At 42.4% G+C, this 115895-nt stretch overlaps 4 protein-coding genes across 21 annotated transcripts in view; 2 read left to right on the top strand and 2 right to left on the bottom strand.

Annotated features, from left to right (window-relative positions):
- The first annotated feature begins 10738 nt into the window (after positions 1-10738).
- On the top strand, positions 10739-42874 carry B3galnt2 (beta-1,3-N-acetylgalactosaminyltransferase 2). Of its 4 annotated transcripts, none has more exons than XR_007591769.1 (12): positions 10739-11070; positions 19690-19837; positions 25497-25597; positions 29062-29258; positions 33745-33840; positions 35226-35336; positions 38077-38155; positions 38670-38853; positions 39688-39813; positions 40688-40847; positions 41216-41275; positions 42714-42874. XR_007591769.1 is itself a non-coding variant. In XM_050142458.1 (12 exons), exons 1-12 carry the CDS (start codon positions 10956-10958, stop codon positions 42852-42854), a joined length of 1512 nt encoding a protein of 503 aa, XP_049998415.1. In that variant the 5' UTR covers positions 10739-10955; the 3' UTR covers positions 42855-42874. The 4 variants fall into 4 exon arrangements, 3 of the variants coding, with proteins under 3 accessions (XP_049998415.1, XP_049998414.1, XP_049998416.1); XM_050142458.1 differs by having other exon boundaries at positions 38673-38853; positions 41219-41275; XM_050142457.1 differs by having other exon boundaries at positions 41219-41275.
- An 879-nt stretch (positions 42875-43753) lies between these two features.
- Positions 43754-83257, bottom strand: Tbce (tubulin folding cofactor E). 7 transcript variants are annotated; one of them, XM_050142452.1, is made up of 18 exons: positions 83157-83211; positions 81157-81292; positions 77664-77794; positions 68905-68989; positions 63447-63632; positions 59470-59558; positions 55925-56024; positions 54999-55101; positions 53990-54066; positions 52402-52497; positions 51348-51412; positions 51202-51266; positions 50528-50668; positions 49072-49225; positions 46948-47016; positions 45621-45680; positions 44126-44217; positions 43754-43983 (listed from the first exon to the last, which is right to left on the bottom strand). In XM_050142452.1, the coding sequence occupies exons 3-18, from the start codon at positions 77761-77763 to the stop codon at positions 43891-43893; spliced, it is 1575 nt and encodes a 524-aa protein (XP_049998409.1). In that variant the 5' UTR covers positions 77764-77794; positions 81157-81292; positions 83157-83211; the 3' UTR covers positions 43754-43890. The 7 variants fall into 7 exon arrangements, 5 of the variants coding, with proteins under 5 accessions (XP_049998409.1, XP_049998408.1, XP_049998410.1 ...); XM_050142451.1 differs by lacking the exon at positions 81157-81292 and having other exon boundaries at positions 83157-83257; XM_050142453.1 differs by lacking the exons at positions 81157-81292; positions 83157-83211 and adding an exon at positions 79295-79318.
- Positions 83258-98288: 15031 nt separating this feature from the next.
- Positions 98289-110806, bottom strand: Ggps1 (geranylgeranyl diphosphate synthase 1). 5 transcript variants are annotated; one of them, XM_050142424.1, is made up of 5 exons: positions 110602-110806; positions 105549-105794; positions 103776-103868; positions 101276-101346; positions 98290-100549 (listed from the first exon to the last, which is right to left on the bottom strand). In XM_050142424.1, exons 3-5 carry the CDS (start codon positions 103843-103845, stop codon positions 99788-99790), a joined length of 903 nt encoding a protein of 300 aa, XP_049998381.1. In that variant the 5' UTR covers positions 103846-103868; positions 105549-105794; positions 110602-110806; the 3' UTR covers positions 98290-99787. The 5 variants fall into 5 exon arrangements, with proteins under 5 accessions (XP_049998384.1, XP_049998381.1, XP_049998382.1 ...); XM_050142425.1 differs by having other exon boundaries at positions 105603-105794; XM_050142423.1 differs by lacking the exon at positions 105549-105794 and having other exon boundaries at positions 98291-100549.
- Positions 110807-111178: 372 nt separating this feature from the next.
- Positions 111179-115895, top strand: part of Arid4b (AT-rich interaction domain 4B) — a 119575-nt gene continuing 114858 nt past the window's right edge. For 4 of the 5 annotated variants that reach the window (XR_007591707.1, XM_050142235.1, XM_050142234.1 and 1 more), the window contains exons 1-2: positions 111179-111425; positions 112193-112247. Coding sequence is in view for 4 of the 5 variants with exons in the window: in XM_050142235.1 (XP_049998192.1) it covers positions 112242-112247 (6 nt within the window). In the remaining variant the exon portion in view is untranslated. The other variant, XM_050142233.1, reaches the window with a different exon arrangement.

The raw sequence follows: 115895 nt of genomic DNA, 5'->3' as shown, positions 1-115895 counted from the left end.
TACTTTGTAACTGTAATTTTGCTACTGTTATGACTTATCATGTAAACATCTGTCTTTTCCAACCATCTTAGTGACCCTATGACAAGGTCATTTGACCCTCTCCAAAGGGGTCATGACCCACAGGTTGAGAACCCCTCCTCTAGATTCTTGCTTAGAAAAGGGATTTAATTTGTGTTCAGAATTGGACAGTGATATTTGAAGCCAATTAGATTTGGTTTTGGTTTTCATTTTTGTTGGTGTTGTTTTGTAGCCAAGGGTGACCTTGAACTTCTGCTCTTCCAACCTTACAAGCACTTAATGTTTTTAAAACTTGCTCGTTAAGATAATCTATTGCATTTTAAATTTAAAGTTATTATTAACTGTGTGATCCTACCGTCCGTTGCTGTTTCATATTTGGAGCGCTTGGCTTTCCCCCTTCCAGACTGCCATGTGCCTGGTTTCTGCTCCTTCACTCCACCTCTGCTTCCAGCATGCTTGGCCTTAATTCATTTCATACCTAGCCACTGAGCGTCCTCATTATTGTCCCCTGCGTCCACCCTAAGGTGAGCTGGGGTCCATGTGGTTTCTTCACTGAAATGAGACCCTCTGGGAAGTAGGTATTCATGGCACCACCACCCCACCCTCTGCACCACCACCCCTCCCCCCTCACATACACAGTTGAACGGTTGTAGAGGGCTGTACAGATGCTGAGCAGGTATGGGAAGACTCATGGGCAGGAATCCGAAGGATTAAGTCCAAGTCTTTCAAACTTGCCAGTTATATATTTTAGTGGAAAACCTGCTTGTGCTGACCTGGGTACCAGGAAGCTATAAGCTCATGAAGGTATGGCTGTTCATACAGCGGCCACAGTGTGTTCAAATATTCAGTCTGTTCTGAAGAAAACTGATGGCATTTCCCCTTTGTTTACCTTGTTCCCCCTTGTTCACGGAAGACAAGAACCAGCTTTATTCTGTTCTCATCTGGTGCTGATGACAGACATACAGAGACATCTGATAAGTATTTGTTGAAAGAATAAAGGAGGTGAGGATGGTGGCACACACCTGTAATCTCATCATTCCGGTGTCTGAGACAGGATTGGGAGGCCAGCCTGGACTACAAGGGGAGTTCCAGGCTAGCCCATATACAGAGTGAGACTCTTTCTATAAACAGTGTTGGCATACAGAGACGTCTAATAAATATTTGCTAGACGGATATTTGGGATGCAATCAACACCTCGTATTCTTTACTTTCAACAGCCTTAATGTTCGCCCCCCACCCCCCGCTTAAGCCTTTCTTCCTATTTATCTCTGTTATATTTCTGAAATTCACTGCAAACTCTAGTCAGTAAAATGTGTAAGGTCTGAAGAACCAATTGGCTGATGAACAAGCAGAGCTATGCTGTTGACAGAGAGCCAGGAGCGTGTCAGTGTGATGAGGACATCGGAGGGCACATTGCGGAGTGGGGTGGGCCCTCCTCATTTGTTGTCAGATCCATTAGGGACTCTGCCTTTGCCAGTTCTAGCTTGGCAACGGGGTTACCTTGACCCCATAATACAGCTGCTATGACCCTGTCATAATGCAGCAGGACTCTGTTGGGGAGAATCTGAGATGGAGCCCACTGTCGTGGTCATTTTCCGTAGCAGAATACTGTTAGTGTTTCCATTGTGCTGGCAGAGAAAGGAAGAAGAGATGGAGGAAGCTCCAGGGTCAGAGGAAAAAGGCAGAGGACTCAAAGCAGGCATCTGAATTCTCAAAGTAATCACATATTGCAAAGAATGTCCTTTGTCCCCAGAAACACCCCCCCACCCCCAAGTCACAGACGTGACAATTGGGACCTGACATGCATGCCAGACATGTCCAAGATGTTTTTAGTTTTGTTACTTTAAGGGAATTGATTTAAAAAATAAGCTTTCCTTGATTTTTTTTTCATACATCACTCTGAAGCTCAGCCTGGCCTTAAACTCACAGCAATTCCCCTGTCTCAGCCTCCCATATGTTGGGATTATAGGCACGAGCCACCGTGCCTAGCCAGAATCAATTTCTTCAGGGGCACAAACAAAAGCATCTCTTTTTCTTCATCTCTGTAACTCCAAAGGCTAAGGTGGCGCACACCTAGCTCTTGTCTGAAAGTTCACAGGTAGAGGTAGGATCCTTTGCTGTATGTTTCCTTCTTTACTATTCAGGACAGGTCTGAGGTGTTTCAGAATCTCACTGCCCAGCTCTCCTGAGGCCACACACTTTTCTTGCTCGAGGGAACATATGCAGATCTGGACCTTGAACCCCAAGGGGCTCATGGGGCTACAGAGAGTTCTGTTCCTTTCTTTACAGAGATTTCTGAATCTTAAATTTTATGTCACTTGATTCTTTCCAAGACTGCATGAATAATGTGCGCGCTTTTTATTTCCCTCCCCCACTTTTTACAAAGGGTCTTACTGTGTAGCCCAAGATGACCTTGGACTTCCTTCTGGTTCCCCTGTTCTAGACTCTCAAGTGGCTGGCATTACATAAGCATGCCGTCGTACTAGACTTCACTTCATGGCTTTTAATTTGTAGAAATTTGAATCTCTGGATGTCACTTATCCTTTGTTTTTGTTATCTTTGGAGGTTTGATTTCTGAGACAGGATCTCACTATGTAGCCCATGCTTGACTCCAGGAAGTTTCTCCTGCCCTACCCTCCCAAGTGCTAGGCTTATAGGCATGAACCACCATACCTAGCTCTGTGTTTAGTGTGTGTGTTTGTGTGTGAGGCGGGATGCACGCTTGTGTGAAAGCCAAGGGTCAGCACTTCCCCGGTTAATGTCTCATTGAAGCTGGATCTCATGGCATGGATTCAGTTAGGCTGCAGCTACCAAGCTCTAAGGATCGATCCATCCCTGGAATTACAGATGCTTACCTTTGTACCCAACTTTTACATGGGAAACTGGGGTCTTCATGCTTAAGCAGCAAGCGCTTTCCTGCCTGAACTCTGTTTTTGATAGCAAGACATTTCTTGTCATGTTCAAACATTTAACAATATTCATAATCATCAGTAGCAAAGTTCTCTATAGTTTCTTTTTAAGTTGAATTTAACATGCCAGCACTTGGGAGGCAGGGGCAGAGGCAGGCAGATCTCTGTGAGTTTGAGGCCAGCCTAATCTAAAAAAAGAAAAAAAAAACTGGACTTACCAGAAAAAAAAAATGTGTATGTGCATATGTGTAAGGAATGTTTCCTACTGAAATTGGAGGGAAAACAATTAATAGAAGTTATTTTGTATATTTCAATAATATAAAGTATTAAAATAGTGCTGGAGAGGTGACTCAGCAGTTAAGAGCTCTGTTGTTCTCACAGAGGACCCACAAAGTCGGCTCACTACCATCTGTAACTCCAGTTCCAAGGGATTCAACACCCTCTTCTGAAAAAAGTCTAAAATACATTTATCATCAACATGGTCATCGTCATCATTGTTGTTGTTTTGTTGTAGTAGTGAGTGTTACAGCTCTGAGGAAGATGTTTCTCCAATGCAAGTGTTACAGCCCTGAGGAAAATGTTTCTCTAATGTTAAGTGTTACAGCTCAGAAAGGAAAGGTATCCTGGCAGTCAGGAGCCAAGTCACACAGCACAACAAACCTCACACAAAGATTTATTGGAAGGGAAACAAGAGAGTGGCTGCCTCTGGGAGAAGCCAGGAAGAACTGAGCAGGGGGTGGGCATTATATAGGAATTCTAGTAGAGGGGGTGGGGTACTTTCTAGGGTTGCCTGGGGTGGTAGGATTCTGTGGCCTGATCTTGGTCTTTCCACCACCACCAGGGTGGAGTTTGGCTACTTGTTTCTGGTAGGGCGGGGTGGGGCAGGGTGGGGGGGCAGGAAATAGCTGTTAGAGTAGTCTAGCGGATGTGACCTGGCCACTTTCTCTTCAAGGGCCTTATGGTAATTTTGGTTTCACCTTGAGGCAGGGTTTCTCTGTGTAACTCTGGCTGTTCTGGAACTTGCTTTGTAGACCAGGCTGGCCTGGAACTCAGAGATCCACTGCCTCTGTGCTTGATTAAAGGCATGTTTGCTATTATTAGTTTTATTTTTTGAGAGAGGGCCTTATCAGGTAGCCTTGGTTGGCCTGGAACTCATAGAGATCCTCCTGCCTCTGCTTCCTAAGTGCTAGGATTAAAGACATACATCACCATGCCCATCTAAAAATAAAGATTATAAATTATTAGGATAAAATCAGGGTCTATGGATATAGCTAAGTGATATTTTACAATATATATATAATATATTATTATTGAATTGGAAAGTCAAAGAAAGGTGAAGACAGAATTGTATTTTTAGAGATGCATTTATAGGCAGTACCCATGAAGGCCAGAACTGGGTGTCAGAAATAATGGAACTGGAATTACAGAGGGCTGTGAGCTGTCATGTGGGTACCAGGAACAGACCTGGGTCTGCTGGAGGAGCAGTCAGAACTTGTAACTGCTGAGCCATCTCTCTAGTCCCAGAATTGTATCTTTTTAAAGGCAACATTATTGTGTAAAAGTACAATGTGCAGCCAACCTATTTTATATTGTGAAAATTATTTTCTCTTTGAGAATCAGTAGACGTGTTACTCTACATAAAAACCATACACTTTTAGTTTTCCCAAATAAATTCTAACTTGAGATCTCCTATTTTAGACTTAGGCCTGTAGTTAACTGGCTTCTATCAACTTTGGTTGCCTTCCAATTTCTCCACACAGAAAAACAAGAGGAAGACAAGAGAAGGAAGCTTCTTACTGCCACCTAATGTTGGGGGAAAAGATAGCCACTAAGTGCAGAGTGGAAAAATTTGCATAAAATACTTAAGGTGTGATAAGAACAAGATGGCCATGTGTCCTGGGTTACAGAATATCCCTGTTACCTTGGCATCTGTCTTGTTTAACATTTGTCCAGCTTCCTTTTTCCTCACAACACTGATTTGTATAAATTAAATGGTCGCTATTGGCTCCTTCCATACATAGCACTGTATGTGATATATATGTATGTACATGTGTGTGTGCAGATGAGAGTGCACGTGTGTGTGCATGTATGTGTGCAGAAGAGAGTGCACATATATGTGCATGTTGGAGAAAGAACTTGACTTCAAGTGTCTTCTTCTATCATCCTCAACCTCGGTTTTGTTTGTTTGTTTGTTTGTTTGTTTGGTTGGTTGGTGGGTTTTTCTGGTTGTTGTTCTGTTTTGTTTTGTTTTGAGACAGGGTTTCTCTATATAACAGCCCTGGCTATCCTGGAACTCCATTTGTATACCGGGAAGGTGTCAAACTCACAGAGATCCACCTGCCTTTGCCTCCTAAATGCTGGGATTAAAGGCATGGGCCATATCGCCTGGCTCCACCTTGTTTTTTGGGTAGAGTCTCTCACTGAACCTAGAGTTTGCTGTTTCAGGTAGACCAGCAGGTAGATCCTAGGAACAATTTTGTCTTGTTAACTAGTTTAGATTTTCCTTTCTGTACCTTATTAGGGTAACTTCTACATAGTCTGCTAAACTCAGAAGTCATGTCTTAGCTGCAGCTGGGAGGACAAGAGGGAGGGACAGAATCCCCTGGTGGAGTCAAAGCAGAAGGCCATGGCCTAGAAATAGTAAGGGTGGAGACACTGGATGGGAAGGGAGGGCAGCATCCTGGGTAAGTGGCCGGTATCTGACATGGAGCTGTGCATTCGTAATCCTCAAACACATAGCAACAGGAATTTCTTTTCCTGCTTCCAGCTAAATGCTGGGATTATAGATTTGTACCATTGTGCAAAACATGAGAAGGACAATATTCTATCACAGACTTTAAGGTAGAATGTAGACTCCTGGGCCTGGCGAGATGTCTTGTCTTCCTGTTCTAGCAAATGACGTGAGTTCAGTTCCCGCACCCACTTCAGATGGCTCACAACTACCACAACTACCTGTAGATGCAGCTCCAGGAGAGCCAGCATCCTCCTCTGGCCTGCACAGACTTCCTCCAACAAAAGCCACACCTACTCCAGCAAGGCCACGCCTTCTAATAGTGCCGCTCTTTATGGACCTATGGGGGCCATTTTTATTCAAACCACAACACATATAAAAACATAAACATGCCTGTTTAAAAAGTGTAGAATCCTTAGCATAGTATGTGACTGGACATCTGCCTATTCTGTTTGCATTAAAGTTGTACTAAGCTGTTTAAATCTCCCTAGCAGACATCTTGGGATTTTGTTGCTTTATTTTTTTACTTAAGAGTGTCCTTGAACCTTACTTCCTGTCCTTGTTAAGTTAATTACACTTTTTGACTTCCAGCTCTACTGTCTTCTCCCCAGGGGGTAGCCTTCTTTCCTGAGTCTAGGGCTAAATTAAGTATCTGTTGCTTTGTGCTGCCGCAGCACCCTGGGCAGACATTTCCTAGATACTCGTCAATGGCAGTCAGACAACCAAGCGTCCTGGCTTACGTCTGCATAAATCTAATCCCCCTTTAACTTGTTCATGTCATGAAACTGCGAACACCTTGACAGTTCAGATTGATTATATGCTCGTTAGGTTTTTAAGACTATTTCTTCAACTACATTAGGATGACTTCGGTGCCTAGCTACAGTGTTCATTGTAACCAAGTTGTTTAAATATTATTNCATGTTTATGTTTTTATATGTGTTGTGGTTTGAATAAAAATGGCCCCCATAGGTCCATAAAGAGCGGCACTATTAGAAGGCGTGGCCTTGCTGGAGTAGGTGTGGCTTTTATATGAAGAAGTCTGTGCAGGCCAGAGGAGGATGCTGGCTCTCCTGGAGCTGCATCTACAGTTGTGGTAGTTGTGAGCCATCTGAAGTGGGTGCGGGAACTGAACTCACGTCGTTTGCAAGAACAGGAAGACAAGACATCTCGCCAGGCTCAAGAGTCTACATTTTACCTTAAAGTATGTATGTATGTATGTATATGTGTGTGTGTGTGTGTGTGTGTGTGTGTGTGTGTGTAATGTGCATTCTGCCCTATTTCAGTTGCACACGATTTCCTTACTTGGCTTTATCTTTTATACACACACACACACATACACACCACTGAAGGTCTTCTAATATGCTGGCCAAGTTTGTTGATTATGTTTATAGTCTGCCCTTCACCCATATCATCTGACAAGGCTCTGTTTCATTCATTTGTGTATAGAAAATACCTTTTGAAGTACCTGGCACACAATAGGTGCTCAGTAAATATATATATATATATGGGAAGGTAGGGCAGCATACTATAATATGTATATTAGATTTGCCAAAATAAGAATTCCTCTTTGGGAGCTCTTTTTCTTATTTTTTTTGAGACTGAGTACGAATTCATGACTCTTCCTGCCTCATCCTCCTCAATGCTATTACAGACGTTTGTCTAGACCTAATTCTTTATTCACAAAACGAAAACTTATGGATATCAAAAGGCCATTGCTACTTTTCTTAAGGACACACATATACATAAACCCTTACTGACAACCAACTATTGCTCACATGACAACTTCTCTAACAGAAATATAGAAGGTAAGTTATCGTAGTTTTTAAAAATGTATTTTATGGGCACGAATGTTTTGCCTGCATGTATGAGTGTCTGCCACATGCCCGCCTGGTGCCATCACAGGTCAGAAGAGGGCATCAGATCCCCTGGAACTACTGTTAAGCTGGCTATGAGCTGCCACGTAGTGCAGGAAATCAAACCCTGCAAGAAAAAAAAAAGTGCTTTTAACCACTGAGTCATCTCTCTTGCTCCCACTGTAGTTTCTTTTTGTTTTTGTTGTTGTTGTTGTTTTTTGAGACAGGGTTTCTCTGTGGCTTTGGAGCCTGTCCTGGAACTAGCTCTTGTAGACCAGGCTGCTCTCGAACTCACAGAGATCCGCCTGCCTCTGCCTCCTGAGTGCTGGGATTAAAGGCGTGCGCCACCATCGCCCGGCTCCCACTGTAGTTTCTAAACAGAGAAATTTCTACCAAGTAATTTTTAGAGGGTCTGGAGAAATGGCTCAGTGGTTAGGAGTCTGTCCTGCTTTTGCAGAGGACCTGAGTTCAGGTCCCAGCACTCACACGGCGGCTTACCACCACCTATAGTCCACCCAAGGGAATCAGATGCCCTCTTCTAGCCTCCAAAGGCACGCCCTCACACACAGACACACAGACACATAATTAAAAAATGAATCTCAAAAGAAGTTTGTAGAAATTATTCTTCCTTATTGCATTGTGTACACATATCTGTGAAAGGAGGGTACAGAAGTTAGTGACATCTGCCAAACAGCCATATGCTTCATCTTTTGTTTCCTTTAAAAAGGAAAAACATGTACTTTTCTCTCTTCAAAGTTCATGTATGTAGGGGTCTTAAAGTTACCCCAGAGTGTTGAGACAGTATTGTTCACTCACGTTTTCAGGACATGCTCTTTGTCAGTGTCTAAGACGGTTAGCAATGGTCTTTGCCTCCTGATAGTGTAGGAGCCAGCCATGATAAGCTAAATATGAACAGATCACCCAAAGGAAGTCTTTTACTTCCAACCATTATCACCTGCCAGAGTAGGACTCAGCTATCAGTTAAGTTTAATGGAGGCCTGGATCTCAGTAGCTTACCCTGAAGCAATACCTGGTTGCAGGAAAGACCATAAACTAAGATTACCTAAGCAGCACCTGAGAACAGACCATCCAAAGGAAATGCCTAACATTCCAACTACTGTAGATAGGATCACCTGCCAGCACACACTCACCATGACACCCCTAGACAAATGTCAGCCAATCAGGGGTCTTGAACCTCAGAAACCCCTCACCCCCACCTTTACTACTATAAAAACCCAACCCTAACTTAGCTTGGGGCTCTCCATTTTATTCCAATACGTTGGACATGCAGAGAGACTGAGTTTGCAAACTTGCATAAAATAATTTGCTTTTACATACAGGACTAGGTCTTCTTGTTGGCTTTTGGCGGGGAGTTCATGGATTTGGGCATAGCAATAGTGACTCTACAGTGAATATCTGAATATTCTGCTTGCTGGGATTCATCACTGTACAGAGTCTAACCCAGAAGTGACAAATATGCCTTCCTGAAAGTGTAAGCAATGTAGAATGCTCTCTTCAGCCACCATCAAGCTTTCAGATGACTGCAGCCCCAGTTGACAATCTGCTGCAACTTTGAGAATGTGAACCAGAACTTCACGCCCATATTCCTGACCTGTAGTAAAGTTGCCATAGTAAATGATTACTATTGTTTTAACTATTCCTGATTTGTAATGGAAACAAATACATAAGTCCACTTCCCTTCCTGTTCAGTGTTGGGCATCAACCCCCGAAGACTGCCTGAGTTTCATTCCCAGCCAAAACAGATTTCTTTTAGCAGAAACAAAATTGGACTGTGTAAGTTAAGTTTATTTTATTAAGTTCATACAACAGTAGAGCACAGCTTTTATATAACTAAACCAAATAAAAATTTTCAAGTTAAAAAGTCAAAAACATTGCAAAAATACCCAAAGAAAAAGCAATCTAAGGGGTTGAAGAGATGGCTCAGTGGTTAAGCGCTCTTGCTGCTCTTCCAGAGGACACGACTTCAGATTCCAGCATCCAAATCACGCGGCTCACAACCACCTGAAACTCTAGCTCCAGGAGACAGGTTAGGCCTCCCTGGCCCGGTAAACTCACATAAATGAAAATCAAACAAAAAATCAACAAAACAAAAGTCAATCTTAACATAGTGAGGGACTGAGGGTGTAGCTCTTTGGTAGAGTGCTTGCCTAAAATGGATTAATAAACCCTGGGTTCCATCCCAAAGCATTGCATAAAAACCACAGGTGTTGGCACAGGCTTGTAATCTGTGCACTTTCGAGGTGGAGACTGAAGGATCGACAGTTCAAGGTCATCCTTGGCTGCTAACTCTCAATCAACTAAGGGGGCGGAAGGCGACCGCGGCGCAGTTGCCTGAGACGAAATCGGAAATCGCCGCTCAGTGGCACTATGGGGCTGAGCCAGAAGTGGTTCCAAGGAAGTACGCCCTTTTCCTAACGCCGGCTGGAGGTGGATCTTCTGGAAGCCCTCTGGAAACTCTCACATATTTGGTCTTTGGTCATCTTAAGCTTCCTCAACTTGCGGGAACTTTTCAAAGTCATCGGTAGCCGCAGCTCTTATTCCCCGTCCTTCCGACAGTGATCCTCGTGAGGAGAGTGCGGACGCCAAAGGCCAGGGGCGGCAGCAGCCTCCAGGTCCGGGGTTCTCCTCCGCTCTTGCTGTCCATGGCGAGGCCTGGGGCTTCCTCACCCAGCGTCGCTAACTGGAGGGCAGCCGGGAAGTCCCCGCCGTCCTCTTAAGGAGGTATGTCGCGGGAGCGCGCCCCTATCTCGATCAGCGCTCAGGCGCCATGCAAACCTGCCCTGGCTGGGCAGCTGCTCCTCGAGGCCACGCGCCTGCAGCGCTGCCCACAGCTGAGCCGGTCGGACAACTCCCGCAGAGACGTGCGGGTTCCGTACGCGCAGTGCCCGCCTCCACCACTGGGGGGCACTAGCACGAAGACGGCCGCGCACGTTCCGTGTGCCTCCAAGGGGCAGCGGCCCGGGGAGAGACGCGCGTGCTCTCTGCGCGCTCCGCCTCCGCCAGCGCCCTGCAACTGAGCGCGCGTAGCACCACGGGAAATGTAGTTTCTAGGGCCTGGAATGTCAGACACGCCTCCCGCCTGGGTTCAGCGCGGGACTACAGCTCCCAGCCATTCGGTTGACGGGCGGTGCGGGGACGCGGACTAGAGGGCGGGGCGAGAGCGAGGAGGGCGGAACGGGTGGGAAGGCCGCGCGCGCGGGGGCGGGGCTCCGGCCTCGGAGCCGCTGCCGTTTGCGGTCCGGACCAGAGGCGGGAGCCGAGGACACAGCGCCGAGTGCGGCCTCGGTTGCGGGCGCGGGCTGGAGCGCGGGCGCGAGCCCTGCCGGTGGCGCTCGGTGCTCTTAGGTCCCCTCGCTCTCGGCCGGGACGCGGGAGAGAGCGGCGCGCGGCGGGGGCGCGAGGTGGTGCGGGCGGGGGCGGCCAATGCGAAACTGGCTGGTGCTGCTGTGCCCGTGCGTGCTCGGGGCCGCGCTGCACCTCTGGCACCTCTGGCTGCGCTCCCCGCCGCCCCCCCGCGCCTCCGGGCCCGGTGCGGCAGGTGAGGTGCCGGGACTCGGCGGTCGCGCGCGTGGGAGGCCGGGGGCGGGGGGCAACCGGGCGGGTGCGGACGTCCCGGGACAGGCTGAACAAACGGGTCTTTTCATCCGCGTCGGGCGAACTCGACTGTGCGGTCCTTCTCAGCGTGTGCTTAGGGGCCCACGCCGTGCCCGAGGGGCCTTGGGGGGGGGGGGGGCTTCTCTCCGAGGGGGTCCGCGAGCGCACCGGTGCAGGCTTTGCGCATCAGGACTCACTTTGCAGTGAGGAGGGGACTGGCTTGCACTTTGCGGTCTCTGATCGTGAGGTGAGCCGGTGAAACACATCTAGACGTGAAATAGGGCGCAGCTGTGAGTGGAGTCGTCCCTGCGGTTCTGCTCGGGTAGCTTCCTAGTAAAGGAGCCTGGGAGTACCGGATTCTTTAACTCTCGAGTCCATTTGTTCCCAAACTTCTTCCCTCGTGGGAATGAAAGCTTTGTTCTCATTCGCTCAGCGTTGTCCCATCACCCTGAACACTACCTTAGGGTCTCTTGTGTGTCTTACTCAGGTTTTTCCCAGAGAGCCTGTAGAAGGAGACTTAGATGGCTATTTTAAAGATGGGGCAATGCTTGTTTTAGTTTTTTTTTTTTTTTAACTACGTTAGGATTTATCTTTCCATTTCATATCCAAACAGCTGTTTTCTTTTCAGAAAGTTTAAAAACAGGCCTTCCCAATCAGCGCAGGGCTGATTCTAATAACGCATTTAGCAGTCCTCAAGACTCCTCCAGCTGTTACCAGATTACACTGGAGTTATTTTAGTAATGATCGCTTTTCCTGTTAGATGAACCCCCAGCTTTTGGAAAGGTCATTTGTGTGACTGAAAAGAATTAACCACGTAAGTGGTATAGTGAAAAACACACCATTATGTGTGTGTTTAGCTTGCTAAACAGGTGGGGTTTTTACAAGTTAGATGAGAAAAGTCTCGTGCGTACAAAATACTTTGCAACCTAAACATCTGTTGGGGTTGTGTTTTATGGGTTTCTTTCTCTTTTTCTTTTAAATAAACGAGTGAGTTGCTGGAATCTGCTTGGAGAGCCAGTGTAGAATATATGTGACCCTAACATTAACAGTCTTTGGGGTTCACATAATAAACCTTGCCTTTGAGCTTATATTTTAGTAAGCCTGCAAGCAATTTTTGTGTTTGAAAAAGATTTTTCCTGTCCGTTTAATGTTTGATGTTTAATGCTTTAGAGCTTATCCGTTTAGATTAAACTAGATTAAGGAAGCAAGCTGTAGGAACCCTCAGGGTCATATAGGGTCATTCTAGTTGTAAAAATTAATTTTGTGTTGCTACTGGAGCTTTGTCAGATAACGTTTGACTATAAAGACAGATTCCTTTCCCACTCTCCTCCCTGGCACTTCAAAAACAAACGCAGAAGTATTTTGGTTGCAAAAAATTACCACAGGGTTTTTTTTTTTTCCTATTTTGCTGTTGAAATATTTAAAACATTTGGGCATGTTTATGTTTTGATCCCGTACATTAAGCCTAAAACCTGAGATTTTACTAAGTATCTTCCTCTTGAATTAGCATTTTAGAACTTACTTGTTCTCTTTTCTGCTCCTCTGTAGTTCCATTAAGCCACACTAGTAATTTCTAAAATTTATTTGTGTATGTGTGCACATTGATATGCCACAGAGCTCTCGTAGAAGTCCAAGGATAATTTAAGATCAGTTCTCTTCTTCCACCATGTGGGTTCTGGGAATCAAACTCGGAACATCAGACTTGGGGCAAGTCCTTTGACCTGATAAACTATTTGAAAGCCCAATCATTTTTTTGAAAGGGAAATTTACTTTTTCTGAATATTAGAAAAACCCTTTTGGCTGACAGTTCTTTCAGCAAACAGATAGCTACTGGGCCATCTTTTCTTGTAGGCTGGAATTAGCAAATAATCAAAATAAAGAGCCTGCTCTCCAGATGTTAACCATTTGAAAGGGGAGACAGTAAGACTGTGAGTGTAAATGTCACGGGATGGTGAGGATGCTGAAGGAAAAATGAAGTTTTCTCCAAGAGGGTAAACAGATAGATCAAGGAAGACCACTGTGAAGAGGTGGCAGCTGAGCAAGGACCTGAGGGAAGCGAATGAGTCATCTTAGTACTAAGATTAGCAACTTTTCTATGTAGGGGCTTTAAACAACACTGGTGAGGAGGCCTCTTATGCAATATAGCACACCAGAGGCACAAAGTGCAAAGGAAATATAGGCTTTGGACCAGGGGATATAAACTGACTTGATCTCTGTGTACTGTTGGACATTGCCTTATAGGAATTATGTAGTGGTGAATGTAGAAAGATGTGACCGAGAAAAGGCTTGTCTTTGTAAGATATCTGGAAAGAAGGAAGCCAGACTTGGAAAGAAGAGGCGCTTATGTATGATAAGTACATACTTGGAGAGCTAGGTGTAGGGCTGGATACCTCGTTCCAGCATGTTTGGAGACAGACAGGGCAAGCAGTTCAAAGACAAATTGAGCTTGATGCCCTACTTTTTGCCTAGGGCTGGTTCTTCCAAAATTACCCCTCTATGCTGGATCTCAGGGTTTCAGTTTCCATGTCTATAAACTGGTGATCTATAAAGATTTGTTCAGCAAAACACTCAGAACAGTGCCCAGTCACTGTAAACACTCCAGGAATTCTGGAGAGTATTGGTATTAGGGAGGTGGCTACAGCCTATGCCAGTATGCTTCGTTGACGCTGGCAAGAGCACACTAGTTTTGCAGTGACTATTTCATCAACAGATCTGTGATGGGCTCTTATGTTTTCCTTATTTTCAAGACTTCTGCCTGATTGTGATGGATGGTGTCTAAGAGCATACTCATGAGGGTTTTCTTTGTTTGTTTTAGGACTTTTTAGGCTTATTTATCAGTTTTGAGGTCAATGTCCCTTAAGACTTTAATGTCCACGGTCATTGCAGAGTTTAGCAGGTTGCCAGACTCTCGGGATAGATTACGTATTAATATAAATAGTCATTGCTCTTGGGGCACTTGCTTGGGGTTGTGAGCTATTCCTGTCATTGTGGAGATCTTGTTCCCTGTGGGCCTGTGCCAATTAGCACAGCAGACATAAGAAGTGTTCAGTTCGAATGAGCAAATCAAGAGAATGAAACGGAGAAGATACTAATTTTCTACCTGTATCATCTGTTTACATGCCACGAGCACCTTATAATTTAAATATATTTCCTTCATAAAGGGAAGCAAGTTCTGTGGAGGAAAAGTTGAAATTATTTTTAAATGAAAGGAAAGAAACATGATCTGTATTTCTAGATTATTTTCAATATAATATCTATTTTGAAAACTATTTTAAAAATGTTTTTGATGTTTTGTACACATTCCTTTCAAGCATGTGACCGTGCAGGCTGATATATTTTTACAAGCTGAGCACTCTTCAATCCTGTTAATTTAAAAAAGGAAAACTATGGGGTTGGAAATCTAGTTCAGTTGGTAAAATAAATGCTTTCCTTTTTTATTGTTTTTATTGAGCTATGTTTTTCTCCACTCCCCTTCTTTCCTTCCTCACCCCTCCCCTTCTACCCTCTCCTGTGACCCCCACACTTCCAATTCATTCAGGAGAACTTGTCTTTTTTCTCCTTCCTACGTAGATCTGTTTATGTCTCTCTTAGGGGCCTCTTTGTTGTCTAGGTTCTCTGGGGTTGTGGCCTGTAGGCTGGTTTTTCTTTGTTCTATGTCTAAAAGCCACTTATGAGTGAATACATACCATATTTATCTTTTTGGGTCTGGGTTACCTCACTCGGTATGTTTTTTTTATAGATCCATCCATTTGCCTGCAAATTTCAAGATGTCATTATTTTTTCCCACTGTGTAGTACTCCATTGTATAAATGTACCACATTTTCTTTATCCATTCTTCAGTTGAGGGGCATCCAGGTTGTTTCCAGGTTCTGGCTATTACAAATAATGCTGCTATGAACATAGTTGAGCATATGTCCTTGTGATATGATTGAGTGTCTTTTGGGTATATAGCCAACAGCAATTTTGCTGGGTTTTGAGGTAGATTGTTTCCTAATTTTCTGAGAAATTGCCATGCCGATTTCCAAAGCGGCTGTACAAGTTTTCACTACCACCAGCAATGGAGGAGTGTTCCCCTGACCCCACATCCTTTCCAACATAGGCTGTTATCAGTGTTTTTGATCTTGGTCATTCTTACAGGTGTAAGATGGAATCTCAGAGTTGTTTTGATTTGCATTTCTCTGATGGCTAAAGATAATGAGCATTTTCTTAAGTATCTTTCAGCCATTTTAGATTCCTCTGTTGAGAGTTCTCTGTTTAGGTCTGTACTCCATTTTTTTTTTTAAAAATTGGATTATTTGTTCTTTTGATGTCAGATTTCTTGAGTTCTTTGTATATTTTGGACATCAGTCCTCTGTCCAGTGTGGGGTTAGTGAAGATCTTTTCCCAGTCTGTAGGCTGTTGTTTTGTCTTGTTGACCATGTCCTTTGTTTACAGAAGCTTTTCATTTCCAGGAGGTCCCATTTATTAATTGTTGCTCTCAGTGTCTGTGCTACTGGGGTTATATTTAGGAAGTGGTCTCTGTGCCAATGTGTTCAAATGTACTTCCCAGGTTCACTGTTGTTAGTTTTTATGTGCACCGCCACCACCTGGCTTGTACTTGAGTTTTGTGCATGGCGATAGATGTGGGTCTGTTTTCATTCTTCTACACGTTGATATTCAGTTATGTCAGCATCATTTGTTGAATATGCTTTTTTTTCATTTTATATTTTTAGCTTCTTTGTCTAAAATCAGGTGTTCTTAGGTGTGTGGATTGATATCTGGGTCTTCAGTTCAATTCCATTGGTCCTCCTGTATGGTTTTATGCCAATACCAGGCTATTTTCAGTACTGTAGCTCTGTAGCAGAGTTTGAAGTCTGGGATTGTGATGCCTCCAGAAGTTCTTTTGTTGTACAGGATTGTTTTGACTATCCTGGAGTTTCTGGTTTTCCATATGAAGTTGAGTATTGTTCTTTCGAGGTCTGTGAAAAATTTTGCTGGGATTTTGATGGGCGTTGCTTTGAATCTGTAGATTGGCTTTGGTAAAATTACCATAAAATGCTTGTCTTACAACAAGCATGAGGATCTGAATTAGATCTCAGCCAGGCACAGTGGTGCAGAGTTGTAACCCCAGTACTGAGAAAGGAGAGAGAAGAGGATCCTGGAGCTTACAGGCCACTCAGTCTGGATGGATCAGTGCATAACTATTAGAAGTGAGAGAGCTTGCCTGAGAAAACAAGGTGCACAGACAGCTTCTGAAGAATGAAATGTCAACGAAAGTTCTGTTTTCCTAAAGTGCTGAATATATATTCCAAGTGTGTCCTGTTTTTGTTTTGCTTTGCTGTTGTTGTTTTGAGACAGGTTCTCTTTCTGGACTGTTCAGTAACTCACTATGTAGACCAGGGTGGCCTCAAACTCATAGAGATCCACCTGCCTCTGCCTCCGAGTGCTGAGATTAAAGTCGTGTGCCACCACGTCTGACTGCAGTATACCCTGTAAAAGACTTCCAGGTTGCAGTCCTAGCAGCAGTGAGGCAGACTTGTCTTGAGATCACTGTCAGCATTCTCTTGAAGTACCTATCACTTGGTTTTTACTGTCAGAAGACATTTGTCACTTCAAATGTAAAAAAAAAAATCTAGTGTATAATTATGGAATTCAAGCTTGAGTTCTAGTGAAGTTGGACTTCTTCCCCCGCCCTCCCCTTCCCGGGGTGCCTTCTTCCATGACTTGTCTTTATGTCTTAGCCGCCCGCCCCTTCATGTTTCTGGATACTGGAATCCAAGCTGTTTCCATGCTTGTTCCCTGTAACTGATGAGGACATAAGCTGAAGCTAAGAGGGGAGCTGCGAGCTTGCGTGGCCGGCCACCTGACCTAGGTGCTTAAAGCATCCACCTGAGAAGTTTAGCCTTTCCTATGAGGAGTCTGTTGGGTGGGTTTACGTTGGCAGGTGTAGTGAAAGAACTTGGTTTTCTTTTTCTTAATCTGATTTATCTGGTAGTAGACCTTCTCTAGAAGGCCGAGAAACACTCTTGAGTCTTTGCAAGAAAAAGAGATGCCTTCAGAGTAGAGCAGTTGAAGCAGAAGTGGCTTAGATGGGGATTGGGAGCAGACGTAGAGCTAAGATCAATACTAGTTTACAGCTGACCTGCAGGACTGCCACATGCTAATGGTTGTCTTTGTATGCATTTAGTTTTTTAAAAACATAACCAGAAACCTTTTGTGGTCATCTAGGTGATCACAGAGGACCTAATCTCGGTAAAGACTTACAGTCTAAGCGGAAGCTAGATTGAGTGCCCATAAAGGGATAGGTTTGAGAAAAGTTCATGAAAAGTTTGAGGCCGAGGTTAAATTATGTGCTATGTACTTTATTTCTAAATGATCTCCTTTGACTAGACACCAGAAATAAGGTACTATTTGACACTCAGGGATATTTGAATTATTCTGAAATTTTGTTTTTGTGTAGAAATCTTATTTTTCTGATGTCAGATTAATGAAACACAGGTTAAATATGACTTTTGCCCTTTTTCAGATTTTTAATCTTTTAGAAAGACATTTTAAAAACAGAGGCAGCCGGGTGGTGGTGGCGCACGCCTTTAATCCCAGCACTCGGGAGGCAGAGGCAGGCAGATCTCTGTGAGTTCGAGACCAGCCTGGTCTACAAGAGCTAGTTCCAAAAAAAACACAGAGAAACCCTGTCTCGAAAAAACCAAAATAAATAAATAAATAAATAAATAAATAAATAAATAAATAAATAAATAAATAAAATAAAAACAGAGGCAGTAAAGCTTTTAAAAATTCTGGGATCAAAGGTGTACACTACTACCACCTGGCCAAATATCTCTGTAGAATTGAAAAATGCCTTTTTACAAATATATGTTCTATAATCTATTTTGTAGAAAATAGGGTTAGCTGTATGAAAAATTCTTAACAGTATTAAAATTGTTATAGTGTAATATCTTTCAAATTATTGTCATAAAAGAATCTGCCCCCTAATTATTTTAATTAGTCTTTTTGAAAAAAGGCATCAACATGTTTCTGTTGCAGTTTAGACTGACTACCTAGCACCTACAGCATATAAAAACATTACAATTAGTATAGTGAAGATCCCTGACCCTCAGTAATTTATTCCTAAAAACATTTGAACCAGTTCCCATCACTGGAGACAGGTGAAATGAAATTCTTTTTAGAGCTTTATATAAGCTTGTAGCTCTTAAGCTTAAAAACTAGCAATAAAAAGAAAGACATAGCCTCTCTTCTGTTGTATTTCTAAGGATGAATTTTTCAATTAAAATAGAATCTTACCCGTTAGATCTTACAGCAGTAAAAAGGAGCTGTGTACATAATTTGTTAAAGGACTTTTTTTTTTTTTTACTAAAAATGTTGCTTTTTCTGCTTCAATCTTTAGAACATTTGGTTTGTGCTAAAAGTTTTAGCTGACAGAGAGAGAGAGAGAGAGAGAGAGAGAGAGAGAGAGAGAGAGAGAGAGAGTGTGTGTGTGTGTGTGTGTAGGTGTAGTGATAATGTCTAACATGGAGGTCCTTGACTTAATCTCCAAACTTAATAACTATTACTTAAATATTACTGGCCCTAAACTAGGACCTTTACATACATTGTCTCACTTAATTTTTATATATTTTTTGAGAAACACTGTAGTCATTTTATGTTTAAGAAAAACCAACACTCAAGAAGTTATATAACTTACACTCAGCCAGGTATGGTGTTTATGCCTGTTATACCCGTACCAGGGCAACAAAAGTAATGGAATTGGGCATTTAGAGCCAGTTTTCACCTATGGAGGAGTTGATGCCAGTCTGGATTACATGTTAGAACCCTGTCTCAAAACACAACAACAATGTCTTAGGGTTTTTATTGCTATGAAGAGACACCATGACTAGGGTAACTCTTATGAAGGAAAACATTTAATTGGGGTGGCTTACAGTTCAAAGGTTCAGTCCATTATCATCATGAGGGGACATGGTGATGGAGAAGTAGCTGAGAGTCCTACATCTTGCAGGCGACAGGAAGTGGTCTGAGAATTTGGCAGTGTCTTGAGCATAAATGAGACCTCAGTGCCCACCTCCACAGTAACATACTTCCTCCAAGAAGGCCATACCTACTCCAGCCAAGGCACATGTAATTGTACCAGTCCTTTTGGTTGCCATTCTCATTCAAACCACCACAAGCAACAACAAAAGTTCCCATAGTAAATACGTGAAGGACCCAGGATTCTAACTGACCTAATTGACTTTCTTACTGCCTGCTATATGTTGCTTATGCCATATTGCTTTTCACAGCTGATTCTTATAACAAACTTTTTTTTTTGACAATCTTTCTTATGCTAGCATAGATGTATAGATACATACATATGAGATACCAAAGCCTATATGCCAGTATGTTGTACATATTTCTGGATGCTGAGTTTTGGGTTTTTTAAATTTAAAATGAAATTTTAAATTTTATTTCTATTTATCTGTATGTTTTATAAGCAAAAGCATGTTTTATGTGTAATAAACTTTTTATGATATATGCTAGTTTACTGTAGTTGCGATGTTGTGACTGACTTGCAATATGTATTGCTTATTTATAGGTCAATCAGCCTTATTTCCTCAGTGGAAATTTAGTCATTATGATGTGGTAGTTGGTGTGTTATCAGCTCGAAATAACCATGAACTTCGAAATGTGATAAGAAACACCTGGCTGAAGCATTTGCTGCAGCATCCTACTTTAAGTCAACGGTAGGTTTTCTGAATTACTCTTTGTCTGTGTCAAGAACTGAAAACAAACAAAAAACCCTTAGTTTTAAAAGTCAAATATTGGGACTGGAGAGATGACTTGGTGGTTAAGAGCATTGGCTGTCTTCCTGAGAAGCTAGGTTCAATTCCCAGCAGCTACATGGTGACTCACACCTATCTATAACTCTAGTTCCAGAGGATCTGATTTCCTTTCTGGTCTGTGTGGGCTCTGCACACATGTGGTTCTCAGACAAACATGTAGAGAAAACACTCATACATGTTGAGTGTTGTTTTACTCTTTTGGCTTTTGGGGGGGCCCAACCACCCAGTTCCCAAATAAATCACACAAGGAGGCTTATTTTTAGTTAGGAATGCCCAGCCTTAGCTTGGCTTGTTTCTTGCCAGCTTTTCTTAAATTATTCCCACTACCTTTTGCATCTGGGCTGTTTCCTTTCTTACTTCTGTATTATCTTACTTACACTCTTACCCTGTGACTGGCTGGGTGGCCGGCCGGCCTCTATCATCCTTGTTCTCTTGCTAATGCTGCTCCTTGTCCTCATTTCTCCTGTTTACTCTCTGCCCCTGCCTCGCTATTGGCATTCAGCTCTTTATTAGACCATCAGGTGTTTCAGTGAGGCAAAGAATCACAGCTTCACAGAGTTAAACAAATACAACGTAAATAAAAGTAACACATCTTTGCATCATTAAACAAATGTACCACAGCATACACAAAAGTAACACACCTTAAAATAATATTCCCTAACTCATACATGTAAAATAAATCTTTTTTTTAAAAGGAGACACTGATTTAGAAACATGGCCCTTTTGGGAGAAATGGCTATTTCCTTCTGAATCTTAGAAGTAAGTTTTATCAAGATGTTAAGCCAGAAGGCAATGTTTTCTGGTTGGCATCCTAGATTATTTCAATAACCTCACATTTTCAGTGGTGTAGTATTTTAATGGCATAATGTATGGTGTGCATGGCATGCCATCAGTCTCTCCCACCCACCCTCCTAGAACTGGGCTGTGCACTGCCTCCCCTGCTCATAGGAGTTGGCCCAGCTGGTGTTCAGGAATGGTTATCGTGGAAAGTGAAAGCAAGAAAAACAACATAAACTATGATTTTGCTCTGAGCAGTTGATGGCGAGTTCTCGTTGGGCGTGACAGAAAAGACTACTGGAACTTGAGTTCTGGAAATGGTTCTGCGGCCTTTCCCTGGCTATACAGTCATGTACTAAGTGTGAACATCTCTTAAGACTGTGGTGAAAAACTGAGGGGAGAGGCGTAGGGCTGAGCTACCTAGGATGGGAAGACATGGAGGCTGTAGCAGAAAAAGTTCTCTTGGGGTTGTAGTAAACAGTCATTTGCTTGGTTGAGGTAAATTGCAGTTGGTAATTTTCTTGTCACTGACAGTGAACATGTATAGATTTCCTATCTTCCTCATGGCAGCTTCCATTCCTCTTCCTGGTAGGTTTCCTTAGTACATGACCGCAATAATAAATCCTGCACCTAGCAAGGAAAGGCCTCAGATCCACCTTGAGAGCTTGACCTCCAGTAGTCTTTGCTGTTGTGCCCAGTAAGAACGTGCCACCAACTGCTCAGACCAAAATCATGGTGTTATGTTGTTTCCCTTGCCTTCACTTCCCATGCCAACCAAGCTCATATGTCAGACTTCTCACACCCTTTACCCCTGCCTTCCTTATCTGAATTCTACCTTTTCCTGTCACTTGGATTGTTGCAGAAGTCCCCTGTAGGGATTGCTTGCTTTGTCTTGGTCCTATTCCACATTATATTTTCCATATAGCTACCAGACCAGAATGATCCTCTTAAGATTAGTCCAATTTGTTAATTCTCTATTCATAACCTCCACTGATACTTGTGTGTGTGTGTGTGTGCGTGCTCCTGCCTGTTTCTGTTGTCTTTTCTTTCTCAGAATAAAATCCTATCAGGCATAGATAGGAGGTTAAGGTCATCCTCAGCTGTATACTGAGTTTGATGCTAGTCTTGGCTAATGGCACTTGTCTCTAAATAAATAAATATAGTAAAATAAAAATCCCAAATTATGGTAGTCATTGACCTTGTCTACATCACCTTCTCCTATGTAAGTCAATTTACTGTGTTTTCCTCATGCCCCAGGATTTTTTTTTAATGCATACAAAATAATGTTGATTTGTATTATTATAACATTTTCATAAGTTTGTCATTGTACTTTGCTCATACTTACCCTCATCCTCTCATCCTTCCTGTGATTCCATCCTTTTGCTTTCATGTCACACACACACACACACACACACACCTAGATTCTGCATGTGAGAAAAACGTATGGTGTCGTCTTTCCCATTCCCCATACCCCTCCTCCCCATGTTGACTATTGAGGCTTCCTCTTCAGAGGCCTTGCCCTCGCTTAGACCACCTTTTCATTGAATGTCTTCATGGTAGCCTTCCTTCAGGGCTCCTCTGGTAGATGTTACTTTAGCACACAGTCTCATATTAAATAGCACTCTGCTTCTTTTCTCCCATCTTCCCTTACTCGACTTTATTATTACACACATTACCAACTAACGTGTGTAATACATTTATAAGTTATTCATCATTCCCCACTAGGAAGTAGGCTGTTTGTTTTTTGTTTTCTGTACTGATAGAATTCCAGTATCTACAACCTGTCCTCTCCATGAGTGAGGTACTCAACAATGAAGAGCTCAGAACTAAAAATAATCAGTATAATTTATAGCAGTAATTCATTTGCCTTTGTAGCAGTTATTTAAATGTAGTAAGCTTGTGTTTGTTTTTCTGAAGATAATGGATTGTCTACATAAGAACAGATTGAAGCCCAAAAATAACTTTCTAGGGCGTAATAGTTATATGGATTTAGTAAGGTTATTTAAGATAGCTAAAAAAAAAAAAAGTGGTGAGTGTATGTAATTTAATTACCATATTCACTCATGTCTGTATGTTGTACCTTTATTACAAATGCTAATTATCTACCTAGGTGTTCGGCCCAGCTGCCCAGTAGAAAGAGATGGTGCATTCTGTGGTTATGGCATTCTTTGATAGCTGTGTTTCACCAAAGGAGTCACACTCAGCTTTATTTATGAGGACTGTGTTTGGTTCTAAGCCTCTGTGATAGGCTGTAATTTGTCACTTTAATGCATTTATTGTTCTAAGCAGGTCATGCACAATGTGTGTTAAAACAGAAAGGTGCAGAAGAGCTGGAGTCTAGGGGTCTTGGATATAGAACTAGGTGTAGTTGTGCAGTGTACGATACAGTGGGGATACCTGTAAATTAGCCTGGGATGGGACTAGAGAGCTGGCTCAGCAGTTAGGAATGCTGCTCTTCCAGAGGAACCTGAGTTCTGATCTTTGCACCTTTATCAGGTGCCTTGCAACTACCTGGAATTCCAGCTCCAGGAAATCAACTCCTTCTTCTGGCTGCTGCAGGCACATATAGGTGCCAAGCGCGTGCACACACACAGACAGACAGACAGACAGAATGTGATAAAATTCAGGCCTTTTTTTGAGACAGAGTTTCTCTGCGTAACAGTCCTAGCTGTCCTGGAACTAAGTCTTGTAGACCAGGTTGGCCTCAGACTCACGAACTCACAGAGATCCGCTTGCCTCTGCCTCCCGAGTGCTGGGATTAAAGATGTGCACTGCCACTACCTGGCCAAAAAAAAAAAAATCTTTTTAAAATAGCCTGGGGTGCTTGAGAAACATCAGTCATATGTAACCTGGGGGCTGTTGAAAGTGTTAGAGCAGGGGACACCTAGGAAAGGAGAGAGGGAGAAGACTGTAAGGGAGGGGGAAGGAGGAAAGGCCTGTGGCTGTAAGAGGTCAGCAGGACCTGTTCAGACCAGGACTGCTGAGGAGTGTGACTCCTGAGCAGTGATGTCATCAGAGGATGTGGGAGGCCGACCTGGAGAGCTGTGAAGTCCCCAGTCAAGGTGCTGAGTACTGGACAGGAAGCTCAGCAGAGCATGTGTTTGAGCTCAGGTGCCCACAGGCTCGAGTGTCCTCTGGAAATGGTTATTGAATGGCTCCTAAAAGAGGCTGCTCATATGTATATTTCATAATTTTATTGATAGAATGATGTAGCACATAGTTGATAGGTAATAACATTCATGCAGTACTCTATAAAGTTAGTCAATTCTATTTGGCCAACTAATTCTCATAGAATGCTTCTGTTTTGCCAGGATGTTAGATTCATAACAAACTTATTCTGGAATTAGCAAAGGCATATCGCTCTTAGGTAAATATTTCACGTTAAAGAATAAGACTTAAGGCTGGAGATATGGCTCGTCAAGTACCTACCTTATACTCTTCCAGAGAACCTAGGCTGAGTTCCCAGCACCAGCATGGCAGCTCACAACTGTCTGTGACTCCAGTCCCAAGGGGCCCACTACCCTCTTCCATGTGGCCCATGAGTGGACATACAGGCAAAACACCCCTACACATAAGAAGTAAAATGATCAAAAAAAAAGTTTGAAAGTAAGACTAAAGTGTTTACTAAGATATCTCAGATCTCAGTACTTTATTCTCAATCAATGAAGTCAGTGACTTTGAATCAGGTAATAGTTTTTGGACATTCAAAAAGTACTATTCACACAGTAGCGACTGAACATCTATTATACTTAGTTTTAATTTGCGTTACTAACATGAGGTGGGAGAGTCATCTGTCTATGTGTTAATTTTATTGGTTAATAAAGAAACTGCCTTGGCCCTTTAATAGGACAGAAAATTAGGTAGGCGGAGTAGACAGACAGAATGCTGGGAGAAAGAAGCCGAGTCAGTTAGTCGCCATGATTCTCCCACCCGACACAGACGCAGGTTAAGATCTTTCCTGGTAAGCCACACCTCGTGGGGCTACACAGATTATAATTATTTCGGGTAAAGCTAGCCGTGCAGAGCTTGGCTGGAACGCAGCTCCCTACAACACTAACATTTTCTTATACTTTCAGGATAGACAAACAGTGATACAAAAAGTCTAGTCCTTACTTATATTATTATTTGTTTCTGTGGTTTAAATACTTTCTCCAAGAATAATTTCAAACAGCTACTGTGACATAGCTGGATGTAGAACTATGAAAAGATATATACTGTGTACCATAAATATTCTATCAAACAGATAAAAGGATGGGGAGCTTGAGTATTCCCTTGTTTTAAATATGTTTCTGTAGTTTAATAAAGACTCTACTTAACCATTTACAAAATTCCTGAAAATTTGACAACTAGCTCTCATAAGCCAGCACTTCAGAACTCTGCTACCTGTGGGTATTCTAGATGCCAAAGAACTTGAGGATTGATTACTCCAAGGATGAGTCTACACTAGATATGCTAGCTCAAGAATCATTCTTGTGCCAGTTACAGCCTTAGGAATAAACTAGTGTTTTCAGAGGACAGGGAGTAAGAAGAATGAGCAGACCAAGAAGAGATGAAGGGCAAAATCTTGGGTAACAAGTCACAGGTTACCAGTGACACAAGGTGGGAGCAGCAGGGACCTCCTCTTAGAAATACTAGTCCAGCAAGAGAAAAGGAAACTTCCAAATGCAGTTTCCGAGAAGCTGATAGTAAAGTTAGAGAATAGTCTCAAAGGTCTGAAATGAGCACGAGGAAATGGCTCTATGTGAAATGAATCTATAACTGACGTTAATTCCCCATCTCTCAGTGTGCTTGTGAAGTTCATAATAGGTGCTCGTGGCTGTGAAGTGCCTGTGGAAGACAGGGAGGATCCTTACTCCTGCCGGCTGCTCAACATCACCAACCCAGGTGCGTTGTCCTTCAGGCTGCCATCTATGTTTGCTGTCAAGTAAAAGGTGCTAAAGTTTATGGAAGAGAGTCTATTTTTAACCGACTAAATATTTGTCATCAAAATTTGTATTCCAGCCTTTTTGACAGATGGACTAGTCACTCAGGGAGTCTCTGGGATTTCTTTACTGACAAAGAATTTCATGACTGACCAGTATATTCTTCAGTATGACTTAGTGCATCTAGAGAATTAGATTACTCATAGATGACTGAATTTTGAACTTTTGGAAAATGTTGACTTTACCAATTAATTGATAATAACTATGATATAAATATTGTGAGTTGACTTTGATTTTGAATTACTGCTAAAATCAAGTGTAACTAGATGTTTCTCTCCCACCCACCAGTTTCTGAATAACCACTCAGAAGCTTAATATTAATTATAAATGTTTGGCCAATAACTCAGGCTTATTACTAGCTAGCTCTAACATTTAAATTAACCATTTCTATTAACGTGTTGTCATGTGACCCGTGGCTCACCGGTGCTGTGGCATGTTGTTTCTTGGGTAGATGCTGGTGTCTCCCAGACTCTGCCCTTTTTCACCTGTATCTCTGCTTGGATTTCTCGCCTGTCTCTGTCTTGCCTTGCCATAGGCCAATGCACCTTTATGAACAACACATGTTCATAGTGTGTAAAAGATACTCCACAGCAACCAGGTGATGTGGCACATGCCTGGAATTCCACAATTGGGGAACCAGAAGTGGGAAGATCACTTCTGCTAGGAATCAGCCTGGGTGATATATCAAGAACACGCAAAAAAATAAATAAATAAATAAATAAATAAATAAATAAATAAATAAATATTAAGAGGTTAAAAGTCACAGGCTATTGACTAAGCTTCTGCAAAAGAAACAAGAAAATGTTTGAATTTCTAAAAGTTATTTTATATTCCTTAGAATTAAGTTTGTGATAATCTGGATAAGGATGCAGAAAGCTGATGCTAATGGGCGGGGTTCCATGTTGTCAGGGAGGCTGTTAGTACATTATTAGCATTCCCATGGTGTTCGGCTGCAGTTCTAAAGGAGGCTTTCAAATCTGTCGGGTGTGCTGGTCTGTTTTAAAGTTTATCAGTCTTCACAGTTACATGTATCTCACTTTTTGAGGTGTGATCATATGCAGGGCTGAAAATCTGTGGCTCTAAAGCCAGCTCTGCCATGCTAGCTCTGTGGCCTCCTGAGTCTGCATTTCATCTCTGTAAGCAAGTAATAAAGTGTGTAATTACGCATGCCTTTAATTGCAGCCTTTGGGAGGCAGGAATATTGCCATAAGTTTGAGATCAACGTACCTACAAAATGAGCTCCAGGTCATCCTGATCTTCAGAGTGCTATTTTAAAGAAAGGAAGGAAGGAAGAAAAGAAAGAAAAGTAGTCTCGTGGAGACTAGTATGGGGTGAAGTAAATGATAGAACATTTAGTGTAGGTTCTGGAACTCCATAGATAATTTTATACTAAAGAGCCTGCCTTTTTCATAGATTGGATTTCAGCCCACTTTTTCAATAAATTGAGCATATATTCTAGTCTTTATCATGAAGTTTGTAGAGAAAATTGTACATATATTTGTGTTCTTCTGAGGAGAGGTTCCATTAGCTTTTAGTAGAGAGCATAGGATCATAACCTCACCAGATGTGTTGTTACTAATGTAGCAGCTTACAGAAATCAAAACAGGACAGCCACACACAGAAACGTTACACAGGGCGTGTCTGCCTAGCAGTATGCAGCCATGCAGCCGTGCTCCCGTCCCCAGCACTTGGTACCTGAACTTACCATCTTAATTGCTTATTGATAGTGGAGGGGTAAATGCTCCATTAATAGGACACGTTCATCATTTAATACATAGTTTTTAAAACTGCACTGTTTAATGTAGGCATATCTTATTACCCCCTGAGCATTTGGGTTATTTCAGTATCTAAAGGTCATGAACATTAATCCTGCTGCAGTATGTCTAGAAGGTTTGATTACTGGCTGCTGTCAAAGCAACAAGATTTCCTACTCCAGGTAGCTTGAACTTAAGGTACATTTGTTTAAGGTAAAGAAAGTCTAAGAATGACTTGACCTCCTGTTTTTAATAGACATGCTTCTTTCTGCCTTTTGTCTCCTGAATATACTAAAGAGAAAAACTTGCTGTCATCCAGTCTGGATGCTGACAGTGCTCTCTAGCTCCTGGCAAAAAAATCTGTCCCTTTTTGCCCTCTCCATCTCATGTGTATTAACAAGAAGGAGGCAGCATTTCCTGTTAATCTCCATTTTATTGAAGATCTTTTTACGATACCTTCTAGGGACTAAAGTGAGGGACCTAAATATGTACAAGATAGGGCTATATTCTAGTCTCTGTAAATCAGGGCTGTCTTTCTAAGAATATCAGTGAACTTCGTAAATTCTGTCAAAGCAAAATTTCGTGTTAATTGTGTTATTTTGAGGAGTGGGATCCAGTGGTTTTCAGTGAGCTCTGCAGTGTCAAGAATCAACCCCAGGGCCTTGTGTGTACTGGGCAGGTCAGCTTCACCACTGAATTGGACTCACAGCCCTGATACCAATGTAGAGACTGGCTACAGTCTGTACATGTGCTATATAAGTACATGTGTGTACACACATCGATTTTACCTGGTTGGGTCATCAGCAGGGTTTAAAAACTACAGAGAACTTTGTCTTTAAAGTAGGTTTTGTATTTCTCAAACAATTTTTGACAAATAAGCCATATTATCTAATCTATCCTGATTCTTTTATTGTAATTAGAAAAGTTACTTGAAAAAGGATTATTGGCTGGAGATATTGGCTCTCTGGTATAGTACTTGCTTAACATGAGTGAAGCCCAGGTTCAGTTTCCAGCTCTGGAGAAAAAAAAAAAAAAAGGCAGTTCAGGGAACTGATATAAAAAGAGCTCTTGACTTGTGAGTCATGAAACATGGGTCTGATTCCCGATTGCATCACTTTTTGTGATTTGGGGACGCTTACTCAGTGTCCCTTATGGCTATAGAGTCTTACCTGGTAAGTGACATAACACTCTTCCCAGAAGGGAAGTGGCGTGTGTAGATGTGATGGGCAGTGTAGAGTAGGTGCTCAGAGTCCGCTTGATTTACTTATCTGCCATAAATATTTTATAGAAGTTTCTCAGTGTTGTTCAAAGGGATTTCATTTACTCCTATACCGCAGTGGTTTCCATACATACCATAAACTTTCAAATTGCTTAATAGGAAGTAGCATTTTTAAAACTTGCAGGGAAAGATCAAATTTTCTAATCATTTTTACTATACTAAGTACTTTAATAATGTTTAATAGTGTTTATCCAGGCCTTCCGTATAGATACCTTGCAGTTGACTTACATTAAGTATATGCCTATGGGATGCTGTATGTGTTTGTACATGTGTGTGTGCAGAAGTCTGGATTTTATCTGATGATGTAATACCCTATTCTTGTTGCTTATTTAGTTTTGAATCAAGAAATCGAGGCCTTCAACTTCCCTGAAGATACTTCCTCATCCAGACTCTCTGAAGACCAAGTTGTCAGCGTGAGCTTCCGAGTTCTCTACCCAATCGTGATTACCAGTCTTGGAGTGTTCTATGATGCCAATGATGTTGGTTTTCAGAGGAACATCACAGTCAAGTTGTATCAGGCAGAGCAGGAGGTGTGTATTGGCATGTACAGGATTTTTCCAATTTTTCTTCTTTAGAAACTTTTTCTTGTTGTCCTAAGTAGATTTAAAGACTGAACCTTCTCCATGGTTGGGTGACTTCCATCTTTCTTCCTGTATTGGTTGAAGTTAAATAAGTTGCATTGTAATGCTGGCTTGGGGAGAGATTACCATAGATAGATGAATTATATGTGCAAAAGGAAAAGTTGGACTAGATTAGGAATGCCAAACCAAAATTCCCCATAGCTTCATTAACAAAGGTGTCAGAAACATGAGCTGAAGAGAAGACAGTCTTTTCAAAAATGATGCTGATTGTATGGCCACCTGCAAAAGAATAAAATTAGATCCATATCTTTTACCTTGCACAAAAAGTCAGTTCAAACTGGATCAGAAACCTTAACCACATGGAATCTGATTATATATGAAAGCTTGGCCGATAGCGTAGGCTTGTTTCTAACTAGCTCTTATAACTTAAAGTAACCCATGTCTTTTGATCTGCATCCTTTTATGTGACTTGGTTTCCTTTGCTTTGTAATGCTCATGTTGCTTGCTCTACATCCCTGGTGTCTCCTCCCTTTTGCCCAGCGTTCTCTCTGCCCCCAAAATCCTGCCTGCCTATTGGCTTTTTAGCTTTTTATTAAACCAGTCACAGTGACTCATCTTCACACAGTGTAAAGGAATATTTCATTTATTCAGTGGGAGAGCTAAATGCTACTGTAGGACTAGGGAGATAAGAGGGTAGATAATAAGCCAAAATGAAATATGCATGAAAACACCATATGGAAACCTATTACTTTGTTAACTGATAGTTTTCCTTTCCTTTCTTTTTTTTGATGTCTGTCTGCTTACTCTAAGCCTTGTGGGTTTCTGCCTTGGTAGTATTGTCTTTTCTGTTGACATAGGTTTTTCTTTTATGCCTAGCAACTAGTAACTTCAGATATTCTGAATGATCTATTGTGAGACCTCTCAATACATCGTTCAATGAGAATCCATTTCTCTCTTCATGTTTTGCAGTAGCAAGCAGTTAAGTTGGCTGGAGGATTCTAAACTGTTCTTGCAGTGGACAACAGTTCAAATCCTGCTTGGCTCTTTTTGCTCTTACTTGGGCTGCCTGGGTTCTGCTTCCAATGTGTGTTTCATGGATCAGTCTCAGATTGGGCAGGATTTATGGGAAGAAATTAAAGCTCACCCTTCTTCCCCTCTCCTTCTCCCTTTCCTTTCCTTCCCCCACCTCTGTATGTATGAGTGAGAACTTTCCTTGCTTGTGAGTTTTTGTTGTAACTGTTTTTATCCTGTGTCCTCTGATTTTTTTTAAGTTGGTATAGAATGGTATCTTTAATGAAGAACACTAAGGGAAGATAGAATAGACCCAGTTTCCCTTTTTTCCATGGTTTGATTCTCTTCCACGTTTTACATGTTTGAATTCCAGTTTCATTCACGTCTTTGTTGTTGTTGCTCACTGGTCTGTTTTTGTTTTTGAGGTGGGACAGCCCAGGTTGCCCTTAAACTTGAAATCCTCTTGTCTTAGCCTCCTAAGTGTTGGATTGCAGGTGGGTATCATCGTATCTGGCTTAGATGTTTTTATGTTTTTCCAGGGTTCATCATTGTTATCTATAGATAATAATTGGGCTGCTATTACTAGAAGCTCCTTTTCAATTTTTGTTGACTGGTTGGTTGAAGTTTTGTTGAAGTCAAACAAGGTCAAGCACAGAACTGTAGTGCCAGTGTTCAGGAGTCAGAGGTATAAGGATTTCCACAAGTTCAAGGCCCATCTAGTCAATAAAGCTATTTCCAGGCCAGCCAGGGCGATATAGCTAGATCCTCTTTCCTCTCTCTCTTCCTTCCTATGCCCACTGAGTCCAGTTAGTGCTGATTATGTGAACATGGGCTTGGGGCCATCCGCTGGGGGACCATGGTGGACCGTGGAGAACCTACCAGTGGTCATTCTTCAAAAGAAAAGTGAGTCTCCCTCACAACTATCAACTTCCAGTAGTTCCACAGTTAAAGGTGGAACCTCAGAACCTCCTCCCTGTCCTGTGATAGAATCTTTTTATTATTATTATTTATATTTTATGTGTGAGTACTCTGTATATATACCTGCATGCCAGAAGAGGACATCAGATCCTTTTATAGATGGTTGTGAGCCACCACATGGTTGCTGGGAACTGAACCCAGGTCTTCTGGAAGAGCAATCAGTGCTTTTATCTGCTGAGCCATCTCTTCAGTTCTAGCCCCACCCCCACTCTTGTGATAGACTCTTTAACTGACTTGATCTTGTGCAGGTCTTGTGTCAGTAACCACTGTTGTGAGTTTTGTGTGCAACAGTCATGTCATGTCCGGAGGACAGCGTTTCACAGCATTCTTCCACATGCTCTGGCTCTTCTGCAGTGTTCCTGAGTTGTCTTTCTTTCTGTCCAGGAATGCTGGCATCATCCTCAAACTCCAGCACTAGGGAAGCTGAGCTTGAAGATCATAAGTATAAGGGCAACCATAATCAAATAATTGTCTTAAAAAATAATAAAATGGGGCTGGAGAGATGGCTCATTGGTTAAGAGCACTGAGTGCTCTTCCAGAGTACCTGGGTTCAATTTCCAGTACCCACATGGCAGCTCACAACTGCCTGTAATTCCAGTTCCAGGGAACCCGACATCCATGGCAAAACACCAGTGCACATAGATGGATGGATAGACAGACAGACAGATAGATAAATAGAATTGCTAGCAATGTTAATAAAAGATTAAATGTCTGTTTTGCAATTTGCCCTATTTTTACTCCACCTAAAGAATTTCTGGTTTGTGGACTGGAGAGATGGCTAAATGGTTAAGAGCACTAGCTGCTCTTACCAGAAATCCTGAGTTCAATTTCTAGCACCCACATGGTGGCTCACAACCATCTATAACTGTAGCCCTATCTGATGCCTGTTGCACTCCTCTGGTGTACAAATGTACATGTAGACAAGACATCCATATACATAAATAAATCTTCTTTTAAAAAAAGAATATCTGGTTTGTTAATATGTTGATAGACATAAATTTAAGAGAAAGAAGACACTATAGTCATGATTTCAGTGGGAATTGCTTTATCCAGTTACTGGATTGTAGCAGTCTTATTACTGTGGTAAAAGTTAAAAAAAAAAAAAGATTTTATGGAAGGGCTGCAGTGTAGCTCACTGATAGAGCACTTACCTAGCATTTGCCTGAAAGACATGGGAAAGCACAAAGAAAAACAGTACACGTCCTAAGAGCCGTCCTCTTCTCCTCCCTGTTGTGGTTTGTGTGTTCTCTTCTGAAAGTCCTTTTGAAGGATTCCCATGTATATTGGTTTTCCATAGAGATCTGTGAACTTTCATTTTTTTTCTTGGGTATATATGGGGGGATATTAAATATATAAATATTATTAAATATATATTATATATTAAAATATGTTGGTTCAATTTAGTGAAAACACTCATTTTCTTTAATACATTTCATGCCAAGGTAGGTTTTTAAAGACTGTATAAATATATAATCTTTAAATCATAGTTTATCTTAATAATTTCATTCAGGCCTGGTGGCAGCCTAATCCCAGCTGCTTGGGAAGCTGAGGCAGGAGGATCAAAAGTATCTTAGCAACTTAGCAAGCAAGACACTGTCTTAAAAGAGGGCTATGCCCGCTGCAGGTAGCGCAGTGCTTACCTAGATTGCGAAGGGCTGTCAGCTGGATCCCTAGAGCAGTAAAACAGGTAATCTAGTAATCTAGTGACCATGGCAACAGCACTAGAAAATCTCGATGGGGCAGTAGAGTGGTTACAAGTGCTTGTTATTCTTGCAGAGGATCTGAATTCAGTTTCCAACACCCACATGATGGCTCACAACTGTCTATCTATAAATTCAGTTTTAGGGAATCTGATGCCCTCTCCTGCATTCTGTGTGTACAAGGCATATATGTGGTACATAAACATACATGCAGGTAAAACACCCATGGTGGCCAGGAGGCAGAGGCAGGCGGATCCCCAAGTTCAAGGCCAGCCTGGTCTGTAAGAGCTAGTTCCAGGACAGGCTCCAAAGCTACAGAGGAAAAACCCAACCTCAAAAAACTAAAACAAAAAAAAATAAATAAAAATAAAAACCATAAAATAAGTACATTTAAAAACAAAAAGTAGGGCTGGAGAGATGGCTCAAGTGGTTAAGAGCACTGGCTTCTCTTTCAGAGGACCCAGGTTCAATTCACAGCACCCACATGGCAGCTCACAACTGTCTGTAACTCCAGTTCCAGAGGGTCTGATAGCCTCATACAGACACACATGTCAAAACACCAATGTACATAAAATAAAAATAAATCATAAAAAGTAGATACCTGAAAGTTGTTGAAACCACAGTGAGTGTGATTGGTGGCTGTGTGAATTTACTGACAAAGCTACACAGTGTCTGAAGATCTGTTGCATTTCCATATACAACAGGAAAATTGTCTGTTTCTCCGTCCTTCCCTATCCATCTTGCAGGAGGCCCTTTTCGTCGCTCGATTTAGTCCTCCAAGCTGTGGCATACAGGTGAACAAGCTATGGTACAAGCCTGTGGAGCAGTTCATCTTACCAGAGGTATGACTGGTGTGTGCTTTGTTGTACCACGTCAGCTCTACAGTGTGGAAGCAGCAGCGCCAACAAAGCTTGCACTAAATTTTGCAGTTACACCAAGAGAACTTCTTAGCCATGGTTTTAAAAGTGCCTGTTGCCATGGTTAACTTAAAGTTGAGAACTGTGTGACTGTCTCAGTGACAAAGGGTAGTATTAAGTCTTAGAAACAGTAGGTATTTTGAAAGTTAAATGTTTTACTTATCTAAGGAATCGTAAAAAAAAAAAAGTCTGTCGTGGGATATTTTGATCATACTCTGACACTCCCGAGACTGCCAATAAAGATCACTACTTAAACCTCACTCTTAAGCTTTTCTCAGTGAGGAGCATAATTTCCTCTTCTGTAAGAGAGGAATTATATCAACCTACAGGCAGTTTCTTGGGAATCTTCCCCACTTCCAGGCAGAGGACAGGGTTGTCACCATGGTGGGCAGAGAAGTATCTGCTCTAGCTTAGATCCCTCCTCTCCTCAGCCTGGTGCTACAGCCTGTGAAATGCTTGTGATTCTGAAGGTGTTGTATTGTTGCTGTCCACTTTTCTACTTCAAGACTTCTCTGCTTTTGTGATAATTTGAAGTTCTTTCTGCACCCTAATTTTTGCCAAGTGTTGCTTTTCATTTGTGAGCCTGTGGTGACATGTTGATAGTATTTAAAGATAAAAGCTATTCTGTTTTTATTTCTGATGTTCAATGTATAGCCATGGCTTGGTAAATATTAAATAGTCACGTGTTAGAAACCTACCAGATAAACTTGAGCTTTTTACTTTTTTTCTAAATTTTATAGTAGAAAGAGTTCAATGCAGTTGGCATTCTCAGACTTTGCTAATGACCTTATAAATTAATAAAAAATGGTATTCAAAAGCAATGTGACAGTTTGTACCAAAATAAATGCATAAACACACTTTACATTTTTCAGTAATTTCACCTCTGGGAATTTATTTTACGTGTAGTGGGAAAGAGACATTTATACCAAAACATTCTTATGTTATAGTAGCCATTTGGTCAGCAAACACCTGTAAGTCAAGTGTTAGCCAGCTGGCATGTTACACCACATTAGAAAGAACAGCTCTAAAAGGTGTAGCAACATTAGGAAATTGAGACAGCAGGAACAGCCAGACAGCATCTGCCAACACCATGAACTGTTTTCTATATGTGTCCAGAAGAAATAGCCGAGGATATACATTATCATACTAACAATGAAATATTTAAGTTGTGGCTTAAAAATTAAACTGATGTGTTTCAGGGGGGCGGGGGATGACATTCTTTCTAAAGTTTTACATAAATATTTCCTTAGAACCCAAGTGGCAAGAATAAACAAATTGCTCTATTATTCCGCCCCCCCCACCCCCCAAAGAGCTTTGAAGGTACAATCGTGTGGGAAAGCCAAGATCTCCATGGCCTCTTGTCCCGAAACCTACACAGAGTGACAGTGAATGACGGAGGGGGTGTTCTCAGAGTCATTACAGTAAGCTCTTTTTCATTTCTTTGGGTTGGTTAGAAATATTAACTGTCTTACATGCATTACAAAGTTTGGAATTTACTTTTATCCTAGGCGGTGTCGTACGGGGGTTTTGAATATATACACAGTAGAAAGTGTTGCTGAGCCACTTCACCATAGTGACGCTGAACAGCTGGAGTTGCATGTTCCTGTAACTCCAATATTAATGAATAATGTAGTTTTGCCTTAAGATTGGTATGTTTTAAAGATTGGTTTTTTTGTTTTGTTTTGTTTTGGTTTTGGTTTTTCGAGACAGGGTTTCTCTGTGGCTTTGGAGCCTGTCCTGGAACTAGCTCTGTAGACCAGGCTGGTCTCGAACTCACAGAGATCCGCCTGCCTCTGCCTCCCAAGTGCTGGGATTAAAGGCGTGCGCCACCACCGCCCGGCCAGGTATTTTATTTCTTGATAGATTTTTAGTGAGCATTTTTAGAAACATTTGCTCATAGCTAAGTATAGTAGTTAATACCTGTGTTCTCAGCACTCAGGAGGCTGAAGCAGCAGGATTGCCCTGAACTTGAGACCAGCTGGCTACAGACTAAGAAAGGAAGAAAAAAACCACATCTTCCATAGTTGGCCATCTTACCTTGATAGCAAAATGTTAGTTAAAATACTATCTACCAAAATATTGAGCTGAGCACAGTGTCCTGTACCTGGGGTCCCAACTCCTTTTCAAGCTGAAGCTTTAGCCCAGAGATTGGGGCCAGCCTGGGCATCTTTAAAGTGAGGGAGGGAGAGAGTATTTGCATTTGTTTTATTTTGAAGCAACTCTGGGTGGGGTTTCTGAATCACATTTCTCCTTTAGTCAGATTTTCCTCAGATTTAAAGCAAATCCAAGTTAGGTAAATTTCTCAGACTTGGCGTAGTAAAGGTATAGACAGACTTAGTGAGCAAGAGGCCTGCTGTGGTGGTGGTGCAGACAGCTGCACAGCCCCTGTTGGTACATGTCTGATGACCAGGTAGACACTTGGCATTTCAATATTCAGTAATCTCTTGAATAGTAGCCCTGCTCACATGAAGTAATTTCTGGATTTGAAATGAGTGTTGTGTGATTTATTACTTATTCAGAAAGTATTATTTGCACACCCACTGAAAAGAAGAGACAGTTGTTCCATCACATCCATAGTCAGGGAGAAAATAAGGACTGGCAGGTCCCTCAGAAGGTAAAGGCATGGGATGCCGAGCCTGCTGTCCTCAAATTGTACATACACACCCACAAGTAAATAAGTAAATGTAATTTTAAAATGTTTAAAAGAAAATATATTAAATAAATGGACCCACAAAGTTACATGTTACACACCCTCATCCTTGTTGGCCATGTACAATATTTTATCCATTATTTAGGATAGAGAATTTTATGGAAGGAATCATAACTTTTATTATTTTCAGGACAAATGGCCTTAAATATCATGCCACCTTCCATTTGTGAAACCTAAAAATCCCTAGGCTATATCAAAATTCCATAGACTTTGATTTGTTATGCTAAGAAAATAAGTTTCCTTCTTATTTTAAGTTGAAGATTGCGTTTAAATATAAAGACAAATGATCCACTTGGCCTTGCCCAGCTGGGAACAGATGGTGGTTTAAAGCTTTTCTCTACATGGTCCCTGAATTCTCAAATGCACTAAGATCTTAGCAGATTCACGAGAATTTTTGTAAAAAAGTAATAATTCTTTCATGTTTTTAAAGTGATAAAGTTAGATGTAAACTAAGATGAGTTTTGTGCTGTTGTGGTTGTGTGTATAAGAACATTTATCTTTAAGTTGGAATTTTGAGCACTGGGCCAGAGTCATCTTAATGCTTTAAATCCATGGCATAAGGGGCTGGGGAGGTTTAGTGGTTAAGAGTGCTGGCTGCTTATCTTCATTATTTTGTTGTTGCTGTGATAAGGCAAGACCAAGGCGTCTTATAAAAGGAAGTGTTTAATTTGGGGTTCATAATTCCAAGTGGTCAGAGTCCATGACCACCATGGTGTGGAGCCTGGCAACAGGGCTGGCTTGGTGCTGAAACAGTAGTTGAGAGCTTGCATTTTGATCCATAAGCTCAAGGCAGAGAGCTAACTGGGAACGACTTTGAAATCTCAAAGCCCACCCTAGTAACACACCTCCTACCTAACCCTTTCCAAACAGTCCTACCAATTGAGCGCCAAATATTCAAATATATGAGCCTATGGGTGGGGATGCATTCTTATTCAGTCCACCACACTACTTTCAGAAAACCTATGCTGGGTTCCAGTGCCCTCATAGTGCCTCTAGCCTCATGGTGTGACACTCTCCTCTGACATCCTAAGGCACTCACTTCATGCAGGTTCAGGTGTTGAATATACATACAAAGTATCTATGCACATAAAGTAAGAATAGGGAAATAAAGTAGGCCAGGTGATGGTGGTGCACACCTTTGATCTCAGCACTCAGGAGGCAGAGTCAGGCAGATCTCTATGAGTTTGAGGACAGCCATAATTACACAAAGAAATTCTGTCTTGAAAAAACAGGGAGGGAGGGAGGGAGGGAGGGAGGGAGGGAGGGAGGGAGGGAGAGAGAGAGAGAGAGAGAGAGAGAGAGAGAGAGAGAGAGGAATAAGTAAAATAAATAAAAATCCATGGCATCAGTATCTGCTGTAGGTCAGGCATCCTGGCCATTCAGCTCTGTGTTGTAATACATTAATAGTTAGTCATGAAATACCGGAGCACTTCTGTTCTCATTCCTTTTAGGCTGGGGAAGGGACACTGCCTCATGAATTCATGGAAGGTGTGGAGGGAGTTGCAGGTGGCTTTATCTACACTATTCAGGGTAAGTTGGCTAGTGCAAAAGCAAACTCAATGTAGCTAACTTTGTTTTATAATACATGTTGAAAGGTCATCTTTTCAAGTTAAAAGTTCCTTATCAAGCTGGGTACAAAGTTTTATGCCTGAAATGCTGATGCTTAAGAGACTGCAGAAAAATTATGACTTCAAAAGCCATCCTGGGCTATGTAGCAACCAACACCCCGTCTCCAAAGCAAAGCCCGGAAGCTTACTTTTTAAGGTATTGTATTCTGTTATGCAAGTAAAGCATAGTTGGACTCTTGTTGGTTCTACTTGTTTCCCGGCATAGCAAACTGCTGCAGAGAACATTGTGGTGCCCATGTAGGATGTAGTATCTCTGATGTCCTATCACAAGTGAGCTATAACTCTGCCCCACCTGGAGAGCCAAATGAGCATGTGTTCCACTGCATCCTTGGGGAAGGAATCTGGTAACGTTTTCAAGTTCTAGGTCCTGAGCATGCAGTAGTGTCTTCCTTCAGCAGTCGGCCTTTCCTTTTCAGAAGGAGATGCACTGTTACGAAGCCTTCACTCACGGCCCCAGAGACTCTCAAACCACATACAGGATCTACGAGTGGAAGATGCCTTACTGCAGGAGGAGAGCAGCATCTATGACGACATTGTCTTCGTGGATGTTGTGGATACTTACCGGAATGTTCCTGCAAAATTACTGAACTTCTACAGGTGGTAGGTTGTGTGGATGTTGGGTAGCTAAAATTTGCTTTGTTGTTATTTTGGGTTTTTTTTGGTTTTTTTCTTTTTTTAATTTTTTTTATGATTTATCTTATGTGCATGGTGTGAAGGTGTCAGATCCCCTGGAACTGGAGTTTCAGACAGTTGTGAACTGCCATGTGGGTGCTGGGAATTGAACCCGGGTCCTCTGGAAGAACAGTCAGTGCTCTTAACCGCTGAGCCATCTCTCCAGCCCCCTTTGTTGTTATTTTGATACAGAAACATCAAACCACCGAGATTTTAAAATCATCTGGGGTGTGATCTGTTATATCACAATCCTTTAAAATCAGTTTCTTTTTAATCTTAAGTTTTTTTTTAAAAAAATTACTCATGTGTATGTCTCTGTGTCTGCCTTGTGTGTGTAGGTGCCTTTGCAGGCCAGAAGAAAGCATCAGATCTCTGGGACTGGGGCTACAAGCTGTTCTGAGCTGCCCTACATGGGTACCAGGAACCAAATGTGTGGGACATCTGGAGGAGCAGTACTTAGTCCTGACTGCTAAGCCAACTCTTCAGTACATCTTGGCTCCTTTTTAAGACATCTTCTAATGTGCTATTGCTTTCTTATTTGGATGAACAGACCCACAGTGTGAATGGCATTAAGTGTTCAAAACCAACAAAACAAAAATTAATTCCCTTGGAGTCATTCCTACACACTTTGGATGTCTCAAAGTCGCACTGGATTGTGGTTCTGTGTGCAGGATAAGACACTGAAGGTGCACAGCTGCACAGGCATAGTATATGTCCTTCCGGGGTGGTGCTTACTTGCATATTCCTTTTTTTTGACAACAGGACTGTGGAAACCACTAGCTTCGGTTTGCTGCTGAAGACGGATGATGACTGTTACATAGACTTAGAAGCTGTGTTTAATAGAATTGCTCAGAAGAATCTAAATGGACCTAATTTTTGGTGGGGAAAGTAAGTGAAACATGGACATTGACTTTTGGTATACCTAAGTGTAATTAATTTAGGATGAAATATGCAAGTTATTTTTCCACAAGAAAAATGTTATGAAATTTCTTATTAGTTAAACTATTTTGGATTAGTTTGCTGTCACAATAACCAGAGGTAATTTTTTTTTTCTATTGAAAAATCTCAGCCAGGTAGTAGTGGCGCACGCCTTTAATCCCAGCACTCAGGAGGCAGAGGCAGGTGGGTCTCTGTGAGTTTGAGGCCAGCCTGGGCTACAAGAGCTAGTTCCAGACAGGGCTGTTACACAGAGAAAAAAAAAATCTTAGGCTTATTAGCCAAGAGTCAAAGATGTGCTTTTAGAAGGGCATGGTACCCTGAAGCTGTTGTATGTGTGTGTGTGTGTGTGTTTTTTTTTTTTTTCTTCAAGACAGGGTTTCTCTGTGGCTTTGGAGCCTGTCCTGGAACTCGCTCTGTAGACCAGGCTGGTCTCGAACTCACAGAGATCCGCCTGTCTCTGCCTCCCAAGTGCTGGGATTAAAGGCATGCACCACCATCGCCCGGCTGTTGTATGTTTTTTGTTAGACCATGTATGACACATCTCCATAGCCATTATTTTTGCTACTTTAGGAACACTGCAGGATTAGTAAATTGGTAGGTTTGGTTTCATTTGAATATGTACTGAAACACAGGGTGGGCTTCTCTTAGCTTTCATTAAGAAACTGAGAGCTTACCTAACTAATCTATATAAAGTACCATTGGGTAAATAGCTCCTTTCCTTAGATGCAAGAATTCTCCCCTGCTCTATAAGCTTGTGCCTTTGTAGTGGTCAAAGGAATCTAGTAGAAGGATGTGGCCAGCCATCATCTTTGTAACATCTCAGTTTCAGGTTGAATTGGGCAGTGGACAGAACTGGGAAGTGGCAGGAGCTAGAATACCCCAGCCCAGCCTACCCTGCCTTTGCATGTGGGTCAGGGTACGTGATCTCCAAGGATATCGTTGACTGGCTGGCAGGCAACTCTGGAAGGTTAAAGACCTATCAGGTAATAAGCTCACTCATCCAGTCCAATGTCCTGAGATGTCCTTGTAGAGCCAGCTTACTATGGTTGTCCTTTCTCTGCAGGAACCACTCCTTAAAGGATGTATTCCTGCCATCTATCAGACTCTAGTCATGATGTCTCTATCTTCTTTGAGCCTGTTTTCACAGCTTTTAGTCTTCATTTGCAAAGTGGAAAAATGTAAATACTTCTGACTTGGTTACAGTGTAAGGGACCAAGTGTCCCCTCCTATGAGATCCACGTTACACTTTAGGCTTATTAGTTCACTGTGTGTCCTGTATCCCATCCCTAGTTTGCTCTTGTACATATGGCTTTGTCTTTAAGACATTAAGAAGTTTCCATTTGACCATGAGTAGGGTGAAGATGTCAGCATGGGCATTTGGATGGCAGCCATAGGACCTAAAAGACACCAGGTAAGCAGGTATGAGGGTGCTGGCTTCACTTCTGAGCTTTTGGAGGTGTTCAAGTGAACTTACATACTGTTCATCAACCGTAGGCATAAGAATCAGTGCCTTCTGGCATGCCAGCTATGCTCTTAAGTTACAACACTCTACCTCAAATAATTGTCTAAGCTTAAACCAAAAGGAAATACTGTGAACAGAAATTCCTTATCCACAAAAAAGATTTGATCAGAAATTCCTTAATAGTTTTACAGTTTAGAATCTGTTGACTTAAGTCTGGCCCATGACAGTGAGACCTCTCAACTCCTGACAACAGACTTTAATAGTATTTTATATGTAAGGGAGGGTGGAGTGAGGTGGTGATGATGATGCAGAGATCAAAATTGAAGGTAGGAAACTTGGGGGTGGGAAGGACAGGCTTTTGCCTTATTTGTTGTATTGACTTGTGGACTCTGGCTGTAAAAGGTACAGTGAACAGGACACGCAGTGCCTGCCATTCAATCCTAACACTTCTCACTCACAAAGGAGTACATACCCATTCAGCTCAGCCTGGGTCCTGCTGCTGCATCAGACTCAGCACATCAGAGGCTGCTTGTGGAGCTTGTTGATGTGCTGATCCTTTTTTGTGACCCTGGCCTGTAAGAGCCATACAGAGGATATTCACTTTGCCATGCTCAATGGGGCACTATTATTTTTAAACATTGCACTGCATTGGGCCTTCTGGAACTGAAGAGCTTCTTGGACAGAAAGCTTTGTTCTCTTCCATGTACCCAAGGCACGAGGCCCACTCTGCTGCCACTGGTGAACCCCTCATTCTAGGTGTTTTTAAGAGATAGGGATTACCAGATTCCCTCCAGACACATGCTAGTTCCAGCAGCCTCTACGCCCATTAGAATATCATGGTTTAAAAAGAGTTTCAGGGTTTGTGTTGTCAGATTCCACAGTTCTTCATACGTGTTGTTGCTTGCTGAGCAGTGTGGTACTTGGGACTCAAGTTAGGAGTCTTGGACGGCCTGTTCTTACACAAAGTGGCAGGAAGAATAATTTTGCTCTCATAGCATTTGATACTGAAATGAGGTGATTTACAAAGAGTTGCAAGCATCCTATCAGAATGGCTGCCACTGCTTTATGACCTCTCTAAAAGGGAATATGAAAGTGTTCATCTGTACTCTCTGTACGTTTTACAGAATTTCATGTACTGACTCTTCTGAGAATCTTCATGTAGTGATTTTATTTGACAGTATAATGACTGTGCATATTTATGGGTTAGTTGGCATTAAGTGACTCAATCTTCACACTGTAGTTTCTGGGTTCACAGCCCCAGGACTATAAGGCTGCGGTACTTTCCCCAAATCAGGATCCATCCCACTCACAAATCTCTGGTAGAGTACACTGAAGTGTCACACACCTATCGTTTCTTGATTCTGTCTTGTATTTTGTTTCTCAACAGGACAGCCTGTGGCTGTGTGAGAAAACCTGTGAGACAGGAATGCTGTCTTCTCCTCAGTATTCACCACAAGAGCTGAGCAGACTGTGGGAACTGAAGGAGCTGTGTGGGGATCCTTGTCAGTGTGAAGCAAAAGTACAGTGATCCACAAAGACCAGGGGACTGTAAGTCTGAGGAGACCCTGTGGCTGATATTGAGCTATAAGTAGTATATGATATTACCAGTGTTTGCACAGATCTTAATGAATCATCTGATATTGTAGCATAAGTTTTTATTTATAAATTGGAAGATTATTTAATACCAAATTATTTTATAAAAAAATATTTGTAACTCCTAATCACTGTTACTAATCAGTAATTATTTCATCATTACCACTTTTGGTTAAACCTGGCCAAATTCAGAAAGTTGTAATAATGCCATTTGAATATCAATCATGATTATAAAATAGCTCTGCATAGTTCAATTAGGACAGTAAGAACGTAGAACGTACAAAGATGCTGTGTGGTGCTGGGGCCACATATACCAAAGTCTGGGTTGCTGGAAATACCAGTTTGTGGCTCTCTGACGTGGGCAAACTGGCCTTGAAAAGGAAATACTGTAATCTGAAGTTTGGGGTCTTGCTTTTAAAAATGTTCATTTACATATGTATCATCCTTTCTCTTACCATTCAATGTATATCCTGAATGTCTCACCTTAGCACTCACTAAACACCTCAGGGTTCAGTGTCACAGGGAAGTAGGGAAGGTACTCTGCCTTGCCTCATGTTTACCTAAGCTTGAGGAGGTAGTAATCTGTGGAAGTATAGGTTCAGTGTAGATAAAATGTGGAGAAAAGTACGTCGTACAGAGTAGGAGATACGTTTCCTCAGTTTAAGGGACATTTTTCGAGCGACCAACCAAATCACTGTAGTAAACTTTTTCAAATAGTTAAGTAGCCCACAGCAAATGTTAACGCTATTCAGATTTAGACTACTGTTTCTATTTATATTTACATCTCCACATAATGGAATACAGTAAGCTGTGGAAACAGACGGAGTAGAAAAATCACTAGTAATCAAAACCTTTATTCTATATACAACCAAATGGTCCTTTCCCAACAAAACATTCATCCTTTATGAGGGTGAAGTTTTTGTTTCTGGTATATACAACATTGCAGCCGCTGAACTCTTACGGTTGGATTGTTACCATCGCACTAGTAGACAGTCTCCATTCTCCACAGAATAAAACTGTAATGACTGTAGGTCATCTCCTAGTTCAATTTCTCTGCCGGGCATCTAAAATGAGAACAAAGTGGGGAAGAGTGAGTAGACAGATCTGATGATGCATGTTATACATGCCGCCTCCATTTAAAATCTGTTATGTATGGCTCATGGTACTGTGGAGAAAAAGTACTTAAAAGTTGCTTTAGCAACTTACCTTGGGACTTTCATAGGACAGCAGAATTTCTGAAACAGGAACTTTGAGAAGACGTGACAGCAGTCCCTTTACCTTTTGAATTGTCATGGAATCTATCAAAGAAAAGGAAAATCCATTTCTCTCAAATGAGTGTGTACAACCAGCTCAGCCATGATCTGTCCTTGAGTCACCCAGCCAGTTGATTCTTTGGCAAACTGGGAAATGGAGCCAATGTTTGACCCAAGTAGCCTTGACAACGAAATGTCAAGCATTTACCATTTCTTCCTCATTCTGAGCAACCAGAAATAATCACCCCACCGAGGAGGAAAAATATAGGCCTTGGTGATAACTTCCTAATGGGTTGCTGAAGATCCCATGAGTGGGGCCTTGAGGACACCTCTCAGCCTTATTTTCCCTCTAGGAGAGAGCGTAGACTTCAGTGGTTGATGAGGTCCCTCCCAGCATGAGCATCTGGTCACCGTCAGGATGTGTACAATGACTACCAGGTGTGGGAAGGTAACTTAGCAAAACAAATGCTATGTCTGTTCAGAACACACTAGGAACTTCTTTCCAAAGACAGTGATGAAGAAAATTAGTTTCTCTGAAGCTTTAGCTGAAAGTACAGCAATAGTGTGGTGTCCTACAAATATCACAATGTAGTCAATTATTTTTCTATAAAAATCATTTTTTATAAAAGCTGTGTTTTTATGCAACTTGTGATAATAAATCTTCTCTATTTTAGAATAAAACGAGTCTTTTCCTGTTTGTGACCCTCTTCAACACTCCTACTACCCTGAATGTGCCTGATTAAAACTGCTGTGTCTAGAGGAGTTTACTGCACTGGTAGGCAAATAGGGAAATATATTTACTGGAGTCAGACAGACTCATGTTTCCATTTCTTCAATTGCTCCTGGCTTTAAATCTAACCCGCCAGCACTTAGCTGTGACTCAAGTTTATCTTGAGAATTTATAGAATTGTGTCATGCTAAAAAATTGATTCTTCTAAGTGCAAGTCTAAGGTCAATTATATTATCCAAAAGAATTTATGATTCTAATATTAAGTCAGTTCCAGTAGTACAAATGTTTTTTAAAGGATTTTGAAAAATTTTCTCCCCAAGTTGTTTAAAAACACTAACTTCTCTCCTGATCAGGAAGTCATCTCTAGACAAGCAAAGTGGAAAGAATCAATCTGGGAACTTAAATACATGGGCATGGGAAGTATTCCTTTGAGGGGCTAAGCATTCAAGTCCTCACACCTGTGGCTGGACACTATCGTGGTGACAAATGCCTTTTACTTGGGAGGCAGGTATCTGAGTTCAAGGCCAATAACACAGTAAGACCATGTCTCAAAACAAAAATCCCACATATTTTAATAAAACTGTTTCCAGATAAGCTGAAAGTTTTAGATTAAGCACTAATGAAGGTCTACATAAACTAAAAGTTAACATTCCACCTAGCTTCACCTTAAGCCAGTGCTTCATGGGTACTTGGATAGCAGAGAAGGGCATGCTCTTACCTGGCAACTGCTTTTCTAATACTTTCTGTTCAGGTTTGCTTGAGCACTTTATCTTCAATGCTTTAAGGAAAAAGGTAAAAAGTTAATAACCACCATAGCAGGGATTTACAGTATGCATGTAGAACTGTGATGCAAAATTAATAAAAACTCAGAGAGAAACTGGGGTTCAACCTGAAGATCACAAAAGCAAAACAGCCAGCCACTGGATCTTAGCTCTAACTCAGTTCAAAATGGCGATCCTGCCTCCAGGAATCTCAGAATGAGACTGAGAGCTGTTTCCTCCCATTTTATAATCCTTTCTAAGGCTGGGATTAAAGGCATTCACTGCCTGGTTTGTGTGGCAACTGGGATTAAAGGTGTGTTACCACTGCCTCGTCTGTAAGGCTGACCAGTGGGGCTGTTTTACAGGCAAGCTTTATTTATTAAAATACAAATGAAATGTCACTACAGAACTGGACTGTGCCTCTGAGGTAGAGCGCATACTTTGTATACACAAGACCTCAGTTTCATTACTAGCACCAATAAGTAAAAACGTGCAGCCCAAGAGATTGCCAGATAATGCATCAGTTTGGCACAATAACTTGGCTCAGTCCTTATAAATTAATATTCCCATGAAGCTAGCGTGTGGTGGTACATACCTGTAGTTCCAGGCTATAATCCCACCTTGAAAGGCTTTTGGTAGGATTGTCACAAATTCAAGTCCAGTCTATACAACACATGCCAGCTATGAGACTTTGTCTCAAAACAAAAAATCAAAAAGATATCATGGTCCCAGAACGGGGGAGCTATAGAGGATATTGAGTACAAGGCAGCCTGGGTTTATATGCCAGGATCATGTCTCAAACAGCGGAACCAGCATTCTATCGCCTTTTCTTTCCCTCCACACTACCTCCTGACAGTTCACCGAGGGTTCTGCATGTGGGACACAGCGCAGGATTCGACATTACAGTGTGGTTTACTACTCTGCTCTTACACCTAGAAGGAAGGCTATTTCATAGTCTGAAGCAGGGGACATCAGAATGCCCAACACAAACTGGGTGAGTTGTCTTGAACCCTTTCACTAGGGTTGCCTAAAACCATTAGAAAACAGGTGTTAACATTATAATTCATAACAGTAGCAAAATGACAATTATGAATTAGCAGTAAAAATAATTTTATGGTTGGGGGATCACCACAATATGAATAACTGTATTAAAGGGTTGCAGCATTAGGAAAGTTGAAAGCCACTGACCTAAGAGAAACACACTTCATCCCTATCAAGCAAGCCATCACCATTTGCTGACACCCAAGACCCCAGAACAAAGCAGGTAAGTGAAAGGATTCTTACTTAGCAACTGATTTTTGAGCATGAATGGCTGCTGTGTTTTGAGTTCCTCATCTTCAGGTGCACCATATTCTGTTTAAGAAGAAATAGAAAGGGATGAACAATTAGCTAAAGGCCACAGTAAGGAAACTATGTTAGTGTGAAGAGCCTCTCCCAGGATCTACCCAGCATCACTGATCAATTAGTTTGGGATTAGCCTCCTCCTGCAGAGCTGCTTGTTGGGTGGTTAGGAGAGCTAAACAAGAGCCATTCCTGCCTGGCGCTGGTGGTGCACACCTTTAATCCCAGCACCGGGGAGGCAGAGGCAGGCGGATCTCTGCAAGTTTGAGGCCAGCCTGGTCTACAAGAGATACTTCCAGGACAGGCTCCAAACCTACAGAGAAACACACGCACACACAGACACACACCACAATAGCCATTCCCAAAGATCACCTCTATGGTTGTATGTTCCATGCTTGTTCTAATAATAGTCTGACTAAGCTTCCCATGCTTTCAAAACCTCTGAACTTTTAACTTGGTTTCAGTTTTGAAAACACCCTTTCATTCAGGGTCCTGAGAAAAACAAGGTATGATCTGGAAAGAAGTCATAGAACCCCATCAGGTTTTAGCCAGTCAACAGTTTAGTGTCCTGCTGCAGACCAATTCCTGCACCTGCAACATAGGCAGTGGCTTCCCTTATCTGTGGGGACACATCCTAGGACCTCAGTGGATACCTGAACCTGAGTAGCCTTAGATAGATCTTATTTCAATGTCTTTAAGTAACATGTACCTATGATCATAAATTAGACACTGTAGGATGCTAAGAACCACACCAGTAAGCTGTGACGGAAGTTATATGAACCTGCGCTTTCAGGACCTCTTTCTGTACTTTCAAGCTTCAGTAAGTCCATTTCTCAGCTTCTCTTTGTATTTGTATTTTAAGGATCATGTCATGGAATTCATCTGTGTTGGGGGTATTTTCAAGTCAGAACACTTGTCACAAGCACTGACACCTTGGTGGTCTATATGCTGAGCCACTGAATGACTCAGGGCAGGCAACACATAAGGCATGGAATGCTAGGCAGAGGCAGCCATGTACACCACACCGCTTAGAATGGTATGCGGTTAAAACAATCAATTTTTGGTTTCTGGAATTCTTTGTTTTGTTTGGGCTGAGGGTGGACTAAAAGTGGAACTGCAGAAAGGCTGAACTCCTATCCTGCTGCCCTTGGTCAAGTGGTTTGGGTTTCTCTGCATACACTAGGCAGTAAGAATCTGAACTGTATGTACCTGCAGGCTGCTTAGAACCTTCCCTTCCCTACCCTCAAGTGACTCAGAATTTACCTAGATCAGCCAGGAAATTGGGCCAGCTAATGGAGTAATTTGAAAGCAATTCCCACAGGCAGCTTGTCTTCCTGAGATAATGTTCCAGCTGAAGCATTTATGCAGTGAGCTGCTTGCATTGGAAATATATGAAAAGAAAAATGGCCTAAAACTGAACCATGGAATGGTGAAATGATGAGATTAAAACAAAGTGAAAAGTACATTGGGACGTAAGGCCCAATCCTTTGCTTCAAAGCCTGAGGTCCAGCTAGCGTGCTAAAGAACACTAAGTGCCAAACAACATAGGACAAGACCTAAGGGTGGGATATGGGAAAAACAAAAGTTTATGTGTGAACTTGCCGTGCTGGGAGCATTAAAAACACCAGCACTTGAGATGACGTGGAGTACTGCCAACCTTTCCAAAACTGCAGGAACCCATGTTGACACTAGCAATGTACTACTGTCTGTTTTCAACTCGCCGACATGGTGCCAGGAAAGTGCCCACAGTTCCTTCAAAAGGAAACAGATTGGTCTGGAGAGATGGCTCAGCAGTTAAGAGCATTGCCTGCTCTTCCAAAGGTCCTGAGTTCAATTCCCAGCAACCACATGGTGGCTCACAACCATCTGTAATGGGGTCTGGTGCCCTCTTCTGGCCTGCAGGCGTACACACTGACAGAATATTGTATAAATATTTAAAAAACTAAAAAAAAAAAAGGAAACAGCCCCCCAAAGCAGAAAAGAGAAAAGACAAAACACTGAGCCTTCCTGAACTACCATATCAGGGCCCTGTTCCAGCTGGAGTCCCCACGGGCTACCTGGACGTACTGCTGCAGAGAAGCTGGTATCTAGGGTGGGCCAAAAGAAACTCTGCATTTGGCCTGTTTTTGTCTGGATCCGTATGTCCGCCAGCCCTTTTCCATTCATTTCCAAAGGCTTTTTGGTAGTCAAGCTCAGCTCCACGCCTTTCGTCTGGAAGAATCTGTGTTGACGAGAAATAGAAATGTGTCATCTTCCAGTGAGCTGCTCATGTTTTTACCCAGTCTTCCCTCTGGTGCTCATGCACACACAATAAAACTGTTGCCATCTACACTGAAGTAAGTCCCCATACATCCCTGCACTTTTCTTTTCTAACACAACTCACAATTTCCAAACTGGGGATGGTGGTACCTGTCACTTAAAGAGAGCTAATGCAGAACTGCATGGAGTTCAAAGCCAGTGCGGGCCAGAGACTCTTGTCTCAAAACTAAAATTCAAAGTAAATTTTTATTTAAGAAAGACTAGTTATTTATAACCCTGAAAATTTATTTACATCCTTATAACCCTGAAAACTTATTTACATCCCCAAGAACTTGCACATTCTTCACAGAACAGCAAGATGCCTTAATAGTTGATACACTTGCCTTAAAGCCTAATGACCCCTGTTCAGTCCCTGAGATACATATGGTGGAAGGTGAAAACAAACTTCTGATCTTCATATGTGCACTAGTATGCATGACCCTTTTCCTCCAAACAAGTAAATGTAATTTGATTCTTTAAATTCTACCTTTTAAATTTTTTTTTAAAAGATTAACTTTGGATTTTTGTTGCACTTATGTATTGCACCAACATGCTATAGTGTCTGAGGAGGCTAGAAGAGAGCACCCCATCCCTGGGAACTAGAGTTACAGATGCTGTGGATCACTGTGTGGGTCTTCTGCAAGAGCAACAAATGCTCCTAACCACTGAGCCATCTCTCTGGTATTCCACCCTGATAATATTTGCAGGTGCCTGGGTTCATCTCTTGTGTGTGCTATAACAGCTGAAATTTCAGTGTGCCCTAAGCCTCAAAGCCTCACTGTTGGGAGCAACAAGGAGAGAAGAGACGTGCTCTGAGCCTGTGTTCTTTCTGTTTCTTTCCAAGGATACGGGATAAAGTGGCTAACACTACCCCACCTTATCTTAAATGACCACTGTTGTTCAGGCAGCAAAGTAACAATGATTTGGCACTGACCTAAATATAACCTTTTTCCCTCCAAGGACTTGGCAGAGAATCCCAATAAACAAAACGCATCTGGTCATCACTTTGTAATATCCAAATGTAATTTACTGTTAGTTTTTATTACTTATTTTCTAGTCTTAAAAAAAATTAAAACCTAGTGCCATGGCACACCTGTAGTCCTAGCTACTCTAATGGCCGAAGCAGAAAGGATGCTGAGTCCACAAGTTGAGGCCAGTAGAAGCAACAATGACACCTCCTCTCCAGAAAAAAACTAAAGGGTGTAGTTAGGGTCCAAGTACTTACCTCACTTCTGTTTAGGGTCTTCAGCTGACCAATCTTGGCAATGATGATTTCCTTTGCTTTGTTTCCTTCAGTCAAGGGGTTTCTAGTACAGGACAAAGCCTGGAGGCTCTGTAATTTATCTAGCTCATTGATAAATGACCACTGAAGCAACAAAAGGAAAAAGGAAAAGCAACATGTGTCAAGAACACATCTCAGATTACTTGGCCTAGCATATAAAGGTAAAATTGCCTTCCATCTGAGGCACCAGGTGCATTGGACACCAATACCACCCATGTGAACTTAGTGCTGGTCTACATCTATGTAAATAAAAGAACTCTAACCCTGAAAAGTTTCGCTTTGATGAAGCATTATGCTTTTGTTTTAATGTTTTTTAAGGCTTATTTTATGTGTATGGATGTTCTGTCTGCATGCCTGTCTGTACACATGTGTGCAGTGAGCAAGGAGACCAGAGGAGGGCATTGGATCTCCTGGAACTGGAGTTAAACAGTTGTGAGTAGCCATCTGTCTTTTGGGAATTGAACCTGAGTCTGCTGCAAGGGCAGCCAGTGCCCTTAACTACTGAAAGCCATCTCTCCAAACCCTTAGTTTAACTTTTTTGACAGAAGAAACCTTCAAACTTCGTGTGCAAGCGAAGACAAGCAGTATTGTGCCCTGCACACTGAGGCAGTTCTTACGTCTGATATTTTGTTGTCATTGACTACGAGGTACTGCAAAGACGGGAACATGGATGTTTTGCACCCTAGAACAATAAAAATAAAACTGCACAGTAGGAATGAAAGAAATAGCTAACATAGGAAGGAGGGACATTAATATTATTTACCAATTCCAGCATCCGGAAAATGTATAGAAGAAAGCCCAGTGTCAGAAATGAGTAGGTGTTCTAATCTGAAATTAAAATGTTACATTTGATTACACTTTTCCTCCATCTTAGATTTCCATCCTATTATGAAACACAAGGTCCAGAAGGAAGGCTGACACTATGATTTGTTCTTCCACATGCATGCCCCTCTAAGATTATGCATGCCCCTCTAAGATTATGGAGTGCGTCCTGTTCTGTCAGGGGCTAAGTGGGTCTCAAAAGAGGTAGATGGGGGTCTCACTTCCCCAAGATTAACAAATGGAGATGTAGGTGTCACCACCAGGACCAAGTCTGCAGCTACAAATGATCTAGTACCTAGGTCCACATAGTATGTGAGGGACAAATACATTCTCCAGATGAGTTCAAGTTGAAATTTTCCAAGGGACTTGCCCAGTTTAGAAACTATAATTTCTATCTATTCAAAAGGTGCATTTAACATATGACAGTTCATTCACTAAAATGATATGGATTGACTGGTGGTGCGGCACACTCCTTTAATTCCAGCACTCAGGAGGCAGAGACAGGTGGACCTCTGTGAGTTCAAGGCCAGCTTGGGCTACAAAGTGAATTTCAGGACAACCAGAGCTGTTACACAGAGAAGCCCTTGAAAAACTAAACAACAAAAAAGAAAATGATATGAACTTTAACAGGCAAATGTAGGTGGAGGCTGCTCATTCATTCCCAGATGCCCAGACCAGAAATAATCACACAGAAACTATATTATTTGCAATACTATTTGGCCAATAACTTAAACATATTGCTGGCTAGCTCTTATATCTTAAATTAACCCATTTCTATTAGTCTGTGTATCACCATGTGGTTGTAGCCTACCAGTAAGGTTCTATCTGGCGTCCGTCTCCTGCGGTGGCTACATGGCTTCTCCCTGACTCCTCCTACCTCTCCTCCTCTGTCTGCTTGGAATTCCTGCCTTGCCCTATTGTGCTTAGCCACTGGCCAAAACAGCTTTATTCATTAACCAATAAAAGCAACACATAGACAGATTTTAAGGGATTACCTGGGAAGATATGCTATGAGGCACAGCTGACTTTCATCAATGGCTGGGTTAGAGGAAAGGTCTAGTAACCTCATCTTCTGCAGGATGTTCACTGGCCTGTATGGAAAGTACAATTTTCTCAATATGGACTAATCTCTTTTGTTTTCAAAGTTAGAGGCTTAAAATAAATGTACCAAGAGTTAGGGAGGAAGGCAGATGGATTTGCCCCTCCCCCCAAAAAAAACAGGATGCTGTGTTGAAATGTTGGCAAAATCTGGGTCCTTATCCTGCCTTTGATAAAGAAAGATGCATCCACTTGCCTCCATAAATGAAACCATTCTATACAACAGTCTTTACAGTCTGAACCAACTCAAAAATTTCCATCCTTAACTTTCTTTCCCATAGGTATTTAATGATTATCTAAAAAGGGAGATGATAGGCCAGACAGATGGCTCAGTTGGTAAAGGCATTGCCACACTCTAGTACAATAGCAGATATTATCAATTAAAGATCCTTCATTTGCTAGACACAGCTGTCCACACCTGATTTCCCATCACTCAGGTGGTGAAGGCAAGGCTGAAGGTCATACTTGGCACATAACTAGTTTGAGGCCAACTTGGGCTATATGAGACCTTGCCTCAAAACAAACAGGACTAACAAGATGGCTCAGGGAATAACAGTGCTTGCTTCACAAGTCTGGCAACTTGAATTCAATCCTTTGAGCCCACAGTGGAAAGACAGAACCCCAAAGGTTGTCCTTCACCCACATACCCTTGAATTCACACATAAAACATCACATACATATACATGTATACACACACAATTATAAATTAAGAAAAAAATTATCATTTACTTTAAAATTCTTGCAATACTAAAAAATGAACTCAGCAGCTAAAGGGATGGTTCAGTGGTTCAAAGCATTGGCTGCTCTTCCAGAAAATTGAGATTTAATCCCCAGCACCCACATGGCAACTTACACCCTTTTACTTCAGAGTCCTAGAGGACCAGCTATCCTCTTCTGGCCTCCTTGTGCACTGTGTATATGTAGTACATAGATATACATTCAGGCAAACACTCATACAACACATAAACAGTGTGTATCTTAAATTTTTAAATAAAAATTAACCTAAGGCTTTGCACATAGTAGGCGAATGCTCTACCATTAAGCTAAGCTACATCCCTCAGCCCTTGGTTTTTATGAGATAGGGTCCTGCTAAGTTGTATAGGATGGCCCTGTCCCCACCCCCACCCCCCCAAAAAAGGAAAAAAAAAGCACCAGTACTCCAACGAGAATCAGAGAATCCAATACATGTAAGGAAAACTAGGAAATTCTAATACTTAAGTTTGATTGTCTATGAGAATCCAAACTATTTATACAAAGCTAATAAAAATCAAATATTTAATCAAATATTAAATTCAGATGTCTTTGAGTTTCCTTTGGTTTGAGTAACATTTCAGTTGACAATCTAATCTGTAATACAATAAATGAGTAAGGAGTAAGTACTACTATAATTCATGCTTGCAAACCTTCATAAAAGTTAATTCTCAATCTGAGACTTTATTCAGAATAACCGAATAGCAATAGAATCACTGAAGCAAAGCCCATTACCTTTCTGAAATAGAAATACTGTTAGACTTGAGGTAGAGTTCCTCGAGAACTGGCCATGAAGGGGCACAGCGTAGCACCTAGAAAGGAAACTGAACTCAGTGTCTGGCAGCCTCTTCTGGCCATGCTCAGTCACATCACCACGGGAACTCCTGCCTTATGGACAGGTCATGCAAGCTGTACTCAGGCACCAAGTAGTGGTGCGGGAGGATGAAGGGCCATGTTGAAAGACTACTGGTAGACACTTCTGCTACTATTAACCTGGCAGCTGAGTCAGCACCCAGCTCAGGAAGTGTTCAAAGGAGCTGGGAATGCTGATGGACACCCACCCGTCTAGTGGCCTAAGCATAGGACAGGATGTGGTACTCACCTTCTTGGTTCTGATACCACTTGGGCATGTGAAGGCTATGCTGAGCACATAAAACTCTCCCTATCAGTTCTTAGGTCTTTCCCAGTAAGCCTCACTGCCACCCCCATACAACTGCTAAGTGTTTTTCTGCCCCAGGCTTGGTATGCAACAGAAAAGGTAGATTGTCCAAAATCTGAGGCCGAGAAAAAGACAGAAACAGACATACCAAATGCAATATGCCAAGGACACCTGTGGCTACTCCTGAACCAACCATACTAGAACAGTGGGTGACAAGCCTGCATACAGGGAGGTGAGACTCCACTTCATGATCTGTCCTAAGAATATCTGTAGGGAACCTAGGGGAGCCAGCATTATAGCTTTTAAAACTCCACATATTTGGTGCATGCCACTGTGAGCATCCATGTTCAAGACTCCAGAGCAAACAAATGAGCTAAGAGCCAGGGACAGGCTGAGAAAGAAACATAGATTACCAGATCAAAAATCCTATTTCACCAAAGGATTACTTTTCTCTGTGATGAAGTGTAGAACATTCTACTGTTTGGGTAATAGGGTAACTTAAATGAAACCAGTTAGTCTTCAATTCCCTTTTAAAGCAAAACATTATATTCACTTATTAATGTGTAATAAAGCAAATATGATTACCTCAGCCCACGTTACTCCCATTTTATTTAGGACTAAAATCTTCAGATTAGAAAACGCTCCAGCTGAAGTTGGTGAGTCAGAGGGAAACTGTAGTTTATTTTCACTGAGAAGAAAAAAGAAGACATGAAGTACTTATTCCTACACGGCAGACCCAATACTCTGATATCAACAGTCTGGGGTTTAACTTGAAGATTTGAAAGGAGCTCTCTTCAAGGTAGGCAAAGAAGCTTCAGGTTTCCCCCATACATTTGAGGTTGGCTTGGGCTCCCATGCTTCAGAAGAGGAGACATAAGTGTTAAACCCATTTGCTCTATTTGAGGTGCCTTCAAGCTTGACTATCTGTTCCATTTGCACCTGCTTTAGCCTAGTAAAGCTTAACCTGCATATAAAAAGCACTTAGGAATGCAAGAGAAGAAGGGTTGGGGGTGTGTTCAGTGGTAGAGGGCTTGAGAAACACAAAAACCTAGGCTTGGTTCCCAGCACCATCAGAAGGAAGGGAAGGAAGGAGGAATGGACCAGCCTAGTTGAGCCCTTGGAAAGTGAGATTAAACTAATCAACTATTTGGGAAGATATCAGAAATGTAACATTAGTAAACAAAAAAAACTTTATTAAAACTATATTAAACAATGTTTCATTAAACACTGATTCTAAATTTAAAAAAAAAAACCGTGTTGAGCACTAACCCCTCTCCTCCTCTGCTGGGATCACATATACCATAGTCCCTCTTTCACAGTCAGACTTTTAAGTTATGAAGATCTACTCCCTCCCACCTGATAAGGACACAGATATACTCCTTATTCATGCACCTCAAGGGACCATCTGAAGACTGTGCCCTGAAGTGAACCTTTAGCAAAGTCCATAATTTAGGCAAAGCTTCCCGTAAAGTATCTGCCAGCTGTCAGAGAAGGCAGTGTAGAGTCCATACCTGAGATCGAGATCCTCCAGGTTGGTGAGCTGCTCTGCAATAAGAACCACTTCATCCCAAGATGACAACAGGTTTTTGGACAAATTAACAACTCGAATATCTAAGACACATTTTAAGAAAAAGTAATTTCAAAAGACTCCTCAAAGACATAGAATTAGTAGCATTCTAATTCTGAAATGTGGATTTTGTTTTGTTTTTGAGACACAGTTTCTCTGTGCAGCCTTGGCAGTCCTGGAACTCACTCTGTAGAACAGGCTGGCCTAGAACTCAGAGACCCCTGCCTCTCTTGCCACCACTGCCTGCCTGAAGTGGGGATTTTAAACTTCTCACTGTCTAGTCGGAAACTTTTTTCATGAATGCAAATGTTTTTATGTTTTAAATTATGTTAGCCTGGATATAGCTCAGTGGTAGAGTGCTTCTCTATATGCCAAAAGCCCTAAGTACCATTCCTAGCACTGCAAACTAAAACAAAGAAATATTATTACCCTGGTTTATCCAAAACCTAAAATAACTCATTTTCATGTGTCAAAACGTGAGACAAGCAACTATAACCAAAGCAGAACCAAGTGTCATAATCAAACTTCTGCAGGACCAAAAAACAAACAAAAAACCTAGTAACAGATAACAACTGAAATACTGAGCACCACCATCAGGCCCTGCCTTCAGCGCTGCCTTAAAGCCACAAGCATGTATGCCTGTGCACACACCCACCCTTCTCTCCAGAGCACCATCCTAGCGGAGAATACAAGGGTAGCAGCAACACAAGCAAGAAAGAGGCTGAGAACTCAGTCGGCAATGTGGCTTCTTACCTGTGATTCATGACCACAAACTTAGAACAAGGTTCTGGGACCATCACATGCATGATGGCTTAAGGATCAACAGCCATGCTCTCAAGTGTAACATAGTCACAGACCAGCTAATAGAAGATATGTCTATGTGTTGCTATGGTTACCCTACAAACAGTTATCAAGGGCCAAGAAGACAAGTTTAGCAGGGAGACAGTCCTTAAGCTAACACCTCCTGCAAGTCTGAGACTGCTCGTGTCAGAGTGGCAGGTGGGACAGGTAGGAAGGTGCATGGCCATCCAGACAGAACTGAAAACAAAGTCAATGAGCACACTGAGCAGAAAACTGAGGGAATCCGGGAAATAGAACCTGGAAGAATCCTGTGGCATCCTGGACACAGCTGTGATTACAGCGAGGTGCTGAGGTCAGAGTGGAATCAGCCTCCTCCAGCCACCTGGAAAGATGGACAGGTATTCTCAAAATGAGGCATCTAGGTCAGTGGTTCTCAACTATCCTAACACTGTGACTTCAACACAGTTCCTCATGTTGTAGTGACCCCCAACCATAAAATTATTTTCGTTGCTACTTCATAACTATAATTTTTGCTACTGTTATAAATCATAATGTAAATATTTTTGAAGACAGGTTTGCCACAACCCCTAAGTTGAGAACCACTAGGCCTTAGAGACCCAGGCCACATCATAAAGCACCTCCAGGGTTGCTTCAAAGCCTGCTAGTCTGCCAGAAATGGGCACTCCTGGAGAGGCTGGAGCAGAGTACCAGGGTCTGACCTAGGCCCCTGGAAAGTCGCTCTGCTGTAAGGTTGAGCCGAGGACTGTAGGGAGACAAAAGAGACAAGCAGTCCTTAGTCAGGGTCACTACTGCTGCGATAAAAAGCCATGACCAAAAGCAACTTGGGGAGGAAAGGGTTTATGTTTTACATATCCTGAACCACAGACTACTGAGGGATGTCAAAGCAGGAGCTGATGCAGAGGCCATGGAGGGATGCTGCTTACTGGCTTGCTCATGACTTGCTTAGCCTGCTTTCTTACAGAACCCAGGACTACCAGCCCAGGGGTGGACACCACCCACAACGGGCTGGGTCCTTGGCCATCAATCACTAAGAAAATACCCTATAGGCCTTCCTACAGATCAATCTTATGGAGGCATTTTCCCAGCTGAGGCTCCATCCTCTCAGATTACTCTAGCTTGCATCAAGTTGACATAAAATTGGTCAGCACAGCCCCACAGCAGGCTTGGATCCCATCTCAGCATGAGAGCAGGAGGAAATATCAGGCTGAGTACCCCAAGCTGAAAGGAGAGCCAGACAGAAGGAAGTGAGGAAAACAGAGGCAGAGCTGTCCGGGCACATGGGACTGCTGTTTATTGGGTGCAGAAATTATGGTACAAGTAGGCTGGAGAGGTCTCGCTGTGGGACATACTGTTAGAGACAGAAATTAGACAGGAGCAGTGCTAAATGAGCCACTGGGAGAGCCGCAGGGAGAGACAAGAGTAGTGCGGGAAGGAAGAATGTTAAGTTCTAACTATGCCCCAATACAGTCTCCGAGAAGACACACTCTTTGCCGAAAGAAGGAACCTTCCATAAGACACAGAAAGCATTCACCCAGGGAAGAAGAAACCCATTAAGAATAACAGCTGCAGCTGATTTTTTTTTTTTTTTTGAGACAGGCTCTCATGTAGCTCAGGTTGGCCATAACTCACTATGAAGCAGAGAATTACCTTAAATTCAAGATCTCCTGCCTGTGTTTAGTACTAGGATAACAGGCATGCACTGCCACACCCAGCTGCGGAATCACCTTTTCCACAGAAGAAAATCCAAGGCAACTGTCACCTGTACAAAGCAGCACGAGACAATCAACCTGTCAGCCTCCACCCAAAGTCCCATTTGATATATCCCACAATACAAGCAGGAACATTAAACATAAGCCAAGCATAGAGACAAGACAGGTGAGTAATCTCAGTACTAGGAAGGAAGGCTGAGGCAGAGGGGCTGAAGCAATTTCAAGGCCCGCCTGAGCTACACTATACGACACTGTCTAAAAAACACCAAAAAACCCCACAGACATGGAGAGCCTGTTTTATCACTCCAGGGCTCTGGCTGAAAATAAATCAATCTTAGGAGGAAGCAGGTGAGGGACTCCACAGGAGCACAGGGTAGGGAAGAAAGGCAGGAGGAGGCAGTAAACCCAAACCTGCCAACTTGCCACCTGTGCCCAGATGTGTCAGCTCTCTCAGCCTTACTGGACGGCTTTCTTCACAACTGAAAGACAACTGATGAGACCCTGGGCATCCCACATACACAGAGAAATGACCAGAGACCAACACAGCAGAGGAAATGCTAACCAAGTCTGTCCCCGTGCTAGGGGCCACCTATGAATTTCAACTCTCAGAGCTAAGCATGGTAACTCATACTGTAATACCAGCACTTGGGGGAAGCTGAGGTAGGAGAACTTTTGAGTTCAAAGCTACTCTCAGATACATGGTGAGTTCAAGGCCAGCATGAACTACAGATACAGAGTTAGACCCTATCTCAAAAAAAAAAAATTCTCCTCCCCAGCACCAGAAAACTATATTAAAGTATAATAAAAATTTTCACATTCATTGGCTGTACTTGCAGGCAAAACGGTCTGGGAAATGTCCTTAACTGATGTGCATGTCCCAACAAGGGCATGCAACCAATGGTGTCGGGCACAGGCACCAACCAGATCCAAAATCAGGTTTCAGGAATGAAAAGGATACTGGGACAGGCTTCAGCAATTCTTCCTTGTTCACCAGCACAACTCACAGCACACTTCCACAGGGAAATGTCTTTCAGTGCTCTCAGCTGACTGCAGGAAAAACAGTTCATATGTATATGTAAGTCATATACTATCATGTCCACTGGCCCTTTAGAATCTTACACAAGTGCTAGTACCCATCACATAAATTAAGAAGCAGAGTGTTACAAAAAAGGAGAATGAAATGAAGCATCATAGCCATCAGAGGCAGCTGTAGTCATTGCTCCTCTCCAAAACATCCTGCTCTCCCCGATTCCTCAGCAACCTCTCCAGCCACAGTTGCTATGGACTTACTCTTGACTGTAAAACTCCGTGTCTCCAATTACTGTTTTATTGTATACAGATTCTCCTGTGACTTCTTCCCTCTGAAGGAAACTGTGAAGCAGTGGGATTCAGCTCCACTGGTCTGGAACACTTGTTAGTGTTTTACTAGACCCAAATGAAGTTACTAATTCTGCTGACAGTTGGCAGTTCCCCAAAATGCTGAAGTGACACTACTGAGAGCCTCCTGCCCAGTGAGACAGAGCCTCTCCAGGAACGTGTCTGAGGCATTGTGCCTGAGAGCTCTCACTGTGATTCTACATATGCAGGACTTGTGTCTATCAGAAAAGCCAACGTCCTGGAACTCAGAATCCAGAACTGGACTACCAAGCTTCAAGGCCCAGCCCCACCACCTTCCTTGGCACTAGGCAGGTGCCTCAGACGTCACACTGGTAAAATGCTGTTGCGTGTACTTTAATTGTAGCAGCTTTATTCACACATTACCCAAAAGGCAGAAACAGCCCACGTGTCCAGAACAGAAGAACCAAATGTGACGTCACATTTGAGAAGCAGTGTTTGGCCTTAAGAGGGAAGAAATTATGACATCCATAAATGGAGAGACCTTGAAAAGATTACTCTAATCAAAAAGATCAGACAGTTGGACAAATACTGCACAAGGATCCCACCTGGTGATCCCTGAACAGACAAAGCGACAGGTAGAAAGAACAATGGCTGGGAGGAGGAGGAGATAGGGAATTAGTGTTTATAGGGGATGGATTTTAGTTTGGAATGATGGGAATGCTCTAGGGACTGGTTTACATGATGTTTAGAGTTCACACGGCTAAGCCAGTTTACTAGAATTTTTAAAACATAACAAATGACTTAGTGAGTTAGTATTTCTGAAGATCTCAAAATACTTCTTAGCACCAAATGGTTCATTTTCATTAATGTTTGTAAAAATTAACCAAAAACTGACAATGTTGAGGGGTAAACACAAGAGCTAAATGCATGGCAAAGGTGATTATAATCATCAGAAATAGGTTCTAGGGCAGAAGGCTCTCCCATTTGTTCAGCAGGCCCTGAGAGTTTCAGTAATGTTTCATGGTGCCTACATCAAAACAAGTATTTCCCAGTTCCAATTTTGTGTGTGGTTAGGACCAAACAACTTCATGATGACTTAGGTGCTACCAATCTAGAACCCCTGAGTGCATGACTTCCCAGACTCTGAAATCACTCCTTCTGAACACCATTATGCCCATATTCTGCTCGCCATAATCTTCAGGAAGTACTTGCTTTGTATTTATTCTAGATAGGGTTTCGTGTGGCCTAAATTGGCCTTGAATGCCTGATCCTCTGTCTCTACCTTCCAAGTGCTGGGATTATAAACATGTGCCACCATGCCTAGAAATTCCTTGGTCTTTTAACACAGCAACTGTTCATTTCAGTTTCTCAGAAACATGAACTCACTGAAAGGAACTGTTAATGTTATTCACACAGCTGTCAATAACTGCAGACCAGTAGTTTGTACACTGAAAGAAGTCGCTGTCTCTGGGCCAGTGTGTGGTGGTACTTTAATCCCAGTACTTGGTACAAGGAGGCAGGAAGGTCAAGAGCTCAAAGTCAGACCATCTAGATAAGATGACTCAGTGGATAAAAGTACTTGGACCTGAATTCAATCCCTGATACCAATGCCTACAAAAAGCAATAGGTGATGGCTCACATCTGTAACCCTAGCCTTCCTACAATGAGTTAGAAAAAGAGAATCACCAATCTTCAAAAAGTTGTCCTGGCCATACTCTCATACTGTGACAAGTGCATGCCTACTCTCATACATATATCATACACACATACAGATAAAAACTTGAAATTTAAAAAAGCTGGGAGGTGGTGACTCACAACTTTAATCCCAGCACTTTGAAGGCTGAGCAGGTGGATCTCTAAGTTCAAGGTCAGCCTGGTCTCAGAGTGGGTTCCAGGACAGTAAATGCTATACAGAGAAACCCTGTTTCAAAAAAACCAAATCAAACCAACCACAACAAAAAAAGATTTCAAGGCTAGCCATGAGGTCCTTTTCTCAATAATAAAAATAATTAAAAAATTAATCAAGATGCTATTTCCCTCTACAGTTCAAAGTGTGCCATGCTGGGATATTGAGGAACAAGGTCTCTATAGCAGCATCAACCTAAAGCCATCTCCAGAAGAGCCAGGATACATGGGCTCATAATTGTTTGTCATTTTTATTGTTCCTGTCTCTCCACCCACCCCCAGAGCCCTATTTTTAAAACATTTCTCTTATTGATTCCTTGGAAATTTCACATCATGCATTCCAGTCCCACTCATTTCCCAGTCCCCCAGTCCCTCCGTATCTACCCCTCACCCCTGGACATCCCTCCCAGGAGCACACACCCCCACCAGATTCATTTTAAAAAACCACCTCACTCCCCTGTCTTTCCAAAACTTCTTCATTCATCCTAGTGGCATGGGGAGCTGTAATGTGTCATACATACAGTATCCCCTTTTGTCCAATCAGCCTCACCTGAAAAGCGTTCATTGCAACGAGTCATTGGTCTGGTTCAAGGCCCACGGTACAACATCATGTACCCTCACCACCACACCACCCTCACTGACCCTCCTCAGATATCCTGCTGCTGCCCTGAGTCATGGAGAGCCTGTGGTTATTGCTCCAGAGCACCAGTCCTTTGTGCACTCCAGCAGGCCACAGATGGGGGAGAAATTACGGTGGGGCAACCCAGGGCACAGAATGTGGGTCTGAGAGGTAGCTGAGCTGGTCATCTGGGTCACTGGGACTGCCCCCCTCAGGCGAGGGGCAGAGCCAGCTTTCCCACACCTAAAATAAACCACTCAGGATCAGACTCCCGAAGTTTGGACCAACACAGGCTACTTAGTGGTGCTGAACCAAACTGCCTCCTGAAGACCATCATCACTCTGCTGGCCGTGGAGGTCACAGAGACGACCCACCACCCCCAAACAGAGGTCAGAACAACTTTGTAAAGTCAGTTCTCTACTTCCACCCTTCTGTGGGTTCTGGAGCTCAAACTCAGGTCCCTCTAGGCTTACTTGGCATACACCTTTATCCACTGAGTCATCTTGACAGCTCCTCTATTTTTTTTTAAAGATTTTGTCTATGAATGTTTTATCTGCATGTATGTATATGTACCACCTGCATGCCTGGTACCTGTGGAGGGTCAGAAGAGGGCATCAAATCCCCTGGAACTGGAACTATATAGATAGTTGTGAGTTGCTTTGCTATGTGAGTGCTGGCAACTGAACCTGGGTCCTCTGCAAAGGCAGCAGGTGTTCGTAACCACTGAGTCCTCACTTCAGGGCACACTGCACACCTCCCCTTGTAATGTAACAGGATTTCATGTAGCCCAGGCTGGCTTTAAACTGACTGTCTACCCAAGGATGATCACTGAACTTTTCATCCTCCCACCTCCACTTTCCAAATGCTATGGTTACCAGTAAGAATGAACCACCACACTCCGCTAAACTGAGGGTTTTAATTTCCCTGAATAATCAGTGCTTGTGTTCTCCACATCTCAAGACACTGTGAAAAGATGAACCAATGTGGAAGCAAAGTTCCAAGCATCACCACACAATCAAGAACTTTAATCCCAATCTGTTGACTGAAAGTCAGGCTGCCACGTCAGCTCTTACCTCTGCTTCTTTGTGATACTGTCAAAACCAACAGTTTGCACTTGTTTACTTCCAAGTTTTAAGGAACTTGATTTTCCGTCATCATCAGATCCATCTTCTAACACATAACGCTTCTTAAGAGCAGTAAGAAAGTCTACTCCAAAATTAACTTTGTTTGGACGAACAAAGGAGCCTCCTGTTGGGTGCCTGAGAAGGGAAAGAAATTACTATACAAATACCATGAAATACCATGAGCATAGTGACATAAGCTTGTCAATCCCAGATATTTGGGAGGCTGAGGCAGATTCCAGACCAGACAAGAATACATAGTGAGACCCTGTCTTTTTTTTTTTTTTTAAAAAGGAAATACTAGGCCAGCCTGGTCTACAAGAGCTAGTTCCAGGAAAGGCTCCAAAAAGCTTCAGAGAAACCCTGTCTCGAAAAACCAAAAAAAAAAAAAAAAAAGGAAATACTTTACATTGTTGGATATCACTTTGCTATTTAATCAAGAAATATTAATACGGCCAGGCAGTGATGGACATGCCTTTAATTCTAGCACTTGAGAGGCAGAGCACATTGAGCTCAAGGTCAATGTTGTCTACAGAGTAAGATCCAGGACAGCCAAGACTACACAGAGAAGCCCTGTCTTAAGGGGAAAAAAAAAAGAGAGAGAGAGTGGACTGGAGAGATGGCTCAGAGCACTGGAAGCTCTTCCAGAGGTCCTGAGTTCAATTCCCAGGAACTACATGGTGGCTCACAACATCTATAATGAGATCTATGCCCTCTTCTGGCATGCAGGAATACATGTGGGCAGAACACTACATATACAATAAATAAATAAAACTTAAAAAAAGAAACCAAAAAGTAATGTGTATTTTAAAACTATTTTTATTAGATGTATGTTACTGGGGATTGAACTCAAGATCCTACACATAACATTCTACCTATGACATACATCTACAGGGTCTCAGTAAAACACTTACTCATCTGCATGTCTATGTGAGCACATGAGTGCGAGCACGAGTGCCATGGCACATATATGAAGGTCAGAAGATAGTTATCTCCTATATGTGTGTCCTAAGGGATCTAATTCAGGTCATCTGGCTTAGCAGCAAGTGCCTTTACCAGCTGAGTTATTTCACGGGCCCAGACTCGGAATTTTCTATACTCCTGCTTTAGCCTCCAGAACAGATTAAGATAATGTCGTGGCATTATGCCCAGCAGTTACTGTATTTAATTCGCATATTTGCTCTGTTAATACAATACATTTTGTTTTCTATGTTCTTGAGACAGTGTCCCTCTGTAACTCAGGCTGGCCTGAAATTCACTATGTATCTCACGCTAACACTAAACTTGGCCTCTCAAGTGCTGGGATTACAGAAGTGAGCCACTAGACTTAGCTATTTACTACTTTTAACTAATATTTTTATTTTTTTATGTATATGAGCATTTTGCTACCTGCAAGTATGTATGTGCACCACATGTGTGCAGTCACTGCAGAAGAGCCAGAGTCCCCAGAACTGGAGTTACAGGTGGTTGTGAGCCACCATTTGGGTGCTGGGAACTGAACCCTAGAGTCTTCTCCCTCCAGCCCCCCCCCCCGTTTACTACTTTTTAAAGTATATTTTGTGTGTCCCAAAAAGATCCAGAATAGAGAAGATGGGAATTAAAAACCTGACCTAGCATACACTGCAAAAAACTGTAAAATCTAAGGTGGACCTTCAAGGACAAATAAAATTTGGTTTAAAAAAAGCTAAAAAAAAATTAGTTTTTCATAAATAAATGTTGAAAATATTTTTTTTAATGCTGGAGGTAGAAGGAGAGGAAGAAAGAGAGGTAACTCGAATGCTAATTGATTTTAATAATGAAAACTCAAGAGTCAGCTGTCGGGGGTGAAAGTGGAAGGATCAGATAAGGAGAACAGCCAGTCACTAGAATTCTTACCTCTACCAATGCTCAGACCAAAAGGGCAATCCTGTTCTCAGACTGACTGCAACTCTCCTACTTTATATTCCTCTCTTTGCCCAGCCACATCACTTCCCATCTTCACCTCCCTGATGTGGGAGTGTCTTTATCTATCTGTTGCTTTCATTGGTTAATTAATAAAGAAAACTACTTGGCCTGATAGGGCAGAATTTAGATAGGCGGAATAGACTGAACAGAATGCTGGGAGAAAGAAGCCAAGTTAGGTAGACGCCATGTCTCTCCTCTCCAAGCAGTCACCATAACTTTCCTCTCCAAGATGGATGCAGGTTAAGATCCTTTCTGGTAAGCCACCACCTCGTGGTGCTACACAGATTAGTAGAAATGGGCTAATCAAGATGTGAGAATTAGCCAGTATGAGGCTAGAGCTGATGGGCCAAGCAGTGTTTAAAAGAATACAGTTTCCATGTAATTATTTCAGGTAAAGCTAGCTGGGAGCCGAGCTGCCGGAAGCAGCCCACCACTCCTATTACACCTCCCTGGTGCTGGGATTAAAGGTGTGAACCATCATCATCGCCTAGTTCTGTTTCTCTTTTAGACTGGATCAATCTCAAGTAGGGCAGGGTGGCCTTGAGCTCACAGAGATCTGTTTGCCTCTTTCTCAGGAGTTCTGGGATTAAAGGTATGTGAAACCACTGCCTGGCTTCTAGTGACTTACCTCTGCACTCTGATCTTCAGCCAAGCTTTATTTGTTAAAACACAAACAAAATATTACCACAGGAAGAGAGAGAAGAAAAGACAGATTTTGCTGGGCTGGCCAAATGGCTCAGTGTACAGTAAAGAGTTTCTTGTGCCAGCCTAGTAACCTCAGTTCAAATCCCAGGTCCCATGTAAAGCTGGAAAAAGACTGACTCCTTAAAGCCGTCCTCCAACTTCAACACATGCACAGAGGCACAGAAGTCACACACATACAACATATGTACACATAATTTTTAAAATTAAAAAAATCTTAAAATGCTAATGTTTACATGTAAAGTATTAGAATTAGAAATAGGAAATTTCATTTTTCAAACACATCAACCTATATTAAAAAAAAAACTGCAGGCTAGAGAGAAGTCTCAGCAATTAAGAGCATTGGCTGTTCTTCAAGAGGACCAGGGTTCAGTTCCCAGCAATCACCAAGCATGTGATGCTCACAACTGTCTATAATTCCACTTCCAGGGGATTCAACACCTTCATGCAGATACACATGCAGGCAAAACACCAAGGCACATAAAATATAACCAAATAATTGGCAGGCAGTGGTAGTACATGCCTTTAATCCTAGCACTAAGGAAGCAGAGGCAGGTGGATCTCTGTGAGTTCAAGGCCAGCCTGGTCTAGAGTGAGTTCTAAGACAATCAAAGCTACACAGAGAAACCCCGGTCTCGAAAAACCAAAAAATGAATGAATGAATGAATGAATGAATAGTAATAATAATAAATAAAATAAATAATTTTAAAAATAAAAGTTTAAAACTAAGCTAGAATTTTAAGCAACAGTACATTTTGCCAGGTGTGGTGGCACATGTATTCTATTTGAGCATTCAGGAAGCAGAGACAGGTATGTCTCTTTGAGTTCAAGTTAAAGGCTATCCTAATCTACATAGCAAGTTCCCGGTTAACAAAGGCTATATAGAGAGACCTTGTCTGAAAAAAAAAAAAAAGAGAGAGAGAGAAGAGAAGAAAAAAAACGAAAAGAAAATGCATTTAAGATAATGATAGAGAAGAAAAAACTGAAAATCACAAATAGGGTACTGGGAAGACACTCAGTGGATGTGCTTGCTGGGTAACATGAGGTCATGAGTTCAGGCCCCCAGAATGCACATAAAGACTGGTCACTGTTGGGCTGGAGAGATGGCTCAGAGGTTAAGAGCACTGACTGTTCTTCCAGACGTTCTGAGTTCAATTCCCAGCAACCACATGGTGGCTCACAACCATCTGTAATGAGATCTGGTGCCCTCTTCTGGCCTGCAGGGATATGTGCAGGAAGAACCCTGTATACCTACTTAATAAATAAATCTTTAAAAAAAAAAAAAAAGACTGGTCACTGTTGACACATACCTGTAATCCCAGTACAGAAACATGAAGATCCATGGGGCTTACAAGCCTGCTAGTCCAGCCAGTTAGTGAACTCTAACTTTAGCGACTCTGCCTCAAAATACAAGGTGGAAAGCAATAGAGGGAGATACCAGATGCTGACCTCTAGTCTCTGTGTGTATGCACACGCATGAACATTTAGGATAAAAATATATTTGTCATTGTTTTTTCTGAGACTGTTCTACTCCTTAGCCCCGACTGCCTTGAACTCATGATCATCTTGCCTCTGCCTCTGTAGTTTTGAGATTACATGCACTTAGCCTAAATTCACACTTCTTACAGCAATGATAATGAGCTAGTGAAAAGGAGATGTTTATTACTTTTGGTTGCAGGCAGATGAGTAGTGTGGAATTGTGTCAGGAAGCTTCGAAGTGGAGCCTATACCTGTTACAGATCAAAGATCTCAATCTTTGGTGAAACATTCCCAGCAGTTTTATCAAGAAACCAAACATCCCAGTGATAAGGAATACTAGCCAAATGAATGTCCATCAATAATAAATCTCCAGAAGATACACTGATTTTAACAGTGATTTAGACAGAAACCATTGTAATATTGTAAATTTGTCAAGATGGTTCGTGAAACACAAATTCTGAACCAATGAGAAAAATGGAGCAGGATTAAGTACTCTCATCCCATTGGCCCCCAGTGCTCAGAACCTCAGAAAAACCTCACAACTTGGGACATCTAAAAAAAAAAAAAAAAAAAAAAAAAAAAAACTAAAGAAAGGTATAGTGGTCTTTACTCTGAGCACTCAGGAGGCAGAGGCAGATAGATATATCTCTGTGAGTTCATGGCCCACCTGCTCTATAAAGTGTGTTCCAGTCCAAAAAAGAAACCAAGAGCTAGCCAAGGCATGATGATGTACACCTATCATCCCAGAACTTGAGGGGTAGAGGCAGGAGGATCTCAAGTTTAGAAGCAGCCTTAGCTATGCAGCAGGTTAGAAGCCAGCCTATACAACACGACAAAAACAAAAATGGGGGCTGGGGTACAAGGTGGCTCAGTGGGAAGAGTACTGCTGTGCAAACATTAGCATGAGTATCACACCACATAAACCTATAATCCCAATGCTATAACAGGGGTGTGTGGCAGAACGTAGAGGTTCATTTGTTTGTCTGCCAGCCAATCTAGCCAGAATGGTGAGCTCTAGGTTCAATGAGGCAACTGTCTCAAGAAAATCTGGCAGGAAGCAAGACAACACTCCACCTCCTCTGGACTATAGGCAGGGACATGTACCTGTACACACATGATTGTATCCACCTACCTCTGCCTCCTAAGTGCTGGGATTAAAAACATGTACCACCATGCCAGGCTGAAATACCTTTTAAAACTATTTATATCCAACAATGCTTCTTCCTTTCCTTCCCTAATATTCAATGATTAACTATGACCTTGACAATTCATAAAAAATATTTACCTGCATTTAAAATACATAGTGCCTTCATGGCTCCCATCATGCTTTCCTCTCTCGGGATTGTCCCATTCAACTCCTAACCAGAGTCCTAGAGAAACAAAATGAAAAAAAACATGACTGCAAAACATGACAAATGGATACTCTATTCTCCTATAAGCAAACAAAATTAGTAACAGAAGCTACTTCACAAACAAGTAGAATAGGGAATGTCTCAAGAATTTCCTGGAAACTTCACTCAAAGAATGCAACAATAGCATGTATGAACCAAAAAGCCAACAAAAACCCCAACACAGAAAACAAGAACGGCTAAACTATACTGGGTATACTAAGCATAAATGGATCTTTTTTGTTTTGTTTTTTTTGAGACAGGGTTTCTCTGTTTAAACTGTTCTGGCTGTCCTGGAATTCACTCTGTAGACCAGTTTGGCCTCAAACTCACTGAGATGCACCTCCGTTTGCCTCCCAAATGCTGGGATTGAAGGCATGTGCCACCACTGCCTGGTTGCATGGATGAATCCTGAACGCATGATACCACGTGAAGAAAACACCACAGAGGACTAGATATGGCCTACCCTACATAGAGGGTAAAGGGATCTCTCTCTTTAGTATGTTCTCTGGTAATCTCTGAGGATTCTATAAACCTGTAACAGAATGTTAGTAAGAAAATCCTCAAAAGGCTAGGTGTGGTGGTGCAAGCCTGTAATCTAGCACAGGAAGAGGAACTATAAGTTCAAGGCCAGTCTGAACTACACAGTAAATACTGTTTCAAAGAAAAAGATAATAAATCAGGCCAGAGAAATGGCTCAGTGGTTAAAACTACATACAAGTGGCTCTTGCATAAGACCCAGATTCAGTTCTCAGAACCCACATGCAGCTCACAACTGTCTGGAACCCCAGTTCCAGGGGATCTGGCACCCTTTCTGGCTTCTGCAGGCACTGTGTATGTCCGATACACATGCATATAATGTAGGCAACACATACACAATAAAAATCTTTTTAAAAAATTCTCCTATATTTAGAAGTTAAGCAGTGTTATTTTAAATTACTTTTAGTCAAAAAAAGAAATGATAAGGGGCTGGAGAGAGAGATGGCTCAGAGGTTAAGAGCACTGGCTGCATTTCTAAAGGCTCTGAGTTCAATTCCCAGCAACCACATGGTGGCTCACAACCATCCATAATGAGATCCGGTGCCTGCTTCTGGCATGTATGACTGACTATACATGCAGCCAGAATACTGTACACATAATAAATAAACAAATAAATTAATGAGTGAATGAATGAATGATTAAACTTTAAAAGAATCACAAAACAAATTAGAGAAATATTTTGAAAAGGATGGACAGAAGTAACTCAGTAGTTAAAGCAGTCGAGTGGGCATGGATTGATAACTATAAGTCTAGCCTTGAAGGTGAAAAGAAAGCAACTGGCTAGTAGGACTGGTCATACTGGAGCCCTGTGAATGACAGACTCTGCCTTGATGAGTCCCTACACCAACCCTGGGCCTTCACATGCCTGAGGCTAATTTCAAAAGTAACAGACTGATTTCTTTGATGGAGGACAATGCACAGGTACAAGGGCTGTGGCCTCTTCCTCTACAGTTAAGAGAAGCTGCTAAAGTCAGGCACGTGGCAGGTCTTCCAGAGAGGCCCTAAGCAGCGACCATGCACTTTCACCACTGTGAAAGAAAAGCCTGGATTTGTGGTGGAGACCCCAAGATATTGAAGATGCCAGACCCATAGGAGATAACAGCCCGGGAGAGCTGCAGATAGGGACTAGAGCCAGCAAAAGAGAAAGAAGTACATTACAGGTAGCAAAGCCTGAAGGGCAGAGCCATTAAGTCTTTTGACCAAAGACTTGGAGGCACAGTGTTTACAGTATTCCCTAATTATGTATGACTCCATTCCTCCGTTTTGGAATGGGAGTCATATCCTGGTAATATACATTCTGTGCCACTGTATGTTAGAAGTATGTTATCTGCTTTTGGATTTACAGTAGGTTATGATGAAGAGAGTCTCAGAATGACATTTTAGACTTTTAAACAATATTGAGACATAAAGAACAAAGGTAACTTTTGAAGCAGAACTAAATGCATTTTGCATTATTTTATTGCCACTACCCTATGGGGGCTAAGAGGTGAAATGTGGGTGTGAATGAGAATGGTGAATACATACTTGGTCTCTATTGGTGAAAGTGTTTGAGGATTAGGAGGTGTATCACTGGGAGTGAGCGCTGAGGTCTCAGAAGACATGCCACTCTCAGTGTCTGCTCTCTCTTTCTGACTCCTGCTTTAGGATCAAGATGTAAGCTCTCAGCTGTTCCTACCACCATGCCTTTACTCTTCCATCACAAACTCAAACCCTCTGAAACTATAAGCCCAATTAAAGGCTTTATTTTGTTAAAATAATAAGAAACAACAAGAAAACCAAAAATAGATGAGAGCTGGAGAGTACAGTTCAGTTTGGTAGAGTGCATGCTTGCCCAGCATGCAGGAAGCCCTGGGTTCAAGGCCCAGAATAGTTTAAACTGGGTGTGACGGTCCATGCTGGGCTACACAAGAGCCTTTCTTTCAAAAGAAAAAAAAAAAAAGGCAGTGGTGACTCTCGCCTCTAATCCCAACACTTGGGAGGCAGAAGCAGGCAGATCTCTGAGTTTGAGGACAGCCTGGTCTACAGAACAGGCTCCAAAGCTACACAGAGAAAAACTTTAAAAAAAAAAAAAAAAAAAAAGCAGAGAGAGGGAGTGCCTCACCAGGCCATGAAAAGACAAAGACATAGAGGAAATTAAATGCACACTGCACAGGCAGATGAGACAGTAGAAAAGGGAAACTATGGAAAAGGACCAGTAGCTACAGGAGTTCAAGGGTATGAACAGCTGGAACACAAAGCATCTGGGGCACAACAGGAGACATAAGTCACCAGACATTTGTGACTAGCCTATACAATAAATAATACCAAGTGCAGACCACAAGGTAAGCTAAGCATGAGAGTGATGCCATTTGTAGACACAGTGATTATTAACGCTCAAATACACACACCACTGCAATGAAGGAGGTAATATAGTTGGTTATTTTTACTCTTTGCTCTTCGGGGGCCTGCCACCCAGCTCCCAAATAAATACATGGAGACTTATTCTTACTTATGAATGCCCCGCCTTAGCTTGGCTTGTTCCTAGCCAGCTTTTCTTAAATTGTCCTGTCTACCTTTAGCCTCTTGGCTTTTCACCTCTCTTTATTCTATATATCTTGCTTTCCTTCCTTCTCCGTGGCTGGCTGTGTGGCTGGCCCCTGGCATCCTTCTCTCATTCTTTTTTTGTTCCTCCCATCCTTCTTTTCTCTTCCTTAGATTTCTCCTCCCATTTATTCTTTCTGCATGTCAGCCCCACCTATTTCTCCCTCCTCCTAGCTATTGACCCTTCAGCTCTTTATTAGACCAATCAGGTGTTTTAGACAAAGTAACACAGCTTCACAGAGTTAAACAAATGCAACATAAAAGAATGCAACACGTCTTTGCATCATTAAACAAATATTCCACAGTATACACAACTGTATCACATCCTAAACTAATATTCCTCAACAAGGTAACACTCAAGGAGGTTGTGAACATACAGACAAGAAGTATATGGTAGCTTGCCAATCTTTCCCCTTAATTCCACTATGGACTTAAAACTGCTCTTTAAAAAAAAAAAAAATGAAATCTAGAAGCCAGGCATGTCTAGAGCTTGCCAGACGGTTCTGCAGGTCAAGATGCGTGCCAGTAAGAAGAAGCCTGAGAAGCCTGTGCTGAATCTCTGGGACTTACATGGTTAGAAGCAGAGAAGCAACTCCAGCCAACAGGAACAAGGGTGCCTACATGCGTGTGTGTGTGTATTTTATTTATATATATATATATATATATATATACATACATACATATATATATAAAATAAACAAGTTTTAAAAAGAAGCTTATGCATAAAATGAGTCCATATGATCGATCTAGAGTCCACATTGTAGGTGGATTGACTTGCTAAGCATGAAAGTCAAACTAAAGGATCCTAGTATACGTAAGGCCTTGGGTTTCATCCTCAAGGCTAGAGAGGCTAAAGTTGTTTGGTAAGTGGACTATTTAATTGACAAAGAGATCACCAGCAGTGACCTTACCAATAGGCTAGGAGCTACTTCAAGTATACTATCTGTAACTACAGGGCCATTCTCCTCACAGGGCTAGCTTGGCCACTGGACACTGCAGATATTCAAGTGCCAGGGACCTCTTCCTTTTCCCACTCTACCCAAGGACAAGGATGGATACTGCTAGCATTATCAGTTTCATTGCTGCTCTGCTCTTTGGCTTCCTTGCACAGACCAAGTCCTGAGATAACTCACTTTATTTTTAAAGACAACTAACTATTATTATATTATATTATATTATATTATATTATATTATATTATATTATATTATATTATATTATATTATATTATATTATATTATATGTATAGTTAGATGTCTTTAAACCAAGAAACTCAAAGATTCTAAGTTCCACTAAGCACTATGGTTGACCTGAGTCATCTTCAATTATCTCTACATGTCCCTCCAGAGATGGCACTTCCTCAGAGCCTCCAAATATGGCCAACAGCTCAGTCAAAACAGTTTCACTACTCTAATGGCTGGAATTCTGCTATTTCAAGGTTAGCCTAAACAAAACTCAGGTTCTTTGAAGCTATGAAGGAGGCTGGTTTCATGTCGAGAAGGCCCCAGTGCCTCGGTGCTTTTGTAGTCTGTAACTTGTGTCTTTAAAAGAAGCTATGTGGTGGTGGCAGAGTACGCCATTAATCCCAGAACTCAAGAGGCAGAAGCAGGCAGATCTCTGTGAGCTTGAAGTCAGCCTGATCTATTGACAGTCAAGGCTACATAATAAAACCCTGTTTGGAGAAAAATCGAAGGAGAGGAGGAGAGGGGATGGGATGGGAGAGAAGAGGGACTGGTAAGAGGACCCAGATTTAATTTCCAGCACCCACATGGTGTCCAACAATCCTCTCTAGGTCCATTTCTGCTGTGAAAGCTTTAAGACTTAACACTTGAGGGGCTGGAGAGATGGCTCAGCAGTTAAGAACACTGGCTGCTCTTCCAGAGGACCCAGGCTCAATTTCTAGCACCCACATGGCAGTTCACAACTGTCCAGTTCCAAGGGATCTGATACCTTTACACCAATGTACATAAAATAAATTTAAATAAAATTTTTTTTTAAAAAGACTCAATACTTGAGCCAGGTGATAGTGGCACAGGCCTTTAATCCCAGCACTTAGGAGGCAGAGGCTGGTGAATCACTGAGTTTGAGGCCAGCCTGGACTAAAGATCAAGGTCCAGGATGGCCAGATCTATACAGAGAAACCCTATCTCAGAGGAAAACAAAAAAAAAAAAAACAAAAAACACCCCAAAAAACAAAAACAAACAAAACAGACTTAATACTTGGTTTCCCTTCTATAAACATGGAACAAATTGACATATATCAAAGTACTTGACACACAGTCACTACTTTTTAAATGTCATTTTCTCACAAATAATCCCAGTCAAGTGCTGGAGAGACAGCTCACTAAGAGCACAGAGCTCTTCTGGAGCACCTGAGTTCAGATCCAAGCACCCGCACCAGGAGGCTTTCAAAAGCCAGTAGCTCAAACTCCAGAAGAGCAGGCATCTTCTTTTGGCCTCCACGAGCACCTGCACTCATGTGCATATATCCACCCACACTCAAACACACATACACATAATTAAAAGAAATAAACCATTTTTAGCTGGGTGGTGGTAGTACATGCTTTTAATTCCAGCATTAGGGAGGCAAAGGCAGGTGGATCTCTGTGAGTTCAAGACCAGCCTGGTCTACAGAATGAGTTCCAGGACAGCCTCGGCTACACAGGTAGGGGGAGCAGGGGCCCAAACTAAACCAAACCAAAAAAAAAAAAAAAAAGGAATTTTGTTTTGTTTTTCTTTCCTTTTTGTTTTTCAAGACAGGGTTTCTCTGTGTAACAGCAATGGCTGTTCTAGAAGTCACTCTGCAGACCAGGCTGGCCTCAGAGATCTGCCTGCCTCTGCCTCCCTGAGCACTGGGATTAAAGGAGTGAGCAACTACTGCCTGGCAAGAAATCTTTTAAAAACAATAAAAGTACCAGTCAAATTAGGGGGAAAATATTCTCATATACATGTTTAAAGACCTCCATGGTGACTTCCATACTGGCACAGTGACATCTGTCTAGTTTAATGGGTCTTGCTTTGGGAAGGAACGGTAGGAATGGAATTCAGGGCCTTATGCATTCTGGGGCAAGTGTTCTATCACTGAGCTACACCTAAGTACTTCCTAATTAAGCTTCCTAATGCACAAACTGCTGGGCCCCAGTCTCACAGTGTCAGTCAGTAGATAAAGGGAAGGCCCAGGAATCTGCATTTTAACATGTATTCAAATGATGCTGTTGCAGCTCAGAAGCTATACACTGAAAGCCTCAGATCCAAATTCATCAATAAACTGCCCTGTATCTACTCAGACTAGTCCCAGATATATATAAAATATTCAGATATTTGTTGACTGAGTGAAGAGTGAGGCAGTTTACTACACTGTTATCATACCAAAGAAAAAATTAGAAATCAATGTTCAAAATGAGGAGCTGGGCATAGTGACAGGCACTTGTACTCCCAGGCACTAGTTAGGCTGAGACAGGAGGGTCCCTGAGTCCAAGAGTTCAAGGCCAGCCTGAATAACATAGCAAGACCCCATCCCACTAAAAATAAAAAAGGAGAAGGGCAGAAATAAGAGAAAGATTAAGTAAATTACATAGTATACTAAATGGTCAACTATTAAGAAAGTATTAGTATTAGTAGAGAGAAGGAAAGAAACAAGCACATAGAGAACGGAGGAGCAACACAGATGATGCTGAGGTGGGGCTGATAGATGTATAAAGATATCACAGTGAATTCATTATCATATATTACTAGTATAAACTATTAACAAAGGTTGAAGAAGGAAAACCCAGTAAAATAATGTTACAGGCCAAACATGGTGGAGCACTCATTTAATCCCAGCACTCAGGAGGCAGAAACAGGCAGATGTCTGTGAGTGTGACACCAGCCTGGTCTACATAGCATGTTCCAGGCCAGTTAAGGCTACATTTTAAAAAATTAATAATAACAATGCTACAGAAACATAGTAAGTAAATGAAGAAAGGTAACAAAAAAGTTCTATGTGTATCTGAGCATACTATACTGATGTCTGAGGAACTGAAGGCCTTCAGAAAGAAAGAACAGTCCCTTCAAAGAGAGTCTCTGCCTGTCTTTGAAGGCTTCTAAGAATGAAAAGGACTGCTGATTTCACCACTATTTCTGAAGGGATCCAGTTTCATACTGGACACATTCTTACTACCTTGGAGAGCAGTGGCTTCATCAAAGAAGCTATTGAGTAGCTACAGAAGCTGGGAAGATGAGGTCATAGGACTAGAAGACTCAATGCCTATGTACGCCCCTTCTGTTTAATAGTAACTAATACTTCCTTACCATGTTTCTCACATGAAGAGGGAACAATCTTACTTTAAATCCATTACCAGAAATCTCTTCCTTCCCCCATTTATTTTGGAGACAGGATCTCACACTGCAGTCCAGGCAGTCCAGACTGGACTAGAACTCACTTGGTAGCCTGCATTGACCTTAAAATTTAGCAATTCTCACCAGGCATGGTGGCGCACACCTTTAATCCCAGCACTCGGGAGGCAGAGACAGGTGGATCTTTGTGAGTTCGAGGCCAGCCTGGTCTACAAGAGCTAGTTCCAGGACAGGAACCAACGCTACAGAGAAACCTTGTCTCAAAACAAACAAAACCAAAAAAAAAAAAAAACCAACCCCAAACCCTCAATTTAGGTGAGATTGATGAGACTGCAATATTAGATATGTACAATCTACCATCTTGATACACATGCCATTAATTTACTATTCAATAGCTTATATAATATGTATATTTATACAATATATATGTATTGTTTCTGTGTAAATCAACAAAAATGAGCAGTACACAAAGTTCCATTTGGCCAGAATGCAATACACTGTCCACAGTTATACAGCATAGGCATATACCTATGCATATATACAAATATAAACAAACACGAGGAGGAAAAGCATTCAAATGTCTTTAGTTGCAAAACATGCTTCACATTCAAGAATATCATTACTACAACTTAAGTACTTGCACAATACAAGGGACAGATTAAGATAAAGATTATTGGTTTACATGAAAAACAATTGTTTTCAGGTAATAAATTCTTTGAATTATACACACAAATGGGTTTTATGTATATACACACTATATTAAATGTATGTGTGTATACATTAATGGTATTATTTTTGAGCTGAGAATTATGAAAATTCAAGACAGTTGGTTGAAGTTTGTTTAGAAAATATTTCAAAGTTGATTTAGTATAAGAAACACTACATAATCAAGTAGCATATAATTAAGAAAGCTGTACATATCAAAAACATATATAGTACAATGTTAACCAAATAAAACAATGTGTCTGCAAGTTGGTTGGTACATTTCTCAAAACTTGTTTCATTTATTTTTTTTTTTATTCTTTTTTGTTTATTGGCGATAAACTCCAGTTTATTGGAGATAAAGCTCCACTTGCCGGTGACTGTGAGTGCTGGGATTAAAGCCACATGCCCCCACACCCAGTTCATAACTGGTGTGAGAAAGCAACTACTGAGAGGTTTCTATAGACCTGACGGAAAGATGTGCATAGTGCCATAGCTTACCTGCCACGGGAGGAACAGCACCACAAAAGCGCACGGTTGCAAATTCCCCATTAACTTCAACTCTTCTACCAATGACGTCTAACGGCACAACGTCACTCATTATAGGACAGCAGGAATCCAAAATACGAGATCTAGGGAGGAAAACATGACAAACTGACACGAGCTTAATAAGCAACAATTGTAGCTACGCTGGCCTCAAGAGCTTAAACATACAGCGAATGCTCCTGCCTCAATTGCTCCTGTGCTGGGATAACAGATGTAAGCCACCACACCCAGCCAAAGTTTCCTTACAAATTATTTCCCCCTTAGGAATTGAAGAATGGTTTACTATGTAATACAACTGCTACAAACACTTGAAGACCTGAGTTTAGATCCCCAGAAAAAGTCAAGTGTAACAGTGTGCACTATAATTCCAAAGCTGGGAAGAGGAGACGAGAGAATTCTTGAAGCTTGCTGGTTAGCCAGTTTTGACAACTGGTGAGCTCCAGGTTTAGTGATCAATCCTGTCTCAAAAGGAGAGTGATGGAATAAGAGACACCGAGTAAACTGCTAGCCTCCATGGGCACACGCGCGCACACACATACACACACGCACTAAAGAACAATAGTTAGGCTATTTAAATGTTGGTAACAGGCATGCCTAGCATTCACAAAGCAGAGTGGTTCATGCCTTTAATCCTAGCAGTCAGAGGCCAACCTGATATATATATGAGACCCTATCTGAGGAAAATAACAAAAAACTGAATAACTCAAATTTTAGGTGTGATAATAACATGGATACTATCCCTTAGTTTGCTTTTTCATTAAGGAAGGATCATGTAACCCAGGCTAGCCTCAAACTCACCATAATAGGCCTTAAACTCCTGATTCTCCTGCCTCCACCTCTCAAGTGCTAGCATTAGAGACATGACACTATGCCCAGCTTATTCTGGAGACAGGATCTCCCATACAGTATTAGCTAGTCTTGAAATCCTGATCCTCCTGCCCCAGCTCCCAAAATGCTGAAATTACAAATATATGTTATGCCCAGCTTAGCTATTAACTTCTTTCAAATTTTGATCTTTTGGAAATAAACACTGAAATATTTAGAGTTTCAAAAGCAATGCTTTAGATATACTAGTAGCAAGCCAGGCAATCCATACAATGAAATAGGGAGAGTGACCAGAAGGTTGTGGATTTTATTAAGTTTAGAATCAACATTTGGGAAAATAACTAGACAGAAATGAAAACTAGGATTCTTGGTTGATTTTTGCCTTGGGTAGATAGTGGTACTCTAAGGCACTGCAACTTCTAAGACAAATGTAAAAGACCCTGTACTACAATGGAATCTTCAGCAATGAAAAGCAAAAGAAGTCATCACAGAGCCCAACACATGGTAAGTAAAAGCAGCATAGACAATTTGAGGAGACTGAGCAGGTACTAGGAACCAGCCTGAGCAACTCACGCTGTAGGAAACAGGTACACAGATAGGCCAAGGCAGAGCCCTGAGGCAAAGTTGTAGTCCCTGAGTAAGGTGCCAGTAGAACTCCATTTCTAGAATTCCACAAGCTGGAGAGCGAGGAGCTATCTTCCCAGAAACTCACAGAGTTCAGGGGCAGATTATATAGAGATAGACGCCCCAGCCAAACCCACCAGAAACCACTCTCCTGCCATCAGGAACTCCCGAAGGTCTCGTGCTCAGAGCAGCTGTAGGCACTCAGATCAGGGGATTACAAGAAATTCAGGATCTGGGGTCTCACTGCTCCCAACACGTCTCAGCCCACAATTACTGTAAATACAATAAACCTGCAAGTCACAAGGCAAAGTCCTGGCAAACCTACAAGCCTGTAATGTCACCTGCTCTGGAGCCTGAGGTAGAAGAATCAAACTCTCAAGGCCAGCACAGACAAGTCCCATCAGTCTGGGACTGCTGAACCAAAGGGAATAGCCATTTAAAAACTGATAGCTAATATCAAATGTCCTTTTATAATGATTGTTCCAAAATATATAGTCCTATCAGGAATATGAACCCTTGTATCCTAAACAATCTTGCCTTTACAGAACATCCACAAACTTTTAGCAATCTATGTTTTTTGTTTGTTTATGGTGGGATCAAATCCAGGATGTGAGGCATGCTAAGCAAGGGTTCTACCACTGAGTGAGATCTGTAAAACATGTATTTTAACTTATATCCAGTTATAAAAAAAAATGAGCATCTATTCTTAAATTTACTTTTCTCTAGTCTTCCATAGCTTGCTCTCCCTTCCTTCTGACTTACTGTTTTAACTAACTTTCTCTTTATTTTTTTGTGCGGTCGTTCCCACCCCCACCTTCCCTCCTAGACAGGGCTTCTCTGTGTGGTTTACGTTGTAAATCCCAAGCCATCTACTGTTACATACCAATAACTCCAAATAACTTCATTAAACAATTGAGAGTGCCTATTAAAAGCCAGATACTGTTCTAGGTACTAAGTGCACAAGAGAAAAGTACCTGCCCTCCAGAAACTTCTATTCTTGTGAGAAACACAATAAACCAGACAACTGGGTAAATCACGTGGTACGAATATAGCAATAAACACAAGGACAAGAAACACAGTGGCAGCCAGGTGGTGGAGGCACACGCCTTTGATCCCAGCACTCAGGAGGCTGAGGCAGATGGATTTCTGAGTTCGAGGCCAGCCTGGTCTACAGAGTGAGCTCCAGGCCAGGCTTCAAAGCTACAGAGAAACTCTGTGTCAAAAAAAAAAAAAAAACCCAATAACAAAAACCAACAAAAAAGCAGCACAGTGGCTCGGCTGAAGGTGGAGAAAGTTGGCTAAGGAAGGCAGTATTCCAAAACACAGACGTAGAGGTCGGAATCGCAGGACCACACAGAAGACCACACAAGCAAAGAACAGCAAACCCAAGGATCCTAGAAACTAGGATGTATCTGAGGCCAGATAACGGGCAATCAGGTAGATATTAAACAACAGATCAGAGATGACGCAGGGCCAGCTCACTTAGGACTCTGGAGGGGTCTTGTCCTAAGACTTGTCTGCTGAGTAAAACAGCAGTGTTTAGCAGATTTTTTTTTTTTAAGGAAAGAGATTATCTTACTTTCCTAAAAAGATTCCTTTAGTTTCTGTGATGCAAACTGACTAGAAGAAAACACTGTGATTAGTAGTTGGCGAGCAGTAATCCTGTGAGTGCTGCAGTTTTTAACAGGTAATGTTCTAAGAAAAGGTCTGAAGATCTGGACTCTTTTGACCATCTGAGCATGTGCTATTATGAACTATGAAAATGCTGAGTCAGAATGACTGCAAAGATTCGGGTCCAGACAAACGTCTCTGCCGTGTCTGTGCTCTGTGTGCTGGCACCCAGTTTGCGAGCTTCGGGCAAGGGGCTGGAGGTTAAAATACACAGACACACAGAGAGAGAGAGAGTGACACGGGTCATCCTTGAATTGCCCAAGAATGCCCCCTTTATTGTGTTCAGGGGCAAATTGTATAGAGATAGCCACGCCCCAGCCAAACCCACCAGAAACCACTCTCCTGCCATCAGGAACTCCAGAAGGTCTCGTGCTCAGAGCAGCTGTAGGCACTCAGATCAGGGGATCACAAGAAATTCAGGATCTGGGGTCTCACTGCTCCCAACACGTCTCAGCCCATAATTACTGTAAATACAATAAACCTGCAAGTCACAAGGCAAAGTCCTGGCAGACCTACAAGCCTGTAATGTCACCTGCTCTGGAGCCTGAGGTAGAAGAATCAAACACTCAAGGCCAGCACAGACAAGACCCAACCAGGGCTGGGTGTAGCTCAGGGGTAAAATACTAGCCTAGTGTAAGGGAGGCCCCAGAACAGAAAAAAAAAAATTAAAAATTAAAAAGAAAATGAAGAGGAGGAGAAGAAAATGTACTAGTTCTAGCACCAGGTTGCTTCCTGTGGTCTCCTTTTCCAGAAGCAAGTAACCACAGCCAGAGCAGGTTTCTCCTTCAACAGCAAAAGAAGCAGACTTCCAAAGAAACGAATTCTTTTGCACTATGCACCAATTATGAACAAATAAAAAAGTTTTCCGCATGCAGCAACAACAAGACACCACATTCTCAATGATGCACTGAAAATGGATCTCATTGCTAGATGAGATGAATGGAGACAGCATCCAATAAATACGGAGGAAATGGCCTGCCGTGACTGCCTCCTGGGACTTGAGGGCCACTGTGAAGAACATTCTTCTCATCAGGGCAAATTTTTAGCAGTAATCTACCTTTCTAAATATTTTTATAGACCCCCCAATAAAATATGTTTTATAAAACTGTTGGCACTGAGGTGTGATGACCCGTATCTTTAATCCCAGCACCCTGGAGGCAGCGACAGGAGGATCTCTGTGAGGTCCAGGTCAACCTGGTCCTACACACTGAGCTTCAAGACAAATCCTGTCTCAAAAAACCAAACCAAAACAAACAAAATTTCCAGGTAGTATACTGTGTTTGCAACAGCACCCCTAACAGTCACACATAGAAAATTAAAACTAAGAAGACATAGAGAGTAGGCCACATCTGCGGGCAGTGGGCTTGGCTAAGGGTCACACCAGGTGACAGCTGCGTCTCCCTTTATCTGCTCTGTCTTCAGCATTTGTAAACCCTTTTGCTTCAATAAGCCTATTTCTTTGGTGATGACTACACCACAAGCTAATTTCGATTCAACAATTCACATCAGAGTCCCCAGACGGTAGCAAAGTCTTTGTAAACATTTTATTCCCAGGGTGTGGCGGCTCACGCACGTAATCTCGGCACTCGGGAGGCTGAGGCTGGGCGTTTGCCACGAGTTCAAAGTCATCCTGGACTAAAATATGAGCTTCACATCCAGCAACAAACCCTAGTTTTAAAAATTCGTTAATTCATTCATTGCGAGCATGGTGGCTCGTCCACGTAATCCCAGAAACAGGGAGGCTAAAAGCACAAGGGCCTGACGCTAGTTCGAAGCCAGCCTCAGATATATAGTGGACCCAAGACGGCCTTAGGCTACAGAATGAGACTGTCTCTCAAAAAAAAGGGGGGGGGGGTGGCGCATACATTTAATCCCAGCACTCGGGAGACAGAGGCAGGTGGATATCTGTGAGTTCGAGGCCAGCCTGGTCTACAGAGCGAGTTCTAGGACAGGCTCCAAAGCTACAGAGAAACCGTCGGGGGTGGGGGCGGGTGAATCTGAATACGGCCCACTGCCCCGCACCCACCGAAAAACCCGCAGCCCCCCAGAACCGTCAATAACAGAAGCCACTCTCCTCCACAGTGGCAGCCAGTCAGGGCGTCGGGTGCCTGGCGGCATCACCTCAGCCCAGCACCTAGAAGACGGTGACAGAGCGAGGGGCGCTTGGCGCAGGCGCACTAGCCTTCCGCCGGCTCAGCCCAGAACGCGGTCCCCCCCCCCCGACCCGAGAGAAGGCTCGGAGCGGAAGGAACGCTGAGCCCCCTTAGGCTGAAACGGCGTTCCCGTTAGCAACTCGCCACCTCAGCTCCACGAGCTGAAAAAGCTCACCTGCCTCAGCCCGTGGGTCTGCACCGCGAGCCCCTCCCGGTGCCTCGGCCACGAAGTTTCCGGCTCTGGGCGGAAGCGCTTAGAGACCGGAAGTCCCACATCCGCAGAGGAAGTGATGGCGGGAAACCAGTTTTAACTCGCCCAAACTCCAACTTTATCCTGGTGAGGTGCTGTTCAGGTGGACGAAACCCCGGACAAAGGGACCAACATAATTTCCCGTACTGTAGCTGATCCAGGACAGTCAAAACGAGTGCTAAAAGTTCATAGCTGGGCGTGGTGGCTCACGCCTACTACAATCAACACTCAGTAGATGAGGCAGGAGAGTTGAGGCCAATTCTGGGTGGGGGTAGCCTTAGCTGCATAGCAAGACCCTGTCTAAAATACAAAAATGTTTCATGATTTGGGGGAGTCTGCCACAGTAGGGAGTTCATGTGGAGAAAAGTGTAGTGTTGATCCCTCCAGAACTGGAAAGAAAAGGTTAAGCAGCTAAGGCATGAGGCAGAATCAAGAGTAAATGCAATGTTTTAAACTGAAAAGCCATCACTACAAACAAGTAGTCCCTATGAATCGGGTTGTTTTTTTTTTTTTTTTAAAGACGTTAAAACCAAATAAAATGAAAACCAAATAAGATGCTATGCACATAATCATGGCCTCTCACAGACTTAGGCTCAGTATACCTGGGGCTGGGCAGGAGCCGAGTGGAAGAGGATGTCCTCTTTTCTAATCGGTGCTGCCTTTTGAGCTATCGCTATCGTAACCAGCAACTGCAACTCCGCGGCTACCAACTCTTCCAAAACTCTTCCAAAGGGAATGTACCAAAATCTCTGTCCTTCTAAAGAACTCAAGATTTGAAAGGTTGGCGTAGAATCCTGCTTCCCAGAGAAGCTGAATAGCAAGCAGCTCATCTAGCTCAAAGCCTCCTCACATCTCCCAAGAAGTTCTTGTCTCCCCGCCCCTCCTTAAAAACCCTTCTCCTTACACAGAAAAATCCTGTCTCTAAAAGAACAAACAAAAAAATCCCTTCTCTGCCTGGCTCCTCCCTACAGCTTCCTGTTGGCTAGTTACTGACTCAGCCTCCTGACTGCAGGTAAATTTTATTCAGTCAAACACATCTTTGCAGCATTAAGCAAATGTTCCAGAGCATAAACAAAAGTAACACACCTGAAAATAATATTCTATAACAGAAGAGCTCTGGCTTTGCAGGATCTAAGACAAATCAGTTTGATCAGTAACACTACAAAAAACAATAATGAAAGAAAGCTGTAACCAACCAAAGGAAAACGATGTAACTTTCTGGCAGATGGCATGCATGACAAACCTATTTTATTGCTCAGCATCAAGAAATATCCTGTAGTGAATCTGCTGTAACTGATAACTAAAGATAAAACGAGCTTTCCTGTTTGAAATCCTTTCAGTAGGACTAGAACATCCCACTCTTGTCTCAATTCTCCAATAGAAATATAGACCTTCAGATAAGAGGTTTCAGGGATAACACTCCACTAAGGTGGTGGTGCCGTTTGCCCTGAGACAAGGACTCATGTATCCTAGGCTGGCTTTAAAGTCATATAGTGAAGATTGGCTTTGAACTCTGGAATATCTTGCCTCTATCTCCCAAGTGCTAAAAATCACAAGCTTACACCACATTTATTTTATCTCCACATTTATTTTAACTTCATACTTTTCAAGGAATTGTTGATACAAAACATCTGCTCAAAAAGAGATAAAGAGATTATTCTGAGCCAAATTTAAGAGACTTTGTCCCAGAAACACTGAGTTTACCCTGAATGACATGTTACCATGGAAGAAATCTCTTCAATCACTTGAATTTTTAGTCTCTCTCTCTCTCTCTCTCTCTCTCTCTCTCTCTCTCTCTCTCTCTCTCTCTCTCTCTCTCTCACACACACACACACACACACACAGAGTCATACATAAGAACACTTTCAAAATGAATTGGGAACACAGAGTAGCAGATTACAGCAAAAATGGGTCAATCATTTCACTTTCAGAAGTCCTGTGATTTTAGCTTTAGGGTTGGTAGAAGCTAGTGGTCTGCTAAGCTTAACAATGCATTCCAAATACTGACCTAACAGTCACCAAGATGTTAAATCAAATTGGCATCAAACTCATGATAATCTCTCTGCTTCCACCTCCCAAGTGATAGAATTATAGCCGTGAGCCACCACACCCAGCCAAAATTGGACTTTTAGTTACCATTTGCAAATGTTTCTTAAAATTGTGCACATTTAAGTATACTTCTCAACTGAACATGAACAAATATTGGCTGTTTGACACCACAAAAGGCACCACAAAGATCTACTACTAAAAAAAAAAATAGGATAAATTTAGAGGAATTTTAGATAGCCTTACAAGGGGTTGGGCAGCATTGAAAATTTGCTTAAATGTCTTTCTTCCCTTTGACTTCTCCCATAGAAGGGTGTAACAAGGGTAGCTTCAAGAGATTATAAACCCCTTCTAGGCATTCATTTATGATAAGCTTGATTCCTCATAACATTTTGTCCCAAAATATTTTGAGATTGTTTGGTATTTGGCTCTTGTCTGTTTGTTTATTGTTATCTCAATAGGGTAACTGGTGTTATTCACACTGTCTTTTGAAGATTTCCCCCAAAGTTTCTCTGGTACTTGTGAAAGGAGGCTCTCCGTCTCTCCCTGTAGAGCTCTTCTTGCCTGTTTTATAGGAATAGAAAGACGATTGGAGGTTTTCCATATGTCATGTTCAAGATCATTGCTCTTGTAAAAGAAGGAAGCCTGGTGTGCTCCCAAAAGTCATGTCCCAATAAATGAATGGGATGCTGTACACCTTCAGAAAGTATAATATCCCAAACTTTAAAAAATATATGTAAGCTTGGGAGAGAAAAGGAAAAGGGTAGAGAAAATCCTTTAAAAAAATCAAGTTAGGGGGCTGGAGAGATGGCTCAGAGGTTAAGGGCACTGACTGCTCTTCCTGAGGTCCTGAGTTCAATTCCCAGCAACCATATGGTGGCTCACAACCATCTGTAATGAGATCTGGTGCCCTCTCTGGTGAGTAGGCATATATGAAGACAGAACACTGTATACATAATAAATAAAAATATTTTTTAAAAAAATCAAGTTAAAAAAGTATAACAAGCCATGTAAAGATGGAAAATACACAGAGAGTCTGGATTATGTATATTATTGTGTTGTTTTTAGATTTTTTTGACTGTTAATGAGCAAATAACTGCTGAGAAACCTTCAATTATGAAAACTGTTACATTAAACCAATGCATATGTTTTTAAAATATCTTGACTTCAAATTTTAAGTCAAAATATATGTTACTTTTGGAAGGAGGTTCTGCTTTTATTTCCAAAAGAAATGAGAGGCTGTGGATTCATTCTGAGTTAAGAAAAATCCGGTTTGATGGAGGAAGAACACTCCCCCCCCCCCCCGAAAATCTCCCATGGGAGTAGATTACCTAGATGATCCAACATCTCAGAGTGTCTCTGTTGCAGTTTCCTCTGCGGTCTACATCCAGAACAGTTTCAAGGTTGCTGGCTGAGATGATTGAGCCTCACAGAATACTCCAGTCAGGACTTGACCATAATCCTGAATTTTCTAAGGGTCCTTCAAAGATTACCAGTGGCCCCAATCAGCAAGAAGTAGTCTAGAGGACTACTCCCACATTCCCAAAAATAAATTATGAATGTCTGTCATCATTTAGGGGGTTAGTTACAAGTTGTTATGGATAATGGTCAGGAAAAAAGACAAACAAAGAAGTTAAATTCAAAGATCTCCTTCTAAAGGAAAAAATGGGGATAGAATACATAAATGATAGGATAAAGGGTTGATTACTGAATCTGTTATAATCCAAAAAACAACTATTAATCTTACATATTTTATATCGTTGGGCTAGAAGTCCAAACATCAGGGAGGAGTTGCTCCAGACATCACTCACACAACCACAATTGATACAAAAGCAAGAGGATTTTTATTCTGTCATGACAGGGCCCTTTAGGTTCGGGATATGAAGGACATCCAATAGCTGTTATAGCCCATCTTTTAAAGAAAAAAGCCACAGACACAAGTGGGGGGGAACCCAAGGGTTGTTTTCCAACTAATTGGATTGGCTTATTTAAAGGATTACTAGCAGTGACTGGTCTGTGCCAGGGCAGGAGAATAGCCGCATGATCAGGTGAGGTAAGGAGGAGCATCTGTGGATCATCCTGACCTTGTTCCAGTGACTGAATCAATACATCAGGAACTGAGTCAACATCTGTGGTTTGTCTTTGCCTCAATTTCCAGAACGGAGTTATGTTAGAAGATTATTCACAAGGACACAGGAGGATGAGCAGTCCAGCATGTGTGTGTGTGGGCGACTGTACTGTCCTGTTTCCAAATGCTGAGAGGCTTCAGAAAATGTCTTTAGAGCTGAGAGGCCTCAGAAATGCATTTAGAGTCTTTCGATATTTGTATGGATTTCGGCTTATTGATACAAATTTAAAGCTAATTTTGTGACTGTATGTATATTTCTACTTTTGTTTAGGCTATTATGTTTATGCAAGTCATTTAAAATATATAATTAAGAAATACAGATTAATAGTCATCCTTAATAGTCAAACATATAGTCATGTTAAGTATTTTACAGGTTTTTTTTTTTTTTTTTTTTTTTTGTAGCTTTGGTACCTGTCCTAGAACAAGATTGCCTTTATTACAAACTTCTTCAAAGGAGTTTGTTTTCTTAATGGCAAAAGCTAGCGATATGGGCAAAGAAACTGTCCTAACCTCAATTGCTGACTGTTACTATCCAAATTGGACCAATAGGATGCAAGAAAGGTAACTGCTGAACTTTTCCAAGACAGAGAGGGCAGTCCTTCAAAATTCCCTGCCTCACAGGAAAGTCTGTCAGACACGCTAGGCCTGTAGGCCAGAATTGGATGCCCCAATGTTGCAGAGGATCTTTGGGTGAATGTACAGGCAGTTTGAGGTCCCTGCCATTAGGTAACATTTTACGCTTCTGTGGTCTTTGGTAGAGTTGAAGACTAGTTATAGTTTTCCTTTTTCTTTTCTCTTCTTCTTTTTTTTCAAGACAGGGTTTCTCTGTGTATCTTTGGCTGTCCTGGAAACTCACTTTGCAGAACAGGCTGGCCTTGAATTTACAGAAATTCGCCTGCCTCCGCCACCTGAGTACTAGGATTAAAGGCATGTGCCATCACATCTGGCCAAGTTATAGTTTTCTTTAGTTACGATAAAAGCTAAATTAGTTACAAAACTTTGGACTCACAAAGATAAATAGTATTTTCTCTAATTTTATCAAAACAAATAGATAGACTGGATATTGTTAACTGTAATTCTTGATAGCTGTTTTGTAGTAAATAATATTACTATGTTAAAGTTAAAGCCTTCTTTTTTATATAACAAAAAGTGGGAATGCTGTGGACAAATCCTTTTGTACATTGTAAAGATTTCTCACTCAAATTGGTTTAAGAAAGCACTGATTGATGCTGGGCAGTGGTGGCGCACGCCTTTAATCCCAGCACTTGGGAGGCAGAGGCAGGCGGATCTCTGTGAGTTAGGGACCAGCCTGGTCTATAAAGCTAGTTCCAGAACAAGCTCCAAAACTACAGAGAAACCATGTCTTGAAAAAAAAAAAGAAAGAAAGAAAGAAGAAAATGCTGATTGACCAGTAGACAGGCAGGAAGTATAGGTAGGGTAGTCCAAAATAAAAATGATGGGAAGGAGAAAGGCGGAGTCAGGAGTTGCCACCAGACTCAGAGGCAGCAAGAGATGAACGTGCAATGCTAATAAAGGTACCACCACATGACAAGGCACAAATAAGGAATATGGTTTAACTTAAAATGTAAGAGCTAAGGGGGGGGAAGGGGAGGCGGTGGTGGGGAAGAGACAGAAATCTTTAATAAATAAATAAAAAAAGGAAAAAAGATTCCTAATAGATTCCCAATGATATACTGTTATACTAATAAAAAAATGTAAGAGCTAGCTAGTAATATGCCTGAGCTATCATTCAAGCATTTATAACTAATATAAGTCTCTGTGTGGTAATTTGTAAAGTGGTTGACAGGTACTTGTGAACAGGTGGGTAGGAGAGAAATGTCCATTTCCATTTTAGTTTGAATGTAATTAGCCGCCATAATCTCATAGGGAGTAGCACTATTAGGACTGAACTTCTGAAACAGTAAGTGAGCCAACGCAATGAAATACTTTGCTTTATAAGAGTTGCCATGACCATGGTGTCTCTTCATAGTAATAAAAAATTCTAAGAGATGGATTTAAGGGAAGGGCAAGGAGGAAAAAAAATAAAGTCAGTTGAATCCAGTTCATCTTCTTACCTGGGAGCTTAGCTATTTTTGCTGTGAATTCATAATTTTGAGAACAAGATCTGCTTCCTTTTTCTAACGATTTTTTGAAGACAGTTTCACCAGAATACAGCCCAGTTGTCAGGGTGCTTTCCAAAGCATACATAGGGCCTTTGGTTTCATTACCAGCACTGCATAAGATGGCATGGTGGCACACACCTCTAACCCCCACACCGGGAGATGGGGTAATAGAACACGCTCAAGGTCATCCTTAACTATATATTTAGTTTGAGGCCATCCTGGACTCTGTGGGGGGGGGGAGGGGAAGGGAGAAGAGAAGAGAAGGGAAGGGAAAAAAGGAGGAGGAGGAAATGGAATGGGGGAAAATCACACAAAGAAGAAAAGGGAAGAGGCAAAGGAGGGAAAAATGAGGACAGAGGGCTGACAGAAATTAGATATAAGTAGGGCATTGGTAGCACACGCCTTTCATCCCAGCACTGAGGAGGCAGAGGCAGGTGGATCTTTGTGAGTTTGAGGCCAGCCTGGTCTACAGCATGAATTCCAGGAGAGGCCCCAAAGCTACAAAGAAACCCTATCTGGAAAAACAAACAAACAAACAAAAATCAGATACAATGTATATATTTTCTATTATTGAACATCTTTTATTTTTCAATTTTAGTAAGGTGCCCAGCAAGTGCCTTTAATTGCTCTTCTCCATCCCACATTCTTTGCTCTTGTAGAAGCTCCAAGTTCGATTCAGAGCCATCTATATCTTCACCCCCTGGGGGCTGGACACTCTCTTCTGGCCTCTGATGGAACTTGCACTTAGATGTACACATTCTGTCTCTCTGTCTCTGTCTCTCTTTCTCTCTCGCACACATATGCACATAAGTAAAAATAAATTAAAAATGTAGAAGTATTAGAAACCAACGCAGCATAAATCAAAGGATCATCAAGCAAAACAAAGAGAGCTGAAGAAGGGCTCATCAATATCCAGCCAAAGAAGCCACAGAGATAGTGGACAAGAAGTACTCATGGCTCCTGGCGACTCCTTCGGGGAAGGTGAAGCTCCGTATTGTTTGTCAAAACTGGGGATACAAAACAAGCTCTTAAAAGTCGGGCGGTGGTGGCACACACCTTTAATCCCAGCACTCGGGAGGCAGAGGCAGGCGGATCACTGTGAGTTTGAGGCCAGCCTGGTCTACAAGAGCTAGTTCCAGGACAGGAACCAAAGGCACAGAAAAACCAAGTGAAGTATGAACAGCCATAGTCTGAGAACATGGGTTCAGGTTACCCTGACTTATGCCCTAGGTAGGTCACAACAGAGCAGGGTGAATCATTTATAGATGCTATCTTTGTTTTCTGTCTGTTCGAGACAGGATATTTCTATGTGGTCCTGCTTGTCCTGAACTCACTAAATAGAGTAGGCTGGCCATGAACTCTCAAGAGATCCTCCTGCCTCTGCCTTCTGAATGCTGGGATTAAACACATGCACCACCACGTCAAGCTCTTTTTAATTTTTTTTTTTTTTTTGAGACAGAGTTTCTTTGTGTAACAGTCCTGCCTGTCCTGGAACTCGCTTTGTAGACCAGGCTGGCCTCAAATTCACTAAGAACTGCCAGCCTCTGCCTCCCAAGTGCTGAGATTAAAGGCATGCACCACTACCACCTGGCCTGAACATACATTTTTAAAATTGGGATTCTCCTGGTTTCACTAGCAATGTGTCCTACTTTCAAGATTACTCTGTGTGCATGTGTGTGTATGTGTACGTGTATGCATGCATGTACACAGAAGCCTGTGAGCCACAGCACACATGTGGAGGTCAGAAAATGCCTTTTGGGCATTGTTTCAACACATGTGGCTTGAGGATCTCAGGTTGCTTTGGTTGCAGCAAGTACCTTTACCTGCAGAGCCAACTCACTCACTCACTGGACCTGCACCCCAGCTCTTCCTCTTTGTTTCCTTGTTTTAACACTTCCCCATCTCTACAGCTTCCCCTTTCTCTCCATCCTTTCAAAATCACGTGTTCAACCATCACCAGTGACTTCAAATCACTAACATGATGATTCAGTGTTCACAGCCCTGCTTTCTCCATGTCAGACTCGTCAGTATAAGTTTGTTTAAAATAATGTTTAAAACATGGGGGGGCTCACTTAAGAAAATCAAATATTTACAGTACAATCCATTTTGAATCCCATCATTCATTCATTTAGTCAATATTTAGTGAGTGCTGGCTTAGCACCAGGCTATTTTTAAGTCATGGAGACCTAGCAGAGAAAAAGAAATACAGTCCCGGAGAAATTTGTTCTTCATGGCATAAGTAAAAAAACAAAAAGACCATAATCCAAACCTAGCTTGGGGAGGAGGTTGAAGATCCAGCTCAGTGGGTAACATGCTCAGGACAGAGTTCTGAAGCCTAGTACCCATGGAAAAGCTAGGTGTGCTGTTTGTCTCTACATCTCTAGAACTGGGGAGGTAGGGTCCGGTGGACCCCAGAGCTTGCTGACCAGCAAGTCTAGGAAATCAGTGTGCTCCGGGTCAGCGAGAGACCCTGCCTCAAAAATAAGGTGGGGGGCTGGAGACATGGCATAGCAGTCAAAATCACGTGGTGCTCTTGCAGAGCACCCAGATGGGAGCTGCCAGCACCCACATGGAGCTCACCATCACCATCCGTAACTCCAATTCCAGGCGACTGATCTGACCTCTCTGCTAAAATTCATAGGTACCATGCCTGCACGTGGGGCACACACATACATGCAGGCAAAACACCCACACATAAATGAATATAAAAATACAGGAAGATTTAAAGGCTGAGGCTGTAACTCGGGAACAGTGCTAACTTTGCATGTGTAAGTCCTATTTGGAATGCACTGTTGAACTTAACAGGGCACTAGCCTGGACCAACCCTAACACTATGTATGTTATAAGGTAGTGCCTGAAACCCAAAGGTTCCTTTTCCTGCTGCTGTGATCTACCAGGTGTCTCTAACTATGTACCTGGTAAATGCACCGGTTCCTGACTTTCTTTTGTTCTGTGACTATAAAAGTTTAAGAAACTGGGCAGGTGAGATGGCTCAGCAGATAAGGTTACTTGCTACCAAACCTGACTTCAGTCCCAAGAACCCACTTGGTAGAAGGCAAGAAATGACCTCAACACGTTAGCTGCATCCTGGCCTTCACATGCATGCTACTACAACACATACACACTAGATAGAATAAATTTAATAAAAAAACGTTTTTCTTAAGTTTATGAAATCTCTTTCCCAGAAACATGCCATCCAAGGTGTTGCCGGGGCATGGACACTCATATTTGGCTCCGAATAGGCTACTTCTATTCCCTTTGGACCAAGATTTTTGTTTTGCGTCAGAACAGGGAAAAATAAAAATAAGATAGCAGGGGACTGGCTTATTTGGGAAAGTGCCTGCCACACAAGCAGGAGGACCTGAATTCAGATCCCAGGACCCATGTAAACACCGAGTGTGTTGACACACACCTGTAGCCCCAGTGCTGGGGGGGGGTGTGGAGAAAGGTAGCTCCCCAGAGCTCACTGGCCTATTCAAATGAATAAACTCCAGAGTCAGTGACAGACCCTGCCCGGGTCAAAAACTAAGGTTGGGGCTGACTAGACGGCACAGAGTGTCCCAGCGTTTGCTGTGTACACCTGATGACTTAAGTTTGACCCTTGGTGGAAGGGATCAAAACTTCCAAAAGTTCTCCTCTAATCTCCATATGTTCTGTTCATTCAGACACCAGCACCCCCACACATTCTAATGACAAATTCATTGGAAAGAGTCAAAAATGATCTAGGTGGAAGCCAGAGGTAGGTCAATCTCTGTGAGTTTGAGGTCAGTGTAGTCTATGTAGAGTTCCAGGACAGTCAGAGCTACATAGAGAGACCTTGTCTAAAAAAATAAAGTAAAAAGAAATAAAAGTGATCAAGGAAGTCACTTGACATTGACCTCTGACCTTCATATGTCCACACACACACTTGTGTATATGTACCTGTACACACATGTGCACTTACTTGCATGACATGAACACACACTACCATATAGTGGGGGGAACTGAACCCAGGTCCTCTGCAAGAGCAACAAGTATTCTTAACTGCGGAGCCACCTGTCCAACCCCTAGTAACACTTCTTCTTCTTCTTCTTTTTTTTTTCAAGACAGGGTTTCTTTTCTTTGTAGCTTTGGAGCCTGTCCTAGAACTAGCTCTTGTAGACCAGGCTGGCCTCACACTCACAGAGATCCGCCTGCCTCTGCCTCCTGAGTGCTGGGATTAAAGGCATGCATCACCACCACCTGGCAAATTATCATACTTTTGTGTGTGTACATGCTTATAAATATATGCACGTGGACACCAGAAATCATCTTGGATCGTCCTCAATAATCTTTCACATTATTTTTTTCCAGACAGGTTCTCTTGGAATTTACAGATTAAGTTAGAATGGTTTGCCAGAGTATCCATGGTATCCACTTGTTTCTGCCTCCTCAGTTCTGGGATTATGGAGTGCACACTGCCATATTCTGATTTTATGTAAATGCTCAGGGGTCAAAGCTCAGATCCTAGGGGCTGGAAATGGCTCAGCAGTTAAGAGCACTGGCTGAGTTCCTGTGTTCAATTCCTGAGTCTTAAATTCAGTTTCCAGCAACCACATGGTGGCTCACAACCATCTACAGTGGGACCTAATGCCACCTTCTGGCATAAAGTTGTACATGCAGCAGATAGAGCATTCATACAGAAACTAAACCATAAAACCAAACCAAACCAAACTCAGATCCTCATGTATATGTAGCAAGTACTGGACAGACTGGGCATCTCTGTCCAAAATACCCACTTTCAAAAAACTTATTAGAAAATCTGAGTCCGTCTGAATTCTTGTGTTTCAAATCCACATCTTACTTCAATAATCCCGGTTTTCTTGACTCAGTATACTTGCTTTGTTTTTTTCTTTTTTTTTTTTTTGAGACAGGGTTTCTCTGTAGCTTTGTTTGGAGCCTGTCCTGGATCTCACGCTGTAGACCAGGCTGACCTTGAACTCACAGAGATCTGCCTGCACGAGCCCCTGAAGTGCTAGGAACAAAGACACGCACCACCACCACCAGCTAGTATTTTTGTTTCTTGAGTCAAAGGTCTGAATATGTAGTCCAGCTGGGCTCCAACTCTCTATGGAGGACAGAATGTTCTTGAACTCATAATCTTCTAGGCTCAGACTCAGTATTACAGGCTTGTTCAACTTCGTCTAGTCTCTTTGCTCTCAGATGTATGTCCAGTTCTTTAACTGACTGAACCTGTGAGGTTTGCTGGACATACTTAAAAAGCACTGACATTTTTGTCAGAATATTCATCAAAACCAAATCTCTTTAAAACAGTCCTCAAATGTTTATTCCCAATTTACAACTTCCATTAAGCCAGTGGGCAAGTTTCAGTAAGATTTACACACCTTCTAACTGCTTCCCATTAGTACTAAACTACCCACTGAGGTGGTCCGAAAGAATGATGCTCACGGGCTCATATATCTGAGTACTTACTTACCAGGGAATAGAATTCTTTGCTAGAACTAGAAGAATTAGGAGGTGTGGCCTTGTTGGAGGAAGTGTGTCACCTGGGGTGGGCTTTGAGGTTTCAAAAGTCCACCCCCAGACTCTGCCTCCTGCCTACAGGTCAGGATGTAGTTCTCTGCCATTGCTCCAAAGCCATGACTGTTACCACGCTGCTCCTGCCATGCTGTGGAACGAACTAATTGAAACTATAAATTAAATGCTTTCTTTTATAAAAATTGCCTTGGTTATGGTGTCTCCACAATGACAGAACAGCTAAGACACTCACTCAACTGAGGTCCAACTACCTTGTTTCATGGATTCTCTCTTCAGATACAGCTTTAAGTACAGTCATAAACAACGATAATGCAAAAGTTGGTGATTCTTCTAAAGTAGTGCTGTATAAAAATATGCTTTGCCGAGTGATGGAACATGCTTTTAATCCCTGCACTCTGGACACAGAAACTGTTATTCTTAAAAAACGATTAGAGAGCGGCTACAAACGGTTCCCGGGCGGGCTGGCGGTGCCCGCCATGGGAAAGCGGCTACAAAGGATCCCCGGGCGGCTGGCGGAGGGAGCCCGCCATGAGGGCGGCTACAGGAGGGCACGCTTCCTTGGCCCACAGTGGCGGCAGGTAACAGACACGTAAACACAGGAAATAGCCATAAGTATTTATTAAGGAAGGGGGAGAAAGAAAGACAGAGAAGAGATAAAAGGAGAGAGGAGAGATAAAAGGAGAGAGAGACAGAGAAAACGCGTGCGCACGCCAAGGAAGCAGAAAGAGAGAGAGAGGGTCCCAAGATGGCGATGGGCGGGTCAGAGGTTATGGGAGTGGGCGTGGCTAGGGCAGGGACCCAAGATTAACAGAAACGGGCAGACCTCTGAGTTTAAATCTACCTATCAAGCTCTAGGCCAGTGAGGCTACTTAAAAATAAATAAATAAATTATAAATAAAAAAAAAACCCATGACACTTATTTCCCAGGCATTTCTGTGTCAGGGTCCTTAACTGTTAGGAAACACTGCATATAGTTGATTTGAACTAATAGGTGAACATTGAAATTTATATCACTTTTTTTTTGTATTTACCTTTTAACCAAGTTGTACATACATGGTAAAATGCCTAATATTATAGCTAAGTCTTGACATCTCAAATAATGTAAATATGAAAGGATGAATTGAGATGAGCAGAATGAGTCTGCAGTTCGTGTTATCATTTATAAGAGATGAGGGACCTGAGGCTGGTCACACAGTGGGGTGGGGGGAACCAGAGGCAGGTACCAGGGCAGGTCGCCTGAGGTCTCAGCAGGAGACAGACAGACAGATAAATACAAGCAGAGAGAGCTGGGGTATAGTTTATTTAGTGGGTTATGGAGTAGTGGGAAGGGAAAGGAGGGGGGGAGGAAGAGAGGCACTTCAGAAGTGGGGGGGATTATTACAGAGGAGGTGGGAGATCTGCCTTCCTTGGAGGAAGGGGGGGGGAAGTTGGGAGTGTGAGGAGCTTGTCTCTTAAAGGGACAGAGTACCCAGCTGATAGACCAGGTCAACAGATTTTTTTTTTTTTGTTTTTTTTCGAGACAGGGTTTCTCTGTAGCCTTGGAGCCTGTCCTGGAACTAGCTCTGTAGACCAGGCTGGTTTCGAACTCACAGAGATCCGCCTGCCTCTGCTTGCCATGTTCTGGGATTAAAGGTGTGTGCCACCACCGCCTGGCCAGGTCAACAGATTATAACAGTTAGCCTACTGGGTGGTCAGGTTGAGGAAATAAAATATCAACTATATTAAATATGAACTCACATACTGGAGGGTCCATCATTGTGAGTGTTTTTTCTATATTTGAAATTTTTTTTTTGGTTTTTCGCGACAGGGTTTCTCTGTGGTTTTGGAGCCTGTCCTGGAACTAGCTCTGTAGACCAGGCTGGTCTCGAACTCACAGAGATCCGCCTGCCTCTGCCTCCCGAGTGCTGGGATTAAAGGTGTGCGCCACCACCGCCCGGCTATATTTGAAACTTTTGAGTCTCACTACATTGCCTTGTCTGGCCTGAAACTCTATTTAGACTAGATCATTGAGATCTGCCGGCTTCTGCCACCTGAGTGCTGGGATTAAAGATGTATAAATACACATTTCTTTCCTCTTTCTCAGAGCACAAGGTTTAACCATTGGATAATTCCTAAGGATTACAGCCTGGGACAGGGCAAGGCCCTCAGGGGTAGGAAGGGAAAAGGAATCTTGAGCTGGAGCTCCTTTGGCCTAAGGCTTCGGGACAAACTCTTTAAAAAACCCAGGTTAGTCTCAGTCCACTATTCAGCCAGGAAGGACCTCGAATTTTTGATTTCAATTTCCCATCCTAAATGCTAAGATTGTAGGCATGTGCCACCACCTCATCTGGTTTACATTTTTTTTTTTTTTTTTTTTTTTTTTTGAGATAGAAGGCAGATTTGAAGTAAGAGCGAAGAAAGTCTGGAGACTCCACATCTGATGGCTGGAGGAGAATGGAGAAAGATACTAGAGGACAATGGATTGGTAGGTGAGGGATCCCCCTTTCTGTTCAGAAAGGAAGATGAAAGAAACAATCCAGGTTTCTCCGGAGGGGAGGCAGCCAGGAAAACATTCCCTAAGAGCACTCAGTGACACAGGGAACAAAAGAATGCAGATGACTAGGTCCATTCCAAACTGGCGGGAAGACTTCTGAAGAGCTCCTGGGGGCAACGGCAGGGGACAGAAGTTAGAGGAGGAGGAGGAGGAAGGAAAGTGGGAGAGAAAACAGCTGAGCAAAGATCTTGTTAGAGTGGACTGGAATCCCAGCTACTCCAGAGGCTGAAGGATGGTAACGAGGCCACAAAGCCAGGCCTCATCTTAAGGAAATAAAAATCTTGCTGAGTCAAGTGATTTATGGCACTACAAGAGACTTTCATTCTTGCAGATTTGGTAAATAGAATTAATGTTCTTCTGAAGCTGCATAAAGCAGAAAATATGAAAAAGTATGTCTCAGCCAGGCAGTGGTAGAGCACACATTTAATCACAGCACTTGTAAGTTCAAGGCCAGCCTGGTCTACAAAGTAAGTTCCAGGACAGCTAGGACAGTTATACAGAGAAACCTTCTCTCTCTTGGGGGTGGGGAGTAACAGGTCTTTGATATGGCAAAATCCAACTCTCCAAGAGGATATCTGAAGACTCTTTTAGACAGAAAAAAGCATTACTGTAGTACAAATCTCAGCAAATAAAACCTTTTTTTTTTTTTTTTTTTTTTTTTTTTGAGACAGGGTTTCTCTGTGTAGCTTTGGCTATCCTGGAACTCACTCTGTAGACCAGGCTGGCCTCCATGGAGCTCTGCCTTCAGAGTGCTGGGATTAAAGGCGTGCACAAGTAAAATCATTTTATTAAGTGAACTGAGTTACTCATTATATTCTGGTTCTCTTCTGAATTCACAGCTGTGACCACAGACCAAACAGAGGATGGACGTTTGATTACATATAGATAAAATGACTCTAATAATGTCCTTGATTCACTATTAGACATTTCTGTTACTGACAAAGTGAAGAATGACAGAAGAACCATGAATTAGTACCAGGCCAGAAAATAAACTGATTTACACATTCTTTGTCAGGCGTGGTGGGCCACACCTTTGATCCTATTACTCGGGAGACAGGCCAGGCTGGTGGATCCTTTGATCCTTCGAGGCCAGCTAGAATTGCATTTTGAAACCTGTCTCAAGATAAAAAATAATCCTTTTGCTTTCTCCTTTTCAGACAAAGTCTCAAGTAGCCCAGACTGGCCTCAAACTCATAGCTGGGAATAACCTTGAACTTCTGATCTTCCTGAGTCTCCCTCGGATTGCTTCCCAGGTACACAAAACACTTTTTCTGTCTATTTTCCTCTTTCATAGAAACAACATTATACACAGATACTAATCAGTCTGGGTCAGAAAAAAATATTAAAAGAAAACACACATACACACAAACAAAAACAGACAAATAAAAAATAAATTGAGACCTGGATGTGAACTTCATTAAGTGTAAAGCCTCCTTGGCAAAAAAAAACAACAACCCAGAATTTGTGGGGTGTTAAAGGAGGGAAACAACCAAGTGGGTAGGGAGAGTGCCGACTGCTTTCACTCTGTCTCTTCAGACTTCGGTACAGGCCTCCAATGACAACACTGACATACTCTCAGCAGGATCATCTAGGGGAAGGTGGCAGTTCTTTGGTCTTTACGTCACCTAGAGATTTGTCTAGGAAGTCCCTGTTTTGAACTAAAGCATCAATGAATTGGGAACCATCCATGCCATACAGTTAGGAAGCAGAAAGTTTCTTGGAAGATTAAGTCCTTTTTATTCACAAATCCAAAACACACGTGTGGTAGTAGGGACAGTTGGTCACATTTAGCGTATGACATTTCTAAGACCCGTGTCTGTGGCTTCTGATAATTTCAATTTTGCGTTTTTAAAAATTTAAAAAATAATCTATCTTATATGTATGTTTTGGTTACATGTATGTCTGTGTATTACGTGCATGCCTGCTGCCGGCAAAGGCCAGAAGAGGCCATCAGATCATTGGAACTGGGGTTACAAATGGTGATGAACTATGTGGGCACTGGAAATTAAACCTGGGTCCTGCGGAAGAGCAGTCTCTTAACCACTGAGCCATCCCTCCAGCCCTCAAGTTTGTATTCTTATGCAAAGGGATTCTGACAATTTCACCTTCATTTACTCCTTTTGGAGACTAGTACTTAAAAAGATAAATAGGAAGCCTCTCCTCGTTTTCAACTGGAAGAAGCTATGAGTCTAAGGAAGAATGGCAACCATTATTCATTTTCCTCCGTGAACATCTTACTTAAATGCTTCACTAAAGCCACTAGCGCAGGGTTTCCACCACAGGCCTCGATTTGTTTGTAGGCTTTTGCTTCAAGCTCTCTAAGAGTGTACCGAGTATATTCAAAAGAACCTACGTCTTCCAGGTACTGCACACAGTATTTTTTAATATCTATATTCTCTGTTCTTTGGCGCAGGATGTTCTGTACCTGGGTGCTTTCTGGCCGTGACCAGATGGCGTGAATAGTGGGGAAAGAGAACTTCCCTTCCGTCAGGTCTTCACAGAAGCTCTTGTTTTCACTGTATTCTTTGGAGTGCAGATTGGCATAATCATCTCTAATCTGGAAGAAAAGCCCAAGTGTGTCGAGCAGTGGCTTTAAATCTTCTTTGTAATCAGAAAACAACTGCATGAGACCTACTGCTAGTCCAAACAATCCACCTGTCTTCTGTAACACCATGGCTTTGTACTCTTCCTCAGTGGGACAGGTGTAGGTGTCCCTCCAGTAAATATCTAGGCCTTGTCCCTGATGGAGTTCCAAAAGCTGGCGTGTGAAAAGCTTCACAGCATCCGGGTGATCCAGTGTTAAGACTTTCTCCAGGCCGAGGAAGTAGACGTAATTGGCAGAATTGATGACAGAAGGGATTCCGTAGATGCTATGTGCCACTGGAAAACCACGTCGGAGCTTTGAGTTATCTTCAATATCATCAATGAGTAAGCTGGCATTATGCAACATTTCAGTTACTTCAATGATAATCTAGAGGAAAATAACCAAAATAGAAAGAAAATTTTACTAGCATACATACATACAACACACATATGTAAAGGGATAGACAAACATACAGAGACATATAAACAAAGTACACACATGTGTACATGCACACACAGAGGATTTTAAAAAATATTTACTTTTAATACTTTCAATTTGTTTATGTATATGTGAGTGCAGGTACTCTTGGAGGCCAAAGACGCTAGATTCCCCTGGATCTAGAGTTACAGGCAGTTGTGAGGTGCCTGAGGTGGGTACTGGGAATTGAACTTAGGTCTTCTGCAAGAACAGTACATGCTCTTAATTAACCTCAGAGCCATCACTCCAGCCCAGACACAGTCTCCCTATGTAACCAGCTTCTAAGGGCTGGGTTTCCATGTGTGTTCCACCATGGTACATACATGCTTGACTAAAACAGGTTGTACTTAAAGCCATTACTAAACTATTAAAGTCTCAGTTGTCTTAAGCTTTTTACAACTAATAAATATTTAGCAACCTCGATAAATAATATTGCATAAACACTAACAGGATAAGGAGTATTTTTACAGGATACTTACTAATTCCTTGATTAAATGGGAAAGAAGAATAAGATTAGAATTGCCTCATGGCCGGGGACTCAGTGACTCAGTGGCAGAGCACTTGCCCAGCAAGCTCAAAGTCCAGAACCAGACCAACAGCAGGACAAAACAGAGACAAAACAGACTGCCTAGATACCTGCAGTTTGTCTTCTGGAACTTTCAGCCAGTGATTAAATGCCTGTGAAAGTTTGGTTCTCACCTGTTTACCTGTAATTAAAACATAGAATATGACAAATAAAACATTATTATACTTAAAAAATAATTTTAAGAAACATTTAATTTAGTTGTGTTTGTATGCACATGCGTTTTTCATGGCACACTTGTGGGGTCAGAGGATAGCTTGCAGGAGTATGTGGGTCCTGGAGATGGAAGTCAGATGTTAGGTGCGGTGACAAGCACCTTTACCAGCTAAGTCATTTCATTAGCCTCCAAAATGTGCTTACAAGAAAAATTGAGGCACATGCTTTTAATCCTAACACTTGGGAGGCAGAGGCAGGCAAGATCTCTCTGAGTTCAAGGCCAACTTGGTCTACAGAATAAGTTTCAGGACAGGTTCCAAAGCTACACAGGGAAACCATGCCTCGGAAAAAAAAATTGATAAACTTGCTTCAAAACTGATCATATTTAATAAGACAGTCACATCCACATCAATCCATTTCCTTCCTTGCCGAACACCCCTCAGATTCCCCACTGTAAAGTACATAGTGGGACTGGACCCACCCTCCATGTTTTCATTCAAACTACACTTGGGTGGGTGGAGAAATGGCTCAGGGTTAAAGAGCTCTTGCTGTTCTTTTTTTTTTTTAATATTTATTTATTTATTTATTTATTTATTTATTTATTATGTATACAGTGTTCTGTCTGTATGCCTGCAGGCCAGAAGAGGGCACCAGACCTCATTACAGATGGTTGTGAGCCACCATGTGGTTGCTGGGAATTGAACTCAGGNTGTGAGCCACCATGTGGTTGCTGGGAATTGAACTCAGGACCTTTGGAAGAGCAGGCAATGCTCTTAACCACTGAGCCATCTCTCCAGCCCCCTCTTGCTGTTCTTATAGAGAACCCAAGTGTGGTCCCCAGTACCCATGTCAGGTGGCTCACAGCCATATGTAACTCTAGCTTCAGGAGACCAAATCCCTTCTTTAGTCCTCTGCGGGCACCCACACTCAGGCACACATGAATCCCATCCCAGTGCGCACACACTCTCTCTCGCTCTCTCACACATCACATACACACACACACACACACACACACACACACACACACACACACACACACACTTACAGGTCAAAAAGCACAGCTTTTTAAAGTGACAGCCAACAAGAAAGTCTAAACTATTTCAGGGAGTTTTAGTCTTAACTTGGGGATGGAATGGACATTGAATTGGGGGTGGAAGGGTCATTTTAAGGAAGGTTCATTAATCTCTTTCTTTTTCTGAAAAACAAAGCCAGTTCGGGGACAATTAGCTGGCATTATCTATCACACAAAACTTCAAAGAATTTTGTGAATGAATTTCCTCATAAAATTATTTGTCAATTCCTTTTAAATTAAGGTTTGGAGACTAGGGCAGCTTTAGTTTACACACCCTGAGTTTAAACAAGTGCTAGCCTTTTTGTGTTGACTGGGCCACTAGTTTTCCAATGGCACTTTCTTTTTCACATGGAAAGCTCGAGAAAAATCTTTAGGTAGTAGTTGCCAGTAGAAATTAAATTAGCCTAAACATAAAGCCATGGTAGATTAAAAAAAAAAAACAAACCCACAATCAATTCATTTAGTACAAATATCATATGCACGTCTAATACAGCAAATTCAGAACAGGGTTCAAGAAAATGGTTATATAAAAGTTAAGTTTCAGAGGCTAGAGAGATGGCTCTGTGGTTAAGAGCACTTGCTGCTCCTCCAGAAGTCCCAGGTTTGATTCCCAGCATGTACAAGGTGGCTCAGAATTGTTAACTGTAACTTCGATCCTAGAGGGACTGACCTCTAGGCTCTGGGCATACACATGGTACACAGACACACACAGAGTCAAAACCTCCATACACAAATCAAAACTTAAAAAAGGAGAGAAAATTAAGTTTCAGTCTGGGAGTTGGGTTGGGCAGATAGATGGCTCAGTGATTATGAATGAGTTAGGGTCAAGGTCTTGCAGATGACCTGGTCTGGGTCCTAGCACCTACATCATGGGTAGCTCACAGCTGGCTGTGACTCCAACACCAGAGGATGTAACACCCTCTTCTGATCACAGGCATCTGTACAATCGTGCACATACCCTCCCCCAACAGACATGTAATTAAAAGAAAAAAGGAGGAACTTTTTAGGATTGGCCACAGCACACCTGTAATCCCAGCACTTGGAAAGCAGAGGCAGGAGGTTCACCACAAATTCCAGGCCAGCCTAGGCTACTTAATAAATTCTAGGCCAGTTTAGGAGACAAGGAGATCCTGTCTCAATAAAACAGAAAGCATAACAAAAACATTTTCATTATATAGTCTTTGATAATTTCTCTTATAATGGTATTGCTTCAAATAGAAGGTCTCAAGGACCATTTAACTTTAACCTTTCCTGTTGCTAACATTCACACAAACTCTACTCTTTAAAAACTACACTAAACAGACAATAACTGAACTCTTTGTTACCTGGTAATTGAAGTAAGTACCTATAGGGCTCTAGAAGAATTCTTTCAGCTTTCTCTTGAGTCTTCTCCATATTTTATAAATTTCAAAGCTGACCTGTTAAAAAGGAGAAATATAAAAATGATCTCAAGAATCAAATTATCTTTAAGTGTTAGATTGCAAATGAATTTTTATCAAGATGTTTTTTGAAAGACATTAAATTTTATTTATATAGCAAAACATTACAGGTATAAAACCTTGAAAACATTATGTAAAGCAAAAGGAGCCAGCAACAAAAGAACATGCTGCATGATCTATTTATAGGAAATGTTCTGAATCAGGCAATCTATACAGACGGGAAAGCAGGTTAGTGGTTTCTGGCTCAGAAAAATTAAGGACTGTTACTAATGAATAATGAAGGTGGGTGCACATGCTCACATATATGTGGTATGTATGTGTGCATAGGATCAAAATGTTATTAGAACGTGGTTATGGCTGTACATTGCGTCTATACTAAAAACTACTAAATTGTAATTTTTTTTTTTTCCCGAGACAGGGTTTCTCTGTAGCTTTGGAGCCTGTCCTGGAACTAGCTCTTGTAGCCCAGGCTGGTCTTGAATTCACAGAGATCTGCCTGCTTCTGCCTCCCGAGTGCTGGGATTAAAGGCGTGCGCCACCATTGCCCAGCTCTAAATTGTAATTTTTAAAAAAGTTTCTGAAAAGTCTTATGTTGTAGCCCAGGATGGTCTCAAATTTGTGATTGCCTGATGGTTTCAGTGCTGAAATTACAGACATGCATTATCATATCTAGCTTGTTCTGAGATAGGGTCTTACCATGATGCCCAAGTTGGCCTTGAAATTGTGGGCTTCAAGCCACCAAACCATCTTAACTATACATTTTGGATGGCGGTATATAAATTACACCAAAAACTCTCCATTCTGCTGATTACACTGATCAGAATGCCAAGTTGATTTTAAAAGTTTTCTTAGATGATTTACATATAGTAAGCTTTCCTAGCTAATGAATCATAAAGGGTTTAAATTGTTGACATCAAAGAAATGTCAAAATAAATTCACAAAAACAGATATTTCTTTCTTTCCTTTTTTGGGGGGTGGGGGCAGGGTTTCTCTGTCTAACAGCCCTGGCTGTCCTGGAACTTCTTTGTAGACCATGCTTGCCTTGAACTCAGAGATCCGCCTGCTTTAGCCTCTCAAGTACTGGAATTAAAGTTGTGTGCCGCCACCACCACCCAGCTTAAAAAAACAAAACAAAAACCAGACATTTCTATAATGATTACAAATATTCTTATTCTTTCTATGAATATTACAAATACCCTATGAATATTAAAATAGGCTTTGTAATTTGTGAAGAACATTTTTCTCAAATTAATAAATTTTGGAGATTGTTTTAAAGATGTGTTCTAATTTAGTGCAATTATTTTATTTAAGAATTTCCTGTAGTGCTTCATTATTTTGAATTTTGCCTTTATTTCAAACTTTCTAGAATATAAACTGGGGCATATAGGTGCATATGTATTTTTTGAGAGAATATATTTGTAATCCCAGCTGGCCTTGAACTCTTGATTCCTCTGCCTCTCCTCCCAAATACTGGGATTATACAGCACGCCACCCTGCCTTCAATCATGGTCTTTGCAGGGGGCTCCTTTACTCCTGTTTCTTTGCAAATATCTATGTCTACTTTTCTCCTTGGAGGTTCTGCTTTTCACTCTTTAGAAACATTTTTTAAAGTTCTTATAAGGTTTCTCTGTGTAACAAGATGGCTGCCATGGAACTCACTTTTTCAGAGTAGGCTGGTCTTGAAGTCAGAGATCTGCCTGCCCCGAAACTCACTTTTTTAGACCAGGCTGGCCTTTGAAGTCAGAGATCTGCCTGCCTCTGCCTTCCAAGTGCTGGATTAAAGGCTTTTCTAGTAATCATGACACCTCTGGCAAGCTTTAGGTATTATGAGTTGTATCTTCTTTGGCTTTCAGGATCACAAGCCCTCTTCTAACAATCTTTCATAGTCACTGTGTATTTGTAAACCTAAAACCAAATATAACATGGTTACATATGGCAGTTCAGGGTTATTGCTGGTCAAAGAGCTAGTCACATGTCACAGGTTTTGGAATTGGAAAGCACCTGTGATGGTTAGTGTTGTCAATTTGACAAGCCCTCAAAAAATCCCATGGACAGAACAACTCAAGTTGTCAGGCTCTGTGGCAAACCTTTAATCCGGAGCACTCTGCTGACTCTATATACAAGACTAACAGAAGAGCGAGTCAAGAGCTGAAAGCTATACTGACCTCCACTGTGGCATGTGGATGCTCACACACACACAATAGCTGTGATAAACACAAATTCTGGGTGTTCATGTGTGTGAGTGCATGTTTGTTTAGAAGTTATATACCCCTGGGTTTTCTTCAATCATTTTCCATCTTATATTTGAGACAGGGTCCATCACTGAACCCAGGCTTTGCCAACTTAGCTAGACTGGCTGGCCAATGAATTCCTGGGACATGCTTGATCTGGCTCAGCCAAGTGCTGGGGTTAAAGATGGGGGGATGCAGAACTTGGCTCATCATGCTTCAGAGATGTTTTACTGACTACGCCATGTTTCCCACAACCTCAGTTTGTAACTCTCTCTCTCTCTCTCTCTCTTTTTTTTTTTTTTTTGGTTTTTTGAGACAGGGTTTCTCTGTAGCTTTGGTGCCTATCCTGGAACTAGCTCTTGTAGACCAGGCTGGCCTCGAACTCCCAGAGATCTGCCTGCCTCTGCCTCCCGAGTGCTGGGATTAAAGGCATGTGCCACCACCGCCTGGCAGTTTGTAACTCTTTATTGAAGACAGATAACAAAAATCAAGGAATAAGAGTGATGTATTTATCATTCAGGTTGTTCTTTAGACTCTCTCTCTCTCTTTCTCTCTCTCTCTCTCTCTCTCTCTCTCTCTCTCTCTCACACACACACACACACAATTTTTTATTGTTTGTTTTCTGAGGCAGGATTTCCCAATGTGGTTCAGACTCCCCTAGAATGAACAATCCTTTTTTAGTCTTCAAGTGCTAGGATTACATGTGTACCCCCATGCCCAGTGAAAAGCACGACTCAAAAAGCATTCATAACTGGGCAGTGGTGGCACACACTTTTAATCCCAGCACTTGGAGGCAGAGGCAGACAGATCTCTGTGAGTTCAAGGTCAGAAACAAAGCAAGTTCTGGGGCAGCCAGAGCTGTTATACTGTTTCCTGTCTGGAAAAAAAAAGGGTATTCATTTATTTAATTTTGTATGTGTGTGTGGTTGTCTTAGTTACTGATTTATTGTTGTAAAGATACTATGACCGGTCCAGTGTGGTGGTGTACACTTTTAATCCCAGCACTGGAGAGGCAGAGACAGGGGAATCTCTGTGAGTTCAAAGCTAGTATGGTCTACATAGTTTTAAGACAGTCAGGATATGTAGAGAGACCCTGTCTCAAAAAAAAAAAAAAAAAAAAAAAAAAACCCCAAAACAACCCCCCCCCAAAACCCAACAACAATAACAACAAAAAATACATTATGACTAAGGCAACTTAGAAAAGAAATATTTAATTGGAGGCTTGCTCATAGTTTCAGAGGGTGAGTCCATGAACATGATGATGGAGATCTGGCAGCAAGCAGGCATGCATGTATAGCACTGGAGCAGTAGCTGAGAGCTTACATCTTATCCATAAGCCTGAGACAGAAAGCTAATCAGGAATGGCATGGGCCTTTGAAACCTCAAAGTCTACCTCTAGTGACATACTTTCTCCAAGTCCACAACTCCTAATCCTTCCCAAAACAATTCCACCAACTTGGGGGGGGGGTGTCATTCTCATTTAAACCACCACAGTGGTGTATGCAGAACCTTGAGATTGACATTGGGTAATTTCTTTAATCTTCCTACCTCATGTTTTGAAATAGAGTCTTTTACTGAAGCTATAGTTGCTGGTTTGGCTAGACTGACTGGCTAGCAAGCCCCAGAGATCCCCCAGTCTTTGCCTCTCCACTGCTGGGATTACACATATTTGCAGCTACATAGATACCAGGAATAAACACAGGTCCTCGTGAATTCACAGCAAGCACTTTGCCTACTGAGCCATTTCTCTAATCTCAAGAGTCCATTTTTTTTGGTAGTTAGTTCTTAATACTAATAACAACTCACAGACACACAAAAATCAGCAACCCACCAAAGCAGTACAGCAATATGAATTCAGAGAATAACATCTTAAATAGAAAATTTCTAGCCAAATGTAGTAAAACATCTTTGTAATCCCAGCAGTTGGGAAAGGGCAGAAAGATCACGAGTTCAGGGCCGGTTTGGGCCACATGACGTGTCTCAATCCCTTACCTCCTAAGGTAAAGTTCTCCATTAGCCTTGACCAGAGTTACTGTTAAGAAGAACTTTACAAGGAAAAGGATGGTCACAAAATATTTTGAAATATTTCAAAAAGCAACTTAGCAATGTTTTTTTTCTCCCTCAAGATGGGTTTGCTATGTATTCTAGACTGGCCTGGAACTCTCTTCCTGGAGAGGTGGGACATGGGATGACAGTTGTGAATACTGAACATGTTACTCTGTTTTTAGAGGTTAAAGATAAAGAAGATGAGACCTGGATGGAGGTGGGTGGTCCTTGGACTTCCCACAGGGCAGGGAACCCTGATTGCTCTTTGGGCTGAGGAGGGAGGGGGACTTGATTGGGGGAGGGGGAGGGAAAGGGGAGGCGGCGGTGGGGAAGAGACAGAAATCTTTAATTAATAAATAAATAAATAAATAAATAAATAAAAAAAAAAGAAAAAAAGATAAAAAAGATGCAAAGAAGAAAGACAAGTTGGCAACGGATCATTGAAATATCTGTTCTTTTTCGTTTTGGTGAAGTCTGCAGTCTTGCACTTGCTACCATTAAACTAAATATTAGTCTACAATTAAACTAAATCCTCAAGTCTCCAAAACATCTTCTATACACTCCTCTTTTTAAACCTGCTAGCAGCCATTTCTTCTCAATTAGGGTGGCAGCCAAATGCATGCTGCTATCTTGTTAGTATTCTGGAAAACACCTTTGACCTAACTTAAAATAACAAAGTCACCTTCAAGAATTTGTCCCTGGATCAATAGCAGGTATATTCTGCACAGAAATTAAGAATGACATATCCATTAACTATTGAAGTGTTGTCTGTTTCCCTGACCTCCCGACAGGGTTTCTCTGTGTAACAGAGCAAGGCTTCCCTGAAACTCATTTTGTAGACTAGGCTGGCCTCCAACACAGAGATCGCCTGCCTCTGTCTTCTGAAATACTGAAGTTGTTTAAAAAAATCTTTATTATTTCTCTACTAGTGATGAATTAAGAAAGTATTTCATTTGCTCATTCACAGTTTAACAGTACTCATATAAATCAATTGATGTTCCCTTCCCAGAAAGTATTTACACACAGTATTCACTGTGGCGGAGAAACACGAGAACATCAGTGTTTGTAAGGACTGGAAGTCCATCTGCTCTGCACTTTCTTTAGATTCTAAGGCAGTTTAAGAGTTCTATATATTTTTGACTTTTTTTATAGTTAGAATTTTCAGCTTTTCATGACTACACTGAAATTTAAGTGCTAAGTGGCCTGAACTCAGTTACTCTTATGTGGACTCACAACAGAATGCCTCGGTGTGAACCTGATACCATTTTCCTACTCTCAAAAGCTGTGGAAATGTATTCGAAGACTGGATTAGTGAATATTTATGCAACCAGATCATTTCCCTTGTTGAAATACTATTGTAGCTGCCTCTCTGATCTTCCTCCATTTTCTTTTTCTTGAGGCAGAGTTTGTGTGGCCCAGGATAGCCTGGAACTCGTGTAGATCAGGCTGGCCTTGGAATGTGTCAGCACCACAACGCTAAACTCCTCTACTTTGGGTGAGTTATTTTAGCAATTCAAGTTGGGAATCCAAGATATCTTGTTGTTCACTGGACCCTAAGAGCAGATAAAACCTGTTTTATCTATTTTTTTTTTCTGGTGATAGGGTTGTCCTGTGTAGTCTAGGCTGGCCTAAAATATATGGGAATCCTCTAGATCTAGTCTCCAGGGTGCTGGATCAATCAGCCTTCCTAACGTCTCTGGGCCTCAGTCTTCATACTGGGAAAGCCTTCTCCTGAAACGGGTTTGCAAACACGTTCTTTCTGGACTCTCCTTTCCTTTAGGCTCTTCCCTCAGTAACTTGTGCTGACTTCTTGAGCCAAGCTCTATCCTCACTCCCTCCGGAAAACCTCTCTACATTTCCCTAAGCCAAAGCTCTAATTCACACCCTCCCATCACGGTTCACTTTGTCTGACCAGCTGCGTTCAGGAAGTTGCACAAGGTCCACCCGGAGGACTTTCCACCCGAGGACTGAATGAACGTTTCTCCCAACACCTCAGAGGATAAACTCAGCGCATCAGTCCGCATACAAATATGGAAAATTCCATGTAGAGTATTTCTCTCTTTTTTATAGGCACGCTCTGGCTTGAAACTAGCTAAACAGATATGGACCACCGAGAAACATAGCTGTGATGCGCACAGCAAGACCCTTTTTCACTCCAAGCCCGGGGAGTGAAGGCTCTGAGGGAAAAGGGCTCCACACCGGTAGTGGAGTAATAAGCTCAGAGGCAGGCTTCGCCCCTGAGCCGCATCGGTGCCCCTTCCGCTCCTCGGAGCCCCTCTGCCTCCCCCGCGACCCAGCACCCGGCCGCCAGTCACCCCGAGCCGGGTCAGCATCCGGGTCTTCTCCCTCCTTTCTTCCTCCTCCTCGGTACCGCCCCCTCCCCTGCTCCCCATCCGGGTCCCCCCACCCCCCCATGCCGCCGCGCCGCTGCTCACGGTTCCACGATGATCTCAGACTTCAAGCCGCCGGTCCAAGACTAGCAGTGCCCACATCAACTTCTCTCTTTACAGTTCAGACCCCGGCTCTTCCCGAGGCCTCCTTGGAGCCCTCCCCCTATTTCACCACAGAAATCTCCGCCCTCCTTAGCGGCCAGCGACGCCGCATTACTCGGTGCAAGAAAATACGCCATCCCTGTCACACTGCGCAGGCGTTGTATGCCACCTCCCCTCAGCCTTATGGCCGCGCCCCCTTCCCCTCCCCGCTCTTGTCGAACGCAGGCAAGCGGCATTGCGGTTTTGGTAGTTCTTACGTCCGGGAGTATGCCAATTGGTCCGGAAGAGTGGACTACAAATCCCAGGGAGCATTGAGGCATAACTTTCTGTTTCCATAGAACTGGTGGGAAAATGGCGTCGTTGTTTGCATCGCTCAAACCAATAAAAACCGGGAAGAGGCGGGCTCCATAGAATCCTAGCCAATCCTCGATCGTCTGAGGGGCATCCGGGAAAGGAGTAGGGGAGGGGAAAAGAGCCGAGGGGAGGGGAGAAGAGGAAGGGGGGGCCGGGGTTGGGGGAAGCGATGTTTGCCCGTCAGTCGAGTCCGGAGTGAGGAGCACGGGCGCCGGAGCGGAGGGAGAGTCTCGGGCCACAGCTTGCCGCCGCGACGGCCACCGCCTGGACGTCTGCCCGGAGGGAGCCGCACAAGGTCGGCGGCCGCGGTCCTCGGGAGGGCTTCGAGACCGGGGCCCCGGACCTCCGTCTGGGAGGGATTTTTCGTCGCCCCCCTCCCCCCGCGAGGGAGCCGGAGCGGCCGCCAAACAAAGGTACCAGTCGCCGCCACGGGAGGAGGAGGAGCCGGAGCCCCGGCCGCCGGCGGACCCGCAGCTTCTTCGCCATCTCTTCCCCCGGGCCTGCTGGTGTTGGGGGGGGAGGCGGAGCGGGGGACTCCGGCCGCAGGGCTCGGACCTCGTCTGCGCCGGAGGTAGGGGCATTATTTTTCGTGGGGGGGAAGCTCCGGGCCGGGCCGCGCAGCGGGGCAGATGGCAACGGGGCTGAGTCGGCGCTCGCAGCGGGGCCTCGGCCTCCCGGGACCCCCGCCCCCCGCGGCGCGGAGCCGGAGCCGCCCTTCCCGGGCCGCACCGTGGGGCCCCGCGGCCTCGGCCCGTGAGGCTGGGATCTGCATGTCCTCGGTGCCCGGCCCCGGCTCCCACTTGTGGGCCTGGGCTCGGGCGGGACGCGGACGGGTTCTGTGGGGCCGAGCCGCCGTAGCCCGAGGGCCCGCCGGCTCACTCGGGGCTCAGCCCTGGGGCTCCGGGCATCGCGGTTTCGTGGGCTTGGACGGCTGCAGCCGCGCTCCAGGCCGCGCCGGACCCTGCGCTTGTTGTGAGTTTTCTGACAGAAATGGCGTCATCGTGGAGGACGGGGAAAAGTCCGTGGAGTCGCGACAATGGGGCGGCGGGCGGTGGGGGCGGTAGGGGCTCTGGGATGGCGCGTGCCTGCTCCGGCTCCTGGCCCCGCTCGGCGCCGCCCCCGCCCCGACGGCGCAGGGGGTGCCGGTGGTACTGACCGGGTGTCTTTGTTTCCCTTCCAGGTGCAGGTGAAGCTGGTGTCGCCGTGGGGATCGCGGCCCCAGAGTCACCATGAAGGTAAGGCGTCACTCAACCAGCTTGAGTGGCTTTCGAATTCAGGAAGTGTAGAGGCCGTGGCTGTGGCGGGCCTGCGAGTTTTGCAGCGGCAGGTGTGTGGAGTGGCTTGGTGCGGAGCCTTTTCCCGGGAGACCGAGGGTCAGCTGGTGCGAACATCCACGGGCTGTGGCGTGGAGTTGTGGAGTCAGTTCGGAGCCATCTCCCCAAAGCTGTGCGGCTCCCCAATAGAACAGCGCCTTTTGCATGGAAACGTACGAACAAACTGCCCGAATTAGAGCGTCTTAAATCGTAAACCAGAGAGCTGCTCTAGTTAACCCGACTCTTGAAACAGTACTGTTCCGTGGGTCTGACAATACTGATGGAAAAAAATGTCCTTTGATTGTATGGCTCGAACCGTGAATTTTAAGCAGAAAGCAAAAATACTCTTGAAGATGTTTAAGCAGTTTGATGCACTTTACCTTTAGAGATCCGATTTGGCCTGTTGCACCTGTATTGCAGGGAGTTAGGGTTGTGTGCTTCGTTTTTCTTTATGTTGGTGTTCTGGGTCTTGGAGTTGTCACGTGCTCTGCTATGGTGTGTGGTGTGGAAAACTGATGGCCAGGTTCCTCTGAAGTAAACACGTTGACTGCAGAATAGCTTCTGAGATATGTGTCGAAGTAGTTTTTTATTGGTGGAGTAAATCAGAGCAATAAAAAAAGTAGAGGTGGTGTTTGTCATTTTATGGAATTTGTAAATTTTTTAAAATTACACTGGTATGAAAAACTTTGGTGGCTATTTGATATATCTAGATTTAACTGATGGAATTTTGATGCTAGAATTTTTTCTTTAAATTCATTACAAATTCAGATATGCTTGAAAATGGTAATAGTGTGTGTCACAGTATTAACAGTAACCAGTAGTATGTTAGAATGTAAATAGCATCAACTTTTGACAGTTCTTTTAGATTTCTTTTTTCTTTTCTTTTTTTTAATTAATTTCACTTATTTCCAGAGTGAAGATTGCTTTTGTAGGACTGCAAGTGGGTACAGTTCCAAAAGCTTCTGTTTATTCTGTTTATAGACAGATGCAAATGCTCTTGCTACTTAACTATTTGCCTGTTGTATATAGCCCATTATTAAAGGCTTTTTCTTTTTGAGTTTAGGACTCTGTTTAGGGCTTGGTTTTTATTTACTGAGTTCTGTCCTGCTTTCAAGTGAATGAAAACAGCCAGTGACCTGTCAGAGACGAAACCCTTTGTTAGTCACAGATGCACAACTGTGTGAAAACAGTGAAAAGTGAGCTTTTTAGGAAAGTATGGAACTGCTTTGCTGTTGGATGAAAACTTGAGGAAAAAAATTTTAATTTGACTGATAACATGTATGATATATTTGGAAGATGAATACATTTTCAGAATGCTGTAATCTGTCACAGTTCCCATTGTAATGCCTGACACATTTTAGAATGTGTTTGTAGAAGATGTAGATTTTTCTCTTTATCCCTTTTCCTGTTAAAAAAAAAAAAAAACAAAAGAAGAGAAGAGAAGGGAAAAGAGCAGCTCAGTATGAGGTGCAGGCGTATTAATCCCAGCAGTGGAAGGAGGGTCAGTAGTTCAAGGCCAGCCTGGGATACACATTCAGCTATGGCCTAATCTAGCCATTGAGCCAGCCAAGGCCACATGAAACTGTTTCCAATAAGCAATCAAAATAGAAATGAAAAGAAAGTATTCTGGAAACTTTAGCCTTAAAAGTTGCATGGTATTAGACAAATGCAGTATTTTGGGGGATATGTTACTATCTTTAAAGGTACTTACTATTAGAAGTGTTTAAAAAAAGTTGTTAAAACATTTTCAACTTTATTAAGGACGTTTTGTTTTTAGTTTAGGGAATTTTGGGGACTCTGTTATTAATTGCTAGTATTAAAATCTTACATGTGTAAAAGACAAATTCTTCCTGAGTGCCTGAGAGATGGATCAGTGTTGAGGATCCTGCTGCCCCTCCTCGTGGGTGTTGAGTGCCCAGCACCTATACTTTATTTACAGCCACCTCGTCACTCACCCCACTTCTGTTCTCCACACACACATGCACATAAATAAAGATAAATCTTTAAAATAAAGATGGCAGTACCTTAAATTGCAGCATGTAGGTGATAGAGGCAGGTAGATCTTTGTGAATTTGAGGCCAGCCTGGGGTGCATAAATGTGACTACCAAAGAAACAATATAAAATGAAGAAAAGGTATTCAGTGTTGAATATGTCGGGCCCAATTTTGTGTGTGAATTTAGCTTGCATGTGTGTATGTGTGTGAACAACATTTGAGCCATAGAGTGATTTTATGCTGTTTGTTGAATCTTTGAAGCAAGCCTTTTAAAGTTTGAATTATTATTAGTGACATTTATTAATGGTGACACTAGAAATTTTATTGTGGCAGTGTATTGAGGTAATGATATTCTTTGGTCTTTGCCTAAAGTCATTAAATGTAGAAAAGTCTACATGCTATTTTAAATGTTAGCTGGCTTTTTGAAGCAGTTTTCTTATGGTATAACCTTCCAAAATTAATTTACACAAAACCTGGTCATTACTAGTGTGCTCTGTCTGAAGAATGTTTTTGCAGTCTGTTTGTGAGAACTGTGACTTTGTCACATAAAAGCACCTGCTTTAGGATTGATGTGACTGTTGCTATGGACACTGCTATTAGGTAGGAGTTCCTGGTGTCCTCTTGTTTTTTCTTTTTGACAAATATGTTAACATTTATTTATTTGTATGCGTGTACACTAGCATGAGGCCAGAGAACAGTTTATGGAAGTTGAGTTTTGATTTCCACCAAATGGGTTCTTAGGATTGGTCAAAAGGCCCCACAGTAAGGGCCCTTTCCTGCTATCTCAATAGCCCTTCTGTTGTTTTTCATACTTTTGGTTGATAGACTTTTCAACATTAATGTGAATTAATCAAATTGATGCCTACGTTTTTGTAACTAAAGTGTTTCTCCTTTTTATACTGTGCACGTTACCAACATTCTTAATATACTGTAGTCAGTTGTAGAGTGAAGTAGTGGGCTTGTGTGGCTTAGACATGAGTGTTTAGGGAATGAGTGATTTAGATGCTCTACAGAGGCTGGGCTTTTTCATATGTATCCTTGTCTCTCAGTGAGTACTGGCCTAGACCATGCAGACACACTGGTTGTAAGTGCCTTCTTTTTGGTTCTGGGTATGCATGCATACTCTTTCTTTTCCTCCTTTTCATTTGCTTCCTTTTCTGCCTTGGCTTTTTTCTTTTTCTTTCTTTTTTTTTTTTTGAAATAAATCATCATTTAAGAACTACATCCAGTGTGATGAGGTAGCATCAGCAATTTGGCTTGCTCTCAGTGTAGTAGAAGACACTTTAAAGCACTTTCAGAGTATTTGTTCCACCATGTGACCATTGCAGTACATACTGTGGAAAGACAGCTAAGTGAGAGTCATGGAAAGTTGTCTGGGATAGTGGACGTCAGTGGTGAGTGTTAAAGAAAGGGAAAAGCATGTCAGATACAAGGGAACAGACACTGGGCAGAAAGGAACAAAGCAGGGTGGTATATATGGAAACTTAGGTTTGTTGCAGCTGGGTGTGTTGCCAGGCCTCTTATTCCACCTACTTTGGAGACCCTGGCGGGAGAATGGCAAATTCAGTACTGTCTA

The sequence above is a fragment of the Alexandromys fortis genome, unplaced genomic scaffold (genome assembly GCF_014885135.2).
Source record: "Alexandromys fortis isolate MF-2015 unplaced genomic scaffold, M_Fortis_MF-2015_v1.1 scaffold_5, whole genome shotgun sequence".
Taxonomy (NCBI): domain Eukaryota; kingdom Metazoa; phylum Chordata; class Mammalia; order Rodentia; family Cricetidae; genus Alexandromys; species Alexandromys fortis.
Note: the sequence above shows the minus strand (reverse complement) of the source record. Positions and strands in the feature narration are given on the sequence as shown.

What these genes read in the sequence shown, in the direction of transcription:
- B3galnt2 (XM_050142457.1), top strand. Translation starts at nt 10,956, where the DNA reads ATGCGAAACTGGCTGGTGCTGCTGTGCCCGTGCGTGCTCGGGGCCGCG. An exon ending in AGCAGTTCATCTTACCAGAG is followed by an intron (nt 33,841 to 35,225) that starts GTATGACTGGTG and finishes CACCCCCCAAAG; the next exon opens with AGCTTTGAAGGTACAATCGT. An exon ending in GAAGGTTAAAGACCTATCAG is followed by an intron (nt 40,848 to 41,218) that starts GTAATAAGCTCA and finishes GACCATGAGTAG; the next exon opens with GGTGAAGATGTCAGCATGGG.
- Tbce (XM_050142451.1), bottom strand. Translation starts at nt 77,763, where the DNA reads ATGAGTGACGTTGTGCCGTTAGACGTCATTGGTAGAAGAGTTGAAGTT. An exon ending in AATTGCTGAAGCCTGTCCCA is followed by an intron (nt 56,025 to 59,469) that starts GTATCCTTTTCA and finishes AATGTGTCTTAG; the next exon opens with ATATTCGAGTTGTTAATTTG. An exon ending in ATGACAACAAAATATCAGAC is followed by an intron (nt 50,669 to 51,201) that starts GTAAGAACTGCC and finishes TTGTTGCTTCAG; the next exon opens with TGGTCATTTATCAATGAGCT.
- Ggps1 (XM_050142424.1), bottom strand. Translation starts at nt 103,845, where the DNA reads ATGGAGAAGACTCAAGAGAAAGCTGAAAGAATTCTTCTAGAGCCCTAT. An exon ending in GTACTTACTTCAATTACCAG is followed by an intron (nt 101,347 to 103,775) that starts GTAACAAAGAGT and finishes TTTTAATTACAG; the next exon opens with GTAAACAGGTGAGAACCAAA. An exon ending in TTCCAGAAGACAAACTGCAG is followed by an intron (nt 100,550 to 101,275) that starts GTATCTAGGCAG and finishes ATTTTCCTCTAG; the next exon opens with ATTATCATTGAAGTAACTGA.